A 144179-nucleotide genomic window follows, 5' to 3' on the forward strand; every position below is an offset into this window, starting at 1 on the left:
TTGATGATGATGATGATAATGATTTTGTGAATCTAAGTGAAGTTTGTACATAAATATACATCACTGTGAGTGGTGCAGCATAATAAGAATGAAATTATGTATGTTGTAGATTCTAACGTGAGTGCATCCCTATTCATTGTATGTAAATGTCGATTTTATTGTAGTTCTTTTGTCTTAAAAGATATGTTTGCTGTTTCTATATACTGTATCTATGTTATGTACATATATTTAAGCCAGCTTTTTTCTCCCCAGGCCTCCTCTGAAAATGAGTTTTATTGTCCAGTCAGACTTTCTTGCTAATCAAATGCATAAATAAATAAATAAATAAATACATAAATACAAACATAAATTTACATGAGAGGGAGAAATATACTCTCTCTTGTCCTTATGAATGCTTCTTTTGCCTGCATACCTCTTAATGGAATTCCCTGCTTGAGCAAATCAAATCTGATCACCACACTCACCTTACCCCTCAGAATTAGTAGCAAATCATCTACAATTACATTCAACACCTTCTCCAAAGTCAATGTTATATTGCCCTGTGTGAAGGCCTTAAGAATTTCAAAAGTGCTTCTTCCCTTGCTGACCTGATCTCGAAAGCCATCGCAGCTGACTTTCAGTTCTATAGCCATCTCAACCCATGTATAGATTTTATATTTTGTTGACTAGGATAGTCTCACTAGGCTAGGGGCCTCTTTTCAGGAAAGACCAGAGGTGTTATTTGGCCAGGGCATCAGGAACTTCCCCTAATATAACAAATCATCAGGGGCGCAACGGTGCATCAGTTAACGTTGTTGCCTCACATCAAGAGGTTCTCCGGTTTGATTCTCAGCTGGAGTGCCTTCTGTGCAGAGTTTGCATGTTCTCCCTGCATTCGCTTGGGTTTCCTCTGGGTACTCCGGTTTCCTCCCACAATCCAAAGACATGTGTCTTGAGCATTTCTCCCCAGGCCTCCAATGAAAATAGGCTCTGTCCTAGTCAGACTTTTCCGGTCAACAAATGATAAATAAATAAATAAATTCATCCTGAGCTACCACCAACTCATGCAGATGGGACATCATTTTAACATTCCATTTGAAGGAAACCTCACTCATTCGGGCAGCATCCCCCATATGCTGCATTGCAGTGTCAGCAATCCATCTACCTGATGGGGGCATAGAACCCACAGATTTCGTCAGTAGAAGCAAGTGTGCAATCCACTGTGCCACTGACACTATCACTGCACCTCCTAGGCATATGTAGGGTGAGAAATTCAAGTGTAAATCCCTATGGTGGAATTCTCGAGTGAAAAAATGCTATAATAGGAGGAGAAAACTACATTGTTTGTACAGAAACCTTCAATCATCAGTCAGAGAGAAGAGTATAAGCAGTTGTGCATTGATCTTACATGCATCATCATTATTATTGTTTAAGCAGATTTGAACTGAAGATAGCTAACTCTTTGAATATTAATCACATGGCCTTTTTCAGCTGTGTTTGGAATACAAGAGGTAATATCCAATAATGCACCAAATTCAGAATGAACAGCATTGCTTATTCCAGTATTGAGATCATGGCAAATGTAGTAGCTAACAACTTAGCTCAAAATTTTCCCTTCTTAACACTCATTGCTCCCGAGAATCTTTTAACAGTACTCCTCCCATCATCACTGTAGACATTATCCTGGAAGCTATTACTAAAACTAAAAATAACATTCTGCAGGCATGGACAATATAGCACACTGCCTTGTTGTTTGCTCAAAATATGTTACTGCTGAATCCCTGCTAAGATAGCAAGTTAGCTACTACAAGGATAGCAAGCTTGACTACTTATGTTCCCAGCTACCTACTACATAGTACTAAATTCTTGTAGCAACAGCTGCTAATCACTGTTATGTACCTCAAAAACAGATTGTATCAATTGTTCACTGATGAATCTCAACTACATTTATAACCATGTTTAGTATATGTCACCATATTTTAAAATTGTACTATGTTCTACAGCTGTTTTATATCTATGTTTTATTCTTGTCTTACGTCCTCAGCTGGACTAATGTCTATATTTTAAATGCTATGTTTTTAACTGTATAATGCAAGTAATACTTATTGTGGAGCTTTTCTCCCCGTGCCGCTGCTGAAAATGGACCTGTGTCCAGTCGGACTCTCCCGGTCAACAAATGTAAATAAATAAATATTAATTTCAGCCTTTCCACAGGGTATGTGCCTGATCTCTGGTGAACAGCACTTGTTCAGCCTGCACATAGGGGTGATACTGCAAATGAACCTGGAAATTGTCATAGGTTCATAGATTCAAAGTTATGTACTGGGCTAATAGCCACTAGGACTTTTTTAAGCATAGTCACTCATCTCAAATCTCTGACAAGTTCTGATACCCTTGACAAGTATAAGCAGGGTCTTGGGAGATGAAACATTTACAAGCAGGGACCTGGGAGATGAGACATTTTCTGACTGCCTGTCTCCATTAGAGACATAGGTGCAAAAGCAGGGATGAATTTCCTGTTCCCTATCCAACTGTCCAAGTTATACTTGAATTGGGTTAGGGAGGAAATCTACTTCATATGAATGTGGAGCCTGTTTCTGTGAAGAGGTAGTCTCTGGGATACAAACCTGTCTCTTCAGCAGGTGCTATTTAAATTGCAAGCAAGATTTAAGTCTTCATTATAGGTAATTCTGGTGCTATCTGTTTTGTGGATATGCAGAAGATCCATCAGGGTGGGTCTGACAATGCATTGTATGCCAGGCATAGATCTTTCATCAACAGCCTGCATGAGACAGAATACAGGGTAGGACTTTGAGGCAGTTTGCATGGGACATGTTACTTCTGCCCTGTATTCTTTGAATCTTTGTGGAAATTCCAATTTGTGGATGTGCCTGGTTAGGTATATAACAAAGGGGCATTGTACTCAATTACAGGTCTGATAAATGTTGAATACAGTGGAACAATAACCTCCTTAGACCTTGGTGACATACCTTTGTTTATAAGTTGCATAGTATAGAAGGACTTCCTCACTACTGTATACATGTGATGGCCAAAGGCTAAATTACTGTCTAGGTACATCTCTAAGTTTCTTACTATGGAATTGTCTCTTATAGGTGTGCTGTCAATATGATAGTTACCAGGGATGGATGACTTTCTGAAGGCTACTATTTTGCACTTCTTGGCACTTACCTTTAGTCCATGGCTCTGACACAAGTTATTTGTCTGTGTCAGCCCTTCCTGAAGAACATTTGTGTCAGTGGGGAATTCTACAACTGCTCTTAATTTGCAATCATTTGCAAATGTGGTTAGCCAGAGGCCCTTGACATTGGTCTTGAATTTAGAGAAGTAAATGCCAAACAGGAGCGTTTTCAAGTCCAATCCCTGAGGTACACCACTTGTGACTGGCCTCACTGTAGAGGTGGACTCCCCAGTTCTAACTTCCTGGCTCCTTTCTGTGAGCCAGCTGGCTGTCCATCAGGTGATGTTAGGGTTTATACCTAACCACTTGAGTTTGTCAATAATACCTGAGTGGGGCATTGTGAGAAATGCATTGGTCAGGATCAAGGTAAGCAAATGGAACCATTTTGTCCTCATGCATTGCTTTGGTGACCTTCTCAAAGAAGTCCACCAGGTTGAGTAGGCATGATCTGCCCTTCATGAAACCAAACTGGGTTGGGTCACGTGTCTGGAGGTTTCCTATGTCATTATTGAGCAATTCCATGATAATTCTTTCCATTGCTTTGCATATGAGATTAGTCAGACTTAAGGGGTCATCTCATTAACCTCTTCAGTATTATTGTAAAATCATGAAATTGGGGGGGCATTTGATATATATGGGTCTATTTCAAAATTTCGAACATTCACAAGTTCAAATTTCTTATGATCAAGACCATATGAATCACTGTACAGCATGGAACAGTATATTTACCATTTTCTTCACTGTAGTGTGTTCTTGGAGTTGGTATTTTTAATTAGCAGGGGATGTGGGGGTGCAGGGGGTACTTGCTGCCCTGCAAAAACGTAAAAAAAAAACAAATTTTGTTTTTATTTTTTATATAAATTTTGAACTTTCACAAGTTTGATCTTATGGTGTCAACCATAAGAAATTTTAACTTGTGAAAGTTTTAAATTTAGAAACACACACACACACGCACATACACACACACACACACACACACACACACACACACACACACACACACACACACACACACACACACACACACATATATATATTTTTAATTAAGAAGTATTTTTATCTTATTATTGTATGTTTTATTTAATGCAAAAACATGTCTGTCACTATCATGTTTTTATATTTGACTATTACAATTGCTATTTGATATTTTAATACTTTAAATAAATAAATGCAAATTGTTAATAATGGAAAGCATGGGTGGGGAGAAGACATATCCTAGCTTTATTAACCTATCTAAAATACTGGCACCCCAAATGGAATTCAGACTATTTAGTTTTGCTATTATATTGACTAACATAGGGTTAAGACTGTATATCTTTCTGATTTTAAATAGTTCACAGTACTTTGCATTATCAATAATTGGGTACTGAAATAGTCTATATTGACTGAATCTTCACTGATTTCAATATGCTAGTGCTTACATGATAAATTCTCATGTTGCTTCATGAATTCAGTACCATTAATGTTCATTACAGCATAAGCAGATTTTATGTTGATTTTTTTCTTGGCCTCTAAAATGCATTTCATGCATTGTTATTGTTCACTGGGACATTTAGCATTTAGTAAATCCTGCTTCATTTCTGAGTCTTAATATTTTATATTTTATCATTTATGATCTCTCTTTGCAAATGTATATATCTGTTGTCTAAAAACAATACAACAGCAGTAATGCTAATAGCTGAACATGTAGCACACATATCACCTATATTACAATACCAACCATGAAAAAATTAACTTAGTCATAAAACAACCTGTAAGACTGCTGGGGGACAAACTTTCTAAACAAGCCATGTAGAGGGTTTTGCCACATGCATAACTATAAAATTGCTTACTTATATTGGTACATCTTGGAGGCCAACTGAAACAACAACCTCCATCCAAATATTTGGCCAGTACTCACAGTCCTCCACTAACCTCCCAAAGCCCAGCATGTTGTTACCCCCACTATCGGAACTTAATTATCAGTGCAACCTATCCCTCATTTGCTACTTAATTCCTCATTATGCCATTGTCTCTCATCCCATCTTATGTGACTCTGCAACTTCATACATTCTCAACAGATCATTTTGTCTATTTAGATGTGAGTGATTCGGATAGCAGCCTTCCAAAGTCATTGAATGTAAGCTGACTGCAGAATCTGCAGTCATTATACCCACTTTAGGAAACACAGAAAGTTGCAGCAGAAGCTTCAACTTGAAAATTGACTTTTGTCTTCACCAGCTGATTCTGGAATTTTTGCCAGAAGGGATTGTGTTTACGGGTTTACTATTGTTTGTTCAAACGGCAAAACATTTGCCGTTCGAAACAACAAATAGTAAACTTGAACACACACATTCCGACCAGCCACAATGTCGACCCAAATGATCGACACATTTGAGTCGACATTGTGGCCAAAACCATCGTATGATAGCCATATGGGAGCTGATGTATATCAGACTCCTATATGACATATCACGTTTTGGCAAGGGGCCAAGCCCCCCTGCACCCCCCTGTGGGGGCTGTGCCCCTCCACACCCCCCTACTAATATATTTTAACTCTGAGATTGCACTACCGTGGGGATATGGATGAATTTACAATCCCCACTGTACCGCGATCTCCATGCAGATAGTCAAATACACTTATGCGAATGTACTACTGCATTCACATAAGTGTGTTAGACTATCCCATCCATTTATGTTTTATGCACGGCATTCTGATTTTCAGCAGCAGTGCTGCCGACAGAATGTCGTTTGCACAAACCATAGTAAACCATGTCTACTACATGATGGAATTGTTTGGACAAATGAAAGTTTAATTAATCTGTAAAGCAAGCCAACATTTGTAAAGAGGATGTAATCCCAGTCAGAGACACCTAATACTGAGAATGGCTATTATTTGTCAGTCATAGTGGCACAATGCAGTAATCATATATTATCTCACTTATTTAAATCAGGTTATACTAGTTGGGTCACATTTCTCTGCAAGCAAAGACACCAATTATGCATACCTGGTAGGAAAACTGCAAGAAAAAAATTCAGGCTTCTAAAAATTCAGGCTAATTGTCAAATTCAGTATATGTGCAAAACAATATAATACAGTTTGTCTTGCCCCTTGGATTCACACTTTAATGACACCAGATTGTCATTCTTCAGACTGTAAATCTTGAGAAATCTAAGTTACATTTTTAGAGTATTATATCAGAAACTGACAGCAGCCAGAGCAGAAATATCAATTTTCTTCTGCTGTGGACAGCACTGTATTATGGATCAGGATAAGTTAGGTTCCTTTGGAATCATTCTCACCTAACCTTGTTTGTTCTGCTTTTCTGCTTCTGGGGCTGTCAATTTTGTTTTTTGATAAACCTATCTCTTAAAGGGCAAAAAAGCACTTTGAATTGTACTGTGAAATATCATGGTAACAAAATTAGCTGGAAACATTATGATCACTTTTATTATACTGGAAGATCCTGTATCAAACATTTACAGAGGGAAGACTGTGTATAATAATGCAGACCATTGCCTTATCAGCATAAAATATAAAACAAATAAATACATGACTATTGTAATACTTTAGCTAATGGTGAAAGTCAATGACAGAAGGACATGTTTTCTGTGAAGAAGTTGAAGATCCTCGCACTTAGAACTGTTTACTGGTATAAATATGTTAAAGACCATGGCAAAGAAGATCTTTTGGTGTATCATTAATGAATATAACAGAGCTGTTGTTGCTGCTGCTGCCGATGATGATGTGGGACATTTTAACGTCAATTGTACCTTTCAATAAACAGTTAATTCTAAGGAAGAGTATCATCTAACCAGCTCATGTCTGAAAAAAAATGCAACTGCTTTGTTTGTTATTTATACTCTTTGCTCATTTCACTAGCTGGATGTATTATTAATTGGAGTAATTCTTATACCAAAATACACCTATGTAGATTTTATTTATATAGAAACACTGCACTGGCTGACTTTTTCTTGTTTGTTTCGCATTCCACTAATTCTAGACAGTCATATATTAAGTTAACAACGCAATTAGCAATGCTGCATCATTTAATGCTTAGTTGATATAAAACAAATTCATGCACACATTACAATTCAATAAAACACTTTTGTGGCCCAATTTCTTAGAACTATAGTCTGCAGAAAAAAAAAATCAATATTTTTTTCCTTTGGAATGGGGAGTTGCTGACTACGTCATCTTAGATGTATCCTGATAGTGTTGGTTACATTTTGAGTTGTTATTCAAAGTACCTTGCTGAATTGTGCATTTCAGGATATCCAGCCTGCACATCATTTACTATTACAAACACATCTTTTTTTCTGCCTCATGATTGTTACAGTAGCTGCAAGAGAAGATACCATTTAATAAAGTATGCACTCACATCAAAATACGCCAGTTCAAGTGAGTGAAAAAAAGAAAAGGTTTCTGCATCAACAATTCTTTCAATAGGGAGCATAATATCAACACATGCATCACTGCATACCAGTTTTCACTCAGGAAAACAAACAGGGTATGTATTAATATTTTTAGGTAAACTATCTGAGAATAGGTAACTGAATTGTCTTGGGCTGACATTTCCTATTCACTTCTTAGACCACAAGTGATCTCTGTAAGCTTATATTATATAAATCATAATCAATATATTTAGTAAGTGTTTCTGAAATGAGATTCCTTATGTTTGCTAACCTATAAAGAGAAGAAGACAAAACATCTGGTAAGGTCAGACATCATCACATTTTCATACACCAGACTTTCAGTATTTTGACATATCATGGAACAGATGTCTTAGAAGATGGGGTGCCAATAACAGAATTTATTTGCAGAATTCAGAAACATAAGGCTTTGGAGGGACAAGGATTACAAAACCCAACATTAATTAGGCTGTACTTCCTGTACTCTACTTAAAGCACACACCTTAGAGCTTGCTGCTTCTTGGGTAAATTATATTTTCTTCAGATGATACCTGTTTGATGAAAGCAGACTGTGTTGAGTTATACATTATCACACAACTGGTCTCTGCACAGGTGACCTACACCATCACGTACTAAGTATTACCAAGACAGATTGACCACATCAAATGACAAAAACATGTAGCACATTGATTAGAACTACTATGAAATTGTTCTCGGTTTATCTGTTAATGGTTGCTATCCTTGCAAGTATTGTGGAACCAAGAAAGTCTGACGCAGTTCATTTAAAAAATATGTCAGGCTACATCCTTGCTTGTAGAAGTCTAATTTCAACAACTTGAAGAATACACAGCAAATAATAAGAAGCCTAACAGCAAAACAAACAATGCTTTTCTGTGAAGGGGCGAGGGGGTGGGAGATGAAAACTTTTCTCTGCACATACTCAGTTAATATGATCAGTACTAAGGTCACTCCACCTTGAAGAGTAAAGTAAAATAACTTTTTATGGGTTTTCCTCTGAGCAGCATTTTTGAGCAGAATAGTGGCTTTTGTTTAGGTTATCGTCAAATACTATGTGTGTAGGCATGTGTATGTATGTCAGGACTACAACTGTCAGCTACCAAGAACCCATACAAAACAAGGATACAAATTTTCTGAACTGGTTTGAAATTTGGAAGGGGGATGACCCTAGCTGTTTCTAAACCTTCAGGTATTTACTGCTCATAATGTTTTGCATCTGATATTTCCAGTTGCAGCTGCTTACCTCTTTCTAAAATATAATGTAGTTTAAAATTTGAAGAGGCAGTCAGTCCATGGTACATATGTGGAACTATTAATTTATACAAAGCAGAGTGGCTGAGTAAGTATTGCCCTGTTAATGAAGTGGACAGATAAGAAAGAAAGAAAGAGAGAGAGAAAGAAAGAAAGAAAGAAAGAAAGAAAGAAAGAAAGAAAGAAAGAAAGGAAGGAAGGAAAATTATTGAAATACACGAGGCAGGTATGTAATCACTAAACTGAAACACCCTAAGATTGTACTACGGTAAGGGAAACCTAATGTTTGCAGAAAGGGAGGCAGATATTGTAAATGATCAAAGGTCTATTTTCAAATCTTAAGAAGAATATATTTTTATTGATTATTGTGATTATAATACTCGGAAGTACACACACAGCCTTTGCTGCCCATGACTGACTGTAAAGTCTCAGCTTGTCAGGTTAACAAACATTTTGTTTACAGCTTTGCTAAATGTAATCCATTTGAAATTACTAAGTGGCAGTGATTTAAAGGTTAAATTCAGGATGCACTTCTTTATAACCCTTTCTGAAGAGCTAGCTAGAAGGAAGGTTGCAAAATATATTAGATAAACACATGCAGAGTACATGTTGAAATCTGAACCACACTTTGGCAATATGGAGTAGCAGAGCAAATTGTATAACAAAATTAAATGCAGTTACAGCTTCTTAAACTTAGATTGAAGCATATTACTTTGATCTCAAGTTGATCATACAAGGAACATGACATTTTTTTATCGCTGATGATCTGAAACATTGTCAAGACTAAAAGTGAAATAAAAAAGTGAAAATGAGCTCTATTCAGCGTTTGTAGTGCTAAGTATAAAATACAGAGTTGCAGCAAAGTCTTAGCAGCTACTTTGCGTGATAGTACTGTTGAATGCTACCTGTCATAGGCGGCATTAATGGTTCAAGATTGTGTTGAAAACATTTCTTTTTTACAGGAATTTTGCAATCCCCTCTTGTTTGATATAATGATCACTGTTATTTATGTATTTATTTTTCTGTGACAACATTTATTTAAGTGATGCATAAATGTTAATGTGTGGGACAAAGGGTTAGCTTAGCATCAGGCTTTGGGTAGCGTAAGGGTCATTGTACATGTAAGACAAAGGGACCTTCTGCACAACATTCCTCATGGTACTCATCATGGTGCTGACCTAATGCACATCTTCAACCTTTTATTTCAATTTCACGCTTGTCAATGTTTCAGAGGAAGCCAAAAAGGACATGAAATGCTCCAGTTTCATTCACATAATACCTACAGATTGTTAGTTACTGAAGTAAGATTATGCAAGCATTAACTATCCATTATCCATCGCAGCACTTTTATTCTGTTATCAAGCATTTAAATAAAAGCACAGCATTCAAACCAAATAACTCAATCATTAATTATCACTCCTATTTAATGTTGTAGTCAAAGCATGTATTGCATTAGGCGGTTACTATTTTTAGAAATATAAGCATGGAAAATTATGCCAAAAACAAATATAAAACATAATAACTAGAAAAACATAACTAGAAAACATACAGTAATCAAAGAAGGCATGTTATATTGACAAAAATCTAGAAAAAATAAATACAAAAGATAATAAATTGAAAACATGCCGTTATCAAAGAAGATGTTATATTTAATGCACTAGTGGGATCGTCTCTTCTGTACACTGCATAATAAATATAAAGCAGAAGGCCTTCTGCACCTGGTAAAGACTGCTTGTAGTGGCTCCAGTTTCTTCCAAAGGAAGACAGAAATCTTCATTGCACTTTTATTGCACCCTGGCAGAGGGCCATTTGACTGCTATAAGAAAATCAGTCAGTGGAGCAGTAAAGAAGACTGTCCTGTGGAGCTGATTCTAGCTTCTGCCATGCTGACTTCCTGTTTTTGTTTACTGCTCCTCTCTTCATGACTTTAATGCATATATCAGTTTCTCAAATGAACAAAAATCATCTGTTTCGCTGAGTTCTAATAGAATAATTGAGTAGAAGAGCCATGTTATGTTTGCAATAAGCAGCAAATATTGCATGCCATTGTTTTATGACATGAATTCAAAGAAACTTATTTAGTGTTTTATTTTTGCTTGTTCACCCCCCAGGTATGACAACTTACCTCAAGATGAGTGGGAGTGGAGTTGTGGGGGGAGGTCAGCCGAGCATGCATAGATGAACTGTGGCGTCTACCACGAATGGTTACCAAGTCTTAGTAGGGAAGTGCAGCTGCAATCCTGTATAATTCCCATCTGCCTTCCTAGATCATACATGAAAAACACACTCGGCTTAGTTTACTTGCAGAAGACAGAATAACATAAGCAAAGATAAACTTATTCACTTACAAACATAAGATATTTATGTGTTTCTGTTTCAAGCACCCCACTAGTTGCCTAGGACCACCGAGTTCTAACCAGTTAAGCTTGTTGCTATCTGAAAATAAAAATTAATTATCTCTGTGTAAAACTACAACCTTTAAATTCTGTTTAACAAGATTTTCTCAGTATTTATTTTGTCCTCTCTATATTTCTCAAATGTTTCTTTTGTGCCGTGTGCAACACTGATACTTTTATTACAATTTAGATGCATTATCTCTGTCTGAAACAGATTAACTTTTCCCAATTGTCAATATATTATTATCATATATATTAGAAATATCAAACATTTTGATCAGAACCTCAGCACAAACAGCTTTGGGGTACATCAAAGCCCAGTAGGTGTTTACTTCTCAGGTTGTGATTTACTTTCAGTGAGGTTCAGAATATAGTGTGACCAGTGAGTTCATTAATGTACTGCTTCGTATATTTTATTTAGTTATTTTATGAGTAGATACAGCCCACTAGGCAGAGATTTCTGACTTCAAAAGCAGCTGTGGTGTACATGAATAAAGTGTTGTTCCTGTAATTCAAGTCTGCCTGCGGGATATACTATACTTATGATAAACCTTTAACTTAAGCCTCACATCTGTATTCAGACCATTTAATTGTATTCCAAAGGCCTCACTTCACGGGTCTATATTATTCCAGTGAAAGTTGCTTTGTGTGAATGTGAAAAGAGTGACACAAATACTTCGAAAATCATTGGAGCATTTCGATGTATTTGTCATAGGGCAAGGAGGTAGTTGTTCAACTACCTGGAGTTGCCCTTTCTGTTTCTATGGTGCGATCTCGTAGTTGGTATACTTAGTTAGGAGGGTGTGGGGGGCACAGCCCCCCATATTGGGGGTTGTGGGAGGCAAAGCCCCCCCACCTATTTATGCTTTTAATTTATTTATTTATTTTTTGTGAACGGCCACGTGAATTTTTTCCCTAGAATTTCACGGCCATTCACAATTTCCATCTTTCATGCATTATGTGTTGACTTTTATGTAGTTGCACATATGCACTTTCGATAGGATAATATAGACCCTCACTTCACACATAGCAGTTTTATTTTTTAAGTATTTTTAGGTATTTCACAATTCCTTTTTTATATCCTTACTTATTTTAATATAAAAAAATGATAATAATAAAACGAGCTCTCTCTCTTTTATCTGTTATAAATCTAATTCATTGCTTTGATATTTTTCACAGTCTCATATTTCTGCTATGTAGTATACAGTACATAATATTCAAAACAGTGCCATTCTATTTACTTTGCTCTCATATGGTCCTAGATTCTTTATACATTGAGTGATCCCTGAACAAAATAGGTCAGTTCTGAAAATATTTAAGTAGCTAATATTACTGGGACCACTATAATAATGTCTTATTTCATATAGATAACCCAGATGTATTTTCCTGTTGTTATTTTCCCAATCTGATTTTTCTTTACCAGTAGTATATCTTGTACTATGAAACAGAGATATGCAAATTATTATCGGCAATGGCTGTAGATCTGAGATTTTAGAAAACTAATTTTAATTTATTTCTACCAGTTCCTGGTTGAGCTTTGTGCTCTCTTTCTTTTTACTGTCATGGTTCTCCCATGCCTGGTCCATACACATTTGAAGTTCCCACCCATACTTGATTTAGCTGCATAGATAAGACTCTTTTTTCAGTATTTGATATCATTTTTATAAAGAAATCTTTAGTTGTGTGTAATCTTTATAATACCATGTGAAATATATATTCATTTTATACCACTCGAATTTGAGTGACATTGTTTGCATATGAAAGCTGATGAAAGAACCTTGCAGTGTATCATATTTGTAGAAAAGTGGTATAAAGCTAAAGAAAATATAACTGTTTTAACTATGAAACATGGTAGGCTTAATGATACTTGCAGATAGCTTTCAATAAAAGATACAACTAAGTTAAATGTGATTTTTCATAAAATCATCTGCAAAAAATCAAATAAATGTCACATCACATACAATGTAATATATATAGAATATGCGAATGCATTCAGATAAAATTCAATAGAGCTATTAAAAAGTTAATTTGGATTTTAGGATGTGCAAACATTTGTAGTTTCATAGTTTCATAGTTTCATAGTATAGTACTAGGCTATCTGCCCTGGGACATTTGTAAGCCTAGCCATAGTGATGTGGCTTTTGCCACCCCATGAAATGGTACAAAAATGTACAGAATAAATCTAGAATACTGTGCCTCTGTCTAGTAGTGACACAATGAAGGTCCCCTTATATAATAGAATTAGTTTACTGTGCCCTTGTCTAGCAGTGACACAGATGTGACCCCTGGGGTAAACTTACGATCTCCCATCCACTCATCAAGATTTCTCTTGAAGAGAGTCAGTGAGGGGCTCTGCCTAATACGAACTGGGATCCTGTTCCAAAGCATGGGAAGCCTCTGGGTTATGAATCTATCCCTCCAGCATGTCCTATTCATACTTGTGCCGAGGTTTAAGTCTTTAGCTCTCGTGGTCCTGATGGATTTGGATTTTTTGAGGTGGAGCATGTCCATCAGATCCTGATTGGACATGGCCTTGTACGTCAGGTAGAGATCACCTCTGAGCAGGCGGTATGCTACTGAATAGAGCTGAAGTTTCTTTAGTCTGGCAGAATACGACATATGTTGGAGACCCTTGATCCTTTTGGTGAGGTACTTTTGTGGTCTCTCCAGCTGTTGTAAATGCCGGGTGAGGTACATACCAAATGGGGCATTGTACTCAATCATGGGTCTGATGAGGGAGGAATATAGGGGTACAATGACATCCTTGGATCTGGATGTGAATCCCTTCATGATGAGGTGTGCAAGGTAGAATGTTTTTCTAACCACTTTGGCAACGTGGGTGTCAAATGAGAGGTCACTGTCTACTTGGGTCCCTAGGTCTCTGATTACTTTTTCCGTACTCAGTGGGTTGCTGTCTATGTGATAATTTGTGGGTACTTTGTTTTTCCAAAAGGGATGACTATACATTTTTGGCATTTAGTTTAAGGCCGTGACTACGGCACCAGTTGTCCGTTTCAGTGAGACCTTTTGTAGGATGTGTGTGTCTGCTGGTGTATCGACTATGGTGCCTAGTTTGCAGTCATCTGCGAACTTTGTCAGCCACAGCCCTCCCATGTTTGCTTTAACATCTGAGAAATAAATGCCGAACAAGAGGGGTCCCAGGACAGATCCCTGTGGGACACCACTTGTGACTGGCTTTGAGTCTGACATTGCTCCAGCGATTTTAACTTTATGGGTTCTGTCCTTTAGCCAGTTTGCAACCCATCTAGTGACATAAGGGTTTACTTTTAAGCTGTTTAGCTTATCTATGATGCCTGAGTGGGGTATTGTGTCGAAGGCCTTAGCCAAGTCCAGGTATGCTGTATGGACTGCTTTGCCCTCATCAATGGCTCTAGTGACTGTTTCAAAAAAGTCAACCAGGTTTAAAAGGCAGGATCTGCCCTTTACAAAGCCGAACTGGGTGGGGTCAAGTGTCTGTAGGTCCCCTATGTCTCTGTTTATGAGTTCCATAATGATTCTTTCCATAGCTTTGCAGACCAGGCTAGTTAAGCTTATGGGGCGGTAGTTTTCAGGGTCTGTAGCGGCACCCCCCTTGTGGTGTGGGACCACTGTTGCTGTACGCCAGTGTTCAGGTACATATCCCGAAGTAAAGATAAGGTTAAATAGCATTTTTATGTGTGGGTTTAACTCCTCTTGGAGTTCACGTAACACGCACCCCGGGATACCATCAGGTCCCATTGATGCTGTGTTTTTTGCTTTGTTTAGGGCGGTTCCCACTTGGACATCTGAGATGACAGGGAGATTACATTCAGCTGGGATAAGTATTTCTTCTTTTGGGGGTGAAGGAGGGGAGAAATTTGCACTGAACCTGTCAGCCAGAATGTTAGCAATATCTGTATGTTCAGTGTATTTTTTGTTGTTGTGAACCAACTCTGAACATATCTGAGGGTTTCCGCCCAGGTTTCTAACATAGCTGAAGAAGGCTTTGTGGTTATCTTTAGTGTCCTTAGCGATTTTTCTCTCAAAGTTTGCCTTGGATGTTTTTATGAGAGAACGTAGTTTTCTGCTAATGTTGATCAGAGATGTCTTCCCTTCATGGGATTTTGCTCTGACGTGCAGTAGCTTCCTTCTTTTGTTATACAATTTGTTTATGGCTGAGGTCCACCAGACAGGACGCTTACATTTGGTGGAGAGGGACTTGGATTTGTTTGGGATTGCATGATCCATGCATTCTTGGAGATGTCCATAGAAAGCATTTGTGAAGGATTCGGCATTGTGGTATGTGGTATCCACTGGCACAATGGGCTTAAAGGATACCATCTCAGTCTTAAGAAGAGTGAAGTCTGCTTTTGAGAAGTTTTTCACTGTGGTCGTTTGTGCTGGGGGTGGAGGTGGGATATGTATATCCAGGGTGATTAGTTTGTGGTCAGATCTCACTAGTGAGGGGTATACTTCCGGTGTAGAGCATTTTGTCCCCATGTTTGTGATGATCAGGTCTAGTATATTATCTCCCCTAGTGGGAGAGGTGACTAGTTGTTCCAGTGCATTTGAATTTATGAATTCCAGGAACCTTTGGGCTAGGGTATTAGGGCTAGAATAATGTACCCAATCTATGTTTGGGTAGTTGAAGTCTCCCAGTATGATGGTATTTTGTGATACATTCATATCCTCCAATGTCTTCAGGGAGGCTGAGTGGGGTTCTTGAGATTGGGAGGGTGGTCTGTAACATGCTACCAGTTGTATAGCAGTTTTGCCTATGGTTAGTTGCACCTGTATGGTCTCTGATGCTTCATGTATTGCTACTAACCTGGAGGTGTGGGTGTCCTTTATGAATATGGACACTCCCCCTCCCTTTGTGGTTCGGCCCGGGTTTTGGGGCCGAAAAGCATGATACGAGGTACAGCCTGGTAGCGCTGGGGTGCTCTCAGGAGCCTTGAACCAGGTTTCAGTTACTGCATAGACGTCGATGTTCTCCATGCTGAGGAGTGCATCAAGTGCCTGCATCTTGAGATTTAGACTTCTGGCATTGAGCAGCATTACCCTTAGTTTTTTCCAGTTTTGTTTTCTAAGGAGGTGGGTTTGTCTTTTGAGCCTTGCCTAAAAAAGGCACTATGGGGGTGGCAAGAGCCTTAGCCAATATCCGGAAGCCCAGTGGTGACAGGTGTAAGCCATCCCTTGCGAAGCAGCGTGGCTTGTCCAACATATCATCCCAGGCAGACAGACATTGGATCCCCTTAGAATGACACCAGTACTTGAGCCAATTGTTAAAGCTGATCATCATCGTATTGTGGTATCATTCTTGGTGAGGGCAAGATGCTGCTCAGGGTCAGGGTCATACCAGCCTGGGCTACATAATCGGAGAGCTCCTCTATGTCTCTTTTCATGTAGTCCAGGGAGGTACGTCTCAGGTCATTCACACCAGCATGGACAATGATGGAGTCGTATTTGTACTTGCTTTGGAGTGACCTGAGTGCGTGTGTTATGTGGTGGATCCTAGCTCCCGATAGACAGCTCACAGTCACCTTCTCCTTGTTCAGCCTGGTCAGTGGGACATCAGTGTGTCTGACTATGGAGTCACCTATTACTAGTGTATCAGGCAAGGTGTTTGGCCTTAAGGGCTGCGATTGGTCGACACGCTGATTTATTGAAGTATGTGTTGCATGTGTTTTGTTTTGAGGTGGTGGATTTTTGGATGTCTGCTTTGGGAGCCACTGTTGTTTTGGTAAGTTTTTTATTAGAGCCTCTGACTATGTCTTTGTGTTTTTATGTGTTTGGTTTGCAGTTGTGGTAGGTCTATGTGGGACTGAGATTGTTGTGGTCTATGTGGGACTGGGATTGTTGTGTGTGTGGTTGCCATCTCCTCCTGTCTGGTCATGCCAGCCCTGAGTTGAGAGAGTTCAGCCTCCAGTTTGGCTCTATAGTTGCATCTCTCACATGTATTTGTGTTTGTTGGGAGGAGGAGAGGGTTGTCTGTGTGCATGAGACATTTGTAGCATTGTCTCAAGATACCCAGGTTGACCAGCTGAACTGGAGACGACGCCAGTAATCTACCACTCGACATGCTAGAACAGTATAAGGGAGTGGGATACCTTTAAGGGAAGTGGATATTCACAGGGGTGGTAAGTAGATGTAGTGCTTTACTTAGTACGAGAGTGCTTACTTAGTAGAGAAGTATTGAGAACAAGTGCTAGGCTTATAATACAGTGAGTAGTCTGGTTATACTAAGAGTAAAGCTTCCTTAAGGGAAAATTTGAAGAGCAGACTTGGCGGAGCCAGAAAAAGTTTAACCTTGTTTAACCGGCGCTGAGCTATGCGCACAACCGCGCAAAGACGTGCAAACATGGATTTTAAACAGTGAACTACAAAAGAGCTAGAAATGGTCCCAAACAACCAATTACTACAGCTTCTTGTGCTTGAAGGTTACTGTTTTTGAAGTGCTACTTCAGGTTAAGAGAATGCATTACCATATTTGGACTCCCTCATGAAGTGTATAGCTGTGTAAATGGAAAATCTTACATTCAAACTGAAGGAAAAAACATGATATACTGCCCATGACTATTTTAAGCAGAGAGTAAGAAGGAGGTAGAGAATGTGTGAGAGGGAGAGAGGCATGGCTAGTCAGTTTAGCTACCACCTTACTTCTCAAGTGTGGACAATTGGTCTGCATTCCCGGATAGAGCTCAAGGTGGAAGATCCATTCCCTGTGAAATTATACAGCTGATGTTTGGACTCACAAACTATAAGGAGATATTAAGTAAATCTTTAAGCAACAGCAGTGATAGATCAAGAAAATTTGGTAGACTTTTTTTATACAATCAGTCTGTTTAAACAATCTTGTTTTATATTTTCTCTTTTCAAGTTTATAGCCACTTCTATATTTAATTTCACAAAATGTTTAGGTTGGTTTTATTTATTTCAATTAGGAAAAACATTTTTATTGCATTTAAAATTATGCGGCTGCTATTTATTTACTAGTTTAAGGTTATGAGTAGTGAACTAGTGTAAACTCACCTGTTTGCTTCTGCCTTTTGAAGAATTGCTACACAAGTTGTTGCTATCCTACCAATATTCAATTGTTGTCCTACTTGAAGGGTACACAGTAACTGCATAACTGGATTCTTGGTGTACCAGAGATGTCTGGCCAGTGACATCATAAATGTAAAGTTAAAAAAGTTACGTAAAGGGAAAAGGGTGGGAAGTACTGCAGAGATATTAATCCATCCTGGAAAACAACATGTGTGTGTGTGTGTGTGTGTGTGTGTGCGTGTGTGCATGTGTGTGTGTGTGAGTGTGTGTGTGTATGTTATGTGTTTTTATAAACAATCTGAAGGCACTGGGATCAAAGTGGTGAATAATTTGAGTAGTCACTGATTATAAATCTAGTCTGCATCTGGGCTGTGTAAAACCTATTTGGGTTTGATAGTTATTTTTTTTACATAAGGCAGCTGTGCACATGTACTTTATACTCTTAAAGCCAGTTTCCTGTTCAGAGTATTTTGTGCTCGTGGTGTGGCTTTACACCCCATACTGCTATGCATTAACTAGCAGAAGGAATGAGAAACATAAGACCATAACCCTTGTCCATCACAGAGTTTAAACAAGGGTGGAAGCTAGTTGTGTGCAGTGTCTCCCCTGTTCTCCATTTCACCAGTTTTAGGCACATAACACTTTGTTGTAGGTTCTTAATATGCACAAACACTTTAATAATGCATTCCAGGAACTAAGCTCTCTGCCCATTTAATGATATTTTTGAATGTCTTCCTAAAATCACCCACACCAATTTGCCACTTATGCCTTCACCTTCTTATTGTCCTTTCTCTTTAGCTCAGCACCATCAAGCTGAATCTAAAGAAAAAACACGTATCTGTGTCTTATCTCTTCATAACTTATTTCCTCCATCATGCAAATCATCTGTGCTTTAAGCATTTCTTCTCACTCACTTCCTCAATTCCCCTAAGCAGATTTGCAATATTCTAACTTTGGTGTCCCTGTCTTATTGTCCGACCTGAACATAGTATTTGTCATGATGCCTCAGCATTGTACTGTATAATGGTCATCTGACACCTGAAATATTGGAGTTCTTACCTTTGCTAAAGCTCTGTTGAATTATACTGTCCTGTTTCAGTGGTCTGTCACATAACAACCTTGGCTGGACATATTATACAATTTTTCTGTTATCTAATTTATTATTATTTTATATATATATATATATATATATATATATATATATATATATATATATATATATATATATATGCAGCTCTTTCACTGGTGTAACATTTTAGAGGAAGTTTTTAAGCCTCAATACCACAGTATAATCTCCTTACTGATTAGGGAAAAGCATTGGTAATGGACATTATCCTCATAGTAGTGAACAAATGTCTAAAGTAAACAGATACCGACTTAATGGACTGAGACTTATTGGCCCATGCCCTTAACTCAGGATGCAACATCTGCCCCATGATGCAGTATTGTGTGTTTTCATAAATGAAAACAGTGTAGTAAAGTGAAGAAATGTAATCATGACTGGTGACAAAAAAACAAAGAGTTTAGTAAAGTGAAGAAATGTAACGATAACTGGTGACCAAAAAACAAACTATAGCTACACTAATAAAGAATTATATAGCTAGCTTTATATCCCTAGATACACAGAAGTTTAGCTTTGTAAATGGCAGACTATGCCTTCTCAAGCTGAGGGAAATCTTTGAAAGGGTTACCAAGGCCATGCATGAGGGGCATGCAGCCCATACTGCTTATCTTGACCTTGCCAAGCCTTTTACACCATCCTGCATCCTGGCATTATTGACAAATCTCCTAACTCAACATTAACCCATACACAGTTCACCAGATAGGTAACTTAGAGTTGACTGTATTTGATCTAGACAGAAAAATGTCACCAGTCATGTCCATGGGGCTCTGTCTTTGGACTTTCTCCTTGGCATATAGTTCCCTGATATATGATCTGATGTCAAGGGGACTGTGGTTAACCAAGTTTGTTAGTAATTGCAAATGTATGGTGGTTATCAAATCCATTCTGATACTGAAATTCTCCAGCAAGGGCTGGGCTAAACAAAAGCTTGGTGTATTAATCATGGACTTATCTACAATATGCTGATAACAAGATCTCCTTTGACCAAGTGTCTGCTGTGGTTAGAAAATCCTTCTGCCTTGCACAACGTATCCCTCATTGCATCTCATCAAGGGCCAATGAAGTTATATTCCCACTTTATTCATCCCTTATTTGGCCCATTATTGAATATAGTGTACCTTTTGGCATGAACATTGCTAACCACCTAAACCAGCTTGAGACACCTCAACATTTTTTCACTAAAAAAGGTCTCAGGTTTCAATACCCTTAGTTATTCGTATAGACTAAAATTCCCATCCTTTTACTCAGTGCCATACAGACTCTTGAAGCGGGTTATGTACATCACCCTCTGAGCTACGAATGACCCAGTACTCCTTGTATTCCTTCACTGAAATAGTACCAGTAGTAAGGCAAGCAATCATTCTAGAGACCTAACCCCTACAACCAGATCAACAATGCAAAATGACCTGACAGATACCTAACCCATTTTATACTCATTTTCTGGAATAGGCTGCACTTGCCTACCAATCAGAGTATTTCCATAGTAACCTTTGCAATCAGCCTAGATGACTGGATAGGAGATCACAAATTTCCATTGTAGATATGTGGAGAAAGTCTGATTAATGGAGGATGTTGTGAATTTCCACAGTATTAGGTGATGTGATTGTGCTTCATATTGGTCTACCTTGGCTATAAGATTAGTAAAAACTTATGAATCTATGAACCTAATTCAATGAAAAGCAACTACATTGCATCTTGGAGGACAGAGGGTTACTTCTGATTATTAAGACAGAAGGTATGAAATTTATTTATCTTTTGTCATCTTCTTCATGGATGTTAATCCTGCACATACCTTTCAACTGCCCCTGATTTGTGTCATACCTTTGTTCTGTTGTTCATAACCTTTTTGATTTTCTGGCAAATTATTGAGTATTGAGGCCAGTCAAGCATGCCAGACATTGCAGTTCCATACTTACTATTATTAAAAAAAGCATTGTATTGCTTAATATGCTGTTGCATTCTCTTTTTAAGTGATTTAAGATTAATATTTAAAAAACTGTTCCTGATGCTGGGCCTTTGTGCCCCAAATTTTTGTTTTGTCCAGTAATCTTGAGCAAAGCAGTTTAGCAGTAGGATCTTGCATGATATAAGGAATATACTGATATAATCTTAACAGCATTAGGTGACATGAAAAATGCTTCCTAAATGTCTCTCACATTGTGTTGGAAGGCCACACTTAAAATAATGGCAGTGTTCTCCTTAAGAAAATGTCACCAGAATGGAGGCAATGCCTCTGAGACATCCATTTTGCTGGACTGGAGATGTATATCACTATTTCACTGTTATCTCCAAAACAGAAACTATCTTCCAAACTCAGTCTTGGTCACAGATGCCTTAGTAATGAAGGGGAACTATATATGGATGTACTGAATACATAGTTTATCAAAAAAGATATGAGCATATGATCGTAGAGATGGTTTTCATTTCTGTAACTAAAATAATGGATGTGTTTTATAAGACAAGGTAAGAGTCTCACACTCATATTTCTTGACACCATAACAATTTACGTTAGACTCACTGTAAAGAAGCATCATGCGATGCAGTTACAGAATGCTGCCACTAGTTTATTTAATACCTTGCTGGCATCCATAGTTTTATCATAAACGCCATTAAAAGTAATGTACTTTAAAGAAATATGACTTGTCTTTGACCTGGCAAATGAAACTGCAACAAGGAACCTCAGCCATCAAAAACACTTTCTAAATGGAATGATATGCAGTTTTTCTGAAATTATATCTAATCCTGTAATAGGCTACTATGCCACCTCAGGCCCTATCTGAGAACTATATAGAGAATATTCTTAAATTAAAACGCCACTTAAGCTGACAAATAGCTTAACTTTCCTGTCACTTTTATCTGTCTCAGAAAGAGGTCCCAGTGTTGATAAACATTGCATACAGATGCATTCAGGGTCATGTGCACTATGTTTAGCACACCACAGGGGATTCCTGTGATTTGCAGACACAACTCACATTAGTCTCCAGCAGTCTGCAACAGCTTTCCCATTTTAATGAATTTCCCAAAGAGGTACTAGTAACCTAATGTGTAGTAGGATATCCTCTGCCCTAGCTGGCAGGCAGTGCTGTGTAGAATGACAACACCACAAAGAGCAGCAATGAAAGGCAGTTACAACCAGTGCAGTCTGTCCTACCAAGAACACATCCATGTCTATATCAATGGGCCAGATTCAATAAAGCCTACACTAAGTCTACATGATATGTATTCAAGAACATGTTATCATATCTTTTTTTCTGCTTTCTAGACACTCAGAAAGATTACACAAATGTACATGTAGTCCACATTTTGGGGTAACCTAAATGAATTGCTGTCAATATTTAAAGCTAAAGGAATATCAGTAGGAAAATGAAAATTAGGAGGAAGAAGGTGCGAGTTATGTCTGTGCTGTCTGTACACTCAGAATGGTGTAAACTCAGTGTAGACATTATTCCTTATTTTTATCTATATCTATATCTATACAAATATATGTATATCTATCTATCTATCTATCTATCTATATATATATATATATATATATATTTATATATATATATATATATATATATATATATATATATATATGTATATATATATATATATATATATATATATATATATATATATATACACACACACATGTGTATATATATATATATATATATATATATATATATATATATATATATATATATATATATATATATATATATATATATATATATATATATATATATATATATATATATATATATATATATATATATATATATATAGATATATATGTATATATATATGTATATATATGTGTGTGTGTGTATGTGTGTGTATATATATATATATATATATATATATATATATATATATATATATATATATACATACAGATATGCTGTAGTCTGCTTTCATGATGCCTGCTATGACCCATAAGTAATTCATAGTTATTGGGCATGACAGTGGCCCAGGGGTCATTACTGTATTATGACACTGAGGAGAAATAGTTCTGTACATGCTCCCATTCATAGGCACCCACATACATTACTGATTGGCAGAGAAGATGAGGAAGTGTGTGGTAGCTGGTTTACCCATAACCTGAGGAACTCCATCACCAGCAGGAATTTTCTTGTCATACAACAGAGTTATTTTTTGTTTCTAATGTGCTATAATGGCACTCCGCATACTATGGTGGACAACATACTAGCAGGGCAGAGATATTGCTGCACTCTGTATATCATTGGTAGGTATGCTGTTACTGTTCCATAGTTTACCCAAAACAACCAGCCATTGCTTCAGTGGTTCTGCCTGTTGGAAGGGGAGAAAGGCATAAATACTTTTGGAATGGAGTACTGTGCTTACAAAATGGATCAGAATTGGGCATGTGGTCTTTCTTCATTGTGAATCAATATTTCTGAATGATACTGGCCTGGTATGCAGATTTCCTCCATAACAGCCCTTGTCCACCTTAGACCAATGTTTATGAATGCCACAAAGGGACTTTGCTTGGTTTTTATCTTTCTGCAGTGCACTGTGGCTAGGCACATAGTTATTTGGTATTGTCTGAATTAGTTGACTGACAGAACCTTCCAAGGCACACTTTAAACTCCAAATTCTATTTTACTGGCTTATTATACTGAATAGGGCTCATGACAAGTAGTATGTCATAAGTCATGAAATATATTCCCACACCCCAGAGTACCAGCTATTTCATTTGTTATTCCCAAATCACCATTTATTCTAATTACCATTTTTTTTCTGTTGGGCATTTGCATTTACAATACTGTTTTCCGCTGATTTCAATGGGCTGATACTGCATTTTCTTTATTTATTTAGTGCTGGGATACTCTAAAGACAAGAATAGTCCATCTAGAAGGAGAAGAAGACTAACAAGCAATTTCCCATCTGGATTCCTGCTAATTCAACACATTATAAGGACTTCCTATGACTGGATCTGCAGTGTTCCAGCCTTTGGTCAGAGCAGATTTTTCTATGTAGCAGCTACTGAATCTTATGTTCTAGACAGGGGTTATAGTGCTTGATTTTGATTGGTCTGCTTCTGCGGGAGAGTTGGCTGCATTTTAATTGTGTGGCTTCTGTAAGGATGGTACCTCAGCTCATTCTTCTACTGCTAGACATTTCTTTTTTTTTTTTAAACATTTTTTTATTGATTTTTAAGAAATAAAATAATACAAGAAGTATAATATATAAATATGCACAATATGTGTCTTAAAAACATCGTAACATGGAACAATAACTATTTACAATGTCCATAACAGATATAATGTCATCGTTGTGATTACATTTTATCTAGTAGTTTTTTAAGCTTCAACCAAATTATTTTCTTACGTGTTATCTTAGTAGTTTTTTCTGAAATATACAAGCTTAGATTTTCTTGTGTCTTTCGGCTTTTCCTGGTTTGGGGTCACCACAGCGGAACTCCGGTCCACTAATGATTGGCAGTAGATTTTTACGTGCCGAGTTGCCGGCCCTGACGCATAACCTTCAACGAAGGTACATCCATTCACGCATGTCTCCACACAGAAGACGCTCTAGCTGAGAATCGAACAGGACAACATCGTAGTGAGGCGACAATGCTACAGCAGCACCACCACTGCAGCGTACATACAAGTTTAGCTAATAGTAAAAAATCTGTAAATGATAGGATTCTTTTACACTTCCAATTTGACGTAATGATTTTTCTTGCAATTGCAAGTAAGGACCAAAGAAGGTGCACCTGTATTTTGGGGATATGTGTTGGTATCGGTGCATTAAACAGTAATAATGAGTCAGATACTTCACACTTGTCCATCCACAATGCTTTTATGAACTTTCTGAACTCTAGCCAGAAAGGAGTTACTATTTTACATGTAAAAAACATGTGTACCCAATCTGCACAAAGTATTTCCTCACATCTCCAACATTTATTAAGAATATCTTTTGATATTAAATCCATCTTATGTGGGGTAATAAAGCTCCTATGGATGTATTGCCAAGTGAAGATTTTCCAAGAAGGGGATGACGTTGTGCTACTAATTGATTTAAGTACTAATTCTTTATCACTATCTGAAAAAATGGATTTGTTTATTCTCTCTGTGAAATTCCATAAGGAGTCCTCTGGGATTTGTGTATTGGTTCTTAAAGATTTATATATACTTGAAAATGATAGAATATTATTAACGTGCAAAATGTTTATTTCACAAAGAACAGAAAGTATTTTAGGTAAAGGTGTTGTGCTGGTGATATGACATATTTTGAATTCATTAACTATGTATTTTCTAAATATTTGTATGTTTATTTATTTTATTTTATTTATTTTATTTTACATTTGTTGACCGGGCTAAGCAGCAGATAATTTTTTTTTTTTTCAGGAGGCCGGGGAAAAAGCTCCACAGATTAAGTATGTTCAACCAGTTGTTGTGCTTTATGTTATACCTGGCCATAACAGAACATGGTTTGTGGATATTATTATTGCAGAGAAATTGGTGCCAGAAAACTAAGCCAGTTTCTTCCATTACTTTTATTATATATATATTGAAAGAGTCCAGACATGTCTTTGTGTATGCTATGGGAAATATTAAAAATATTAAGCTTTTTGTCATATGATTTTTGTTTATTATCTTTTTTAAAATTATCTAATATATCATTCGTGAAAAGATAACTTTTTTATTCTTATTGGAATTGTAGAAATGCTCTTTGACAACAAGGCAGATTTTTTTATTTTTCTGAGAACATATTATTGTCAATATTTGTGTCTGACTTTTCTGAACACTAGAGAAGATTAGCAGACCAGAGAACCATTTTCTGTCTGGGTCCCTGATGGTTCAATGTACTGTAAAGACTTTGCTGGCTTCCCACAACTAAGTCTACAGTGTTCCAGCCTTTGGTGAAATCAGAAATCTCTATGTGACAGCTACCTGTGCTTGGGTTCCTATCTGGAACTGTAGAGCTTGATTTTGATTGACCAGTTTCTACAGGGTAGTTGGTTGCATTTTGATGGGCTAGCGTCTACAGGAGCAGATACTTAAAAACTTTAAATACTAGGTGGCACAGCAGCAAGAACCAGTTTTTATAGTGTTAGAGATCCAACAAAAGAGCATAGCCTACAACAGGTAAGGCAACCTCTTCATCCTTTTAAGTTCATAGGTTCATAGGTTCATACTAGGCTATCTGCCCTAGGGCATTTATAAGCCTAGCCAGAGTGTGTGTGGCTTTCACCACCCCTTAGGATGAGAATACTATACCCATTAGTTTGCTGTGCCTCTGTCCAGCAGTGATACAGAGATGATTCCCGGGGTAAACCTACGATCTCCCATCCACTCGTCAAGATTTCTCTTGAACTGAGTCAGTGAGGGGCTCTGCCTCACATGGACTGGGATTCTGTTCCATAGTGTAGGGAGTCTCTGGGTGATGAATCTGTCCCTCCGGCATGTCCTATTTATATCCGTGTTGAGGTTTAAGTCTCTTGCTCTCGTGGCTCTGGTGGATTTGGATTTTTTGAGGTGGAGCATGTCCATTAATTCCGGGTTGGACATGGCCTTGTATGTCAGGCACAGATCACCTCTGAGCAGGCGGTATGCAACTGAATAGAGCTGGAGTTTCTTCAGTTGGGCATCGTATGACATATGTTTGAGCCCCTTTATCCTTTTGGTGAGGAACTTTTGGGGTCTTTCCAACTGCTGCAGGTGTCGGGTAAGGTACATTCCGAATGGGGCGTTGTACTCAATCATTGGTCTGATAAGTGAAGAGTACAGGGGTACAATGACCTCTCCTGATCTGGATGTGAATCCCTTCATGATCAGGTGGGCAATGTAGAAGGTCTTCCTAACCACTTTGGCAATGTGAGTGTCAAAAGAGAGGTTACTGTCAACTTGGGTCCCCAGGTCCCTGATAACTTCTTCCGTGTTTAATGGATTACCACCTATGTGGTAATTAGGGGTTACCTTGTTTTTCCCAAAGGGTATGACTATACATTTTTGGCATTTAGCTTAAGGCCATGGCTCTGGCACCAGTTATCCATTTCTATGAGACCTTTCTGGAGGATGTCTGTGTCTGATGGAGTGTCAATTATGGTGCCCAGTTTGCAGTCATCTGCAAATTTTGTCAGCCACAATCCTCCTATGTTTGCCTGCACTTCAGAAAAATAAATGCCGAACAAGAGGGGGCCCAGGACTGAGCCCTGTGGGACACCGCTCGTGACCGGCTTAGAGTCTGACATGGCACCAGCAACTCTAACCCTGTGTGTTCTGTCCTTGAGCCAGTTTGCAACCCATCTTGTGACATATGGGTTTACATCTAAGCTGGTGAGCTTTTCTATGATGCCCGAGTGGGGTATTGTGTCGAATGCTTTTGCTAGGTCAAGGTAGGCTGTGTGAACTGCCTTACCCTCATCAATGGCCTTAGTGACTGTTTCCAAAAAGTCGACCAAGTTCAAGAGGCAGGATCTGCCCTTGACAAAGCCAAATTGGGTAGGATCCAGTGTCTGTAGGTCCCCAATGTCTTTATTTATGAGTTCCATTATGATCCTCTCCATAGCTTTGCAGACAAGGCTCGTCAAGCTTATGGGGTGGTAATTTCCAGGGTCCGTAGAAGCACCGTCTTTGTGGAGTGGGACCACAGTTGCCGTACGCCATTCTTTGGGTACGTATCCTGTAGTAAGGCTAAGATTAAACAGCAGCCTTATGTGTGGGTTTAGTTCCTCATTGAGTTCGTAGCACACAGCCGGGGACACCGTCCGGTCCCATTGATGCTGTGTTTTTGCTTTAGAGAGAGCAGCTCTCACCTGGGCATCTGAGATGTTTGGGAGGCTAGACTCTGGTGGGATAGATATTTCTCCTTTGGGGGAGGGAGGGAGAAATTTGCACTGAACCTGTCTGCCAGTATGTTGGCAATGTCTGTGGGTTCAGTGATTTTTTTATCATTTTGGACTAATTCTGAGCATATCTGGGAGTTTCCACCCAGGTTTCTAACATAGCTAAAGAAGGCTTTATGATTGTCTTTTGTGTCATTAGCGATTTTTCTCTCAAAGTTGGCCTTGGATGATTTTATGAGTGATCGTAGTTTTTTGCTAGTATTGATCAGAGATGCCTTCCCATTTAGGGATTTTGCTCTGTCATGTAGTAGCTTTCTCCTCTTGTTGTAGAGTTTGTTCATGGCTGGAGTCCACCAGACTGGGCGCCTGCCTTTGGTGGAAAAGGTCTTGATTTTATTAGGGATTGCTTGATCCATACATTCCTGGAGGTGCTCGTAGAAGGCATTTGTAAGGGTTTCAGCAGCGTGGGTTGTGGTTTCCACTGGCTCGGGGGCCTTGAAGGATACCCCTCCAGTCTTAAGAAGTGTGAAGTTTGCTTTTGAGAAGTTCTTCACTGTGGTCTTTTTTGCTGGGGGTGGGGCGGGATGTGGATCTCCAGTGAGATTAATTTATGGTCTGATCTCACCAATGAGGGATATACTTCGGTGTGGAGCATTTTGTCCCCATGTTTGTGATGATCAGGTCTAGTATATTTTCTCCTCTTGTGGGAATGGTGACTAGTTGTTCCATAGCATTTGAGTTTATGAACTCAAGGAACCTTTGGGCTAGGGTGTTGGGGCTTGAGTAATGTTCCCAGTCTATGTTTGGGTAGTTGAAGTCACCCAATATGATGGTGTTTGGAGAGACATTTATACTCTCCAGTGTCTTCAGGAAGGCTGTGTGGGTTTCCTGAGTTTGAGAAGGTGGTCTGTAGCATGTTACAAACTGTAGGGCAGTTTTACCTATGGTTAATTGCACCTGGATGGTCTCCGATGCTTCGTGCGTTGCCACTAACCTGGAGGTGTGGGTATCCTTTATGAATATGGATACTCCCCCTCCTTTTGTAGTTCGGTCCGGATTTTGGGGCCGGAACGCATGATATGAGGTATAACCTGATAGTGCTGGGGTGCTCTCAGGAGCCTTGAACCAGGTTTCAGTCACAGCACAAACATCGATGTTCTCCATACTGAGGAGGGCTTCGAGGGCGTGCATCTTGAGGTTTAGACTTCTGGCATTGAGAAGTATTACCCTTAGTTTTTCTCCATTTTTGTTTTCTAGAGCGGTAGGTTTATCATTTGAGCCTTGCCTAAAAAAGGCACTATGGGGGTGGCAAGAGCCTTTGCCAATATCCGGAAGCCCAGGGGTGACAGGTGCAAGCCATCCCTTGCGAAGCAGTGTGGCTTGTCAAGCATGTCATCCCAGGCAGACAGACATTGGATCCCCTTAGAATGACACCAGTAATTAAGCCAATTATTAAAGCTGATCATTTTGTCTCTGTATTGTGGCATCATTCTTGGTGAGGGTAGGATACTGCTCAGGGTCAGGGTCATACCGGCCTGGGCTACATAATCTGAGAGCTCCTCTATGTCTCTTTTCATGTAGTCCAGGGAGGTACGTCTCAGGTCATTCACACCGGCATGGACAATGACTGAGTCATACTTGTACTTGCTGTGGAGTGACCTGAGTGCTTGTGTTATGTGGCGGATTCTAGCGCCTGACAGGCAGCTAACTGTGATCTTTTCCTTGTTCAGTCTGGTGAGTGGGACGTCAGTGTGTCTGACTATGGAGTCACCTATAACAAGTGTGTCTGGCATTGTGTTTGGCCTTAAGGGCTGTGACTGTTTAGCACACTGACTTTGAGAACTATGTGTTGCATGTCTTATGTCTTAAGGTGGCAGTTGCTTGGATGTCTGCTTTGGAGGCCTCTGTAGTTTTTGTAGATTTTTGATCAGTGCCTCCGAGTATGTCTTTGTGTGTTTATGTGTTTGTTTTGCAGTTGTAGAAGAACAAACAAAGTGAAAACGATAAACCAAAAGAAATAAACAAAATGCAGGCAACCTTGAGACCGGCAAGCAGGCTAAAGGCAGGAAAGCACAAACCAAATCTCCTTTAACGCAATATTTATTTTACAAAAGTAAAACGTTTTCGCCGTAACCAATGTCACAGCTTCATCAGAAGGAAACAGTTAACTTATACAAGCAAAAAGTATTTATAGTAAATAAACAGGAAATAACAAACATCAATTTCCTGTACTCCATAATTAATTAACCTTAATGACTAAAAAATATACCAAATAAAAAAAGCATAAATACAATAAAAATAAATAAAATGAATAAAAATGTCCTACAAAAACATTCATAATAAATGTAAAATCAGCAACTAATATGTTGAATAAGCAAAACATAATCAAAAATGGATGAATGAATGCAAAAACAGTCACCTCAAATAACTCTTCAGTTTTAAAATGCAGGATATATTACAGTTTTCATTCAGACCAGGTGGTCTGAATGCATCCAGATTCAACTGCCAAGCTAATTCTACATTTTCTAGCAGGATTGAAAAAGGGCCCCCTCTAATTGATGGCACTACCTGGTCAATGCCCATAAAACTAAAATTATGGCCAGGATTAGTATTAACATGCTTGGCTAAGGCATTTTCCAACAAAGGTTTTTTTATGGCGTAAATGTGTTGGTACACCCTTTCCTTTAATTTACGACTGGTCATTCCGATGTAAAAGCATGGACAGCAATTACACTGGGCAAGATATACGACCGATTTGGAATCACAAGAAATCTTATAATGGATAGGGTGCTTGACATTCCTGATCTTAAAATAACTGCCTGGTGTTATAAACTTACACATGTTACAAAAGCCACATTTAAAGGACCCCTTAGATCTCGAAAAATCTGACATGTTAGAATTCATCTGTAATAATTCCTTAAGATTACTTCCTCTTTTGTAAATGACAACAGGTCGTATTCCCAGTTTCTCAATCAGGTTGGGAGAATTGATTACCAAAGGCCAGTTCTTTAAAACAGAAGCCCATATATCAGGGGAATATAAAGTATATTGCGTAATGAAACTCAAAGAGAAATTTCTCCTTGGTTCCAATGTGCTCCCCATTTCATCCTGGATGGCACATTCATCAATTCCAGATGCCAACACAGAGCTTTCTTGATCCAACAATGGTCTATAGAAGCCTCTTAGTCGTTTTATATCGACTTCTAATATGAGATCATTAACCAATGTAACTGGGTACCCTTGATTCAAAAATAAATCTTTCAGGAACTGGCATTCATTTCTGAAATCATCCAATGTAGTGCACATCCTTCCTGCACGTACTAGCTGTCCCTTAACAATGGACTTTTTTTGTTTAGGCGGATGGAAACTACTGTAGTGCAGGAAGGAATTGCAATAAGTTGGCTTTCTATAAATCCTAGAGCGATAAACGCCTTTATCAACATCCTTCACTAATTTAACATCCAAATAATTAGCTTCAAGACTAGAAAAATTAAATGTAAACTTTAAACATTCAGTAGTGGTATTTAAAAATTCAACGAACAAGCCTGCCTCTTCTTCGTCACCATTAAACAAAATAAAAATGTCATCCAAGAATCTGGTGTAGTATCTAACATTCTTCACCAAATTCTGGTTAGACATTAAAAAGTGCTTTTCCCAGAAAGCTACAAATAAATTGGCTAGGCTCGCCCCACATGGGGAGCCCATAGCAACCCCACACTTTTGTAAATAAAACTGCTGATCAAAAATAAAGAAGTTACAAGAAAGAACTATACCCAAAAGTTCAGTAGCAACTTCAATATCAGTATGGGGTGCTCCCAGCTCTTTAAGAAGTAGTTCTATCCACTCAACAGCCTCATTGTGAGGGATGGATGTGTATAAATCGATAACATCGATTGTCAAAAAATTCAAATTGACATCAAATTTTATACTATTTATGTCATTCAAAAAGGACCACGAATCCTTACAAATAGTGGGGATCTTCTTAACATATTTTGACAAAATGTTATCGATGAGTTTTGAGCATGGATACGTCATAGATGACCTGCCATCAATTAAAGCTCGCATAGGGGGATTATTTTGATCTTTATGGATTTTTGGCAACCCGAACATGACAGGTAATTTTGGAGATACAATATCAATATAATTGTATGTATCTAAATCTATCTTACCTGCTAGGAACAGGTCACGAAAATAACCCCGAATACGCCCTTGAGATGTATTAACCTCGTTAATAGAGGAAATCTCATAAGCTGGTGAATCAAGGACATGCAACATTCTTTGTTTGTATTGGTAGTCATCAAACACAACCAATCCACCCCCTTTATCTGGTTTTAAGAATCTGACTGGAAGAGATCTTAAAGTATTTAACCATTGACGTTGTTGTAAAGAGATATTCAAAACGTCATTATTTTTATTTCTATTCTGACTAGCAAAAATGTGTCTGATGTCAATCTCACACATTTGTTCAGTATAGATACTTTTCTTGTTAAGTTAAAGATTAACAAAAACAAGAAATTAGTGAGGGACAGAGCAGCATATCAGATGAATAAGGCTTATCCTAATTTACAATTTAATGTGCCTGCAGGTTCTCTCCCAAACACTAATGAATTTTCCACATTGTTGGCAGAGGAACTTGTCCCTGTGTCTGAAAACATAGAACAACAGGGTTCTCAATCGTTCCAGGTGGTGAGAAGAAGTAATAGGATAAAAAATTCTTACAAAGGGTCCAATAATAATAATAAGAGAACTAACGCGAATGGCAGTCAACCAGTGCAAGGCTCTGATACTGTTCCTAAAGATAATATTTTTTTAGGACAGCAACGGCAGAAGAAGGGCTTCAACTCGAATCGGAGGAATTAATACCAGACCCAGCTTTTTGTTCCATATCTAGTGCCCCTATTCTTTTGCCTAGATTACACTCTAATAATAAAAAGGACTTTACAATTTATAATTTTTCTTCATTGGAATTCGATTCTGATTTAATCGAACTTTTAGCGCTTGGTTTTACTTTTGTTCCGAGTTCATATGGTAGTATAGCTAAAGTTCTTATGGATTTAAAGTGTTTTACTAGGAAGCTTAATTTAAGGTTACTATTTAATAATGAACCTTCCAATATTGGAAATAAACTTAGGCTTCCCAGTGTGTTCAATCCACCCATCCAACCTAATTTACTTCTTTTTGAACAAATGTGTGAGATTGACATCAGACACATTTTTGCTAGTCAGAATAGAAATAAAAATAATGACGTTTTGAATATCTCTTTACAACAACGTCAATGGTTAAATACTTTAAGATCTCTTCCAGTCAGATTCTTAAAACCAGATAAAGGGGGTGGATTGGTTGTGTTTGATGACTACCAATACAAACAAAGAATGTTGCATGTCCTTGATTCACCAGCTTATGAGATTTCCTCTATTAACGAGGTTAATACATCTCAAGGGCGTATTCGGGGTTATTTTCGTGACCTGTTCCTAGCAGGTAAGATAGATTTAGATACATACAATTATATTGATATTGTATCTCCAAAATTACCTGTCATGTTCGGGTTGCCAAAAATCCATAAAGATCAAAATAATCCCCCTATGCGAGCTTTAATTGATGGCAGGTCATCTATGACGTATCCATGCTCAAAACTCATCGATAACATTTTGTCAAAATATGTTAAGAAGATCCCCACTATTTGTAAGGATTCGTGGTCCTTTTTGAATGACATAAATAGTATAAAATTTGATGTCAATTTGAATTTTTTGACAATCGATGTTATCGATTTATACACATCCATCCCTCACAATGAGGCTGTTGAGTGGATAGAACTACTTCTTAAAGAGCTGGGAGCACCCCATACTGATATTGAAGTTGCTACTGAACTTTTGGGTATAGTTCTTCTTGTAACTTCTTTATTTTTGATCAGCAGTTTTATTTACAAAAGTGTGGTTGCTATGGGCTCCCCATGTGGGGCTGAGCCTAGCCAATTTATTTGTAGCTTTCTGGGAAAAGCACTTTTAATGTCTAACCAGAATTTGGTGAAGAATGTTAGATACTACACCAGATTCTTGGATGACATTTTTATTTTGTTTAATGGTGACGAAGAAGAGGCAGGCTTGTTCGTTGAATTTTTAAATACCACTACTGAATGTTTAAAGTTTACATTTAATTTTTCTAGTCTTGAAGCTAATTATTTGGATGTTAAATTAGTGAAGGATGTTGATAAAGGCGTTTATCGCTCTAGGATTTATAGAAAGCCAACTTATTGCAATTCCTTCCTGCACTACAGTAGTTTCCATCCGCCTAAACAAAAAAAGTCCATTGTTAAGGGACAGCTAGTACGTGCAGGAAGGATGTGCACTACATTGGATGATTTCAGAAATGAATGCCAGTTCCTGAAAGATTTATTTTTGAATCGAGGGTACCCAGTTACATTGGTTAATGATCTCATATTAGAAGTCGATATAAAACGACTAAGAGGCTTCTATAGACCATTGTTGGATCAAGAAAGCTCTGTGTTGGCATCTGGAATTGATGAATGTGCCATCCAGGATGAAATGGGGAGCACATTGGAACCAAGGAGAAATTTCTCTTTGAGTTTCATTACGCAATATACTTTATATTCCCCTGATATATGGGCTTCTGTTTTAAAGAACTGGCCTTTGGTAATCAATTCTCCCAACCTGATTGAGAAACTGGGAATACGCCCTGTTGTCATTTACAAAAGAGGAAGTAATCTTAAGGAATTATTACAGATGAATTCTAACATGTCAGATTTTTCGAGATCTAAGGGGTCCTTTAAATGTGGCTTTTGTAACATGTGTAAGTTTATAACACCAGGCAGTTATTTTAAGATCAGGAATGTCAAGCACCCTATCCATTATAAGATTTCTTGTGATTCCAAATCGGTCGTATATCTTGCCCAGTGTAATTGCTGTCCATGCTTTTACATCGGAATGACCAGTCGTAAATTAAAGGAAAGGGTGTACCAACACATTTACGCCATAAAAAAACCTTTGTTGGAAAATGCCTTAGCCAAGCATGTTAATACTAATCCTGGCCATAATTTTAGTTTTATGGGCATTGACCAGGTAGTGCCATCAATTAGAGGGGGCCCTTTTTCAATCCTGCTAGAAAATGTAGAATTAGCTTGGCAGTTGAATCTGGATGCATTCAGACCACCTGGTCTGAATGAAAACTGTAATATATCCTGCATTTTAAAACGGAAGAGTTATTTGAGGTGACTGTTTTTGCATTCATTCATCCATTTTTGATTATGTTTTGCTTATTCAACATATTAGTTGCTGATTTTACATTTATTATGAATGTTTTTGTAGGACATTTTTATTCATTTTATTTATTTTTATTGTATTTATGCCTTTTTTATTTGGTATATTTTTTAGTCATTAAGGTTAATTAATTATGGAGTACAGGAAATTGATGTTTGTTATTTCCTGTTTATTTACTATAAATACTTTTTGCTTGTATAAGTTAACTGTTTCCTTCTGATGAATCTGTGACATTGGTTACGGCGAAAACGTTTTACTTTTGTAAAATAAATATTGCGTTAAAGGAGATTTGGTTTGTGCTTTCCTGCCTTTAGCCTGCTTGCCGGTCTCAAGGTTGCCTGCATTTTGTTTATTTGTTTTGCAGTTGTGATAGTTCTATGTGAAACTGGGTTTGTGGTGTGCGTGGTTTCCTTCTCCTCCTGTCTGGTCTTGCCAGTCCTGAGTTGAGAGAGCTCAGCCTCCAGTTTGGCTATATAGTTGCATCTCTCACATGTATTTGTGTTTTGTGGGAGAAGGAGTGGGTTGTTTGTGTACATGAGGCAATTGTAACATTGCCTCAAGATGCCCAGATTCACCAGCTGAACAGGAGAGGACGCTAGCAACTGACCCTTCGACATGCTAGAAAAAGTGAAAAAGAGACACCGGTTTAAGTGAATGAAGGATGGCAGTCTGATACTAGGTTCCAGTGCTTTCTTTGTTGCAACCTTTTTGTACTGCTGAGATTGCTTTTACTGCTGCCATCCTTCATTCACTTAAACCGGTGTCTCTTTTTTAGCTTAGTCCTTTACTGACTGCAGTTCTCGTGAACACATTCCATAAAAGCAGAATTTTATTCTGCTGACTGTTGTGTTTTGTGTTTTTATAACGTTGCACTTTTTCACCTCATTGATATTGTACTGTTGTTCATTTTTGCTGTGCTGACTAGTAGTATTGAGTTTAAATCTATTGCACTATAGTGTTTTGTCACTTTGGTACTGTTGCTCACTACTGGCAATATCTAAGATAACATTGCAGTGTTGCCTGTTACCAGTACTAGGTATATTAAAACAAATTAACTTATTAACTCGATAACTGATTGATCTTTGTGATTATTAGTGTTGTTGCATTTCTGTTTGTTCCTGATGACTGTATTGGTATAGCATGTAAAGCCACTGCTCCACAGAACTGTAACAGAGCATACATGGTTACTTATATGGTATACTTTTGTTAATTGATTGACTGCTGTATGAATACTACACTGAAACTATTTGCTTTACATTTGCTGTTTTGAAAGTACTCATTTAGACTGTCTGTAGCTATTATACTTACTACTCCTGAATGATTGGGTTAGAGTATCCATTGCTCATTGTATTTATTAACTAAGTAGAGATCACATTGGCCTGCTGAGTAAAGCTATTTGATGTCAGTTTATTGATCCTACATATATCTGTCATTTTTGCATGTTTTTAGTGCTTGTGACTGCTACAGTAGTCAGACTTGATTCTTTGATCCTTTAGCCATATATCATATTATCACTTATCTGAGTCCAATCAGTTATCCCCCTCTATCTTATACCAAGAGTTATTAACCTGCCCTGTTTTTTTCTGTTCCTTCAGCTGCACTGGCCAGTATGGAATCTAAGCAAATTTTTGTTCCTTCTCTAGCCAGCCTGATAGCACTAGGTATTTTGAAGCAGTGTAGTAACTGCCTCATGCCTACAGAAAACTCTTTATTGCTACCTCATAATGATTGAACATCTAAGAGGTGTAAGCATTTACTCAAACTGGGGGATACCTTCTCTCCTCAGAAAACATTTGGTAAGCACAACATACATACATACAAAAGAGAGAATACTTCTACTAAACCAACTTAATACCGAGGTTATTAAGAGTTAAGAGAACGCTGCCTAAGCCTCAAAGGCTAAAGACTAAAAAACCTCGGCAATTAGTTCACAGAGCAACATACCCACCTTCATCTTTCACACCCACAGCCAGTACACATACATCTAACAGTTACAAATGGACAAGACTCTACTGTAAGTAAGTGTGGGAGAAGTAACTTAAGTAGGCAGTGGTATGGGAACTGCTACTACCCCACCCCAAAAGTTATATTCTTCTAGATGATTTGAATTGGATCTTAGAGCTTTTTTATAACCTTCTGATTTAATGATAGCTTAAACAAAAAATCATGAGTGAGAAAAGATGATCAGTCTTATTTTTTTCTTTCAAGGAAGAAAAAAGTAGTGCCTAAAGCTTCATGTTTAAAGATGAGAAAACAGTAGTCCTCCAATAAAATCAGAAGACAAATGCAAAGGTATATAAATCATGTCTGGCAATAGTGCCCCTGCCCCCAAATATATAGTTTTCTTCTATCAGTGTATTACTCTGATGTCAGTTTGGGATGAAAGTAAAATTAAAACATTTAGTCCTTTTTTAATTAGGCATATTTGTATCAACCAGAGGAGAAGTTGTGGATTGAAATGAATAAATAGTACAATGATTTTATCTGGGAGGTGAAGAAGGCAAAAGTCAAATGGGATAAGCTGATTCTTTCCATAGAACAAGGTGGGGTGGGATTACCTGATTTAAAGGGGCATTTCAGGGCTACACAGTTAAGGCTCCTATGCAGAGCACAAACAGAAAGCTATACTTCAAAATGGAAAGGGATAATGAAACAAAGGGAAAGCTTAAGAAACAATGAGAGACTGGAATTTTAAATGCATATCTTTAAGGAGAATAACAATAACCATACAGAATATTGTATTCATAAAGTAGTAGAAAGTATTCTAAGAATGAAGCCAATACAGGAGTGGAGAAAGGAGATTCTACCAATAGGGATGACTGCAATTAGGGGTACAGAAAATAGACAAGATGGGGCTGGAATTTACTGGAGAAAACTGGCAAAGTATTCAAGGTATTGGCAGCAAATAATTTGAGAGGGAAAGGTAAAAGAACAGAGAGAGGCTAAGAATTAATTTGGAATGCAGGCTAGAGATTGCCCTCCCTATCAAGGATTGATATCAGAGGTTAGGCAAAGAGAAAGAAATAGGGTGATCCTAAGTGAAAGACAAACACTGGTAGAGTTTTTAATAGACTCTAGAGCAGATGCTGCTGCTGTTGAAAAAAAGATAATTAGTATGACATATAAAATATCGCATGATGTCTGTAGGAAGGATTGTGAACTGAAATTTGATAAGCAATTCACAAACAAACAATGGTAGGTTATATGCATGGCTCCCCAGTATGCATAAACGTCTAGAAGATTTAGAATCTTTTCTTGAAAGTGTTTGCATAAGTATTTCTATACCTCAAGCACATACCAAATAATTTTCCTCAAGTAGAGTGCAAACTTTGGAAGTGTGATGGCGAAGAAAGAGATAATTGAGAACATATTTTCTGGAAATGTAATGAGATGGCAGACTTTAAAAATTCCCTGCAGACTACTCTGCCAGAAGTAATGGGTGAGCAAACTGATGTAACTAAGGAAATTATTTTTTGAGCTGTGAAACACAATTGGAATTGCTTAGACATAATAAGGCCTTGTTGATTTTAATATTGGTATCTTCCAGAAAGGCATTTACTGGATATCAAAGTCTAATTAACCTGTACTAGAAGTAGTGAATATAGTAACAGAGATAAAAGATTTGGAAGTGGGATCTTTAGAAAGGGGTAGGAACAAATTACATAGAAAAATTGGAAATCATGGGAATAATACATGCAGAATAATGTTTTGGAGGAGAAATAAGGTTTAAGGGAAGGCAGGCATTAAATGAACTATATAATGTTTGACAATGACTGTAGGGAGTATAAGTGATACATAATGTTTGTAACTGAAAATATGTCAATATGGTTTGTTTTTATTTATATACATTTATGATTACCTATGTCATAAGTAATGATTTAATAAAGATTTTTCTTGTTTAAAAAATAAGAGCACACCTGACCAGCTAAGGTTCTGGGAAAATAAATCAAAGTACTTGGATAAAATCCACACATAGACAATTAGTACATATAGACTCCATATGGAAGGAATCAAACTGACAAAAACTCATCTGGAGAATCAAGCAGTGTTTGACATCAGTACTCCTTGATACAGCACTCTGCAGTAATCAGTTGTTATCAAACACATCCTAGCTAGACCAGCATAGACAGTTGAATACATTGCAGATGTTTGACTTTGATGAGAATTGAAAAAAAAAATTATGCACCATACTTTTGTAAAGCCAGAATAACTATCTATCTTGAACAAATAGCTTCAATAACTTTCATCCACAGACAACCTATGTACCCAGCAATTAAAGTCAACTTTAGCGGCTGTGTACATTTCAGATATCAGAATGCAATGAAATAAATATATTGAGAATTGACCACAGCAATTAATTATTTATTAGTTATTTATTGGCATTTGTTTTCTGGGAATATCTGACTGAGGAATTTCCTTTTTCAGCAGACACTCAGGGAGAAAAATCCATTATATAGACATCATTTGCATTGTTTCATCATTTACAGTCAGTTTTATTCATGTGCATCAGTTTCATTACTCAGACATCCTTGACATCAGTTATATAATTTACAAACAGCTTAGATTAAAAAAGGTTGTATGAATGCAATTTTTTAAATATAGGGAGGTATATGCAGTGCAGTATCATCACTATGCAAATTTTTAAATATAGGGAGGTATATGCAGTGTGGTACCATCACTATGCAAGTTTTTAAATATAGGGAGGTATATGCAGTGCAGTACCATCACTATGCAATTTTTTAAATATAGGGAGGTATATGCAGTGCAGTATCATCACTATGCAAGTTTTTAAATATAGGGCGGTATATGCAGTGCAGTACCATCACTATGCAAGTTTTTAAATATAGGGAGGTATATGCAGTGCAGTATCATCACTATGCAAGTTTTTAAATATAGGGAGGTATATGCAGTGCAGTACCATCACTATGCAAGTTTTTAAATATAGGGAGGTATATGCAGTGCAGTATCATCACTATGCAAGTTTTTAAATAAAGGGAGGTATATGCAGTGCAATACCATCACTATGCAAGCTTTTAAATATAGGGAGGTATATGCAGTGCAGTACCATCGCTATGCATAGATTGTTAGGTTGTACATAAGAATATGCACTACTATAAAGGATTTATCAAAATCTAGGCTATAGGAAGATAAGATAAAGAGTTAGAGCAGCTGAAAGGAGGGGAGGGGCACAAGGAAGATAAAGGAGATGAGATGATTGAGGAGGCTATAGTTGTGATAATAGTACATTAAGTTTTGTACAGCAGAGAGTTACGGTACAAGTTCATATACTATTATATGAATACCAGGTTAAGCAGGGGTGGAGCAGGTGAAGAAACATTTATCTATCAGGTTTTGCTTCAGTTGGTATTTAAAATATTTCAGGTTGTAGAGTGCTCTTAAGTGAAGTGGGGTGGTATTCCAGCTATTAGCAAAGCAATGGGAAAATGGGGAGTATCCTGCATTTTTGTTATGTTTAATTATGGAGAATAATGATTTGTTATTAGTGTGTAGAGGTTCCTTAATGGTGTAAGGTTGAATAATGGAGTGAAGAGATCAGATTTTTTCAGGGTTATGCAGTAGTTTGAAGGTTGCAATTAATTGTGAATAGAATATAGAATTATTTAGTTTGATCCAATTTAGTTGTTTTAGAGAGAGAGAGACAGTGAAGTGATCTATATTATTGGTTGGTTGTAAATTTGGCTACTTTACTGAGGCTTTGTTCTAATTTGGTTGATAGAGAGGAGTTGAGATTTGTTAGGATAGGAAAGACATATAATAGGGGGGGAAGTAGAAAAAATGTCGCTATGTTTTGTCTAGCAGAGTCAGTAAGATAGTGCTTTACTCTACAGAGGCAGCTGAGCTTTTGGTGTATCTACTTATTGGCAGCCTAGCTTTTGGTGTATCTCCTTTATGGCTTGCTGAAGGTGGAGATCAAATGGCAGGTGGACATCTATAATCACAACTAATAGTTTGGCGTGGGATATCTCTTCTATATTGACCATGCTGGATGATAATATCTTAAAGGTAATTTTTTGGGGGGAGAGGGAACTGGGAGTAAACAGTAGTAATTTTTCGGGGATTCAGGAGGCGTTTTGAGTTGTCAAGGCAAACTTCTATGAGAAGAAGTATTCTGGTTAAGTGTTTTGAGTTTGGCTAGTGTCCTAGCAACACATATCAGAACAGAGTTATTACCATATTATATTATGGTGGCTTTTTTGACTGCTATGTTTAGGTCATTGATAAATACGTTAAACAATAAAGGTCATAGGATGAAGCCTTGTGGGACTTCAACAGACTTAGGAAGGAAAGAGGAAAAAGCATCTTTCCATTAGAGTGTTTGGGTCTTCTTAGTGAGGTAACTAATAAACCAGTTAAGTGAGGAGGGTGATAGTCAATAGGAAGAGAGTTTAATTAGGAGAATTTGATAACGGTCTGTGTTGAATGCCTTTATATATCAAGAAATAGGGTTGAGGTTAAAAGGCCTGAATGTCAGTCATGATTTATTATATCTGTGAACCTTAGAAGGACAGTGTTTGTACTGTGATTTGGTCTGAAGCTATGCTGTGAGGGAGAGAAGAGTTTATGAGAAGTAATGTATGTATTAAGTTGAGAGTGAATACATCGTTCCAAGATTCTGGATAAGGGTGAGAAAATCGTAATTGATGTACAGATTGTCAGCTTGGTTGATGGGCTGCCTTTATGGAGTGGTATTATATAGGACTTTTTCCATATGGTGGTGACATATTTTTCTTAGAGCAGTTTATTAGAACTGAGACAGAATTTGCAAGGCTATCTGCAGTGAGTTTAAGGTATTCAAGTGGAAGCTGGCCAAGTGCTGTAGTTGTTGTCTTTAGGGGTGTAGGTATTTTTTAATTGTAGATATTGGTACTGGAGTGAGTGTGAATGACTATTGTGACTTTAATGATTGGAGATGGAAAGCCAGATTTGTAGTAGTTTTGTTTTGTAGGAGGATGGTTACTGTATTTATAATGTGAGTTAAAGAGTGAAACAATGTTTTTGGAGTTATTGATTGGGGATAGGCTAGGCTGGGTTGATTTTTCCAGGATTGGGCAATATATTTCTTGATTTCCAGAAGGGTTTTTTTTGGATTGGTTGATGATTAATTTTTTGTGTTGCTTTTATATGCTTTTTGTCCTGTTTTATGCATCATTTGCCACTGTTTCTTAACTGTCAGGTTTTCTCTCTAAGTTACATGAGTTGCTTTGTTTTTCAGTTAACCAAATAGCTGGTTTGTTTTTTAACTCTTTGTTTGGAACTGATGGTTCTAATCACCCAAATTCTGCAACTAACTCACTTCCTATATTCCACTGGCAACGAGTCCCAACTCACCTTATCTGTAATCTTCTACAAAAACTTAAGCCAACAACCCCATCAGCTGACGAACTACCAGCAGAATATCTGCAAAAAGCTGCCAAAGCTATAGCCTATCCGATTTCAATCCTGATAAATAGAACCATAAAAGAAGGAAACATTCCTGCCATCTGGAAAATCTCCCACATCATCCCCCTACACAAGGGTGGCAATTCTAATGAATATTCTAACTACAGCCCAATAGCATTACTTTCTCCTTTGGCTAAAATAATGGAAAGATGCATCCATGGACAACTACTAGACCACTTACTGCAAAACAATCTACTTGCAAATTGTCAGCATGGCTTTAGGCCATTTCATAGTACTACCACTGCTCTCTTATCCTTCTCTGATAGCATCAATCATAACAAAAATAACAACATTCTCTCCTCAGCACTCTTTATCGACCTTTCAAAAGCTTTTGATATAGTCAACCACCATTACTTATAAATGTACTAAGATCTCTTTCTCTTGATACACTGGCTATACAATGGTTCCAATCTTACCTAAACAGCAGACAACAAGCTGTGCTTTGGGACAATAACATATCTTCCCATCTCCCTGTTACACTGGGAGTCCATCAGGGCTTTATTCTTGGCCCCCTCCTATTCTCAATTTATATAAATGACCTTCACCTAGCAATTACTCACGCTACCTGTATTCAATATGCAGATGATTCTACAATAATCTGCTCAGCTAAATCCTCATCTGAACTACAGTCCTTAACCCAGAAAATGTTTACCATAGTAGAAAACTGTTTTTTACAATGCTGCCTCCTCTTGAACCCCAAAAAGACAAAATGTTTGCTCTTCACACCCACCCGCAAGTCCACCCCAATAGACTTCTCAGTCCTATCCAGTAATGGTACCATTATATCTCCAGATTTAACCACTAAACTTCTAGGAATAACAATAGATAACAACCTTACCTATGAAACTTACATTAACAATACTATAAAAACTGTTAATAGGAAACTGGGCTCCCTTTATAGAATAAAACCATTCCTTACTCCACAAGCCAGAACTTCTATTGCCCATACCCATTTAATCTCCACACTCCTCTATGCTTCATCCATATACACAAACCTGACAAAAAACAACCTCAACAAGCTGTCAAACTCTTATAATAGCACTGCCAGATTTGCCACATCATCCTCTTTCAGGACCCACCACTGTCATAATCTGAAACAGCTAGGCTGGTTAGAGCTACAAAATCAACTCCATTATAACCAACTCACCATTGCCCATAAAACCCTCTTCCAACCAACTAAAACTCCAATACTGTCAAACATTTTCACCCCATATAAAAACCTTAAGACCTTACGCTCATCTAATAAATTACTAGTATCCACAAGTAAAGCCAACAATATCTCTGGTGACTCTCTGTTCTCTAATGCTGTTGGAAAATACTGGAACCAACTTCCAAATGAACTGACATCACTCCCCTCTTTATCACTATTCAAACAAAAATTGAAACTTTACCTGAAAATACACTGGTTATGCCCCTGCACAAACCCAGACTAATCCAAAATGTCATTGCTATCATCATCACTGATGACCCATTACTTCTTATCCATTACTTTTACTATCATGGACTGGTCCATATTTGTTCCTTATTCTATTCTAAATAAGCATGTTTAAAATAAATAAATAAATAAATAAATAAATAAACAAACAAATAAATAAATAAATAAGCATATCCTTGGGAATACAGCTTCTAGCAAACTTATCTAATGTTCTGTAATATTTTGTGTATTCAACTGTTGAAATGTTATGTAATTATCTGCAAAATAACTTCTGTAGATGCATTTAATATGTTAATCATTTTTATGTTAATCATTTTTTATTTGGAGCTTATCTCCCCGAGCCTCTACTGAAAATGGACATACATCCAGATAGACTAGCCCGGTCAACAAATGTAAAATAAAATAAATTAAAATAAAAATAAATTAATGAAGCTGCCCTGTAAGGATATTTAGAAATGTTGTGTTAAATATGTCTAGTACTTCATCAAGGGGAAGAGTTTTATTTAAGTGGTACCCAGTTGATCTGGAACAGACTGGAAGTAAAAGTTTCTTTATTGAAATTATTGAGATTTCTGACTGTTTTATAGTGATAAACCTTGTGAAGCTGTTTGAGGTGTCTGATTTAATAGCTTAGCTGGTGGTCAATTAGGCTATTGGATAGGTGTCTATCTATGTTCAGCCACTGAATGGAACTTCCATCAAATGTCTAAATGTCAAACCCTATCCATCAAATGTTCATTCAGCAAACGTTCATTTCTTCGATGGGGAAAGTAACTATTTGCCCACCACTTCACTGAGTGCCCCATCACAGTAGTTCAAACCCACCCAGGTGAGGGGCTTGCCCCCAACCTCCCCCATATATACCAACTAAGAGACTGCACTGCAGTGGGGGAAAGGGCAGACAGGGAAGTTATGGCCAACTAGTTACATTCCCTGTAGATGAAATGAACATTCACTAAATGAATGTTCGATGGATAGGGTTTGATGTTCAGCTGTTTGATGGAATTTCCATTCAATGACTGAACACAGACCCACTGGATAGCCTGTCACTTCTGGCAACATTGCTTGGGATGTATGTGTGTTAGAATTCAATTTAGTCTTTATCTGTGGCCTTATTAATTCTAGTTTATTTTAAACACCCTCCCACACACAGATGTGACCATTTATTGCATCCATTTGTATGACTGTGACTGTACACCTCCAATGCATTGGTGAATGAGTGAATACATAAATAACTGTCACACAGAAATTTATCATTTCCTCATTTTACTGCTATTAGAATATAGTACAACTTACTACAGAGTCCCCACCACATATGTCTCAACTTCTTATCACTCAAAAAAAAAGCTAAAAAAATAGTCGTGGGCAAAGGACCAGAATCAATAACAGCTATTGTCTTTGTATACTTAGAAACTTTCCAGACTGCATTTGCATGCTTTTTTTGAAGGTTAAGTATGATACTGAAATTGGTACACCTTGTTTGCTGTAGCATAGACTAGATCCAGGCCTGTTATATCCAGCTTTGTTTGTATGCTTGTTTGCTTGTTATTTCCCTGAAACGCTAATTCCACCTAAAACGCGGCTTTTCAGTGTTTCTGTGGATCCCTAGTGATATCTGCATTGCTTACTGTACTTATTTCCTTGTTTCATTTGAAAGAAAGTTACTGTTTGTCATTTTGCATTTAAGTTACCTGTAACACATTGCATTTAAGTTACCTGGCACTTGCTCACTAAAGCAATTATATAAGTCAGCACTAAAAAATTAAAAGCACTACACCCTCACAAACTCCCCTTGAGTACCTTGTTCCCCATTGGCCCTTTTTTCAATTATAAAGGAATTCCCAATACTATTCTAGCATGTCCAAAGGTTAGTTGTCAATCTCCTCTCTGGTCCAGCTGGTGAATCCGGGAATATTGAGGCAATGTTACAACTGTCTCATGTACACAGACAACCCTCTCCTCCTCCCCCCAACAAATTCCAACACATGTGAGAGATGCAACCATATAGCCAAACTGGAGGCTAAGCTCTCTCAACTCAGTACTGGCGTAACCAGTCAGGAGGAGAAGGAAACCACACTCACTACAATTCCAGTCTCACATAGACCTACCACGACAACAAACCAAACACATAAACACACAAAAACATACTCGGAGGCTCTAAATAAAAATCTGCCTAAGCAGCAGAGACCTCCAAAGCAGACACCCAAGCAACCGCTACCCCTAAACAAAACATGTGCAACACATAGCTCACAAAGCCAGTATGCCAAACAGTCACAGCCCTTAAGGCTAAACAACACACCTGATACACTTGTAATAGGTCACTCTATCGTCAGGCACACTGACGTCCCGCTCACCAGGCTGAACAAGGAGAAGGTCACGGTGAGCTGCCTGTCAAGCGCTAGGATCCGCCATATAACACAAGCACTCAGGTCACTCCAAGGCAAGTACAAATATGACTCAATCATTGTCCATGCTGGTGTGAATGACCTGAGACGTACCTCCCTGGACTACATGAAAAGAGACATAGAGGAGCTCTCTGAGCATGTAGCCCAGGCCGGTATGACCTTCACCTTGAGTAGCATCTTACCCTCACCAAGAATGATGCCACAATATGAAGACAAAATGATTAATTTCAACAATTGACTTAAGTATTGATGTCATTCAAAGGGGATCCAATGCCTGTCAGCCTGGGATGACATGCTCGACAAGCCACGATGCTTCACTAGGGACGGCTTGCACCTGTCACTCCTGGGCTTTCGGATATTGGCAAAGGCTCTTGCTACCCCCATAGTGCCTTTTTTAGGCAAGGCTCAAAAGACAAACCCACCTCCATAGGTATCACAAGGGATAAGAAACTAAGAGTAATGCTACTCAACGCCAGAAGTCTAAACCTCAAGATGCATGCACTCGAAACTCTCCTTAGCATGGAGAACATCGATATCTGTGCAGTAACAGAAACCTGGTTCAAGGCTCCCAAGAGCACCCCAGCACTACCAGGTTATACCTCATACCATGCTTTTCAGCCCCAAAACTTGGACCGAACCAGAAAAGGAGGGGGAGTATCAATATTCGTCAAAGATACCCACACATCCAGGTTGGTGGCACAGCACAAAGCATCAGAGCCTATCCATGTGCAAATAACAGTGGGTAAAACTGCCTTCCAGTTTATAGCCTGCTACAGACCACCCTCCCAATCCCAGGAACCCCACTCGGCCTTCCCAAGAACACTGGAAAATATGAAGGTCTCTCCAATCACCATTATGTTGGGTGACTTCAACTACCCAAACATAGACTGGGAGCATTACTCTAGCTCCAACACCCTAGCTCAAAGGTTCCTAGAATTTCTAAACTCAAATGCTATGGAACAACTTGTTACCACTCCGACAAGAGGGGAAAACATACTGGACCTGATCATCACCAATATGGGGACTCTATGCTCCAGACCAGAAGTGTATCCCTCACTGGTAAGATCAGACCATAAACTAATCTCACTGGATATTCACATCCCAACCCCACCCCTGCCCAGAAAACCACAGTGAAAAACTTCTCTAAAGCAAATTACACACTCCTCAAAACCGAGGTGGAATCCTTCAAAGCCCCAGGCCTGTGGAAAATACGGCCCAGACCGCAGAATCCTTTATAAATGCATTCTATGAACACCTTCAGGAATGCATGGATCATGCAATCCCAAATAAAACCAAGACCCAATGCTCCAAAGGCAGATGTCCTGTCTGGTGGACCCCAGCCATAAACAAACTATACAATAGAAGGAGGAAGCTACTACATGATAGAGCAAAATTCCAAAAAGGGAAGGCATCTCTGATCAGTGTTAGCAAAAAACTACAGGCACTCATAAAATTGTCTAAGGCCAGCTTCGAGAGAAAAATTGCACAATGGTTAGAACTGCTGGAGCCATGTCAGACTCCAAACCAGTTACAAGTGGTGTCCCACAAGGCTCAGTCCTGGGACCTCTCTTGTTCGGTATATATTTCTCGGAGGTACAGGCCAACACGGAAGGACTGTGGCTGACCAAGTTCGCAGATGACTGCAAACTGGGTGCCATAATCGACTCTCCAGCCGACACAAGCATCCTCCAAAAGGGCCTCATAGAAACAGACAACTGGTGCCAGAGCCATGGCCTCAAGCTAAACGCCAAAAAGTGTATAGTCATCCCCTTTGGCAAAAACAAAGTGCCCACAAATTCCCACATAGGTGGTAGTCCATTAAGTACAGAAGAAGTAATTAGGGACCTGGGGACCCAAGTTGATAGCAATCTCTCATTTGACAACCACGTGGCCAAAGTGGTTAGAAAAATATTTTATATAGCCCACCTAATCATGAAGGGATTCACATCTAGATCAGGGGAGGTCATTGTGCCTATTTACTCATCCCTCATCAGGCCCATAATTGAGTACAATGCCACTTTTGGGATGTACCTTACCAGACACCTGCAGCAACTGGAAAGACCCCAAAAGTATCTCACCAAGAGGATCAAATGGCTCAAACAGATGCCATATGCTGCCCTGTTAAAGAAACTCCAGCTCTACTCAGTGGCATACCGCCTGCTCAGAGGCGATCTGTGCCTGACATATAAAGCCATGCCCAACCCGGAATTAATGGACATGCTGCACCTCAGAAACTCCAAATCCCATCGAGCTACGTGCTCAAGAGACTTGAATCTCAGCACAGAAATAAATAGGACATGCTGGAGGGACAGATTCATAACCCAGAGGCTCCCTTCACTCTGGAATAAAATCCCAGTCCAGGTAAGGCAGAGTCCCTCATTGACTCTCTTCAAGAGGAATCCTGATGAGTGGATGGGGGATCGTAGGTTTACCCCGGGTATCACTTCTGTGTCACTGTTAGACAGAGGCACAGTATACTAACCTCGAAAAAGGGCATAGCAAAATTAATTTAAAATGGGTGGCGAAAGCCAAACACACTCTGGCTAGGCTTATAAATGCCCTAGGGCAGATAGCTTAGTATGAACCTATGAACCTATAATCATTATTACATGACTGTAGTCATCATTAATTTGCCAGAAAAAGCAACAAACTATACAAGGAACAGACTAAAATATGGGGCAAAAAAAATCAGAAATTCTGTGAGATCAGGGACAAGTGAAATCATCTATCACCCCACACACACACACACCCAGTTATAACCAGTGATTAAAGCTGCATACATTATTGTACATTTCAGATCTTTCACTGGAGTATGAAGACGGTGGTCTGAATGGAGAGATGATAAGTCAGCAAGTAAAGGAGAGTATTATTGATGAAATTTAATTCATCCTCAAGTTTTGGTGAGTACCTTTGTGAGGTGGACCCTATTTTTCACAAAATCACACCAAGATGACACTGATATATAGACTGTATTTATATAGCATATATCATGAACAGAAGTAGGTTAAAAATTAAAAAAGAGAGCTGGGTGCATAAGACCCAGGATAAAAAAGTACCTAATCCTGGTAGTCACACTGGTGCCAGGAGTGGAAAAGATGACAGTGTAGAATCCTCAAAATATGGAAACATTCCTACAATGGGGCCAGGCCAGGCACAAAAATCACAAATGCTGATAGGCCAAAGAAGAGCCATAAAGACGATAAAGTGGACTATTGAGGATAATAAAGAAATTATGTATTGTTACTATTATGCAAAAAGCCCAGAATTTTCAGACACAAGATATACAAAATGATTAAGAGAGAAATAAGAGGAAAGAAAAATACTTCCAGAAGAAAAACTGTCCACAACTTCAAATAAAAATTTGTATTAATTAATACAACATATTTGTTGAAAACAATATTGTGACACCCATGCACTGGCCCAGCAATCAAGGAGCCTCAGTCCTCACCACTAACACCAGTGAGGGGTGTCCATATAGGGAAAGGATGATAAACACACACACAGTAAAGTTCAATTTCCCTTAAGAGCACACAGAGATCACAGTCAGTCTGGGGCTGGTTTCTCCCTTTCTCTTCAGGTCCCCACTAAGACTCCCCACTGGCATAAGCTATAGAGTTCAGATCTCAGTCTAGTGGGCAAGCTAAAACCTCCAGCACCCTCTCTGTCCAACCAGTTCTTCATGTCCCTGCCCAAGTAGCTTACACACACACACACACACACACACACACACACACACACACACACACACACACACACACACACGCACGCACACACACACGCATGCATGCACACACTCACACACATACACACACTTTGAGACAAGAGTTATATACAACTACACAGATACTCCTGGGGAAATCTGGCACAGGTTCTCCAGCTGTGCCCCTTTTACCCAGACTATACAATAATATCAATTGCTACCACCCACTAATATTTATCAGCTACCAAAAGGCCCTTATGAAAGGGTGTTCAATCATACTGTGCAATATTTTTATCTAAATGGTAAGTGCAACTGAATAGTCAAGACTTATTGGAGTGGCTTGGCCAGTATCATATGTTCATAGGTTCATATTAGGTACTAGGCTATCAGCCCTGGGGCCTATACAAGCCCAGCCAAAAAGGTACCCTGGCTTTTGCCACCCAAGAAAATTATTTTCCTGTGCCACTGTCGAGCAGACCAACAGAGGTGATCCCTGGGGTGAATTTCCTATTTCCCATCCAATCATCAAGATTTTTCTTGAAGAGTGCTAATGAGGAGCTTTGTTTGATATAGATAGGTAGTTTATTCCAGAGTATGGGAAGTCTCTGGGACAGGAATCTATCCCTCCGGCATGTTCTGTTTATTGTGGTGACAAGGTTTAGGTCCCTAGAGCATGTAGCTCAGAGAGATTGGGATTTCTTTAAGTGGAGCATGTCCAGCAGTTCTGGGTTTGACATAGCTTTGTATGTTAGGCAGAGATCACCTCTGAGTAGACGATATGCGACGGAGTAAAGCTGGAGTTTTTTGAGATGGTCTGCATAGGGCATCTGTTTGAGGCCGGTAATCCTCTTTGTGAGGTATTTCTGCGGCCTTTCCAGTTGTTGTAGATGTCTTGTTAGGTATATACCAAAAGGGGCATTGTACTCTATAATGGGTCTAATGAGTGATGAGTAGAGGGGAACAATGACCTCTTTTTTTCTGGATGAGAAACCTTTTGTGATGAGGTGTGCCATGTAGAAGGATTTTCTGACTACTGTGGCAATGTGATTATCAAAGGAGAGACTACTGTCCACCTGTGTCCCAAGGTCTCTTATCACACTTTTGGTGTTAAGTATACTACCGCCTATGTTGTAGTTCATGGGTACAGAGTTTTTAAGAAAGGAGATGACAATGCACTTTTTAGCATTGAGCTTGAGGCCATGGCTTTGACACCAGGCATCTGTCTTAGTGAGGCCCTTTTGTAGGATGTCCACATCATTAGAAGTTTCGATTATGGCTCCTAGATTGCAGTCATCTGCGAACTTCATTAGCCAAAAACCTTCTGTTTTAGCCTGTACTTCAGAGAAGTAGATACCAAACAGGAGAGGACCCAGGAATGAACCCTGTGGTACTCCACTAGTCACTGGTCTGAACTTGGATTTGGAGTCTGCTACTTTCACAGTGTGGGTTCTGTCAGTAAACCAGTTGGCAACCCATCTTGTGACATAGGGATTTATACCTAGTTTAGTGTGTTCATCTATAATTCCAGAGTGGGGGATGGTGTCGAAAGCCTTGGCAAGATCTAGATAGGCTGTGTGAACCACCTTACCCTTGTCTATGGCTTTGGTGACTGCTTCAAAGAAGTCTATCAGGTTTAGGAGACATGATCTGCCTTTTACAAACCTGAACTGGGTGGGATCCAGAGTTTGGAGATTACCAATGTCTTTGTTTAAGTTCCATGATGATATGTTCCATGGCCTTGCAGATCAGGCTCATCAGGCTAATGGGGCTGTAGTTCCCAGGGTCCTTGGTGGCTCCCCTCTTGTTGAGTGGGATAACCATTTCTGTGCGCCATTCAGCAGGCACAAAGCCTGAGGTGAGGCTATGATTGAACATGGTACTTAGGTGGGGTGCCAGTTCGTGCTGTAGTTTGTGTAGAACGCATCCTGGGATGTTGTCTGGTCCCATGGATGCTGTGTTCTTGGCTTTGGAGAGTGTGGTTTTTACCTATGTAGCTGTGATTACAGGAACTTTGCATTCTTCCGGTATAGAGATGGGCTCTTTAGGGGGTGAGAGGGGAGTAAAGTTAGAACTGAACCTATCTGCCAGGATATTGGCAATATCAGTTGGGTCTGTATATTTAGTGCCATTGTGCTGTAACTCAGAGCAGATCTGAGTGTTGCCACTGAGATTCTTGACATGGCTATAGAATGCTTTGTGGTTGTCTTTAAAATCAGTGGTGATATTGTTTTCAGAGCTAGCTTTGGAGGATTTTATCAGGGATCGCAGCTTCTTACTGAGGCTGACCAGGGAGCTCCTCCACTCGTGGGATTTTACTATCTTTTGCAAGAGTTTCTTCCTTCTGTTGTACAGTTTGTTTATGGTACGGGACCACCAGATTGGCTTCCTTTTTTTGGAGGATAGCGTCTTGGTTCTGTTTGGGATAGCATGATCCATGCACTCATGTAAGTGCTTATAAAGTGCAATTGTGTAGGATTCAGTAGTCGTAACTGTATTGTCCATCTGCATGGGTGTCATGAAGTTCACCACTTCTGTCTTAAGAAGCATGAAGTTGGCCTTGGAGAAATTTTTTACCATGGTTTCCTTAATGGGGGGTGGAGGCAGGATGTGGATATCTAGGGTAATTAGCTTATGGTCGGATCGGACCAATGAGGCGTTGACTTCAGGTGTGGAACACTGGTCACTCATATTGGTAATGACTAGATCTAGGATATTGTTGCCCCTGGTAGGGGTGTGGGTAAGTTGATCCAGGGCATTGAAGTTTATGAATTCCAGAAAGCGTTGAGCGAAGGAGTTGGTACGAGTAGTTTTCCCAGTTAATGGTGGGGTAGTTGAAATTGCCCATTATTAGGGTGTTTGGTTGAACCCTAATATTTTCCAGTACATCAAGAAAAGAGGAGTGGGAATCCTGGGGCATGGTGGGTGATATGTAGCAAGCTACAATTTGGATTGCAGTTTTGCCCAGAGTTAGTTGCACTTGGATAACCTCGGCTGCATTATGCTGAGCAACTAGCCTGGAGGTGTGGATATCCTTAATGAATATGGCCACACCTCCGCCTTTGGTGTTCTGGTCCAGGTTACATGGCCGAAAAGTGTGGTATGAGATATAGCCTGGTAGTGCAAGGGTGCTGTCTGGAGCCTTGAACCAGGTCTCAGTCACTGCACGGATATCAATGTTCTCCATTTTAAGGAGTGCCTCGAGTGAGTGCATTTTGAGATTTAGACTTCTAGCATTGAGTAGCATCACCCTCAGTTTTTGCTTGCCTGTTCCTGTTATGGTGGTGAATTTGTCATTTGAACCTTGCCTAAAAAAGGCACTATAGGAGCAGCAAGAACCTTAGCCAGTATCCGGAATCCCAGGGGTGACAGGTGCAGGCCATCTCTGGCAAAGCATCGTGGTCTGTCAACCATGTCATCCCAGGCAGACAGATAATGGATCCCTTTAGAATGGTACCAGAAACTTAGCCAATTGTTGAAGTCAATCATTTTGTCTTTGTACTGCGGCATCATTCTGGGTGATGGCAGAATGCTACTCAGGGCTAGGGTCATACCTGCCTGGGCTACAAGATCGGAGAGCTCTTCCATGTCTCTTTTCATGTAGTCCAGGTAGGTACGTCTCTGGTCGTTCACACCAACATGGACAATGACAGAGTCATATTTGTACTTGTTTTGAAGTGACCTGAGTGAGTGGGTTAATATATATATATATATATATATATATATATATATATATATATATATATATATATATATATATATATATATATATATATATATATATATATATATATATATATACTATATACATACAATGTACTCTAGAGCTTAAATTATCTCTACACAAAACAGCCACAGTTGAAAGGTTTAACAATATTTAATAATAAATAATAAAAATACTTCTTACTACACAGTGCTAGTCAAGAGTTCAGAGATCACAGGGAAATGCTTAAAATAATACATTTGAATAGTTATGACATCAACACAGAAAAACACTTAGGCTAATCTTCCTATTTCCTAGCTATTTCTAAGAGAAACACTAAAGTTTAGGATCCTACTTACATACAGAGACAGGCAGAGTAGTGAGTTGGATGTTCTGAAGACAAATGCTCAATGCCCTTATTCTTTCTGTCCTTAAATTGATAAAACAGTATCGCTGATTCATTTCAGATTACATAATTTTTTTTCTGGTTCCCAGGCTAACAGAACTCAGAGGTTAATAGCCATTTTGGTCTTGCAGCTGATCAGGAAGCCAGACCAATAAAAGAAATGATATGTGCAAATTAACTCTGGTTTCAAAACAATAGCCAGGATTCCTTCATTTAGACATCTTGGTTCCAAGCCCTGAGATCAAATACAGTCATAAAATGCTTGACTTAGCTTTCTTACAGCAGAGTGCACTGTTGTTACATTTTTGCAATTCCAAATTTAGCACCATTTTTTCCCATTTAAGAGTCCAAGCCTGTGGCTTATATTAATATTTACAAATGACAGAATTACCTACAAAATTCTATCTGGCTAGGCTGGCAGCCTTCACACATCTCCCCCCTAGAGAACTCAAGTTAGTTTTTCAAGTGATCCTTGAGAAACATTGCTTGAGAGGGTTAGGTTTTAAGACCCCATTTGCATTGGCATTGCTAACCCCACTGCGATGCTGTACTGATATATCGTATGCTTAACACCCTAGACTTTGTTTTAGCAAACTGGCATTTTTCTGGCTGGCTCTATGTGAACATGTTAGGGGATTGTGATCTGTCCCTACAGTGAATTTTCTTCCATATAGATAAGATTGAAGTTTCTGCAGTGCCCACACTATGGCTAGACATTTCTTTTCTACAGCTGCATAGCATTCCTCCCTGGGTTGGAGCCTATGACTGAGATAAACCACCGGGTGCTCTTCTCCCTCTGAAGAAATCTGGTTAAGTACAGCTGCCACTCCATAGTTCAAAGCATCTACCTGCACAACAAATTCTGTGCACTAATCTGGACTCACTAACACAGGGGGTCCTCTCAAAGCTTCCTTAAGCTCCTGGAATGCCTACTCACATGCTGGGGTCCACACTACCTTATCTGGCCTATTCTTCCTCATCAGGTCTGTCAGGGGAGCAGCTACAGCACTATAACTGGGGAAGAACTTTCCGTAGTACCCTGCTGTCCCAAAGAATGCCCTCACCTGCTTTTTGGTAACAGGTGCAGGCCATGCCTGAATGGTTCTACTTTGGCAGGTTCTGGCCTGATCTTACCACTCCCCACACTATGTCCCAGGTAGGAGACCTCTGCCATACCCACTTGACATTTGCTTGGCTTAATGGTCAACCCTGTCCTCTGTAGTCTGTTCAGCACCTCCCTAACATGATGCAGGTGATCTTGCCAGGAATGGCTTTACATTGCAGTATCATCTAGATAAGCAAAAGCAAACTCTCCTGCTCCTACTAGGATATGATTTACCAGCCTCTGGAAAGCTGCTGGGGCATTTTTCATCCCAAAGGGCATCTTTGTGAACTCATACAAGCCAAAAGGAGTCACAAAGGCTGAACTCTCTCTCTAGCACTGGGAGTGAAGGGCATCTGCCAGTAATCCTTGGTAAGATCAATAGCTGTAAGATACTTAGCCCCACCCAGTTGCTCTAGGGCCTCATCTATCCTAGGCATGGGGAAAACCACTATTTAATTTCCTGTAGTCCACACAGAACCTGGTGCTGCCATCCTTCTTTGGCAACAGCACCACTGGGCAGGCCCAGGGACTGTTGGATGCTTGAATTACCCCAGTTCCAAAGGTTTCTGTATCTTCTCCCTCAGAGTCTGTTTGACTCTCTCAGGCACCCTATAAGAGGCCTACCTAATAGGCCTTTGGGATTCTGTATCCACCTGGTGAGGCATCAGGTGGGTGCACTCTGGTTTCCCAGTGAACATGTCCCCAAACTGCTGTAACACTACTCAGATTTCTCGAACCTGGGTAGGAAATAGCTGCTGGGACATTGCTACCCCTTCCACTTAGGTGTCAGCCCGCACCTCACTGAGGATATCAGTCACCAGATCTCCCTCAGACTCCTCCTGCAACCCACTGCAAATAGTCAGAACAAGAGCTTTTCTATCATAGTAAGGTTTCATCTTGTTAAAATTGTACAATTTATGCTCCTGCCTCCTGCCTAGCAGTTCTACCATGTGGTTAACATCACTTACCTTCCTTACCACCTTGAATGGTCCCTCCCAAGCTGCTTGCAGCTTGTTGTGTCAGACAGGAATGAGAACCATTAGTGAGAGAAAGTGAACAGAACTGGTTTCATCTGGGCAGGGCATCCCTGTAACTGTATTGTCTGTATAATAGGCCTGGTTTCTGCTTTCTGTGCCTTAAATCAGATATACCTGTTACTCAAGCTGTTCATGAGAGACTGACTTACTGCCTGCTGTGATATTCAGAAAAGATAAGAGTGTATTCTCATTTTTCATCTGCACTTTTGATTTGATAGCTCTGTAATCTGTACAACTGTTTTTTCTCATCCACCCAACCTGTTCTTGTGGTGGTCTTATGTCTTGGTGGCTTTGAGTTCCCCGCCTCTGGTGTAAAGTTGATACTGGGCACTCCCCTCCAGTCACATTACATCAGTTCATTCTGCTGTTAATAGTGAGAACTTAGCAAAGACCCACCCCTTTAGATTCTGCATATTGAATTATCTCTTTATCTTCTGCCTCTTCACCTTCTACTAACCAAAAAAAAAACAGTTTCCTGCCTTTCCTTGAACTAGTGCAGATACAGATTTGCTGTATCCAGGATTTTTGTAAGCTTCTTAGTGGTGCTCTATATTTTTTCCCTTAGATCTGCTAGTTCTCTGCTCTCCTGCACTTTTATTAGCTTATTAGTCTAGCACTTTAAATTATTCTCAGTACCAGAAAGTCTGCTCTTCAAATTTTCCCTTAGAATTAGCGGTTTCTCAGTAGTAGCACTAAAATCTGAATCCCTGTGACTAGCACTTGCTCTAAAACCTTCGGGAAAGCACTAGGAAGCTTTAAACTGATACAAACATTCAATTTTCCTTGTTAATAAGGAGAAATTAATCATAGGCACTAAACAGCTTATAATTGCAAAGTACCTTGCCAAGGTAAGGGAAAACAGCTCTTGTACTTTACAAAAGAAACACTGAACCAGGCATGTCCAAGGGTCAGCTTCTGGTGCTTTCTCTTGTCCACCTGGTGAATCTGGGCATACTGGGGCAATGCAGCAACTGCCTCATGTACACAGACAACCCTCTCCTCCTACCACCCAACACTACAACTTGCGAGAGATGCACTTACATAGCCAAACTGGAAGCAAAGCTCTCTCCAGCCAAGATTGTGCTAGACAGACAAGAAGGTTAACACCTGCACTACATCTCAAGCAACACATAGCCCTTCAAAACTCACACCACCAACATCTAAACATAGTAAAACTAAACCCACTTATGTGGTGGCCCTTAGCATTAACCTGCCCGAGCAACAAGGACCTCCGAAGCTGAAACACAAACAAACACCAATCACCAACAAAGTACACATAGCTAACACCAGTGTGCCAACACACAACAGCCCCTAAGGCAAGACAACATACCCAGGACTTTAGTAATAGGTGACTCTACAGTCAGGCACACTGATGTCCTACTCACCAGGCTGAACAAGGAGAAAATTTCTGTCAGCTGCCAGGATCTGCCACATAATGCATGCACTCAAGTCACCCACAACAAGTACAAATACGACTCTGTCATTGTCCATGTTGGAGTGAATGACTTGAGACATACCTACCTGGACTACATAAAAAGAGACATGGAAGAGCTCTTGGATCATTTGGTCCAGGCAGGTATAACCCTAGCCCTGAGCAGCATCCTGCTTTTGCCCAGAATAATACCACAGTATAAGGGCAAAATGATTGACTTCAACAATTGGCTAAGTTTCTGGTGTCATTCAGAGAGGATCTTGTATCTGTCTGCCTGGGATGACATGATCAACAAACCACAATGCTTTGCCAGAGATGGTCTGCACCTGTTGCTAAGGCTCTTGACACCCCTATAGTGCCTTTTTTAGGCAAGGCTCAAAGGACAAAACCACCACGGTAACAGATATAAGCATGCAAAATTTGAATGTAATGCTACTCAATGCTAGAAGTCTAAACCTCAAAATGCACTCTCTTGAGGCACTCCTTAAAATAGAGAACATCGTTATCTGTGCAGTAACTGAGACCTAGTTCAAGGCTCCAGACAGCACCCCTGCAATAGCAGGCTATGACTCTTACCACATTTTTCAGCCACCAAACCAGGACCGAAGCACTAAAGCTGGAGGAGTGTCCATATTCACCAAGGATATTCACACCTCCAGGCTAGTTGCCCAACACAATGCATCTGAAATTCTATAGGTGCAACTAACACTAAGTAAGGCTGAAATCCAAACTGTAGCTTGCTACAGATCCCCCACCATACCCTAAGATTCTCACTACACCTTTCTAAACATACAAGAAAATATTAAAATACAACCAAACATCCTAATATTAGGTGATTTCAACTACCCTGCTATTAATTGGGAAAACTACTTGTGTACCAACAACTTTACCCTGTGGTTCTTGGAATTCATAAATTCCAATGCCCTGGGCCAACTAATCCATAGTCCCACCAGGGGCTCAAATATCCTAGACCTGGTCATTACCAACATGGGAGATCGATGCTCTACACCAGTGGTCACCCCCTTGTTGGTTAGGTCTGACCATAAGCTAATCCCCCTTGACTTCCACATCCCACCCCCACCCTCCAGTAGGGAAACCTACATAAAAAACTTCTCCAAAACTAACTTCATGCTACTCAAGTCAGAAACGACAAGCTTCATGATATAGATGCAGATGGGAACTGAAAGTTCAACTGCTGAATCCTACACAAAGGCACTGTACGAGCACATCCACTCATGCATGAATCATGCCATTTCAAACAGAACCAAGACAGTCTCCTCCAAAAAAGGAACCAAATTTGGCGGTACCCTGCCATAAACAAACTATACAACAGAAGGAAGAAACTGTTGCAGAAAAGAGGAAAATCCCAAGATGCAAAAAACTCCCTTACCAGCCTCAGTAAGAAACTGAGATCCCTCATAAAATTCTCCAAAGCTAGTTATGAAACTAAAATTGCCAAATATTCCAAGGACAACCAAAAGGTATTCTATAGCTATGTCAAGAATCTAAATGGCAATGCTCAGATATGCTCTGAGCTACAACAGAATGGCATTAAATATACTTATCCCAAGGATATTGCCAATATCCTGGCAGATCGATTCAGTGCCAACTTCACACCCCCCCTGTCTCACCCCCTAAAGGGCCCATCTCAATCACAAAAAATTGCCAAATTCCAGCAATCATGGCCACACAGGTAAAAAATGCACTCTCCAAAGCTAAGAATACAGCATCCATGGGAACAGAAGACATCCTGGGCTGTGTACTACATGAACTACAAAATGAGCTGGCACCTCACGTAAGTGTCATGTTTAATCATAGCCTCACCTCAGGCTTTGTGCCCAATGAGTGGTGCACAGCTACAGTTATTCCACTCAACAAGAGAGATCCACCTTGGATCCCGGGAACTATCATCCCATCAATCTGATGAGCCTGATCTGCAAAGCCATGGAACGCATCATGGAACTTATAAACAAAGACACTGGCAACCCTCAAACACTGGACCCCACCCAGTTTGGTTTCGTAAAGGGCCGGTCTTGTCTCCTCAACCTGACTGACTTCTTCAAACCAGTCTCTAGAGCTGTGGACGAGGGTAAGGTGGTCCACACAGCCTATCTGGACCTCGCCAAGGCCTTCAACACCATCCGCCACTCTGGAATCATAGATAAACTTACTAAGCTGGGCATTAATCCCTACATCACTCAATGGGTTGCCAACTGGCTTACTGACAGAACACACATCGTAAAAGTAGCCGACTCAAAATCCAGCTCTAGACAAGTGGCAAGCAGAGTACCTCAGGGTTCAGTCCCGGGACTGCTCTTGTTTGACATCTACTTCTCTGAAGTACAGGCCAGCACTAAGGGACTCTGGCTAACAACGTTCGCAGATGACAGCAATCTGGGAGCCATTACTGAATCCCCAAATGATGTGAATATTCTACAAAAGGGCATTACAGAAACAGATGCTTGGTGACAGAGCCATGGGCTCAAGCTCAATGCCAAGAAATGTAGTTATCCCCTTTGGGAAAAACATGTACCCATAAATTACCACATAAGTGGCAGTACAATAAATGCCAAAAGTGTGATAAGGGACTTAGGGACACAGGTGGATAGTGGTCTCACCTTCGATAACCACATAGCCATAACAGTTAGGAAATCCTTCTATGTGGCACACCTCATCACTTAGGGCTTTTCAACCATGAAAAAAGGAGGTCATTGTCCCACTGTACTCATCCCTCATTAGACCCATTATAGAGTACAACACTCCATTTGGTATGTACCTCACAAGACATCTGCAACAACTGGAAAGGCCACAGAAATACCTCACTAAAAGAATCACAGGCCTAAAGCAGATGCCCTATGCTGACCATTTAAAAAAACTCCAGCTATACTCTGTTGCATATCGCCCACTCACAGGCAATCTCTGTTTAACATACAAGGCCATGTTAAACCCAGTGTAGTTGGACATTCTACACCTAAAGAAATCCCAATCCCTCAGAGACACATGCTCCAGGAAGCTAAACCTTGTCATCACAATGAACAAAAGATGCTGGAGGGATAGGCCTCTTCGGCCCTCTTCAAAAGGAACCTTAACGATTGGATGGGAGATAGGAAATTCACCCCAGGGATCACTTCAGTCACCCTGGTAGACAGGGGACCAGGGAAGTAAATATTCTGGGATGAAATAACCAGGAATTGTTATGGCTATGCTTCTATAGGCCCTAGGGCCAATAGCCTAGTACCAACCTATGAACCTATGAACCTATGCTGTCCTACAGCATACTCTCTAGCTTGAGCAATCCTGTCATACCATACCTTTTTCTGTTGTTGGGCTTCTGCCAGGTTCTCCCGGGCCAAGCCCATGAGTTCCCCGAGCCTTGTCCTGAGGTTTAGGACATATGCCACAACAGACTCCTTGTGAGGTTTACATTCACCTTCCCACTCATCACAAATTAAATCCAGAGGTCCCCTCATCCTATGTCCATACAAGAACTCAAAGGGTAAAAAACCTGTGGATTCCTGGGGAACCTCTCTGTAAGCAAACAGCAGATGGATAAATATTTATCCCACTCCCTCTTAAACTGGTCTGCAAATGCCCGTAGAATGGACTTGAGTGAAGAGTTTGACCTCTCAACAAGACCATTAGTCTGGGGATGGACACAACAAGCTGCAAGCAGCTTGGGAGGGACCATTCAAGGTGGTAAGGAAGGTAAGTGATGTTAATCACATGGTAGAACTGCTAGGCAGGAGGCAGGAGCATAAGTTGTACCATTTTAACAAGATGAAACCTTACCATGATAGGAAAGCTCTTGTTCTGACTATTTGCAGTGGGTTGCAGGAGGAGTCTGAGGGAGATCTGGTGACTGGTCTTCATGTGCTTCACCCCACACTTCCACAGACAAGCCAGCAGGTCTGACATGAAATTGGCACCTCTGTCAGTCAGTATTTCTTTTGGGAAACCTACCCTGTTAAAAATCTCTAACAAAGCATTGGCCACCTTTTCTGCCTCAATGGAGGACAAAGTCACTGCTTCATGGTATCTTGTAGCATAATCTACTATTACTAGGATATACTTTCCCTGTGGAACTTGGGGTACTCAGAGGCCCCACAATATCCATAGCTAACATCTGAAATGGCTCCTGAATCACAGGACAACGGCATCAAATGAGCTCTCATCTTGTCTCCTGCCTTGCCTACCTCTTGGCACTGCTCACAGGTCTGCAGTACCCTGTTACATCTCTGGAAATTCCAGGGCAATAGAAGTTCTGCATAATACGTCTCTTTGTACTTGCCCATATGACCTGCAAAGGGAATATCATGGGCTATGGCTAGAAGTGCCATATGGTAGGCTCTAGGCACTACCAACTGCTGTACCCTCTCACCTTCTAGCCCTCCCTCAGCGGTACACTCTCTATACAGTAATCATTTGTCCCAGTATACAGATTCCTCCTTCCCTTGAGAATCAGGTCCCTACCTAGCTATCTGCCTCAGACCTTGCAATGTAGGGTCTGAGAGCTGAGCCTGTCTCAACTCTGTCTTTGTAACCTTTCACAACTCCCCTTCCACAGGAAGTCTGGCATCCTTTGACAGTGGTGCCTCACTGTTAGCCTGGGTACTACTACTCATCTTTATCTTTGCAGCCACTCTGTCCAAGGGAACATCAGTACCCACAAGCAGCTATGGCTCACCTTCAGTCTCACTGCTACAGCGTAGCTTCCTCCCTGAAGTAACCCCCTCACCAGTCCTGGCTTCAAGTATGCGGTCTGTCTGGGTCTCCTCCAGGCTACCAGACCCACATGCTTGTCTCCAAGCCTGACTGTGTGCAACTGCATAAACACATGGTACTGCCTCATTAAAATCCTTCCCTATCAGGACATCTACAGGATGGTAGTTTGGTACCCTTGTTGTCTCGAGATAACCTACTATTAGCATTTTGTCTTCCTGACTTACTGGCTCCCTCACTATTTGTTCTCCACCTTGCCTCCTTGGACATCTGTATGCCACATGACCCCACTGGTTGCATTCAAAACATTTAACCCTAGGTCCTGGACATGTACCTGGACTAGTGGTTTCCCCTGCTACTGGCAGATTCTGTTGGGGCAGTCTGTGCTGCCCACCATGGGTTCCTTTAGATCCATGAGCTATACTGTGTGGTCCCTTTCCTGTGCAGGGATGCCCTGCTTGCTAGGAATAGGTCTCCTTTCTTCCCCAAGTCATCTGAAGTAGCACATTGTTTATCAGCTAACCAGATCCTCATGTGCTCAGGCAAAGTGCTAAGGGCTTGTTCCTTCACCAAAAGGTCTGCCAGCCCTTCAAAGGTAGTGACCTGACATCCACTCATTCATCCATGAAAGTAAGTGCTCAGTTCAGCAACATATTCACACACACTTTCATCTGCCTTGCGTCTATGCTCACAAAACTTTTTCCTATACCTTTCAGGTGTTAGCTTAAACAATTCTAACAAACGGTTCTTAACAGTAGTATAATTAAAACAGTCAATGTCAGACATTTTAGACAACACAGTTACAACTTTACCATGGAGTAAGGAGGTCAGAAACTGTACCCAGAGCCATTGGTCAACACCATACTGTTTACATACCCTCTCAAACATATGAATGAAACTATTAAAATTATCCCTTTAAACTGCGGAAGAAATTTACTGACCTTTTGTGCTTCTGGGGTCCAGTTACTCCCTTCCCCGTTACCTCCATGACTCTGGCAAAGAGTCAGCATCCTCTTCTCATGCTGCCTCTGCTTCTCCTTTTCCTCAGCTTCCAGGCATAGACGTTTCTCATTCTCCTCACTCTCTAGATACCTCAGTCTCTCAGCTGCTTCTATTTCCAAATGCCTGGCCTCCAATTCAAGTCTCTTTAGCTCCAGATGGATTTTTAAGTCCTCTGCAGAAAGGTTGAGCTGTCCAGTCTGTGAGGGTGGTACATTTCCACTGCCAGTCTGATCGTCCTCCTGGTTGCTGTTTTCTGATACAGCTGTGACCAAGGCTGCAGTCAGGTGTGCCTTAGTCAGGTTTCCGTGCACCAGTCCTCTAGCCTGGCACATCTCAGCCAGCTGGCTCTTTGTCAGCTTTCTGTAGTCCTCTGCTGACATGGCCTACCTTCCCTGACTAACTAAGCTAACAAAAGAAATAAAACAACTGTGTGGCTGATTTAGAGTACAAAAACACCTTCAGGGATCACTGTACACAAGGTATAGGAATTCAGTCTGCCCACACCACTACAAGCCAATTAGTATTTGCCAACCAATTAATATGTGGTGTGGATATTCTACCACTGCCAAACAATTAATATATGATGCCCGTGCACTGGACCAGCAATCAAGGACTCTCAATCCTCACCACTAACACCAGTGAAGGGCATCCATATAGGGAAAGGATAATAAATACACACACAGTAAAGTACAGTTTCCCTTAAGACCACACAGTCAATCTGGGGCTGGTTTATCCCTTACAGCAGAGTGCAATGCTATTACATTTTTGCAGATCCACATTTAACATTTTTTCCCATTTAAGAGAACAAGCCTGTGGCTTATATTAATATTTATAAATGACAGAATTATCTACAAAATTCTATCTGGCTAGGCTGGCAGCCTTCACCTATCTTCACAAATATATAGATCAAGAAACTTGATTTGTTTGCAAAAAGAAGCATCTGAGAAAGTGTGAAAATATAGACAACAAAACCTAGAGAGTTTTGAAAATTATACAAGAGAAATATGGACATGGGAAAGAAAGAGATTTTTGATATGGTGCAATATTTATGGAAAGGAGAAATCCAAATTAATCAATATAGAGAAGGCAGCTCCAAAGATATTCAAAGAGAAATACAGGCAAAGGCATCTGGATATGGAAAATTTCACAATAAAAAAAATAATATCACAAAAAGGGAATGTAGAAAAGAAGATCAGTAAAGTAGAAGTAAAAAAAAAATAGAAGTTGAAGTTATGGAGTGCCTGTGAAGTGAAGGATTTGGTGTAGAAGGTCTAACACGTTACATCACAGCATTACGGAATGAGTCCACAAAGTAAGGAGAAGCAGGAAGATCAGGAGACATCTGAAGAAGAAATTTGGACATGGGAAAGAAAAACAGATTTAATATGGTGTAATATTTATGCAAAGGAGAAAGCAAAACTAGCCAATACAAAAAGTGCATCACCAAAGATATTTGAAGAGAAATACAGGCAAAGGAATCTGGACATGGGAAACTTTACAATACAAAAATAAGAAGACAAAGATGAAAAGTAGAAAAACAGGAAGCAATTGGTCAGGTGCCATATGAAGATATTTTGGAGCCTTCTACAGGAAACTAACATAAATATTCACTTGAATCTAGCCAGCAAGGGAAGGAACAGGAAACTGTGGAAACTCTGATGCAGTCATAGTTGAAGAGTGATAGGCCAGTGAGTTCCCATATGACAGAGCAATGGATGGCACAGGATGAAATTGAAGAGAATGTGCTACAGGAAGATGCTATAGAAATTTCTATAGAATGCTCGCAGGAAATGGAAAACAAAAAATGTGCCCTCAGTTTATAAGAAAATGAGCTAAGAGAAGAGTTGCTTGATTTAATAGACATATTAAGATCAATGAAAGAAATAGACTGCAGAAGGTCAATAAAATCCCTAAAGTCAGAAGTTTGATAAAACAAATGACCACACTGTTAGAAGAATATAGAAGGGGGAACAGATCAACAAAAATACTAAGAAAGATAGATGTGATAAAAGCAATGCGCAGCATTAGAACAGACCAGGATCTATCATGCACTATTGTAAATACAAACTAAAAATCTAAGCACAGGTGGAAAAACGTCGAAGATACACAGGTAAATATAAAGGAAAAGTACAAAATAAGCAATTTACTGATGACCCAAAAACTTTTATAAAGAATTGGGAAACAAGGTAAAAGGAATTGAAAGACAACCAAAATAGAAGAAATAGATGCAAACAAAGATGATAAATGGATAGAAGAAGTAAAAGAAAGAATAAGAAGTTTAAAGGTACAGGATATGAAATGGGATGAAGTAACAGCCAGAGAGATTGAAAGAAAGTTAAGAAAAGCCTCTAATTGGAAAACCCCAGGTCCAGATGCAATACCTAACTTTTGGTTAAAAGTATTAACATCTTTGGACAAAGATTTAGCCATGAGTAAGAACTATTTATATGTGCACCCTGAACAGATGCCAACCTGGCTAACAACAGGAAAAACAATGGTCCTACTTAAGAGTGAACCTGCAAGCTACCCTAAAAATTATAGACCAATACCTTGCCTTGCGACGACATATAAACTATACACTGGAATTGATGCTGACAGAGTTTATAGTCATTTAGAAGAAAACTCAATTATGGCAGTAGAACAGAAGGGCAATAAAAGAAAGTCATATGGAACAAAGGATCATTTGTTGTTAAATAAAGTCATAGTGAAGAACTGTAAAAAGGGCAAGAATCTAAATATGACTTGGATTGACTACAAAAAAGCATTTGATAGTATACCACATTCATGGATAAAAGAGTGCTTAAAAATGTATAAGATACACCCTACACTGATCGACTACATTACAATGACCATGAAACAGTGGCAGACCACTTTGCAACTAAGCCATGATAAAGGACAAATTGTTATGCCAGGGATAGAAATTTAAAGTGGGATGTTCCACGGTGACTGTCACCTTAACAGCTTAGGCCTTGGCTATAATTTGGCTCCTAGAAAACAACAAAGTGTAAAGACTTTTGTCCCAGTCCCCATCAATAAACACAACACACTGAATGACATTTGACGACCTTTATTAAAACTTCCATAACATAACTTTGATTACCAAAATTTGTTAAATACAACTGGACATAGTGTAGTAGATTCTAAACACAACATAAATATCTTTGCAATGTTAATCAGGACAGCGTACCTGCTCATCCTGCCCCAGTAAGCAGCACCCATACCTTTGCTCACTTACTTTACTTATAAACATCCTTATAATGTTAACCAGGACAGCATACCTGCTCATCCTGTCTAGTAAGCAGCGTCCATACCAAATATTAATCAGGACAGTGTACCAGCTCATCCGACCAAGTAAGCAGCATCCATACCTTTGCTCACTTACTATTCACCTCCCCAACCCATTAAACGTCCATTAATATCAACCTAACACCCCCTTGAAGATGTCCCAGGACAACTTGGCTTGAGCCAAGCCTCATTTCATCTTTTCTTTGTTGATGATTTAACACTGTATAGCTCATCAGATGAGGAACTGAAAGCACAACTGCAAGAGTCAAAACTTTTTCAGATGATATAAGAATGTCATTTGGTCTTGATAAATGTGCAAAAGCAAACTTTAAAGCAGGAAAACATCAGTTTGGGACAAGAATTTGATATAAAAGAAATTAAGCAAGAGGGATTGTATAAATATTTGGGAATTGATGAAGGATCGACAATAAAGCATGAACAAATGTGAATACAACTTAGTAAGGACTATTTTAGAAGACTTAAGTTAATCCTGAAAACAGTGTTGACATCTAGGAACAAAATCCAAGCTATATGCCAATTTAGTCTTCCTGTTCAAACTTACAGTTTTGGAGTGATTGACTGGCCCCGAAACATGTTGGATAGATTAGATAGGAAAACAAGAAGGATGCTTCATGCTCACCAAATGATTTATAAAAATCAGTGCATACCAAGATTATATACTTCCTGTTCCGAAGGAGGGATCGGCCTCCTTGAAATTCATTACATGTCTAGATCTGCAATCGTGGGACTCCACACATATCTGCTGACCTCACAGGACCCAAATGTAGTGAAAGTTTTGAAACATGAGGAGAATAAATCTAAAATGACTTCTTTGCTTAATCTAGTGGAAGCATATCGGCATCAAGCAGGAATGGAAATCAAACCACAAGTAAATAAAAATCAGTTAGTAACTGAATGTGCCAAAAAACAACAGAAAGAATATAAGGTGAAGGACCAGATGAGAAGGCAAGAAATGTGGAACATGCATAAATATAGTTGCAAGTATAGAAGACTTCTGGAAGACTCTCATGTAGATGAGTGACAAACGTGGGAATGGTTAAGGAGAGGCGAATTCAAACCAAGAGATGAAAGGTTAATATTGGTGGCACAAGATAGTGTGCTACATACACATTGGTTTACAAAGTCTATTGAACATGTCAGAGAAAAATGGAGGTTTTGTAAAACAGAATTGGAAACAGTCGCACACCTCGTTGCTGGTTGTAGCATACTAATAGCAGAAGGACTGTATACTGAAAGGCATATTAATGCGGCAAAACTGTTGCACTGGGGACTGAGCAGACATTATGGTATTGAAATGGCTGAAACACACTGGAAACATGAGCCACGAAACATCATAGAAAATGATGAAGTCTACATCACATGGGTTCATCCATTACCAACAGTTCAAAAGATAGATGCTAGAAAACCAGATATAGTGGTCCAAGAAAAGAAGACAAATGTAGCTTTGATCATTGAAATTGCCACACCCAGTGATTACAGTGTCTTGTGTACAGAGATGCCCAAAGTCATAAAATAACAGGATTTGCAGGCAGAAACTAGAACAATGTGGAAGAAAGATGCCCAAACAGTTCCAATACTAGTAGGAGCAATGGGTCTTATAAAAAAAGAATCTGCAATTATATTTCAATATGTTAACAATACATGCAACTCCATATGAATTGCAGAAAGAGTCATTACTGAACACACTGTGGGTGCTGTGAAGAGCACTTTTGGCTGACACCAAAGACTGAAACAGTACTGATTTCATGAACTTTAATTGTACTTTGACTTAGGAATGTGGTCCATTCCTGTCATGGTATGAGAAATCCAAAATATTTGGAGAAATTAAAAAAAAGTCAAATGAATAAATACATATATGAATTTCTTAGCTCATGAATCAAAGAGAAATCTATTAATTTACTCCAAAATGAATAGCTGTACAAAAACTTTTTTTCACATATCCTCATCAACAGTACAGGAACTGAACTTGTTAGTAACACCAAACTTCTAGGCTGAAATCAAACCTTCACATAAAACAGGCAGTCAAAACAATTCAACAAAAACTCATCTTCCTGTATAGCATCAAAGCATATCTAACTGATAATGCCAGGGTGTACATTAACTCAAATCCATCTTCTTTCAGCACTTCTTTATGCCTGTCCTGTTTTCACAAAACTACAATCTATACAGATAGGACAACTACAACAGCAGCATTGCCTGGTCCTGAAACAGTTAAACTGGACAGAACTGACACACCACCAACCCTTCCCATAGCTTATGACTACTCATAATCTTATAACAAACCAGAACATTGTCTATCTTTAAATGGTATAATCAAATATCACAACACTAATAGAATTCTGTGCTTCAACAACAAATACCAACAACTAGTAACCAGATCAAACAGCTGAGCAGGAGACTCCCTATACTCCAACTATATTTACAAAATGTAGAACTCCATCCCCTCTCAGACAAATGGGCAAACTAAAATCCTTTAAGTCACAAAAAACATCTTGCAGGCATTTGCCTGTGCTCATGTCTTCCTCCAGGCTAAACACCACCTTATACCTCGTTATTACAGTAACATCTCCCATACTTCCTTTTAATATTTTCTTGTGGGCCAATATGTCTCCCACCCTTTTCCGGGCAAATCCATTGCAAATTAGTTCTTAATGACACAAATACATTATTCCATTTATCAGCATCTCTTGCTACATTATTCATTGTTAACAACATATGCTTCACATAGATGCTTTCATGAATGTAAATGTGAAGTATGCACACAGATAGCCAACACTGTTAATTGTTGTAAAGAGAATGTAAATCTGTATATTGCAAGACAAATGCAACCTTGTGTAATTGTATGTAAATGTTGATTATAGTGTTCTCCATTTGTAAATGTTGCTTATGTAGTTCTCCTTTCATGAACAGATTCAAGTATCTGGAAGGGATGGTATCGAAGAATGGAAGGCTGAATGAGAAGGTCAAAGCTCGAATCAGAGGGACTGCAGCCACATGGCACAGAGTATGAGGGGTAGTTTGGGATGGAAGAAGTTAAAAGAAGGTGAAAGGTTGTACGAAACAATGGTGCAACTGGTACTACTGTATGCTTCAGAAACCTGGGCAGTGAAGGAAGAGAAGTGAGGAAGCTGAAGGTGATGGAGATGAAGTGCCTGAGACAAGTGGTTGAATGCACACAGCTAGGCAGATGAAGACATGAGGACATCAGACCAGAAGCCAAGGTAGCTGCAGTTGCAGAGATGGTCAAAGACAACAGATTATGGTGGTTTTGGCATGTGCAGGAAAGCAGATGACAATCCGGTGAAGAAGATTTGGACAGGAAAACAGGACAGGAAAAGGGCAAGAGGAAATAAAAGTTCCATCAAAGAGATGGATGGATTGTGTAAGAGAAGACCTGTGACAGTCAGGCATGATTATAGAAATTAATAGGAGAGTACAGTGAATCAAGAAATATAGTGACAGTTGATGGAAAACTCCACTTCATGTAGAAAATGGGAAAAAGGCGTGGATGACGGCAATCATTTTGCGAATCTAAATGAAATTTCAACACAAATATCCATCACTATTAGTGGTGTAACATGAGAATTAAACTCTGTATTGTGCAGATTGCAATGTGAATGCAACCCTCCTCATCTTATGTAAATGCTGATTTTATTGCAGTCCTTTTGTCTTAACAGAGATGTTTGCTGTCTGTATATTGTATGTATCTTACATACACACACACACACACACACACACACACATATATATATATATATATATATATATATATATATATATATATATATATATATATATATATAGGTCTACTTGAAAACACTGACATGCCAAACACCAACGACGAGAACACAGAGACCGGAAGGTCGACAACTGAAATGACCCACAGTTCAAAAGCACAAAACTTCACATGCCCGACAAACCACAATCCCGACAATCAACAAAACAAAAAAAATACCTTTTCCGAAAAACACACACACAAGCATACCAAAAACCTTACAAACCTACCCTAAACCTTACATACACAACTATCTATGCACTAACCTTAACCCAAACCCTAACCCTAAGGTCCATCTCTATCGCACACTCACCTAACCCGCGCCCTAACCCTAACTCACTTAACCCACCCTTAACCCTAAAGTTTGTCACTATCGCAGACTTACCTTACCCGCACCCTAACCCTAACTCACTTAACCTGCCCCTAACCCTAAAGTCTGTCACTATCGCATACTTACCTTAACATGTCAGTGTTCTCAGCATCGGGCTTTTAAACTGTCGGTCATCTCAGTTGTCAATCTTACGGTCTCGCTGTTCTCGTCGTAGACCCAGTAGACCCATATATATATACATATATATCTAGCTGTACCCGCCACGCGTTGCTGTGGCTCAGTCTGGTTAAATGGAAAAGAAAGAAAAGAGAAAGCGCACATTTCTAATATGTTTAATTTCACAATGCTTGTGGGTGTACAACATTTTTTGTTGTTCCATTGTCTGTGCAGATATAGAGATTGTCTGGTTTGCCGACTCTAGAACACACAACATATAATAGTCCATGTGAGAAGCAATCTGTGTGTAAATCTAAACCACACAATTCTAAAGATTGGCTCTGAGTTTTGTTGATGGTGATTGCAAATGCCAATCGAATTGGGAATTGCAATCTCTTAAATTGAAATGGCATATCCATTGGAATCATAGGAATGTGAGGAATGAGGACATCTTCACCTTTGAAAGGTCCTGTCAAGATTGTTGTTTCTATGATGTTGCTTATTAATTTTTTTACTGCAAGCCGCATGCCGTTGCAAAGCTTTGGCTGGTTGATATTTCGCAACATGATAATTGGCAGACCGATTTTCAATTGCAGTATGTGCGGTGGCATCCCTGGCAGATTGAGTGAATTCAAAAATTCTGTTGGATAATTAACCGCTTCATCTGCTTCCACAATAGTGTCGACGGACTTGTATGTGACTGGCTCACTTTGAATGTTAGACTGAATAATATTGTTAAGTTCGTAGACGTCTTTGTTCTTGGCCGCAAGAATAGCTCGTTCAGTCAGCCAATCGTGATTCTTATAATTGGTTTGAATATTGGGAAATACTTTTTCAACCAATTCTTCTTTTGACGTCACTAAATTGCACAAGTTATGAGGCAATGAAATTCGTCCTGAGGTCAAATCAACCGGCACCTTTCCGTTTCCAATTTCCAGTAATTGATGTGAGAATATCTCAGCTGATCGATCGTTTTGCAGCTGGACACGCATATTTGTAGTTAATTTTAATGTCTTTACGTGTCGCCACAAAGTAGAGCATTTCAGGCAAGCATTTATTTCATCCGCTGGTGTCGATGAGGAGAATGAAGCAGATCTGAAGCTGCAGAAAGTGATCGCCGTGCTCGCAACCATGCATCCTCAAGTCTGGCTGCACATCACTCTGCTACTTCTTCGACACGTATTTGAGATATTCTTTGTCTGTTTCGCTCGTTTGCTGATGCCTGTTCTTCCTCAGTTTGATTTGCAATTACTCGTTGCACTGCTTCTGCTCCGCGAGTTCAACGACCTAAGTTTGATCTTCTGTGAGACATTATTTGGATGAACTAAAGCAGATCAATTGCACTGAAAAAGAAGTAAGAAAGTTATAACAAAAACATGTAAAATTGCATATTTGTATACAAATATGCAATTACTCGTCACACTGCTTCCGATCAGCGAGTACGACTACCTAAGTTTGATCTTCTGCAAGGCATTATTTGGATGAACTAAAGCAAATCGATTGCACTGAAAAAGAAGTAAGAAAGTTATAAACATATAAAATTGCATATTTGTATACAAATATATAGAATCCATAGTAGGTATATAAAAACAAAAGCGTATTCGAATGCAACGTGTGACATCTATATAATAGTAGGTATATAAAAACACGTGCGTATTCGAATGCAACATTGTGTGAAAATTTCAAAGCAATCGGTGAAGAACTTTCGGAGATTTAAGATTTTGAACAAACGAACATTTACATTTTTATTTATATAGATAGGTCAACTGTCGATTTTCTCCCCAGGGCTTTCACTGGAAAGGGGTTTTACTGTCTATTCAGATTTTCTTGTTAATGAACTACACTAAATAAATAAATAAGTAAATAAATAAATAAATAAAAGTTCCCATGAGAGGGAGAAATATACTCAATCTTGTTGTTATAAATGCTTCTTTTGTCTGCACACCCCTTAATGGAATTCTGTACTTAATGAGACTAAAATCACCACTCTATTACCTTGTCTTTCAGAATTAACAACAAAGCACCAAAGAAATACAATTATATTCAGGGCCTATTCCAAAGTCTTTGTTATTGTTATAACCTTATCATCATCTACCAAATCACCTAAAAATGCAATTACATTCAAGACCTACTCTAAAGCCAAGGCTATACCCCTATCTGAGATCCTTAAGCATTTCAAAAGTGCTTCCTCCCTTGCATACTTGATCTCTAAAGCTACCACATTTGCCTGTGATTTTTACAACCATTTAAACTCATGTATAGATTTATTAAATGTATATTTTGTTGACTAGGTTAGTCTCTCTAAGCTATTGGCCTCTTTTCAGGGAAGACCAGATATGTTATTTGGTCAGGGGAACTTCCCCTAGCCATTATGTGAGAGTATTTTGTTCCTTGTATACTTCCTGCTACTGCTCCTGGCACGGTGGTGTCTGTGAATAGTAGGATCAGGATAGTGAATGAGCAGTGCAGGCATTTGTTTGATATGGTGCAAACGCTAAAACGGAATGATTCTGGAAATTGGAAAGAAGTCGGTAATGAAAATATGGATTATACAAATAGTCAGTGATTAGCTGTCAAGAGGAGTCATGTGCAGAGTTAAGGTTCTGTGAGTTTAAGAAAGGCACCTGCCTAATTCAGTGTTGGTTGAGATGAAGAATAGATAGAAGACAGAAGAAGACTCTGAGATTTACTGCTCAGAGAAGGTGGAAAATGTTTTCAGAGAAAATGATGGTGGAAGGCTGACAAAGGTTCATAAAAAGGACTTAGAACAAAACAAGTAATTTTCAGATGTTCCCACAGATGGTGGTGCAAATACTGTAAATTTTATTAAAAAAGGAGGTGGTATATTGCTCAAATCGAAACTAAGAAGGAGGAAGTAAATGATAATTTATATCAGACAACATTTTTTTTTCCTTTGGGCTTTGTGACTAAAGCATTAGATCATTGATACATTTGGGGAGAAAAATTAGTAATATTTCTTTCGAGACTTAAAATTTAACGGACATGTTTTTGTATTTATTTGAATCTAAAAAGGACTGCTTCCCACAGAATAATTATATATTTTTACAAGACAAGGGAATAAATTAAACAAGAAAATCTTTGTACAGTTTAGAACAGATGAAATTGAATATAATGATTTAAAAAATTTATTTTTTTAATGAATATTCCTTAACAGGTGTACAAAATGATGAAAGAGGGGTATGGAATGCAAAGTGGGAATTGGAAGGTTATTTGAAAGTTGAAAATAATGTTGAAAAACATGTTCCAAGTGTGTTTACATTGCATGTAATGGGGTTACAGTGAGGTACACTGGAAAACTTATGGCACTTTATTTTTGTGGGGAGTTTTCATATTTGATAAATGAGTTCAGTGAAATAAGACATAATGTGGTAAGCAAGGGAATATGATGAGTAAGAAAGAATGTAGATTGTGTAATAAGGAACATGATTTCTGGTTTGATTGTGTGATTGTGAAATTGGAAGGTTGAAAGATAGTCAAAAAGATTATCTGAATGTTTATATTGATGAAGAAATCACAGCTGGAGAAAAGTGTAACAGAGAGGGGTGTAAAAGCTAGAGGTGAAGTTAATAATGATAAAGAAAAAAATATGACAGAGGGAAAACAAGGTGAGGTAGATATGGTAAATGAAAGTGAAAGCATGATAAAGATGGTGAAAGTGCTGTGGGTGAATTTTAAAGTGACACGTTAGAATCTGAGGAAAGGAGGGTGCAGGATGTAAGAAAGAAAAGCTGTATAGGGGCTAGATTGAGAACAAAACAAGAGGAAATTTAAAAAAGTCTTTCACCAAAACTTAAAAAGAAAGGTTAGCAGTAATGTGAGGATTATTTCTATAAACATTAATAGTTGTATTAAAAGGATAAGAGAGTTGCTGTTTTGTAATGACACAAAAAGTGTGATGCTGATATGTTAGATTTATATCTGAGAATGATAGGTTGCAGGTAGTTTTTTCTTTCGGATGAAAAGGTTTTGTTAAAGCTGTGAAAGACAGGTGTTCTGTTTTGTGTGTGTGTGTGTGTGTGTGTGTGTGTGTGTGTGTGTGTGTGTGTGTGTGTGTGTTTAAAGAAGAGGTGAGGATTTTGGATTATGTAGTAATTTTGCCAGGCAGGTCCATGGTTGTAGATATTGGTGGGTATAGGCTGATAGAAATTTATTCTTTTACTAAAATAAAAGAAAGAGAAGTGTTGTTTGAAAGTCTGATGCCATATGTTGCGATTACTATGAAAATAGTGGTAATTGGGGATTTAACTGCTGTTTAAGAAATGGAAAGAAGAAAAGGGCAATAGATATGAGGACGTTAAAGGACATTTTGAAATGTGGTAGATTAAGTTTATGGGGCAATAGTTTGTGGACTTTAAAAGACAGGATAAAAGGACTGAGACTGATTATTTTGTAATGTCTGAGGCAATGTATAAAGCAAATGGGGAATTTTGAGATTTTTTTTTTTCTGATCATAGAGCAATATGGATGGGTATGAATGTAACAAAGAAGTAATCAGGGAGGCTGACGGTATTAAGAATTTAGTTTCAAGTTTTATTTATAAGATGGATTTAGAAAGGGAGATAGATATATAATGGGTAGAGAATGGATCTATGGGGAATTTTATTCATCTTAGAGAAAATGGTGGGTGGCTTTTAATAACAAGTATAAAAAGTATATTTAGAGATCGAATTGGAAAGAAGAATTAGAGCTAAGGAAGTTTGTTGTATAATATATAAAGAAATGTATAATTTGAAGTACAATTGTTAGAATTGTTTTATAAACAAAAACGATTAAAAAAAATAAAACTGGAAAGCTATTATAGAGTTACATGCATTATTTGAAAGGTAGAAAATAAGTTTCTCAATTTTTTACAAAATATTTAAAAATTAGGTTGGTATTATAACAGAAGTCAAAAAATAAGGATGGTGTTGGTGCATTTAAGTAGGAAGACATCTTGTATAATGTAGGGAAATATTTTAGAAGAATTTATAAGAAAGGCGAGGGGTGTAAATGAGTGGAATAGGGGGCGGGGGTTAAAGGTCTTCTGAATAAATAATTTGTAAATTAGAAAAAGACATTAAGTTGCATGTGATAGCTTGTATATTAGGCAAAATAAATACAGAGTCTGTAACTGGTATGGATAGTATAGATTATGAAGTGTTTAAATGTTTGGAGGTGTAGAAGAAAAAGGTAATATTAAAGGTATTTAATGAATGGTTGAACAAGAGTAAGCTTAATAAGGAGATATGCAAAGGGATTCACATTTATCTGGAAAAAGAATTGGGAGAAAAAGGATTTAAAGAACTACAGGCCTGTTATGTTTAATAATGTAGATTATATAATATACATATGAAAAGTATACAGTTTGGTTTAAATGGCTGTGTTGCATCAGGTGTTAGGGTAAGTCGTGTTTAGTGTTAAGGGTAAGTGTAGTCAGGATTTATTGATTTTGGTTGGGGAAATGGTGGGTAATGTTTTGCATGTTTAGTGGTGTGGGATGTTAATAAGGCTTTTGATTAGAGAAGGATTGTGTGCGGAATATTTTAAGTGAATATGGGATGAAAGGTTTATTATTGAATGAAATGATGTAATTTTATAGGAAGAGTACTGTGAAAGTTTTGGTCAATGGATACTTAAGTTCTTCTATTGCGATGGAGAAAGGGCTAAGGCAGGGATGCCCTATGAGTGGTTTATTATCGGCATTAGTAATGAATGGAGTAGGGAATAATATGCAATTTTTGTGAGCTGAAGGACAGTATATTGTTAATGATGGTGTAAGTATTCTGAATTATATTTCTCATGCAGATGATATTGTTATTATAGCAAAGAATAAGTGGTGGATGGAAAAAATGTTAAGATGTGTCAGTGAAATATTAGGGATTTGGGGTTTGAGTTGAGGAAGAATAAGATTTGTGACTTTAGAAATGAGTGTGTGATAGGAGTAGTGTTTAATAAAAAAGAAGTTAATTTGTTAGGTATAAGTTTTGGAAAAAAATTGAAATTGTTGAGGAACAGTGGAACTGAGTGTTAGAAAAAAACAAAGTAATTGGAAAGATAAGGGAAGCCTTTAGGCTGTCATATAAAAGAAACATTTTGTGGATTAATTCAATTATTTTAGGGAAAATTGGATATTTGGATAGAAAATATATGATTCCAAGTAAAAAATATATATTTTTTTCAAGCTGTATATTTTTTTTGTTTGTTTGTTTTAGGGATTCTGGCCTGAGTCCTGTGAAAAAGGGTGTTATACATAAATGAGGATGAAGGTGGATTTGGGGGTAATTAATCTTGTTTTGTATGTTGTATAAAACTTTGATTGGTTTTAAGAACAAACTAAAGGTTTTGGCAAAAGAATTATGGAATTAAAATATGGGAAGTGGTAGAATAATATAAGAAAAATGAAAAGTTTACAGGTAGTGGTTGAGATAGATGAGTATCATTTGAAAATAAGATTATAGGGGTTAGATTTTAAGGATGTAATAGAATCCAGAAGATGATGGTATAATGATATTGTGTGGAAGTGCTATGCTGTAAATCCATTGGGCTCATTAAGTGAGGATGTTATTATGGCCATTCAGGCCAGAAGAAGGAGATTTGCAAAAGGTTTAGATTGCCAATACTTTTTGTGGAGGTTAGGTATAAATAAGCTAATGATGAAGGGGAATTTGGTATATAAAATTATGTCTCAAAGAGTGTGTTTATTTTACAGTGAGTTAGGGACAACAGAACATGTTTTGAACAAATAATGTGGTTTACAACACTGACAACCATGGACATTACTCAATTTACTTTTTTTTGTACAATAAACTAATTAGCATAATTTTCCTTAAACAGGCTATAATCTCCTATAACAGACCATCTCTTAGCAGTTTATCTGCTCCACCAAAGAGGCGCAAAAAAAGAAGTTTAAAATGGAAAACATATAAACCAGAAAGCTGCACATTCAAATCTAGATTTGTTTTTATCATTTTAGGCTCACCCCTGCATATTCTAAGGAAAGAGAGAGTTCTGCAACTGATAACCAGATTCTGGCTGAGGCAAGGCCATTGAACTCTTTCTCCCAAAGAAGGTCAGAAAGGCTGCTGAGCCAACACACAAAAAGGGGAATGGGAGATTTATGGGCCTCAAGATTATGTGAAAGAACAGCAATAGTTGCATCATTACACCAAGATGCATCAGGGTAGCTACAACAGGGAGAGAAAGGGGGGTGCACTAGATTCTTTAGCCATTATTAGCCAGCTTGACTATATTCGGTTAAGCCACAATAGTTATATAGCTACCTGGAAATTACTTTTTCCCATTTTCAGTTATTTGAAAAGAGTTTTACCTTTATAGGAATATGTTTATAGGAGATTTTTTGATGGAACTGTGGTTGCTTACCAGAAAGTTAAACTTGGCATATCAATTACATGATGACAAAGGTACTTACTATATGCAGTAGTAGTGGATATTTAAAAAAAGAACATACTTTTGTACTAGATTCCCATCCCTTAATTCAAACATTCAAAAGGTAGGTAAAAGGGATATTTACCATTGTTTCAGCAATAACAACAGAGAATATGGACATGCCAACCTCTCATATGAAGAAAGGGATTTGTTGTGGACTTTATCCAATGATGGTACAGTGAGAATTATGAAACCCAAGAAACGGGGGATAAAGAATAATATTTGACACCATTGTTTATATCTCTAGTATGTTTGAAGTACTGCAGAACACTGAGAAATATATTGCAGTGTCCATCAATAAGCTCACCACAGTTTATAGGAGAAGAGATTTTTTTAGTGGATGATTGGTTATCACAAGGTGCTATCGATTCTAGTATTTACAATTTTCTCACCAATAGTAATTCTCAGGTTCCAAGTATTTTGGGATCCCAATGGTACATAAGAATATTATTACATTACCCCTTACACCCACTGTGGCTGCACAGGGCTCAAGAAACATACCATTTGACTGTATTTATGGATAGAACCTTGAAACAGTTTTTGTAATAGGAGAACCCACCTACTTAAGGACACATGGGATTTTTTGGAAGGAATTCAGGATGTGTTTTTTGGAGAACATATTACTTTTTTATGATAGACGTAGTTGATTTTTTTTTCGTGTATTCCCTAAAATATCAGTTAAAACACTTTTAGAGTGTGATATTTTGTATCATCTATTGAAATTAGTTTGGTTTTGATTTTGATGGAAATCACGTTGAGTAATAATTTCCTATACTTTGAGAGAGAATTTTGCAAGCAAGTAAAGTGTGTAGTGGGGAGCACAGTGTCCCCCTCATTTATGTGACTATGGTATTGTGGAGCTGGGAGATGAAATATGCTCTCTCCTCCAAATATGCCTAGAGCTGGAGTTTATAGAGCAGGTACTTGGATGACATATTTAATTTGTGGCATGGCCACTTCACCTTAATACTTGAATTTTTAGAATATTTAAACAGTTCCACTATTATTTTGAACTTTACATATAATTTGACTATCTGGATGTCACTATAACAAAGAAGAATGGGGAATTTGTATCTAATATACATAGAAAACTCACATTCTACAACATTTGCTTATATTATACTAGTTGCTCATATTTTTGCAAACTCAATCTGTTAAAGAGGCAGTCTATGAGACTAGCAAGAATGATCTCTGAGAGAGAGAGAGAGAGAGAGAGAGAGGAGAGAATCTTCTTGAAATTAAAAATAAAATTAGAACACAAGTTCTTGGAAAAATGTTATCCTCAGGACTTTACTGCTAACATTAGTTCTGAAGTCGCAAAAGGGTGGGGAGCTAAATATAAACCATTACTGGGTGTGGGGTTAAAGCAGATCCCAGTACCAACTTTAAATGAGGGGGTTGACATAACCAACAGGTGTAATACAACAGATACCCAGGTTACTAAAAAGGGAATTTTTGAAAGGGCAATGGTTTTACACTTTTTTACAGAAAGTGTTAGAGCTAATATGTGTATTAAAACTGTCAGATTTAAAGTTATTCGTTTAGCTCTCAACTATATACAAAGGGGTACACCACATAGTATTCTCAGCAGAGAAACTACATACAAAGCTATAAAAGAAATTAATATAGCAAAACATATAATATGCAAGAGAATTTACACAATATTTTTAAATGAAGTTGTGCTTCAGCTGAGTAGAGGTGTTAGGTAGTTCTGGTGGTAACAGTTATTGCAGAAGTGTTAATGAGCTGCTTACTGTACCAAGGGTACAATGTTTGCTTCCTCCCACCTTCATTTTCCTAATGTGCAACACCTAGCAAGTCACTTAATCAGACTGTATTTCCAGTTGCTCCTAATGTATCCTGTGGTCTTACTCAATGATCAAACATGAAAAAACAACACAGGCTCCGATCTGGCTAGAATAACTCCAAAAAAGTTTAATGTGAAGCGCTTTTCATCTTCCACCTTTGGAAGACTATAAAGACAAAAGAAAAAACTTCATACACAGTTTTAAAAGGAAAAAGGCGCCAAGGCAAAGCACAGTAATTGGATTCAGCCACCATTCAATTAACTAATTAAATACTAAGTTAAATAATTAAAAGTGTTCTGCATCAAAAACCTTTTTCTTGTGTTAAAAAAGCTCATGTCAGCAAAATAAAATCATTCATTTAAAACTTCTGTTTAAAACTTTCATTTTAGAAAAAACAAAATGCAAAACTGTACTCTAACATAAAGAACAGAAATACTGAATGAAAAGCATAAATGTAGGAAAACATAATTTTAAATATATGCTTGGAGTGTAAAAGAAGAAAAGAACTTGATAATAATAAGTATAAAATGAGTACAAATATAACAACAGACTACTGCTCACAACACCAAGAAGTGACAGTGTCTGAAGCAAAAATGTCAACAACTATGGGCAGGGTGTCAAATACCTAAAAGTACAAATACATACAGTAAACTGTGTTCAAAGACCTTAGAGGATCTGTGTTCTAAAAATGTTGAAATATTTAAAAACAAATTTTTAGTACTAGACTATAATAATGTGCAAAAGAACTCAAGATGAAAAACAGGAATAAACTACAACAGTTGCTACCTTTTGCTAACATGAAATGAAATACTGTGTCACCTCAATAGACTTCTCAGCTTCAAAATACAAGGCAAAGACGAGACCTCATTTAAACCAGGGGGAGTGTAGGAAATCAGCCTATGCTGCCAAACAAGTTCACGTTTCTCTAACAGTAACTGATGTGGTCCACCTTTTTCATTAACCACTACCTGATCTATCACTTACTTCTCAGCCATCATTGCTACCTGGTTCTGGTGTGAGTGAAACAACTAATCTCACACAACTGTTACAGTTAATGAATGAAAGGCTTGAGAATTTGTCCATGAGAGTGGACAGTTTATCGCAACCTGGTGCTGCAGTAAGACCGAAGGTCACAGCAGGTTCTATTACAGGAAAGCAAACATCTGAGTGTTTGGCTTTAGCTAACAGTGCTGTTAACAAAGTTGGAACTGATGGAATGAATTTTGCTGTCAAACACAGCTCGCCCGTAAACAGAAGCAGTGGCAAAGGCCCTATCCATTTAAACTCAACAACCGAGTCCTCCTCGGGGCTTATAGGGCACTCTAATGTTGCAGAATGGTTAAACACACAACCAGCTTTTGGATTTAACCGCAAAGATGTCATTAGTGAATGCTCAGCTGGAGGAGTTGAGTCTTTATCTCTTAAGTTAAAAGAGATTGATCGGAAAATGTTAAAACTAAAAAAGTTACAACTGGAAGTAAATTATTTTGGAGAGTGTAAGAAACAGGGTGTAGTACTGAAAGGTTTGCGATCCTGGCAATACCCTTCAAGGTTAGAGGTGGGGACAGTGTTTTACAATGAACTTTTAATGTTGTTTGACAAGCACGGTACTGAATTAATGGACATGATGTGCAAACATTATTCTGTTTCTATTGAGGCTTTAACTAACAAAATCACAGTTTTAAATAATGACATTAAAATACACCCTGAGTTCATAAAGTACCATTATAATTATAAAAGGGTGTTTTCTTCTATTGATCAACAATTAATCAAGAACACAGAAGTGAAACTCAAGAAACTGAGAAGGGACATCAGTGACTATAAGAATGGGGTTGCATACCCAAAACCACCACCCTCTCAAGGTAAGGGTATATTTGGTTATGCCCTTGCACAACGTACAAATGTTGTGAACACGGTCAATGGGAACGATCCTGAGGTACCCATGAGGGTAGGACCAGGAGTCAGCGATCTAGATCTGTTTGAGGGCAGCTGGATGGACAACATTGCTGACCAGCATCCTGTCACCAATGTGGTTGGCAACAACCATTACAGCAGTAATGAAATTAATGATTATTTTTCCAACAGGGGCCAGAGTGACACGTTAGAATCTGAGGAAAGGAGGTTGCAGGATGTAAGAAAGAAAAGCTGTATAGGGGCTAGATTGAGAACAAAACAAGAGGAAATTTAAAAAAGTCTTTCACCAAAACTTAAAAAGAAAGGTTAACAGTAATGTGAGGATTATTTCTATAAACATTAATAATTGTATTAAAAGGATAAGAGAGTTGCTGTTTTGTAATGGCACAAAAAGTGTGATGCTGATATGTTAGATTTATATCTGAGAATGATAGGTTGCAGGTAGTTTTTTCTTTGGGATGAAAAGGTTTTGCTAAAGCTGTGAAAGACAGGTGTTCTGTTTTGTGTGTGTGTGTGTGTGTGTGTGTGTGTGCGTGTGTGTGTGTGTGTGTGTGTGTGTGTGTGTGTGTGTGTGTGTTTAATGAAGAGGTGAGGATTTTGGATTATGTAGTAATTTTGCCAGGCAGGTCCATGGTTGTAGATATTGATGGGTATAGGCTGATAGAAATTTATTCTTTTACTAAAATAAAAGAAAGAGAAGTGTTGTTTGAAAGTCTGATGCCATATGTTGCGATTACTATGAAAATAGTGGTAATTGGAGATTTAACTGCTGTTTAAGAAATGGAAAGAAGAAAAAGGCAATAGATATGAGGAAGTTAAAGGACATTTTGAAATGTGGTAGATTAAGTTTATGGGGCAATAGTTTGTGGACTTTAAAAAACAGGATAAAAGGACTGAGTCTGATTATTTTGTAATGTCTGAGGCAATGCATAAAGCAAATGGGGAATTTTGAGAATTTTTTTTTTCTGATCATAGAGCAATACGGATGGGTATGAATGTAACAAAGAAGTAATCAGGGAGGCTGATGGTATTAAGAGTTTAGTTTCAAGTTTTATTTATAAGATGGATTTAGAAAGGGAGATAGATATATAATGGGTAGAGACTGGATCTATGGGGAATTTTATTCATCTTGGAGAAAATGGTGGGTGGCTTTTAATAACAAGTATAAAAAGTATATTTAGAGATCGAATTGGAAAGAAGAATTAGAGCTAAGGAAGTTTGTTGTATAATATATAAAGAAATGTATAATTTGAAGTACAATTGTTAGAATTGTTTTATAAACAAAAACGATTAAAAAAAATAAAACTGGAAAGCTATTATAGAGTTACATGCATTATTTGAAAGGTAGAAAATAAGTTTCTCAATTTTTTACAAAATATTTAAAAATTAGGTTGGTATTATAACAGAAGTCAAAAAGTAAGGATGGTGTTGGTGCATTTAAGTAGGAAGACATCTTGTATAATGTAGGGAAATATTTTAGAAGAATTTATAAGAAAGGCGAGGGGTGTAAATGAGTGGAATAGGGGGCGGGGGTTAAAGGTCTTCTGAATAAATAATTTGTAAATTAGAAAAAGACATTAAGTTGCATGTGATAGCTTGTATATTAGGCAAAATAAATACAGAGTCTGTAACTGGTATGGATAGTATAGATTATGAAGTGTTTAAATATTTGGAGGTGTAGAAGAAAAAGGTAATATTAAAGGTATTTAATGAATGGTTGAACAAAAGTAAGCTTAATAAGGAGATATGCAAAGGGATTCACATTTATCTGGAAAAAGAATTGGGAGAAAAAGGATTTAAAGAACTACAGGCCTGTTATGTTTAATAATGTAGATTATATAATATACATATGAAAAGTATACAGTTTGGGTTAAATGGCTGTGTTGCATCAGGTGTTAGGGTAAGGCATGTTTAGTGTTAAGGGTAAGTGTAGTCAGGATTTATTGATTTTGGTTGGGGAAATGGTGGATAATGTTTTGCCTGTTTAGTGGTGGGGGATGTTAATAAGGCTTTTGATTAGAGAAGGATTGTGTGCGGAATATTTTAAGTGAATATGGGATGAAAGGTATATTATTGAATGAAATGATGTCATTTTATAGGGAGAGTACTGTGAAAGTTTTGGTCAATGGATACTTAAGTTCTTCTATTGCGATGGAGAAAGGGCTAAGCCAGGGATGCCCTATGAGTGGTTTATTATTGGAATTAGTAATGAATGCAGTAGGGAATAATATGCAATTTTTGTGGGCTGAAGGACAGTATATTGTTAATGATGGTGTAAGTATTCCGAATTATATTTCTCATGCAGATGATATTGTTATTATAGCAAAGAATAAGTGGTGGATGGAAAAAATGTTAAGATGTGTCAGTGAAATATTAGGGATTTGGGGTTTGAGTTGAGGAAGAATAAGATTTGTGACTTTAGAAATGAGTGTGTGATAGGAGTAGTGTTTAATAAGAAAGAAGTTAATTTGTTAGGTATAAGTTTTGGAAAAAAAATGAAATTGTTGAGGAACAGTGGAACTGAGTGTTAGAAAAAAACAAAGTAATTGAAAAGATAAGGGAAGCCTTTAGGCTGTCATGTAAAAGAAACATTTTGTGGATTAATTCAATTATTTTAGGGAAAATTGGATATTTGGATAGAACATATATGATTCCAAGTAAAAAATATATATTTTTTTCAAGCTGTATATTTTTTTTGTTTGTTTGTTTTAGGGATTCTGGCCTGAGTCCTGTGAAAAAGGGTGTCATACATAAATGAGGATGAAGGTGGATTTGGGGGTAATTAATCTTGTTTTGTATGCTATATAAAACTTTGATTGGTTTTAAGAACAAACTAAAGGTTTTGGCAAAGGAATTATGGAATTAAAATATGGGAAGTGGTAGAATAATATAAGAAAAATGAAAAGTTTACAGGTAGTGGTTGAGATAGATGAGTATCATTTGAAAATAAGATTATAGGGGTTAGATTTTAAGGATGTAATAGAATCCAGAAGATGATGGTATAATGATATTGTGTGGAAGTGCTATGCTGTAAATCCATTGGGCTCATTAAGTGAGGATGTTATTATGGCCATTCAGGCCAGAAGAAGGAGATTTGCAAAAGGTTTAGAGTGCCAATACTTTTTGTGGAGGTTAGGTATAAATAAGCTACTGATGAAGGGGAATTTGGTATATAAAATTATGTCTCAAAGAGTGTGTTTATTTTACAGTGAGTTAGGGACAACAGAACATGTTTTGAACAGATAATGTTATTTACAACACTGACAACCATGGACATTCCTCAATTTACTTTTTTTGTGCAATAAACTAATTAGCATAATTTTCCTTAAACAGGCTATAATCTCCTATAACAGACCATCTCTTAGCAGTTTATCTGCTCCACCAAAGAGGCACAAAAAAGAAGTTTAAAATGGAAAACATATAAACCAGAAAGCTGCACATTCAAATCTAGATTTGTTTTTATCATTTTAGGCTCACCCCTGCATATTCTAAGGAAAGAGAGAGTTCTGCAACTGATAACCAGATTCTGGCTGAGGCAAGGCCATTGAACTGTTACCCCCAAAGAAGGTCAGAAAGGCTGCTGAGCCAACACACAAAAAGGGGAATGGGAGATTTATGAGCCTCAAGATTATGTGAAAGAACAGCAATAGTTGCATCATTACACCAAGATGCATCAGGGTAGCTACAACAGGGAGAGAAAGGGGGGTGCACTAGATTCTTTAGCCATTATTAGCCAGTTTAACTATATTTGGTTAAGCCACAATAGTTATATAGCTACCTGGAAATTACTTTTTCCCATTTTCAGTTATTTGAAAAGAGTTTTACCTTTATAGGAAGATGTTTATAGGAGATTTTTTGATGGAACTGGGGTTGCTTACCAGAAAGTTAAACTTGGCATATCAATTACATGATGACAAAGGTACTTACTATATGCAGTAGTAGTGGATATTTAATAAAAAAAGAACATACTTTTGCACTAGATTCCCATCCCTTAATTCAAACATTCAAAAGGTAGGTAAAAGGGATATTTACCATTGTTTCAGCAATAACAACAGAGAATATGGACATGCCAACCTCTCATATGAAGAAAGGGATTTGTTGTGGACTTTATCCAATGATGGTACAGTGAGAATTATGAAACCCAAGAAACAGGGGATAAAGAGTAATATTTGACACCATTGTTTATATCTCTAGTATGTTTGAAGTACGGCAGAACACTGAGAAATATATTGTAGTGTCCATCAATAAGCTCACCACAGTTTATAGGAGAAGAGATTTTTTAATGGATGATTGGTTATCACAAGGTGCTATTGATTCTAGTATTTACAATTTTCTCACCAATAGTAATTCTTAGGTTCCAAGTATTTTGGGATCCCAATGGTACATAAGAAGATTATTACATTACCCCTTACACCCACTGTGGCTGCACAGGGCTCAAGAAACATACCATTTGACTGTATTTATGGATAGAACCTTGAAACAGTTTTTGTAATAGGAGAACCCACCTACTTAAGGACACATGGGATTTTTTGGAAGGAATTCAGGATGTGTTTTTTGGAGAACATATTATTTTTTTATGATAGACGTAGTTGATTTTTTTTCATGTATTCCCTAAGATATCAGTTTAAACACTTTTAGAGTGTGATATTTTGTATCATCTATTGAAATTAGTTTGGTTTTGGTTTTGATGGAGATCACGTTGAGTAATAATTTCCTATACTTTGAGAGAGAATTTTGCAAGCAAGTAAAGTGTGTAGCGGGGAGCAGAGTATCCCCCTCATTTATGTGACTATGGTATTGTGGAGCTGGGAGATGAAATATGCTCTCTCCTCCAAATATGCCTAGAGCTGGAGTTTATAGAGCAGGTACTTGGATGACATATTTAATTTGTGGCATGGCCACTTCGCCTTAATACTTGAATTTTTAGAATATTTAAACAGTTCCACTATTATTTTGAACTTTACATATAATTTGACTATCTGGATGTCACTATAACAAAGAAGAATGGGGAATTTGTATCTAATATACATAGAAAACTCACATTCTACAACATTTGCTTATATTATACTAGTTGTTCATATTTTTGCAAACTCAATCTGTTAAAGAGGCAGTCTATGAGACTAGCAAGAATGATCTCTGAGAGAGAGTGAGAGAGAGAGAGAGAGAGAGAGAGAGAGAGAGAATCTTCTTGAAATTAAAAATAAAATTAGAACACATGTTCTTGGAAAAAATGTTATCCTCAGGACTTTACTGCTAACATTAGTTCTGAAGTCGCAAAAGGGTGGGGAGCTAAATATAAACCATTACTGGGTGTGGGGTTAAAGCAGATCCCAGTACCAACTTTAAATGAGGGGGTTGACATAACCAACAGGTGTAATACAACAGATACCCAGGTTACTAAAAAGGGAATTTTTGAAAGGGCAATGGTTTTACACTTTTTTACAGAAAGTGTTAGCGCTAATATGTGTATTAAAACTGTCAGATTTAAAGTTATTCTTTTAGCTCTCAACTATATACAAAGGGGTACACCACATAGTATTCTCAGCAGAGAAACTACATACAAAGCTATAAAAGAAATTAATAAAGCAAAACAGATAATATGCAAGAGAATTTACACAATATTTTTAAATGAAGTTGTGCTTCAGCTGAGTAGAGGTGTTAGGTAGTTCTGGTGGTAACAGTTATTGCAGAAGTGTTAATGAGCTGCTTACTGTACCAAGGGTACAAGGTTTGCTTCCTCCCACCTTCATTTTCCTAATGTGCAACACCTAGCAAGTCACTTAATCAGACTGTATTTCCAGTTGCTCCTAATGTATCCTGTGGTCTTACTCAATGATCACACATGAAAAAACAACACAGGCTCCGATCTGGCTAGAATAACTCCAAAAAAGTTTAATGTGAAGCGCTTTTCATCTTCCACCTTTGGAAGACTATAAAGACAAAAGAAAAAACTTCATACACAGTTTTAAAAGGAAAAAGGTGCCAAGGCAAAGCACAGTAATTGGATTCAGCCACCATTCAATTAACTAATTAAATACTAAGTTAAATAATTAAAAGTGTTCTGCATCAAAACCTTTTTCTTGTGTTAAAAAAGCTCATGTCAGCAAAATAAAATCATTCATTTAAAACTTCTGTTTAAAACTTTCATTTTAGAAAAAACAAAATGCAAAACTGTACTCTAACATAAAGAACAGAAATACTGAATGAAAAGCATAAATGTAGGAAAACATAATTTTAAATATATGCTTGGAGTGTAAAAGAAGAAAAGAACTTGATAATAATAAGTATAAAATGAGTACAAATATAACAACAGACTACTGCTCACAACACCAAGAAGTGACAGTGTCTGAAGCAAAAATGTCAACAACTATGGACAGGGTGTCAAATACCTAAAAGTACAAATACATACAGTAAACTGTGTTCAAAGACCTTAGAGGATCTGTGTTCTGAAAATGTTGAAAAATTTAAAAACAAATTTTTAGTATTAGACTATAAAAATGTGCAAAAGAACTCAAGATGAAAAACAGGAATAAACTACAACAGTTGCTACCTTTTGCTAACATGAAATGAAATACTGTGTCACCTCAATAGACTTCTCAGCTTCAAAATACAAGTCAAAGACGAGACCTCATTTAAACCAGGGGGAGTGTAGGAAATCAGCCTATGCTGCCAAACAAGTTCACGTTTCTCTAACAGTAACTGATGTGGTCCACCTTTTTCATTAACCACTACCTGATCTATCACTTACTTCTCAGCCGTCATTGCTACCTGGTTCTGGTGTGAGTGAAACAACTAATCTCACACAACTGTTACAGTTAATGAATGAAAGGCTTGAGAATTTGTCCATGAGAGTGGACAGTTTATCGCAACCTGGTGCTGCAGTAAGACCGAAGGTCACAGCAGGTTCTATTACAGGAAAGCAAACATCTGAGTCTTTGGCTTTAGCTAACAGTGCTGTTAACAAAGTTGGAACTGATGGAATGAATTTTGCTGTCAAACACAGCTCGCCTGTAAACAGAAGCAGTGGCAAAGGCCCTATCCATTTAAACTCAACAACCGAGTCCTCCTCGAGGCTTATAGGGCACTCTAATGTTGCAGAATGGTTAAACACACAACCAGCTTTTGGATTTAACCGCAAAGATGTCATTAGTGAATGCTCAGCTGGAGGAGTTGAGTCTTTATCTCTTAAGTTAAAAGAGATTGATCAGAAAATGTTAAAACTAAAAAAGTTACAACTGGAAGTAAATTATTTTGGAGAGTGTAAGAAACAGGGTGTAGTACCGAAAGGTTTGCGATCCTGGCAATACCCTTCAAGGTTAGAGGTTGGGACAGTGTTTTACAATGAACTTTTAATGTTGTTTGACAAGCACGGTACTGAATTAATGGACATGATGTGCAAACATTATTCTGTTTCTATTGAGGCTTTAACTAACGAAATCACAGTTTTAAATAATGACATTAAAATACACCCTGAGTTCATAAGGTACCATTATGATTATAAAAGGGTGTTTTCTTCTATTGATCAACAATTAATCAAGAACACAGAAGTGAAACTCAAGAAACTGAGAAGGGACATCAGTGACTATAAGAATGGGGTTGCATACCCAAAACCACCACCCTCTCAAGGTAAGGGTATATTTGGTTATGCCCTTGCACAACGTACAAATGTTGTGAACACGGTCAATGGGAAAGATCCTGAGGTACCCATGAGGGTAGGACCAGGAGTCAGCGATCTAGATCTGTTTGAGGGCAGCTGGAGGGACAACATTGCTGACCAGCATCCTGTCACCAATGTGGTTGGCAACAACCATTACAGCAGTAACGAAATTAATGATTCTTTTTCCAACAGGGGCCAGAGCGACCCAAGGAATTACAACATGAGGGGCACGAAGGAGAATCACAAGTACAACAGATAACTAATGCACCTGTCATTTTATTGAATGGTAGTGGTGACTTCAAGGTGTACAGTTTCTCAAGTTACACCATTTGCCAGGAGTTGTGTGAACTTTTCAGTAAGGGTTTGATTTCCGTACCCGAGGAGCATTTTGACTTACCAGGGGTTTTGATTGATTTAAAATTATATATTTGAAAATTGAACTTGTCTGTAATTTTTGGAGGTATGGGTTACATCAATGACCCTTTAAGAGTGGCTAGTACGTACACCCCACCCGTGTGCCCCACTCTATCTTTGTTCGAGCACATGTGCGAGGCCGATTTGAGGTCTCTACATATGAGTGCTAGAAAAAATGTTATTAAGAACATAACTGAGGATGAAGCTGAAGCTTTGAGATTGGTCAGAGCCTTACCTGTCCAGTTTTTGAAACCGGACAAAGGTGGAGGTTTGGTGATCATGGACAATGATGACTATGACAACAGAATGTTTGATGTGCTAGATAGTACGATCTACATGAGGTCCAGCCTTAATGAAATGAATATTGCTTATAAAAGAATATTTTCCTTCCTTAGAGATTTGTTGATAGAAGGGTTGATCAGTGTTGACGTTTATAATTACCTTGTGATTTTGAAGCCAAGAACACCCAATTTGTTTGGTTTACCTAAACTACATAAAAACATTGAAAACCCTCCTATGAGGGCTTTGGTGAATGCAAGGTCTTCTATTACATATGCATGCTCTAAGTTGTGGATGACTTATTAAAGAAATATGTAGTGAGGGAGGAACAGATATGCAAAGACTCTTGGGCTTTTTTGTAAAATTTAGAAAACTTTATATTCCATGACAACATTTTTTTCTTAACAATAGATGTGGTGGACCTTTATTTCTCCATCCCACATGACATAGAGTTAAAATATATCACTAAGAAACGTATTTCTTATGGAGCAGAGAGCGATGAAATATGTTTGATTCAAAAATTACTGGGATGTGATTTTGAACAACAACTACGTCAGTTTCAATGGCAACATCTACAAGCAAGTGGTAGGGGTAGCAATGGGTTCCCCATGTGGAGCAAGTTATGCTAATTTAGTTCTAGCACAGTGGGAACACGAACACATATTTAGTAAAGTCATCCACAAGAAAGTAAAGCTTTGCAATAGGTTTTTGGATGATATTTTCATCATGTTTCAAGGGAGTGCAGATGACGCATTTGTGGTGGCATCAAACAACAGTACTTCTTTCTTAAGATTCACACACACATACAAAGAGGACACTATCAGTTATTTAGATGTGAAATTGGTAAGGGACACTGTACGTAAAGGCTATTTAGCTAAAATTTTCAGGAAACCTACGTATTCCACCATGTTGTTGCACTTTTCCAGTTGTCACCCGCTTCATCAGAAGAAATCTGTCCTAAAGGGACAGTTGGTAAGAGCAGCTGGAATGACATCTGAAGACATGTCATTTGATGATGAATGTATCTTGTTGAAGCACATGTTTATGAGTCATGGTTACCCAGAGTCATTAGTTGATGAGGTGGTAAGAGAGGTTTGTAGTAAGAGATTGTCAGGTATTTTTAATCCCATCCTTACCGTAAAAGAAGGAGATTTAGTTTTGGATGTGGAAGAAGAATTGAGTGTGTGGTGCCCAGTACAAGTTCACCACCAGTAGTCGTGGGCTCAACAGGTATAGACTTGGTTTGTTACAAGAAGAGTTTTATTACCCCTTTTACTTTAGAAGCGAAGTTCATTAGCAACATCCTTAGAAGAAATTGGCACTTATTGACCTTTGAGAAGGATTTAGTAGAGAAATTAGGTGACGAACCAGTTATTATTTTTAGAAAATGTAGAAATCTAAAAAGTATCATGGAAAGTACTATTATGAAACAAACTAGAACAGAGGGCACATACAAATGTGAGGCATGTAATTATTGTAAATTCATTTCTACAAGGTCTAGTTTCACAGTGAATCAACACACGTTTAAAGCCAGAGGCCGGTACAGTTGTAGTTCTAAATAAGTGGTTTTCCTGGCTTCCTGTCAGTCATGTCCAGCTTTTTATATCGGTAAGACTGTCAGGAAATGAAAAGAAAGGATTTACAAACACACATATCATATAAGGAAGAAGAGTAGTACCAATGCCCTAGCGAGACACTAACGTGAATCCTACCCATGCTTTTTGTTTAAAGTGATAGATCGGGTAGTGGTTGATGAAAAAGGTGGACAACATCAGTTACTGCTTGAGAAACGTGAGCTTGTTTGGCAGCTTAGGCTGAATTCCTACACTCCCCCTGGTTTAAATGAGGTCACATCTTTGACTTGTATTTTGAAGCTGAGAAGTCTATTGAGGTGACACATACAGTATTTCATTTCATGTTAGCAAAAGGTAGCAACTGTTGTAGTTTATTCCTGTTTTTCATCTTGAGTTCCTTTGCACATTTTTATAGTCTAGTACTAAAAATTTGTTTTTAAATTTTTCAACATTTTTAGAACACAGATCCTCTAAGGTCTTTGAACACAGTTTACTGTATGTATTTGTACTTTTAGGTATTTGACACCCTGTCCATAGTTGTTGACATTTTTGCTTCAGACACTGTCACTTCTTGGTGTTGTGAGCAGTAGTCTGTTGTCATATTTGTACTCATTTTATACTTATTATTATTATTATTATTATTATTATGTCCTTTTCTTCATTTACACTCCAAGCATATATTTAAAATTATGTTTTCCTACATTTATGCTTTTCATTCAGTATTTCTGTTCTTTATGTTAGAGTACAGTTTTGCATTTTGTTTTTTCTAAAATGAAAGTTTTTTTAAATGAATGATTTTATTTTGCTTACATGAGCTTTTTTAACAGAAGATAAAGGTTTTTGATGCAGAACACTTTTAATTATTTAACCTAGTATTTAATTAGTTAATTGAATGGTGGCTGAATCCAATTACTGTGCTTTGCTTTGGCGCCTTTTTCCTTTTAAAGCTGTGTATGAAGTTTTTTTTCTTTTGTCTGATGAAGTCTTCCAAAGGTGGAAGACGAAAAGTGCTTCACATTAAACTTTTTTGGAGTTATTCTTGCCAGATCGGAGCCTGTGTTGTTTTTTCATTTTGGAGAGTTTGTTGTTCCAGTTATTTTCAATCATCAAATATGTACATTAAAAAAAGGACTGCAGCAATGCAGTATTTAGCCCTGGCTAGTGAATTATATGATGTTAACACAGGCTGTCTTTCACAATATCCTTTATTTTATAGTGTTTACTACTTACTGCATGGTGCAGTAAAATGTTACATGCATGCTTCACTGTAATAAATGCTACATAGATGCTGCACTCTAGTGTGGTTAGAAGTACTGCAGTGCTTTATCAAAATGTGATGTTTGCTTTGAAGACTGCATTATGTCTCTAAGTAGAATATTACTGCAACACAGACTTCCTGGTGCAATTATCCTATAATAAGATGACAAATGTGTCAAATATAAATCAATATGTTGAGATAATAGAAGGAAACATACTTAATCTGTGACTGTACTTCCATACCTTTGTATTTAATTCCTGACAAACTCATTCTCAGCTATCAGTTATTGTTCCCAATTTCTATGATTTTCTTAGAAATTAAACCATTCAGCATTAAAACTACCCACTCCACTGTTTATTTATTCACCTTGAAACTAGTATTTCATTTATGAAACATTCACCACTTTGACAAAAGAGTTGCATCTTATAAGGTAACAGTATGTAAACCAGTTAAAAAGCTTGGAGTGAACATAAAGCGATTAATTTTAAAGCAATTTTACACCCAGTGGAACATGTCCTTCATATGTGTTAAAGATTATTTCAGTACCCATGCTTTCTTCTGTTTGTTGCACAATCTATTGATCTGTTAACCATTATATTCCAAGGTGATGAACAATGGATATTGTTTTAGAATGTAATTAGTAAGCTACTTTGTGCTGCTAAACTGAATAGCCTGAACTGAATACACACAAAACAAAATACAGAACTACACAATATGACACTCTACTGAAGTAAAAGTAGGCCACATGGAAACTATATTTATAAAACCTTGATGATTCATGCAGCCATTCATTATTCTATTGATTCAACAAGGTTTACTCCAAAACATTACAAGAAACATATGCTGCAGAATGAATCAATGTACCTTTTTTAATTTGTAACACTACCCAATACAATTCTGAAAAATCAGAAAGGAAGCAACATTATTTTGAAGTCAGCTGAAATCCTACATAAAAATATGACATTTCTTTCTACTGTTAATTCAGTAAGGTTTTGAACAATCTCCAAGCTGCTTTAAATGCATATTCTATTGTTCCCCACATTGGCCTTACAGCATTTAAAGCATCCCATTAACTGAGGCTAGCATCTGAGGCTTGGTAATTCAGTCAATTATTTTTTGTGAGGTTTATGCAGTGTGAGGATAAATGAAGTAAGAGTTCAGCTTCACTCTAAACATGCCACAGGCAGCGTATACATTGCACAGTTCACAGCACACTACTTTGTTATTATTCTCATATGGGCTAAAAATACAAGGTGAGCAGCCCTTTGACTTGTGTGGTTTTGTGCTATGTTTCAACCAGACATCTTGCAATTGGTACTCACTTTAAAAGCAGTCATGTACATATGGTAAATAGAGAATAAAGAAAGTTTGCTCAGCCTTTAAAAATAACTCAGCCATAGTGAACGACCATATATTTTTTCACTGAATTCTTCAATGACATATTTGAGAAAGTTGTGCCTGCAACATTACATCAAAAACCCAGACAGGGTCTTGACTGACTCTACAACTCAGATCCTATTAACAAAAAATGAAAGCTTAATCGTGTACAGATATTAGAAAAAGGTGCATTCAGCTGCTAAATTGGGATTAGAGCTATAAACTGCCAAGCCTGCATATCACAGTACCATTATTTGAAACATAATGTGTCCTTGCAGTACAAAATTCCAAGACTGACCAGACAGCACATGGTGAAATAGGGACAAGGTATAGTAACTGCACTTGTACGGCAGTGGGTTCTGACCTCTGGCTCTCTACTTTGGTATTCTGCGTGGCTTGGAACAAATTGATTTCCAGAAGATATGCAGGTAAAACTGCTGTATGCTGTTTACATAAATACTTACTAGTGATCAATCTCATTAAAACAAAGTGTTGCAACTGTTAAAGGAGAAAGAACAAACACTGCCCCTACCACTAACAGCAACAATTTAAAAAACAGCAGTTATAAAAGAGGCAGCAGTCTTAGATGAGTAGAAGACAACAATCACACAAACAGAAACAACAGCGGTCTTCACAATAAGATAGATCCTTCACTTCTGCCCATTAAGAATCAAATCCATCACTCCATAGTAAGTGGACCTATGCTCGTAGACATCTCACACATCCAGTTAAATGGCATATTTATAAAACAATGCATAACCTTTCCATGTTTAACCCAGAAATGTTCATTACTATACTATTATCTGTCAACTGGAACTTCCTAAAAGTCCTCCCCTTAGATGATGCTGCAATTGAATTCAATACATATTTTCTAAATATCCTAAATAGCCTTGTACCTCCTACAAGGAAGAAAATGAAAACAATGCAAATCAGCTATCCAAAAATAATAGAATGTTAATTCAGGATAGAGAAAAAGCATGGAAAGAATGGCAAAAATATAAAACACCGCAATATCTTGAAAACTTTAGAATGTTTTGCAATCGTACTAAAAAGCAAATAAATGAAGACAAAAAGCTATACTATAATGACTTTCAGAATAATACTAAACATGACAATTTTGGACATCCATTAAAGAAATCTTACATCCCAGACAAAAATTCAACCCACACCCCTCTTCTGATAACCCACAACTCGAAACTGCAATACCGTTTACCGTTTAACTCTTATTTTATAGATAGTATAGCATCTCTAACTAAGTATTCCTCAACATCTAATCCCAACCCTGCCCAACAAACACATATCCCCACATCCATTTTCACTTTCAAACCTGTGCCCACATCCTATATAAAACTACTCTTAAACAAATTTAAACTATGCTCTCATATCTCTTAATCTTTAAGCACAAGAAATCTGGACAAACCTAAAATAATGAGGGGACAATGATCCAAAAATAGGCACATATTTTAAATATTGTGCTTTTAAACTTTGCTAGAATAACAGCTTTTGTGTTAGCATGCATTTTTTAAGGTTATGAAGTAAAAAACTCAAATGTGTGTCATTTAGAGACTTCAATCCTCGGTAATTTGACAGAAAACCACAAATATTATGAGGAACAGAACAAAACTATGGAGCAAAAATCTGGACATCCTGTAGAAATCTGGACAGTTGAGAGGTATGCGTGCTTTTCTTAGCTGATGACCTTCCAAGCAACTACCTAAAATTATCAGCCAATAGCATTTCATGTTTTGTCTCAGTCCTCATAAATAGGCGTATCCAGGAATTCCACATTCCCTCTTTCTGGAAAAATCACACATTATCCCTCTGCACAAATGAGGACATTCAACAGACTTTACTAACTTTAGAACTACAGCAATCTTATCTCTCTCTTTATGAAAATACTTGAAAAAATGCAATCAAAAACAATTGCTAGACTATCTTCTGCTGAAAGAACTCCTATCCCCTACACAACATGGCTTCCCATCCTTTCCATAGCACTAGCACTGCCCTTCTAACCTATATAGATACTGCCAATAAAGCTAGAGATAATGGCAAACTAGTCTCTCCCTTATTTCTAAACTTGTATAAACCCATCAACACAGTTTGTCATAGCAAACTTCTACTTCATATGTCCTGAGTAGGTCTCTCTCAACTCACATTTCTGTGGTTTAAATGTTACCTGTCCAATAGGTATCAGTCAGTAGAATGGCATTCTCCTTACCTCCCTTTCACCATCGATGTATCACAAGTATCTATCCTTGGTCCCCTCTTCTTTAACATTTTCACCAACACCCTCTATACTTCCACACAACAGTCTACCCTAATACATTATGCAGATGATGCAACACTAGTTTGCATATCTGGTAAAATGGTACACCTCCAAAAATTACTCAGGAAAATTTAACGGCCACTGAAACATGGCTCCATAACTCACAACTCAAACTCAACCTAAAAAAAAAAAAAAAAAAAAAAAAAAAAAAAACCTACTATTTTTTCCCAAATCCCTCTCTCATGAAAAAACAAAATTTAAAGTCCTCTCTCTTGATAATACAACCGTTGAAGTCACTTCTCATAGCAAACTATTACGTGTCATAGTGGATGATAATCTTACATTTGACCTGCATATACAAAATTGCTAAGAAAAACTCAGCAAAATCTAGGGATACTTTACAGAGCCAAAAACTTTCTCACTGACCCAACTAAGGCTGCACCTGCCACTAATTATCTCCTCCCCACTCTTCTTTATGGTGCTCCCATCCTTAATAACCTCCTGCCTTCGCAAAAAATAAAACTTGAACAATGCTATAACAAAGTTGCTAAATTTGCAGCACATACCCCTTTCAGAACCCACCACTGTATAGCACTGAAAAGCCTAAATTGCTTAGAACTGGCACATCAACTAATATATACACAACTTCCTACCTCCTATAAAATTATCCAGTGTCCCAAAAATGGATGGAACAAAATCTCATAGCCCCTGGAATATATACTCTCACATATTGTCATTTGTACTGAAAGAGTTACTTTGGTCTTACCAACACATATCTCTAATCCATTGTTACCACTTCATTTACCGATCCAAGTCAAATGATGACAACGGATGTGTAAGATTATAAATGATGGCTAATAATGATGAACAAAAATACAAGGACAGTAGTCTCCACTCCACAGGGGATAAAAATGCAAAAAGATATAAACATAAAAGAGATAATGGTAATCTTATTCACTCTGACATATGTTGTATCAATTCTTCAAGCAGGAGTTGTTCAGTTAATTATAGAAAGCACCGCAGTAGGTCAGTAAATAAATAAATGGAGAAAGGGATACTGAGACCTACCACCTTCACAGACATGTAGTATTGTCTGGAATCAAACAATCAAAAGGAATTTAATTCTCTGAGCAATTTCATCATTTGTGTTTGTTTTGTTATGCAGAATTGTTCAACTGTGCAGAACCCCTTTTTTTGGAGTCTGGGAAGAAAATTTCCATGTAAACACATTGAAATATAGAGAAAAAATAATACAAAAATTCAGTGAATTATTGTCAGTTACTGAACACAGTACAAATAAAATAATGCTATTACATTCTTGGAATACTGCAGTTGAGGCATATGACAGTTACAGTATAACCTAAATGACATCTATTCCAAGTATGTTAGCATCGAGATCGGTAGCAGATTGTTTTTTTTTTTGTTATGTTTTCTGAGGAGATAGCATATTGAGTCTGTAATGTTAGTTGTTATTGTAAGAGAAACACTATATATGTATTTACAGTAAAGGCTCTGGCAATGCACAGTGATGTGTATACTGTACTGAGATTTATCTGAGATTAGTATGTGCATGCTAAATGAGTGTATGGACAATGAATCATCAGTAGCTACATGTACAGACCTACAGTGCTGATTGAGCTGTGTTCTGCTCCATTACCTGCAGCACTACTACTTGTGTGCCCACCTTATCGCAGTAAAGGCAGGCCACAAACACTGCACCTGAATCATAGTACTGATTTCATGGTATTCTGTCCCATCATTAAGCAGCTTAAATGCCATGTCAGTATTTAAACCAAGCAAATAAGGCAAAAGGTGCTTTACTTGTTTAATTGAAAATATTGTCATCACATTTAAATTCAACTTGGGATGAACCTTTAAATGGATCAGTGTTCTACCCTGATCAGTAAATAAATAAGTAAGTAAATAAATAAATACACACATAGATTTGTTTCTAGTTTGCTGGCACACAGGAATTTGATATATTATTACCTTAGTGTTGGCGGATGTGAATGAGTTAAAGTGCAAACAGAGTAATTTAGTAGATTCTATATGGCGGCAGATGACAGTCTCTCATGAATGGAAAGTAAGAAAGGAACATATTTTTGGGTATAATAAAGACTTGTGAGAATTTACAAATGGATCTACATAATCTACTTGCAAACCTCCTGAAGTTAACTGCTAGTTTTGTTATCTAGTTTTCTTTATAACTTAGCAGGAGTGGCAAAGTACTTATATGTCTCTTGCATTCAGAGCCTCCTTTATGTATTCCAAAATTCTCTGTAAGCAAAAGTACTAGAAAAGGTAAAATGAGAAAAAAAAAACTAATTTCATTCTTATATTTTCTTGTTTTCCAAAATATCCATGCTCCAAACTGTTAACACAAATGTCAGGTTCACAGCCTTTGACAGTATTTCTTCATAGTAAGCTGTTAATATATTAATAGATCAAGATGGCAAAGTGCATGTGTGAGTGCATGTGTGCATGCATATGTGTATAAGTGTGTGTGTATGTGGTATCTTGTGTCTCTATTTAATCCACAGCAAAGCTATCCTGTTGTTTTATAAAAAATATACCTTTTGCCAGTGTCTGCATATTTACTCGATGAGCCTTCAAAATGCACAGAATTGAGGTTAAATCATTTGTAAAGGATATTGTATACATGCCAATGCATTGTAGACCATCAGTGACTTAGCTTTTTAAACATTGTTACAGAAAAAAAAATAACCTTAACTGTCTTCTTTGAGTCTATGTGTTCAATGAGCTCAAAACATCCTGGAAATCTTGTTTCTTACTTATACTCACCACAGCAAAAATGATTTGTAAATTGAAGGTGTTAGCATGCCAAAATATACATGTAGTTTTCCAAATAGTTATGGTATAATTAAACTAATCCACTTGTATGCTTAGAGTGGTTTCTGTGTTTGCTCTTAACCAATCCATCCAACTTAATTTCATTACTAGGCAAGAAAACAAACTGGAAATAATTTGCATTCCATTGATAGCAACTAGGGTTTCAGATATTATGAAGAAAAAATAAACCAATTACACTGTCTGAAAAGTTGTTTGTATGCTTTTTAAAAGGTAAACTGAACAGTGACTAAACAGACACAGTCTAAATGGCTATCTAAGGAAATCACTTTTTGATGTGATAAGCATATTATTACCTTAACTGGAGAAATTAGGGCTCAGTCCCACCTGATCATACATTAAGGCCACAATTACTCTGAGAAATGTACATGCTTGAAACATAGTAATCTGTTTTCCTATTCATATCAACACCCATTAAAGCTAACAGGTTCAATTTCCTAGTGAAAAGTCTCAAGTCTCTTAGCCTTTAGCCAGTAATTCAACCATTTCTGGGCTTAGGGAGACATCAGAATAATTATAAACTTTAAAGTCCTTATTGAATTACTGGCTAAAGGGTATACCTTTGTCCCTACCGCTAACCTTGACCTAGCCAATACTCTTATTGACTTGAGACTTTTCACTAGGAAATTGAACCTGTTAGCTTTAATGGGTGTTGATATGAATAGGAAAACAGATTACTATGTTTCAAGCATGTACAACCCGCCATTACACCCATTGATTTCATTTTTCGAGCAGGTTAGTGAATTAGATCTACGTAACTTAAAGAACAGCACTTCACTATCATGTCATCCCATGGGTGACCATTATAACATTAGTAGCGAGGACAGGGATAATTTAAAATTCCTATGCCAAGCCTCAGTACATATCATGAAACTGGATAAGGGTGGCGGTTTGGCTATTATGGATATTAATGACTATAATAGAAGAATGTCTGCTATCTTAGACAGTGACACTTATGTGTTAGCATCTAGAAATTAATTGTAAGGAGCTTATAGAAAAGTAACAGCATTTATAGAAGAATTGTACATAGAGTCAAGGATCGATAAAACGTTGTATAACTACTTGACCCAACCAGCCCCTAAGATACCAATACTATTTGGTATCCCAAAAGTACATAAAAGTATCACTGATCCACCTATGAGGCCATTGGTCGATGGTAGGGATAGTATTACATATACATGTGCTAAAGTGGTTGACAACATCTTGAAGAAATATATAACACGTGAAACTCAAATCTCAAAGGATTCATGGTCATTCCTTGAAAATATTAACAAACTTGAGTTCAGTGATAAAAATTTATTAGTCACTATTGATGTGAAAGATCTTTATTCATCAATTCCACATAAGGAAGGGTTAGAATGGGTGGCCCATATGCTGAATATTTTTGAAGCCCTCCAAAGTGAGATTCAATTAGTCACTGAATTAATTGATACAGTTTTATCTTATAATTACATCTTGTTTAACAACGTAATTTACCATCAAAAAGTGGGTGTAGCAATGGGTTCACCATGTGGTGCTAGTGTGGCAAATCTAGTAATGGCACACTGGGAAAGGGAATTTGTATTATTAAAAAAACTGGTATACAAGGAGCAAATATTGTTTTATACTCGTTTTCTGGACAACATTTTTATTCTTTTTCAGGGTAATGGAAAGGAAGTAGATAACATGCTTGAAATGTTTAATTCTTCTACTACATTCCTGAGATTTACATCAAATTACCATATTGATAGAATAGCATACTTGGATGTCGACTTAAGGAAAGATTACCAAGAAAAGGTGTATATTTCAAAAATCTTTCGTAAAGAGACTTATTCGAATATGTTCCTCCATTACACTAGTTGCCACCCAACCTTTCAGAAAAAATCAGTAGTGAAAGGTCAAATCATTAGAGCCGCAAGGATGACCACTAGGGACACTGAGTTTGAAGCTGAATGTACACTCTTGCATACTTACTTCTCGCAGAGAGGGTACCCATCTCAGTTCACCTCTGAGATTATAAAAGAGGTGAAATATAAGAGAATGTCAGGGATATACACTCCAGTTTTGAATAACAAAGGTATTAATAGAATGGAAAGTATTGAGAAACACCCTTGTAACCCATATAGTTTTGTTTGCACTTTTAACATGGATTCCTATAAAATTGTTAACATTTTATTGAAAAATTGGGATATCTTAATGAGACATAGTAAATTCAGGGGTATCTTTCCTCCAATCCTTAAAGTTGTGTTTAGGCGAGGGAACAATTTGAAATCCATTTTAGAATCTAATAGGAAAGTGCAAACTAGTAGAGAAGGCATGTGTAAGTGTTCTATGTGTCAGTATTGTAAATACATCTACACGGGTAGTAAATTCACAATAGGTGATACCAAATTTGCTACTAATGGGAGATACAATTGTGGTAGTAGGCAAGTAGTCTATCTGGCCAAATGTACACTATGCCCAGCCTACTATATAGGTAAGACCAATAGGAAGCTGAGCAAACGGATCTATGAACACCTATTTAGTATTAGGAAAAATAAACTAGATAATTCATTGGCTAAACACATTAGTGAAAATGCGGGTCACCAATTCAAATTCAGGGTTATAGACCAGTTAAGGTGTGATGGAAGAGGTGGACCTGAGTCACTGAAGTTAGAAAGAAATGAACTTCTCTGGCAACTAAGAGTAAATGCATGTCAATATCCAGGGATCAATGAAATTTGCTCTATAATGTGCATTTTAAGACTAAAAAATTTAATTAGGTAGATATGACCATCATTTCATTAACAGAATGTTTTAATGTGTTAAAGGCTTAATGAACTTAATAGTTGCTTTACCTATATTTATATATTATATTTTTATACATTCTTCTATATTCTTATTTATATTTATTTATTTTATCTCCAATATCTTGCATACATATAACTTAGTTGTATAAGAATTTTATTAATTTTAGTCATGTTATATATATGGTTATATTATCCAATTTTATTATACAATATTATGCATTTATATGTAGAAAGAAAGTTTTTTTCATATTTATATTTATTTTTACATTTTTATACCACCACGACCGACAGAGGGGTGGTCATTAATTATAACTATTCATCATTAACTACTATTATAACACATATTCTTAATGCATTGTTGATTGGTAAATATTCACCCTTGCATCCTGCAAGTGTATAACTGTGTTTGAAATTACTTTCCACAGTTTATTTATTCAATCTTTTCACCTACTTTCATTGTTACAGATATATTTTACATGTTTGAAAATTAACATATATATTTATCATTTGTAAACATTTTCTAGGTACGTTTATTTACCTACCTTTTTATTTATATATATATATTCTTCATATATTTTTTACATATAGCCTTTTGAAGTAAACCATTTATTTGGAGTTTTGCTTAGAGTGTTGGAAAGACAGTAGTGTCTTTCTTTAAATCTTGATTTGATGATCATGTGATAGGTATAATGGTATATATTAGTCATCTGTTTTTAACATTTTATTGAATGGTCTCTGAAGAAGTTAAGCTATCTGCCTTGACGAAAAGTGGATTATATTTCTGTACACTTAAGTTGATTAAAGCATTTAAAATTTGAGCACTTTATGGTCTTAGTGTTCTGTTCTAGTGTGGAACATCAAGGATTCGTGCTTTTTGGCGTTCTTACTATTTAGTGTACTTTGAGGTTTGAATACCACCAATTCCAACTAATAGCACTAATTTATTCTGATGCTGGAACCTAAACGAAACATTACATCTGATGATGTGAAACCATTAAATGATACCTTTGTGAAAAAAGTCAGCACTAATGACCCAAGGTCACTAGCTAAGACATATAATAAAGATGTTGTGGGTGCTTTGGATGCTCTTGGCCTTATGAACTTATACCCAAGAACAATTGTTTGTCATGAGGCATGGTTTGAATGTGAGCTCATTGCATTGGTAAGATTATGGTTTGCAGTCAGACTAGCTGCATATTGTTCCACATATCATTCTAAAGACAATTATCTTTTATTATTTGAAGAGCTGTCAAATGCCTAAAACAAACCAACTGCACTATTAGGAAGTTTATAATCCTAAATGGCTCAAAAACATATTCAGCTTTTAAAAACCCACTCAAAAGAAGTCTGCCTGTTTTTTTTTTTTTTTTTTTTTTTTTGCTAAAAAGAGAGAGAGAGATTCACAACTCTTTCTAAATTTGTTCAGGCATAGATTACTTAGTCACTTTTGAAGATGTCATGAAAGTGATTTGTCATTATGGCCCACCACCCATGAGCTTGATCTTGGTCCAACTAAATGTATTAAATCTTGCCTTGACTCATACCTCTCAAATGTCTATGTTTTGGAGGAATGCACTTATGTTTCAAGTCTGATTTACCCCTGCATAAAACAACTGCAACAAAAATAAAAAGTGTATGCAAAAAAACAATGGCAAGAACCAACAAAAACAAACTTTAATCTCTCTCCAGTGCTTCGGCAAAGCTATCAAGGAGTATAAACTTTGTCTTCCTTGGATCTCAATTTGGAATGTAATTGGAAGCTGCTAATTTAATTAATTTTTTATGTTTGTGATAGGGTAATTGTTGATTACTTTGTGTATTTAAGCAGAAGTGTTGTTTGTCAGTTTATACTCCTTGAAGGCTTTGCTGAAGCACTGGAGAGAGAGATTAAAGCTTGTTTTTGTTGGTTCCTGCCTGTTGTTTTTTTCTGATTTACCCCTGCAGCTGATATTAGTTTTAGAGGTATGTCCTTATTTACAGGCTTAATTTACTCCTCCACACAATTTTATGAAGACCCCCTCGACACATGTGATGTTTGAAGCTATGTAGTGTACAGAGAAACACACTATATGATCAATGTACTAGTGGCACCAATTATTTAAAGAATGGGGTGCACATATCTCTCCTTTTCTGAAGCAAAAATAAATGACCTTGTGTTGTAGAATTTTACAATGCAGTTCATTAAAACCTACAGATTTGTCCATCTTTTTGATAATGTCCTTATATTTTTCCATCGTTTTTGTTAATCTCCATTGTTTTAAACACGTGCTTTTGAGTAGTATCCCACTTTCCTATTGGAAGCATGAACAGTTATATACTATTTGATATTCCAGTTTTATGCTAATTAGATGCCCAGATTTTTGGCTGGATATATTAACTTTTCAATGGGCCTTTGTACCTCTTTTCAATGTTTGCAGGGTGGGAGAAATGCCTTGATTCTACGTGACCTGTTAGCTTTCAGTTTGAGTTCGACTTGAAGGAAAGTGTGTTCCATACATCTTAAAAAATAAAATAAACATCAGTAATATCTACTCTTGTAAAAGCATCTCATTATGCTAATATTATGGAAAATATTGCCCCATTTCTGACCTAATTTTTGGTAAGATCACTGAAAAGTAGCTTATCTTTGGAACTGTCACACAACTAAAAAAAATGCTGCAAGATGTCTCCAACAAGGATGGCTTTATTAACAATTAGTTAAGTGCTTTCATTCATGTAAATTAACTTCATCAGAACTAATATATTCACCAGCCTCACATTTATATAGCAAAACTACCTTAACCACATGATTTAAAAAGACCAGTCAAACATCCTTTAAGAACTATTAAAATCACAAGCCTTGTGTTGTACTTGATAAATACCTATCTATATTTAGAAAAATATAAATATTTATATAAACAAACACCAAACATGCACACGCACACACACACACACACACACAAATATATATATATATATATATATATATATATATATATATATATATATATATATATATATATATATATAAAATATTTACATATAAAAAACTCATAGCTTAGCTGCCTCCATTTGTAAAATGTAATTAATGGATATGTATTCAGTTATACTAGGAGTCTGAGCTGCATTCAACAACAAATGAAATTATATATACAACAAATAATCTTCCTAATCTTCCTTCAAACATGGACACCTTTTCCAAAATGAAGAATGCAAACTTTTGAAACTTACTACATATTTTAGAATGTTTACATACTACATTTATTCTTCCCCACTTCCTAATGGCATAAGTATGCTCAAAAATCCAAACCCTTCATGCGCTCTCATTTTTGCCATCTTAACAGCTAGCCAAGTATATAACACCTGTTGGGACACAGTTAAATTTCTTTCATTGGCTATAGCTCTGGGATAGGTAGGCACTGTGATATCCAGAGTGTCATGTATAAACCTGCATTGTGGACAAGCCCGATGTTTAAACATCTCCCGCTTGTTAGAATCAAGTACTTGTCTTAGTGATCTTTCCAACATCCCTTTAATATTTTGTCTCCTATTATATATAAAAGTTGGGACTCCTCCCAGTTTTGCTGTTAAACTCATATAACCCAATACTCCATTCAATTTTTTTGTTATAATATTTTTAATCTCATTTACTTTTTGGCCAAAAGCCAAAACCGTGGCTTTCGAAAAATCCTTATGTATTACCACTTTATCAGTAACGACCCCTATTCATGGGTTGAAATCTTGTATGCCTAGTCTCATTTACCTCATCATGCATTAGATTTAACAAGTCCAGTAGATAGCCTCTTTCTAAAAAAGATGTTTTTCGTCTTTTCCCATTTCAGTATGAGAGGCCTTGTCATTAGTCAGCAATCTAGACAGATTTCTTGTACCTCATAATTCATACCCTACAAAAGGAATAATTTATAATTCACCAGACAGGTGCATTATCTAGATGTGATCATTGATAAATAAGTTTCAATGAATGTGTTTCAATCGTGGTGAAAAATTCAAACTGTCATCTAAAAAATTTTTCTTATTTGAATTTGTCTGCAAACTTCAGACTTGCCCATTGCAATTTAGGCCTTGTTTATGCCATCACCTGATTATTATAGTGCTGTCTAGGTTGGATTTTTGGAGGATGAACTAGCCAAATTACAAAGGGTACAGAATTCTACAGATGAATTGTTAAATGTCATATCATCCTTTTCCTTCAGGAGCTTCAATGGCTACCTGTAACTTCTTGGTTAATTTTTAGTGGTCTTAATTGTAGAGCTTTACACAATGTTGGTCCAACCATATGTCCCTGCAAGGCACTTGGATGATTTCATTGTAATACTGACTTTTTCACATACCTGCCTGAAGACCACATGCATGGTTCCATTTCCTCTCTATTTCTAGTGCTTTGAAACAGGCTACCTTCTGAGATCCAAGCATGCGACTGTGATGTATCTTTTCAGGACATTAATGAAGACTTTGCTTTATAAAATTAGTCTAGTTCAACTGTTCCTGTAAGTCTCCCTCTTCTTTAACCCTGTGTGCTGATTTCCCCCAGCTATAATTGTATTTTTAATTCTCTTTATGCACTACTTTTGTGTATTACTTATTTGTAACCCCCTTACTTTTTAAGCATTTAATTATTGTTAATAATATATATTTATAAGACCCAGCTTGAGAGTAAAAGAGTAAAAACAAGAAAAAGGTTACAGACATTAAACAGTGGAAGCTAAAACAGTTCATTATTTAATTAAAATACAGTTGAGCAATTACATGCCTACTGCTTGCTGTTACACATTTGAGTCCAAAGCATTTAAGGAAAAATGATGCAGTGATATTTATCTTTTCTACACTGAGTAAGGGCTAGATGGAAATATATATATATGAGGAGAGTCGAACTATAAAGAAGAATAAGAGGTAGACAGAGATTGTGAGGAGAATACAAGGTTTAATAGGTTAATGAAGGATCAGCTGGCAGTGCAGAAGTGTGACACTGTGTAAGTTCATGAGGCTAAGATAGAAAGTATCTAGGTGAGTGTGATTCTTTAAAGAACATTTACAAGTATCAGTTCTAGTAAGGTGATATTTAAGGCAGGCTCTGAATTCAGGCTGAGTGCTAATATTTTTGATAAATGATGGAAGAGGGTCACAGAAGCTTAGAGCCGAGTCCTGACAAACTATGGGCAGTCTGGTGGAATTTGGTATGTGATATACAAAGGGAAGAAACATTGCAGGATATGGCTCTTAAGTTGTTGACTATCTTATTGAATGTTTACTAGCAAAGAAGAGGAAGGATTCCAATTGTATTGATTTGTGCATTAGGGAAGCAAGGAATAAGTCACATTGTTGTTGCATTGGTGGCCATATGAAATTAGTACTTCAAGAATAGTGATGTTATCTACTGTGAGTAAAGGAGATAAAGCAGCAGATTCTATTTGCAATTATTTACATTGATATTTGTTGTTCTGGGGAGGAAACTGCTATTAGAGAAAGACCATAGTAGAGATGGCCGAGGACCATTAATTTACCTATGGTACTTCTTCCATTTTTGGATCAAGAAAGTGAATAATTTTTTCAACCAAATACAGGATTTATTTTTCTTAGCCTTCATTTATTCCATATGAAATTGGAAACCAAGTTTTTGATCTAGCCATATCTGCAGTTAGTAAGATAATAAGGGACTCGTTGGTTTCCAAACAATTGTTTTCCGTTGTTATTTACCATTCAGAGGTAACAATTTTGCATCTATACCATGTCTTAAATATTATTGCCTATGTTTTGGTTTGTTTAAGATAAGGCTATTGATAGGCTGATACATTGTTTAAGTTGTTTAATATTTGAGGAATCTTGGCTGAATCTATAAAATCCAATATCATCAGCATGAAAACAATTTAATGTTTTGGAGTATTATTGCAGGGGTTTGTTTACTGACTAATGAAAAGTGAATTGGGACAAAGACTGCGCTCTCCGTGATCTCATTGAGTGCTGTATATTTTGATTTTGAGTAATAATTTACCAATTTTGACACAGAAGTATTTGTTTTTGATATAGACTCATCAGATTGGTAGACGTTTTCCTGAAACTAGCATTTAGGAAAGGTTTAAGAAGTAGGGAATGGTTAACTAGATCAAAAGATTTAGTTAGGTTAATAAAGACAGCTCCAGAGAGGAAGCCCTTGCCCATATTTAGAAGTACACAATTAGAGTTGGGGAAAGAAGATTAACATTAAAGACTTTACTTCTAGCTACAATATTTAAAACTGAATGTAACACAAACCATCTCAGCCCAAGTAACACCTATAATCACAGGGGTCAGATTTCTCACACTTGAACACTGAACTACAGTTGTTACTTTGAAAGGGACAATTAACTCAGCTACATTTTCATGCCTGTTATTCAAACATCCCTTAAAATACTGCAACAGAGAGGGCCATCAATGAAAATCAAAGGAACCAAAGTAATTAAAATGTGGATTGATGCTGACAGTGAAAAGTAAGAAAGTAAGCAGTCACAGCAATGTTGTCAACTGATGAGAGAGAAAACTGCAAATGTTATGATATTATTATGTGTTTTATGTGTGTGTGTGTGTGTGTGTGCGTGTGTGTGTGTGTGTGTGTGTGTGTGTGTGTGTGTGTGTGTGTGTGTGTGTGTGTGTGTGTGTTGTGTGTGTTTACATTTGAGATTAGGTGGGAAACTGGGGATATTCAGCTGGCCTGGGAAGCTGGATTTTTGGTGGAGTCATGGGGATACATTTCAAAGATATAGTCTGTGTTTACTTTAGTTTTTGTTCAGGCTCTTTTACCCTGCCATGGCACTTGTTGCTGCAGTGATGCCAATTATCTGTTCTTGTATTTCACAAAAGAAAGAGAGGTATATATGTTTGTTTATTTTTTATAGCTGGGCTTCCATTTAGTTGCTACAGGAAAATGAATTCTCGTATCTCCAGTGAAGTTTGACTGCTGAAAATCTCTGATGGCAAGACTGATGTTTGCCTCTGACATGTATTTCAGATTATAGACCTCTCTCTCTCTCTCTTTCTCTCTCTCTCTCTCTCTCTCTCTCAAAAAGTATTACTAACTCTCTTCAGTAATGGCATATATGAACTAAAATATTTATACTGAAGCAATTTTCTCTCTGTAAACAAGCTTGTATTATTTTTAGGAAATTTGAATACTTAAGGAAACATGTTTCTTGTTCTTCATAAAGAATCAACATGTCTAAATGTGAAGGCTGTAAAGTATTTTCCAGCTAACTGACCATCCTTAAAAGATATCCAGAGCTATATTTGGCAGCATGATTGAAATGCTGAGCTCAGAATACATGTGCAAAGCCTGTTAACGTCACAGAAATACTGCTGCTTAAAATGTTGCCTCTATACTGTCTCAGATAGTGTGTTTCTACTTCCCAAGTGCTGAAAGACACATCATACACAATGTGTAACTATTGAATAAAATATTTGAACCATGGACACAAGCACCAGGGATGTTGCAGATATTCAAATTTTGCTATTTCGCCGTTTTAGCCAAAATGTCCCTGCTGTAAGTTTGAAGTTACTTGAGCTGTTCACCTCTGAATAACCCCAGGCTATAATAGTTATATGCTTTGTCAAAGCAAGATTCACTAAATCTGACAGTGAGTAATGAAAACTGGAGAAAGAAGTCATTTCACGTTGAATATTGCTTCCACTTAAAAGTGTACTTACAGGTGTTCTCCTTGGAACAGATGGCTAGAAAACATATTTTGCCCTTTTACAGAGTTGTGCAACAAGCTACATTGCTGTGCTATACTGCCTCTTGAATAACTCAAAAGGCACCATAGCCCTTTCTGCTGGGGCTATGGCGCCTCCAATGTCTTTAATTCTGGGGTGGAGTCCCTTCAATAATGTTAATCATAATGTTGTGCCACAATGAACATTACAACATAATAATAAACATTCTCAGGGATTCAATAAACTCTGTGCAGGCATAAAGCAAAGCCTATATGGTGTTCAAGTGTTTTCATGAAAAGCAGCAGTGCTGATTGCATATGCATGCCACACATCACACTTACATGGATACAAGTGACGTTTCATTGCCAGCAACAGTGTTGCTGGCCAGCAAACCATGCAAAACAGCATGAATGCAGAAACAACATGCATACAGATTTGCCTATGGAAAAACTTGCTCTGCAAGATTGCACTGACAGCCACAATGACTACTAGGGGTGAAAATATTGCAACAACTGTATATTAACACATCATAGAAAAGTGTACTCAGTGCAATGTACACTGTAACAAGTGTTTACAGAATTAAATAATGGATGTTGGGGTGATCAGCAAGGGCAAATATAATTCAACATAAATACACTTAGCAGGAAAAGTGTGCTGATTAAAATGGCTACAGACATGAATGATATGAATGAGGAAAGAGAAAGAGGGCATGTAACACATGGCAGTGCACGTAAGTTAGGATATGTCAATGCTTCCAAGACAAGTCAGTAGCATTACAGTAAGCACATATGTAGATAGTACAGTATACTGCTGTCTACACCTCCCGTGCAAGTATATTATATCATCACACATGGTAGTACATATGTGACGGTCATACAAGGTCACGTATCAATGAAGAGGAATGGTTGCGATATAAACATCACTGATATGCTCACTAGAAAGGGCATCTACATCCAACAGGGGTATATGCATAGTATGAAGATCTGTAAAATGACTTGCTTGAATATGACTGACATATCAGCATACATATCAACCAATCATGGACACATAACAACAGACTCATGGACAACTGTAGACAGAAACAGACACATTCAGGGACACTTGTAAAATATTACAACCATTAATCTGTGGCATTGACAGAATATGTGAGTGCAACTTATTATACATGTTCTGCAGGAACAGACGTGTACAACTGTAATGATTATCAGTATGCTACGAGGGGAATTCACCACCTTTTCTCCAAATATGACCACATTTTGGAGGGGTTAAGGGGGACACTGCTAAACCTAGATTTGAAATCAGGACAATCCTGGTCACCTGAGAGGTTTGCATGGCACATAAGCCACATTCCATACCTGCAAGATTCAAATCCATGCCATTGATGTTGTGACTGAGGTGTGTATTTACTGGGTGCAACATAGAAAGCCTTATCACACAAGCATCTAGTAGATCACCTAGAAGGGAAGTCTGCACTGTAAAATCCTAATGGCTATACATCCCAAAGAATAGTTCTGTGTGACCAGCAAGATGTGTGGGAGCTCACTGTGCCAAATGTGATTCACTTGACTAAAGCATCCCTGGCTGACACAGTTATCAGCCATATGGTTAACAACACTTACAAACAACACACTACTACGAGTGGATTCCCTCCCCACACCTTTGTAGTCCATGCATCTGTCACATGAATAGCAATGGGTACTGTCTGATGCATCTGCAATTGATGTGTGAATTAAGCACTGATCTGTTATAACAAGAAGTTATGTACTTACCATAACGTTCGATGCATGAAGTCCATCTCGCCTCACATTCTTACCTTTGGGTTCGGAGCCAAACCTCGGCTCTGACTCAGCCATACCGTAGCTTGAAGTCTTCAATTGGCTCGTGGCTAAGAGGTATCTCATGCTGCAATCCGCTTATCCCCAGATCTTGTTTGCTGCAAGTGCACATACACACACTCCAACACGCTGAGAGGAAGAACCAACCCAACTAATCACAAAGGAGTGCTGAAAACAGAGACTAAACCTCTAGGTCCTCCAGGAGGGGGTAGGTGGGTGGGTTAGTAAGAATGTGAGGCAAGATGGACTACATACATCGAACGTTATGGTGAGTACATAACTTCTTGATGTTATGTAGTCCAATCTCACCTCCATTCTTACCCTTGGGACAGCGTCCCTAGCACCTAAACCTTGGGTGGCTCACTGGAAAATATTCCTGAGCACTGTGGAACCAAAGGAAGATATTCCTCTAGATATCAGATCCAATTTGTAGTGACTAATGCAGGTGTGAGGCAATGGCCATGTGACTGCAGCACAAATATCATCCATAGACATTCTAGCCTGAAAAGCAGTACAGGTAGACACCGATAGTGTAGAATGAGCTTTCACTTTAAAGGGTAATTCCTTGCCATTTGAAGTATAAATGAAGGAAATGCAACTAGAAATCCATCTAGACAGAGTTACTTTAGAAACTGGAGCCCCAAGTCTATTGTCTGAGAATGAGACAAAGAGTTGATCTGATTTCCTAATATCTTTAGTTCTTTGTAAATAGAAATGCAATTGTCTGTGAACATCTAGCTGATGAAACTTAAATTCTGCCCTGTTAGAGAATTCGGGGAAAAATACAGGCAGCTCAATGGACTGGTTGAGGTTGACAACCGAAGCAACCTTAGGCATAAAGGAAAGATTAGGTCTTAGAGAAATCCTATCCCTGTTAAATACCAAGTAAGGGAGGTGAACCAATAAAGCTTAGAGTTCAGAGACCCACCTAGCCGAAGTGATGCCTATCAAAAAGATTGTCTTCCAAGAAAAAAATTTAATGTCACAAGTTGCTGCAGTCTCAAAAGAAGGTGAGGTAAGCCACTGTAACACAAAATTGAGGTCCCATGGCATTACAGGATCAAAGACTGGAGGTCGAAGTAGCATAGTCCCTTTCAGAAAAGCCCTACAAAGTCTGTGCGCCATTACATTGGGTTTATTAGCAACCTAAAAAGTAGAAATGGCTGCTAACTGCACTTTGATAGTTGCCACAGCTGATCCCTGGCTGAACAGTTGAGAAAGATATTCTAAAACTAATGAAATGGGAGCCGTATAGGGCTCAATTTGCCTTTCATGAGCCCAAATGGAGAATCTCTTCCACTTACTGGAATAAATCTTCCTAGTAGAAGGCTTGTGGAAAGAAGACAGAATATGAACCAGCTCTGGGGAAAAATCATGAAGCCTGACTAGGGACTGAATTGGAGCAGCTATGCTGTCAACTTGAGGGTCTGAATGGAGAGATGGAACTGCCCTGAGATATGAGTCAACAGATCTGGCTTTGGGTCCAGAATCCACGGATCATCTATTAGATAAGGGTGGAGAAAAGGAAACCAAATCTGACAAGGCCAGTGTGGTGCAATCAGTATCATCTTGCTTCCCAAGGAGTGTGCTTTCTGAATAAACTTCATTATCAGGGGGACTGGCGGTAAAGCATAGAGAAGACCAGCAGGCCAGTCATGAACTAGAGTGTCCCTGGGTGCCTCCCCTTTGGGGGATAAGGGTGAAGTAGCTGCTGCTATTGGCATTGAGGGGGCTAGCAAATAGATCGCAGCAAGGCTGACCCCATCTGTGGAAAATCCGCTCCACCACTTGTTCATTCAGGGAGCACTCATGAGGCATCAGAATAGCTCTGCTCAGCCTGTCAGCAATCACGTTGGACTTTCCTGGTATGCGCTTTGCCACTAGAAAGCACCGGGAAGATAGTGCTCACTGCCACACTCAAAGTGCCTCTCTGCAAAGGGGATACGACCTGGTTCTTCCCTGTTTGTTCAGATACCATACCACTGACATGTCTGAGTGGATTGCAATTATCCCATGAGGAAGAAAGCCCTGAAGTGCTTGCAACACTAATAAAACCGCTCTCATCTCCAAGACATTGATATGCAAATGGGTATCATGCTCTTCCAACCCGATCTGGGAGGCATCAGTGCTCACCGTGGCAACTGGAGAAGGAAGAACGAAAGGCATGCCTGCATTGAGATTGCTGGTCTGAAGCCACCAGCGCAGATCCTGCTTGCACTTGTCTGTAATCAGAATAAGATGGGAGAGTGGGAGATGCTGTACAGACCATTGGGCAAAAAGTAGCCACTGAAGAAGCTTCATGTGTAGTCTTGCAAGAAGAACTAGCATAATCATGGCAGCCATGGTCCCTAATAACTTGAGGACCACTTTTGCCTTGACCTTCTTCAATGGTAGCAAACCGCAGATCTGCTGCTGTAAAACCTGAATTCTCTCTTCTGGTAGGAAGGCTCTCATGAGCACCATGTCTAATTCAGTGCCGATAAAGGTAACATGCTGCGAGGGCAACAAGGCAGACTTTTCCCAATTCAGAGTAATTCCCAGACTTTTGCACAGTGAGATAGCAGCATCCCTGGTCTGTAGCAGTAGATGCCTGGTGGTGGCAGACAGGAGCCAGTCATCCAGGTACAGAAACACTTGGAATCCCTGACGTCTCAAGTAAGCCGTTACCACTGCCATGCATTTGCTGAACACCCTGGGGGCTGTGATGAGACCAAAGGGTAGGGCACAAAACTTAAAATGACTGGCTCCCAGCCAGAAGAGTAAGTGACTTCTGGATGCCTTGTCCATCTTGATATGGTAGTAAGCATCCTTGACGTCGATGGAGCACATCCACACATCTTTCCCTAATAACAGGAGAATTGACTGTAACGTGACCATGCGGAACTTGGACTTCACTACATGAATGTTCAAACGGCTGAGATCCAAGATGGGTCTCAGGTCCCCTGTTCTTTTCGGCACCAAAAAGAATCTGGAGTAAGTCCCTAATCCTACTTGGTCTGAGGGGACAAGCTGGATGGCTCCCTTTGACAGCAACTTTTGTACTTCTAAAGTTGCGGAATCCCTTTGACTGGGTGGAACGTCTGGGATTTTTTTGTTTGGTGGGGGATAAGAAAGAAGAGGAATATGATAATCTCTGGAAATTATCTCTAATACCCACTCGTCTTGGGTGATGTCCCCGCCAGGCTTCTGGGTATAGAGAAATGCGACCCCCAACTGGCTCCAGAGACACACAGTCAGGCCTCCCCTCAGGAGCACTGGTAGGGAGAACCACAAAAGGAATCATGGTCCCCCTGGTTACTTGGGCCTCCTCTGCCTCTAGGGTGGCATCTACCTGAATTTCCAACCCCTCTTTTGCCTCTGGAGGGGGAATCATTCTGTGCATTGTGAAAATACCTCAGCGACTTTCTGAACCACATTTTTCCACCCTTCTGGCCCTTGGGGTAAGATCTAGAAGACATTTGAAAAACGGACTCCCACAGCAGACAAGGTTTTTCCTTCCTGCTCACACCTAGTAAGAGTGTCCTTCTCCTTGGTTCCAAATAAGGATGAATCGTCAAAGGAGGCATTGGTGAAATTAGACTTGAAAGCCTCCACAAAGTTGCACAGGCACATCCAGGAGTGTCTCCTAAGAGAGACTCCAGAACCCACAACCCTTCTCACTCCATCGGCTGCATAAGAGATCAGCCTCATGGAGGAGTTGGTAATAGAATTTAGGGTAGACATCTGAGCATTGACCTTATGAGCCACAGCATCAGAAACATTATTCTGTATAGAATCTTCCAGCTCTTTTAGGAGATCTCTCTGGAGCCATGTAAAATGCAACAAATAGTTCAGCAACTGCAGTGTAAAGGCCGCTGAAGAGAACACATGCTTCCCATACCTGTCCATAGCCCTAGACTCCTTGTTAGGGGGATGGACTGTAGATGAAGTTTCTGAAAGTTCCTTCTTGGTGGCTGCTGCCACCACCATGGCATCTACTGGAACGTCTTTTGTAAGAAATTGTCTGTCAGGGGGAGTGGACAAAAACTTGTTGAGTCTCCTAGGGACCGGTTCCACAGTGTCTGGTGTTTCCCACACCTTTCGACAAACAAGGTCCAGGAGCTCGTCGAATGGGGAAGAAACCCAAGAGGTGGAGGGCTGAGACCCAAAGGCCTTCAGAAACACTGACTCCTCCTCAGAAGGGGCTTTGGAGGGCCAGTCACCTCTCTGTCTCAATATTTCCAGGATATCTGAGAAAGAGATATTGTCAGAAGACGACTTGGGGGACCCCTCTGACACCTCGAGGTTGGTGTCAGACATGAGAGACTCATCTTGGGAGTCAATGTGCTTCCTCTTGCATACTCTCTTTCTGGGGGGGCTCCTCCGGTAAAAACTCTGGGGAGGCCTCAGAAAGTTGGGGACCACTCATAGAGGTATCCTGTGGCCTTGGGTCTCCGCTGTCCCTGGATAGAGGGTGATCTAAGACTGATATCGGTGCTGGAGGGGAAGAGTGTTGGTGCCATAAGATGCAGCTGATGACTTGGCCAGCATACTCCTCATGACTTTGAAAGCTGATCCCCTGGTAGAAGATACAGTAGTAGCCCTTGGAGCTGTGGAGATGAGGTCCAAAGCTGATGTTGGGGCCACGATCACCCAAGCTGAAGCATCGAGAGGAAGGCTAGGAGCCGAAGAAGATCGATCTGAGACCTCCCTCTCGGGTCCAAGCAGTGAACTGTGAATCCTGGACCCTGTGGATGTCACCAACGGGGTCAGAGTGGAGATTGGAGCCGAGATGCCAGAAGGGGTTACTGGAACCGACCTAATGGCATCTGATGGAACCGACAGCTCTGGCTCCGAAGAAAGGCTCGGAGGAGGAACAGCCAAAGATGAAGGGATGATGGGCTCTGGAGCCGACTGGGCTGGAGCCGAAAGCAATTTAGCCAGCACCGATGACTGGAGCAGTTTCTTCACCACTCTGTCGACATTGTCATCGGAAAGGGTCCTAGAGGACCTAGAGGATACGGTCGGGGATCTGGATCTCTCTGCAGATGGAGACCTATGAGTCAGAGAAACCGGTCGGAAAACTGGAGACCAGCTCTGAACTGGAAAATCTGTCACCAGCTCCAAGAGACTGGGAGCCGATGTCAACATAATATATGTGCTGCCTTCTGTTGGTCCCGAAGCCAGTGGAGCCGAAGAAGCAACTATAGTTCTGGTGATTTTCTCTGGCGGCTCCAAGGAAACTGACGGAGCTGGAGTGGGGTTTTTTTTGAGGATTTTTTGTCTGTTTTTTTGTCTGGTTTGGAAGGAGAGGATCTGGAACTAGAAGACCTCTCCAAGTCTTCTTCAAAGGAAGGTTTCAGCAATCCTTTTAAAATAAGCTAGTTCTTCCTCTTACAGCACACAGGGACTGAAAGCATGGCAGAACAAGCAGGATTCTTGGAGATGAATAGCCCCCAAGCATTACATGGACTCTGAGTGCCCATCAGTCAATGACATCTTATTATTACATTTTACACACTTTTTAAAGCCCGAAGGCCTGTGCTCTTTAGAATCCTTGGACATGCTGACAGAAAAAAACACACACACAGGGAAGAACAGTAGGCAAACCTTCACCAAAAATAACCAACGATAGAGCACGGGAAACTAGAGCCTCTAACTGAAAATGGCCTAGAGACCGTGGGATAACCACAGGGAGGACTAGGTCCTCTAAGTTAAATGGGCCTAGCCCAGGGAATAAGCAGAATAAAAACACCAGAACAGACACACAATAAAACCAGCTAACGGGTATACTACAAAAATACAGAGGAGGACTAGGTCCTCTAACTGAAACGGGCCTAGCCAGTAGACACCAAAAAAGGAATGGGATACCAAGAAAAAAAGGGCCAACAGAACTGGCCACACAACCAGCAGGAGCAATACACACAAACTAGCTATGAAAATAGTTTTTGGAGCTACAATATTGAGAAATAAATTGAAAAATTATACTTAGCCACGGCCAAGAGCAAGACCACGTCCAAGTTATATGAGTGGCAACCGAGATCTGGGGATAGACGCATTGCAGCATGGGATACCTCTTAGCCATGAGCCAATTGAAGACTTTGAGCATGAGTATGGCTGAGTCAGAACTGAGGTTAATCGCCAAACCCAAGGGTAAGAATGTAGGCGAGATTGGACTACATAACATTGAATGTTACAGCAGTCTGTGAGACTGATGGCAATGCATCAGCTATGCCCATGTGCACAGAAAGTACAGCAGTACAAAGTCTAGTGTCAATGAATGAGAAAGCTGTCACTGTGATATTGTACACATACCAAACAATGCATGGTGCACACTGTAGAAGCACATGTCAAAACTCAGCACATGTGCTGCACGATCACTGTCCCCCCAACAGTGTCAGTGAAAATGTTATACTGCCATGAAATCCTGACATTCATCCATATGTGTTCATGTAAACTATCAAGTGGTAATACTGATGTGATATACTGTTATGCCTGTGATGCTGCACATTCACACTATAGCTATACCTAGCATACACTTGGACTTCATAGGTTCATAGGAGTGTACTAGGCTAATGTTCTAAGATGACATAAAAACCTAGCCATATTTAACGAGTTTCACAATTTTGAATAGCTATGTGAACAATGTTCACAGATATATGAGTCTATGCTATGTTATGTAGCACCAGCTGCATCTATCCATGAGGGACATGGGCATAACACTATTAGTACAATTACCATTTACAATCCATTGATGTAGGTTATACTTGTATAGTGTCAGGAAAGGCCTTTGCTTTACTTGAATGGGAAGCTTGCTCCAGGCAAGTAGTAGAGTCTGAGAGATGTTTCTATTCCTCCAACATGATTTATTATGTCAGAGGCTATGGTAACATCTTTGAAATGAGTGACCCTCTTGAAGTTTGCTTTACCAATGTGTAACATTTCCATCAGGGCCAGATTATAGAATACCCTGTAGGCCAGATATAAATCAGACCTTAGTAGTCTACAGGAGGACAGAATACAGTACAATGGCTTTCAATATTTCCATGTAGGACTTGTCTTTTACACCCTGTATCTTCCTCATGCAAAATCTCTGGTGTTGCTCCAGCTGTTGCAGATGTGTGGTGAGTTACATGCAAAAGGCTGCATTGTTCTCAATTACTATTGTGATGAGGAACAATTACAATGGAATTATAGGTCCTTTGATCTGACTAACATGTCCATACTTATGAATTATGCCACAAAGAAGGGATTTGTCACCATTGTGAACACATGGTGGTTGAATCTCCAATTACTATCTACCTGAGTATCCAGATCACATACAGTACTACTGAGTCTACTCATTGGGGTGTGCTGTCTACATTGTAATTAATGTGGGTATTTGCTTTACAAAAGTGAATAATTATGCATTTTTTGGACATTTAGTGTGTCTCCATGGCTCTGACCCCAATCGTTTGTGTGAGTTAATACTTTCTGCATTATTTCAACACTGTTACTGGATTCATGGATGGTATAGAATCTGCAGTCATCTACAAAGCTGGTTGTACAAAGGCTATCTAAGTTTGCCTTGCCTTCTCTGAATTAATTATGAAATGGGAAAGGGCCTAGTACAGAACCTTGTAGTACTGCACTGCTCAATGGCCTCTTGCTAGAGGTGATTTCAAACACTTTGACAATATGTGTCCTGTTTGTGATCCATTGTGCTACTCACCTGATGACATAGTAGTTTATGGCCAGTTGAGACAGGTCCTCTGTAATACCTGAGTGTAGAATTGAGTCAAATGCCTTGGTTGATCAAGTTAGGTGAGATGTACATTCTTTCTCTCATCCATAGCCTTGGTGACCTTTCCCAAAGAAGTCAACCAGATTTAACATGCATGATCTACCCTTAACAAATAAAAAATGGGTTGGTTACACAGTCTGGAGAATACCTATGTTCCTGTTGATAATGTCCATAATGATTCTTTCCATTGAATTACAGATGATGCAAGTCAGGCCTATTGGTCTATAATTACCTGTGTCAGATGATTGTTCCCCCTTGTTCACACAGATGACTGTTGCTGTGCACTATTCTGCCAGAAAATAGAGTGTCTGGAGGCTGTGATTAAGTAAGGATCCAAGTGTGTCTGCTAGGTAGTGCTTTCATTTATTGATAAGGCAACATAGGATGTTGTCAGTGCTCATTGATGCCATGTTTTAGCCTTAGAGAGCACACAGCATATTTTTTAAAGACAGTAGCTAACCTAAGTAATGTTTGAATGTATACTTTGGGTGACAAACAGAGGGGATAGGAGGGTGAAGTTTGATCCAAAGCTGTCAGTTAGCATGTTGTGTATTCCCTCTGGTTGAGTACTGGTAGTGGCACCCACAACCATCTGTCTGCATAGCTATGTATTCTCCTTAAGATTTTGTACTTACTTAAAAAAAGATTTGTGACAACACCTCCAAATACATTCTTGGGTATGCATCACATGACACACAGTGGAACTGTTAATACATTCATACAGCTCAACTTATTTTACATCATTACATCACCTGCATATCATATGCCTATATGTTTATCATAATGCTGCTGGGCAACACCTGCATAATCCTTGTGAACAGAAACACAATTGGGCATACAATGAATTCCCCAATGTTGCAAGTGAATCTGAACCGGTTATATGATTTTGTACATAACAGCATTATAATATGTCGATGAAACAATTCATATGTACCCATGTAATTAGTATGATCTAATATTGCTGTATGCCACATAGCATTTCATGACAATAAGTATACACATGGACACATGTGCCATACTGGAAGTGTCACTATGATGGTTGAATGAGAAATGTGTCAAATGTTAATACACTCTACTACAAGAAGACATGCCTTATTAAGGCAACAATAAACATACAATTATCCCATGTCAACAGTCATCAAGAGGCATATTGCTACAGCTGTTATGGAAGGAACTTGTAATCAAAAGGCAACAGTGGCCATCAATACATTACTTCAAATCACAGATTGACATACACTGCTGAAGGGCTACTGTACATCCGCAGCTGAACATAGTACATGTGGATGACAGCAACATTGATATGTGCAATCTCCATAGGTCATATGACATTGCTAGGCTAATGGCCAACATCACATTAAATTCTAGCCATTATTATAGCATTTAAACAAAAATCATTATATCTATATGATGGAAGGTAGCAGGGGTACATGCATATGTGTGTATGTGTTTGATTGTATTACTGCCTTTGTCCATATGTGACATGCACCACCACATGACAGAATTAGCAATTACACATCCAATGGTCTGCAGCTGGCTTGCAGATAGTCATGGGAGGGCTGTGCTTCATGATGTATATATGCATATTTGAGATGATGACATCATCCAGGGTTCTGCAGAAAGCATTTTATGTTAGCAAAATGAATTAAGGGATCTTGGATTCACTGGACTATGTTAAAGCTTCTCATGAGTGGGATTCAAATGAAATGAGATTCAAAAGATCATATACTGGCATTAGTATACCACCAACTACACATGCAGCAGTTGAGTGAGGTCAGATTTGAAGATTTGACCTGTTTAGGTATACAAATTGGATTCCATACAATGCAACAGTAGCACCACCACAGATGTTTGACTTTGCATTGTCACAGTACATTTTATAGATAAGTACAGCATCATTGTATGCTGAGAAGAAGATGTTGGGAGTAGTGTGTCGCATAGATGTGGATTTACATTTTGGTGTAAAATTGTCTACCCACTCATATTTGAATGAACGTACCCATAGACATTGTCTACTGTGAGATTAAAACCGCAGACTATCTAGGTGAACAAGCTAGAAAACAGAGAAGTCAATGCTCATGTCAACATGGATTTTTTAGTGTAATACTGTCAGAGTGAATTTTAGAGGATTCACATCATAACTGTATGCTGATAATAAGAAGTGGACAGGAATGCAAGACATAGCTGTAATCACATGTGCAGTTTTAAAATTGTCTCCAGGCTGATAGTAGACTCAACATATACAGATTAGAGCTCCTATCTAGTTATGTACACTAACTATAGCACATGGAACTTAACATTAGCGCCACAGCACAACTCTGACTTTTATGCTGCTGCTGAACACTTTATAGCAGATGACATTATCAGTGTATGTTGGGAAGAAGATGTTAGGAGAGCTGTATGAAATTGCTGTGTAGTCATGTACGATGGTAAATCTTTGTTCTCAATGTTAGGAGAGCTGTATGAAATTGCTGTGTAGTCATGTACAACTGTAAAACTTTGTTCTCAGTGAAACTTCAGTGCTGACATTAGGACATAGACTCATGCTCTTCTGACTACATACATACATAGTTACACATACAGACACACAGAAATTGTCTGTTGTGCAATTTGAACTGTACCTATCTATTTATTCCAGCTGCAGAGCACAGTAGTTAACATTCACACCATCACTGTAGTCTTTTTTCCTTGTCATAGTGATCTTTATAGAGGATTACGTCATCATTATGTTGCAGGTAACATATGTTGTTATAAGACTTGTGTGTAAAGTTTGGACTTTGGATTTGCTTTTGTGCTTGTGATGTGCTCAGACACATTAAAAGACAGTGTCTTAACCTATATGCAATAAGCTGTCATGAATGCATGTTGCAGAACTGAGACATACATTTACCTGTTTCTCAATATGTTGTTTACATAACACATTCAATCAAATGGTCTTTCTCTCAAACATACATACACACACACACACACACACACACACACACACACACACACACACACACACACACACACACACACACACACACACACACACACACACACACACATTTTGTAAACAGCATGAATGAAAGTATTGATGTATGAGTGTTCATAATCAGAAGAATTGATGTCCAAAGTAATACAATTATCAGGCAATCTCAATGTCTAGTGTAAGTATAAAGCTTTAAGAAATGTAATAATGGTGTACCATCAAAATGTTGTGACTGAGGTGCGCAACAACAGATATCCAAAAATAAGTTTGCACAGGTTTGTATGTGCGAAAAACAACATGCTGAATACACAACAGTGAATGGTATTGTGCATTCGCCATTGTGAATTCAGCATATTAAGTGGAGATTGCACTATAGTGGGGATCGGGAAATCTACCCTTTTCCTCACTGAAGTGCGATCTCGAAGTTTGTGTGTGTGTGTATATATATATATATATATATATATATATATATATATATATATATGTGTGTGTGTGTGTGTGTAGAAGAGGGTGTGTGGGGTGTAGCCCTTACATGGTGGATGCAGGGGGGCTTACCCCCCTGTAAATGTGTGTTGTCTGACACTGGATGTGGTAGTATGTTCAAAAAATGTTGACAATTCAATTTCGAATTGTCAACATTTTTTTCGTTTTCTCTTTTTCTTGGTCGCTATCATAAGTTTCGACAATGTTTTTTGAGTGCATAAGTACTCGCAACAAACATGTTTGAAAGTTAAAATAATAAACCATAACAATGCAGTTGTGTTCTTTATTTCTGTATTGTAGTTGACATTAGACCTACTAATAAGATAACATTTTCAAGTGCATTGGTGCAAGGCACACATAAGTCTAAGTAAATACAGTATGTATTCAGTGAATAACAATTCCCATCCTTTTTATTGTATTTTTAAATGCCTTTTGATGGAATGGGGAATAACTGAGAAATAAGCATAGTAATACATGCCAAACATCTCTTTACATAGAGCATCACCGAGAAATTGATTTGTGTGAATGACAGCAAAGTGTTTGTACATGAGAGATTCACATTTAATGAATACAACTTGAACTTGAGAAATAGTTATGAATATATACTATGTGAAGAATAGTGAACAGAGACTATGCTGTTTATACTGTAGTTAATATTGGAAATGTTGTGTCATAACTTTTAGAGTATGAAGAACTGTTGCTACTGCCTTCCATGTTTGCACAGATTTAAGAGACAAGCAAACACAGTTCTTTGCTTAAATGGGAAACTAGTAATATTTCTTTTGGTTTATCTTCCTTTGCACAAACGCACTACGTGGTTATGCTCAGCCATCATCACTTTGGACAGTACTGAATGCAACAAATACACCTGCTGCAGTTGACCTTGTTTGTACTAAGCCATGTGCTGTGGAAATGTTATTAAATGTTAAGAAAAACATAATTAAACACATTAAAGATTTGCACGGCTCTGGATTTGAACTATCAGACTAATAAAATTACAAAACATAGTTGGAGTGTGTTATCTTTCTTTGTTTCAGACGCAGTTTGCAATAGTAATCAAATCATGTGCATACAAGCAATTCAGACTTTTTTCTACAGTATTAACAGGACATAACCTTTTGCATTCTTGGTTGTAATGTGTTGCTTACATATTTAGTGCAATGAGTGATCACACAACCATTTATGAATATGTTTGCACAAATGGAGTTCTGTCTTCCCTTTGCATTGTGTTCATTCTTCCCTTATCTCTGCTGTAATCTCAGCCATGCAGTCTATAGTGCATTTTGTATCACTGTCCTTTAAATGTATGACAAAAATACATGACAGTGAAAAACATTTTTCAGCAAAGGCAGGAGAGTTTGCTATTAGTGAACAAAATGATAAATGTGTGCTGTTTGTTTCATTTAAACCTTGCTGAGTTAGTTCCACACCTTGGACGTGTATTCTCGCTGACATACCCATTACTGGGAAGTTTGTCTGAATTGCTGTTGTGTTTTCCTTCTCTCTCACACTAATCATTCACAGTTGTAAGCCATTAGCAACTAACACTGGTGTAGATCCTATAATATTTTTACATCTGATACATGAAGTCAAACGTTTGGTATTTAGAAATTATAATGAGTTCACACCTCATTTGTATCTTCACCATGCTCTGAGGGCTGAATCTACACTATAAAAAGGTAATCTAGGGAACATGAAGGTGAGGAGACTTGTATATTTGGACCAAACAGACGTTCTGTATTTTTTGAAGGAAATTTGTCAGTAGAGAAGGCTTATAATTTAACTAAGGTATGCGTGTATTATTCAAGCACTTTCTAAATTTCATAAAATGTTACAAATGTATTTATATATCAAGGACAAAATGGAAATTGTATTTATTTATTTATTTCACATTTGTTAAATGGGTTAGTCCAACTGAGCACAAGCCCATTTTCTGTGGAGACTCGAGAAGAAAAGCTCCAAGAAAGAGAATTACTTTTTTGCAGTATGAGATACTTCAAAGTAAGAAAGACAATTTTACTCTGTATATATATATATATATATATATATATATATATATATATATATATATATATATATATATATATATATAAGAAGATGTTATGCATTTGTAAAATAAGAAAGGAAACTTAATAATGAGAAATTAATATAATGATGAAAAACATAGTAAATTCCATACAGTATATATAGTTCAAGAGCCAGCACACAAGCTGCCCAAAGAAAGAGATAAGGGAAATAATAGGTAAAAGAAGTAGGATTATGTTGGGTCATGGAAGGGGCATAGCCAAGTGTTCAGGAGAAAGTTCTTTAGTTCTTTGAAGAGGTTAATGTGAGTGTGAGTAATGGAACATAAGTTGGTAGGGAGGTTATTCAATTATTTTGTTATGGAGCATTTATATAGAAGATTATTGATGTTCATTTTGGGGCTATAGGTTTCATAGGTTCATAGGTAGGTACTAGGCTATTGGCCCTGGGGTCTATACAAGCCCAGCCAAAAAGGTACCCTGGCTTTTGCCACCCAAGAAAATTATTTTCCTGTGCCACTGTCGAGCAGAGCCACAGATGTGATCCCTGGGGTGAATTTCCTATTTCCCATCCAATCATCAAGATTTTTCTTGAAGAGTGCTAATGATGAGCTTTGTTTGATACAGATAGGTAATTTATTCCAGAGTATGGGAAGTCTCTGGGACAGGAATCTATCCCTTCGGCATGTTCTGTTTATTGTGGTAACAACATTTAGGTCCCTAGAGCATGTAGCTGGAGGGATTGGGATTTCTTTAAGTGGAGCATGTCTAACAGCTCTGGGTTTGACATAGCTTTGTATGTTAGGCAGAGATCACCTCTGAGTAGGCGATATGCGACGGAGTAAAGCTGGAGTTTTTTGAGACGGTCTGCATAGGGCATCTGTTTGAGGCTGGTAATCCTCTTTGTGAGGTATTTATGCGGCCTTTCCAGTTGTTGTAGATGTCTTGTGAGGTACATACCAAAAGTGGCATTGTACTCTATAATGGGTCTAATGAGTGATGTGTAGAGGGGAACAATGACCTCTTTTTTTCTGGATGAGAAACCTTTTGTGATGAGGTGTGCCACGTAGAAGGATTTCCTGACTACTGTGGCAATGTGATTATCAAAGGAGAGACTAGGTTTGTAGTAGGATTTTATCAGTGCTACATAAGGGATGGGATAGGGTATAGTAGGTGATCAGACTGGAGAGAGAAGGACAAGCACTAGAGTTATTGAGAAGGAAGTGGGTTATATGGAGTTGAGATAATTTAAGTTGATGGGGGAGTTCAGTCCAGTGTAGTTTATTAAGGGCAAGACAACGGTGAGTGGAATAAGGTAAGTTATCTGCAAATTTTGCAATTTTATTATGTTTGTTCCAGTTTGGAGAGCAGGTTGGATTTCAGGTTAATAAGACCTGGGGCTCCATAGAGGAGGCTAGGAAGTAGATAAGCTTGTGCCAGGGATAGTCTGGTATCGGAAGACATATTTTTTTTATTATTTATTTATTTACATTTGTTGACCGGGAGAGTCCGACTGGACACAGGTCCATTTTCAGCGGAGGCCCGGGGAGAAAACTCCACATTAAGTATTATTTGCATTATACAGTTAAAAAAACATAGCATTTAAATATAGACATTAGTCCAGTTAAGGATGCAAGACAAGAACAAAACAGATGTAAAACAACTGTAGAACATAGTACAATTTTAAAATATGGTGACATATACTAAACATGGTTACAAATGTAGTTGAGATTCATCAGTGAACAATTGATACAATCTTTTTTGAGGTACATAGCCATTAGCAGTTGTTGCTACAAGAAGTTATTATTATGTGGTAGGTATCTGGGAACATGAGTAGCCAAGCTTGCTAAGAGTAGGTTGTTGATAGGGGGCTGAGAGAGGTAGTGGGTGGCGGGAGTGGATGGTATTGGGGGGGGGTTGCAAGGGTATATCTGATAGGTTTTGATGTGTGATTTTAGTAAGGATTTAAAGTGGGTGCAAAAAGTTACAGAGGTAATTGAGGATGGGAGGGAGTTCCAGAGTTTGGCTATAGTGCAGGAGAATAATGCTTCTCCAGCAGAGTTAATGGCTCTTGTGTCCTGTAGGAGGCTTTTGTGGCTGGATCTTAGTGGTCTTGTGGCTATGTAAGGTCGGAGTAGATTCTGGAGGGATGGGACTTTTAGTGGTTGGTTTATTATGATATAAAAGACAAGAGTTTTGATTGGTTTTCTTAATTGATTGAAAGATATGTATGTCAAATTTTAGTTGGTCATCAATTGTAATCCCTAGTAATTTTGTTTGAGTTTCAACATTGATGATGGTTTTGTTTAGGGAAGTAATGGAGAAGGAGAGCTTAAGGTGATCACTAGCCTTGGGTAGAAAGAGAAGGAGTTTTGTTTTTTTAGGATTCAGAGAGTTGATTTTCATTAAGCCAGCTTTCAAATGAGAGGAAAGGCTGTTGAGTAAGTATCTGAAGTTGTGAGATTAAGTTTGAAGATGTGATCAAAGTAGAGTTGTTTGCATATTGTATGAGGGTTGAGTGGGTAGTAGAAGAATGGAGGTCATTGGTAAAGATGTTAAAAAGAAAAGGACCCAGGATAAAGCCCTGTGGTATGCCAGTGTGAATTGGTAGAAATGTAGAATAAGAAGACTGCCATTTGACAGACTGTAGTCTGCCTGAGAGATAGCGGGAGAACCAAGAGAGAGTTGAGGAGGAAAGGTTTAAGTCAGCTAGTTTAAGTAGTTTGGGGTGTGATACTGTATCAAATGCTTTTGAAATTCTAAGAACAGAGATGAGACCAATTTGTTGTTAACTCTAGCTTCTGTGATAGTGTGAGTAAAGGATAGAAGGGCAGTAGAAGCACTGTAGTTTGGTCGAAATCCATGTTGGGTAGATGAGCGGAGGTTGTTGCATGTGGAATTTCAGTATCTGGTTATGTATGCATTTTTCAAGAATTTTGGATAGTGGGGACAGTATAGCAGTGAGTCTATAATTGGATGGATCAGTGTAGCTGCCACCTTTGTGAAGGAGAATCACATTGAAGGAGTAACAGATGTTGGGCACGGTAGCTTCTGTAATGGATCTATTGATAAATATTGAAATTAGATATGCAATAGAGTTAGCTGCTAGTTTCAGAAAGTGGGTGGGTAGATTGTCAGCAGTGGGAGAGCAAGGTTTAAGTTTTAGAAAGAGAGACTTTATGTAGGAGGTTGCTAGGGGTTGAGAGAGAAATGTGCATCATTATTTGTGGTTTCAGGAGGTGTTTTTAGGGGGAGGTTGTGGCTGGTATTAGTTTGCTGATAATATCAATAATGTTTGCATGCACTTCTTATACTTTACTGTTAACAGAGGCATTTCTGGCAGGTATTTATGTTTCTGAGATAGATAGGTTATACTTTTAGCACAACTATTATTTTTAAAATTTAATTTTAAAATATTTTATGTTATTGGAGAGAAATGTAATGTATGTGTCACTGACATAGGTGTTATGATTCTGAATTTTTGGGGGTGGGGAAGCCACCAGCCATTCTGTGCTGGAAACATAATTCATTGGTTAAGTGGTATTCCTTGGTTTGTACAATCATTGGTTTGTGTGTGAGGGGGATGTGGGACAACCACATAGCCTTCGGTTTTGCTAAATGAAAAGTGTGCTTTCAGTGCTTAATGTTGACAAATGTGTACATAAACAAGACATTAGCTATGTGATATTTATGTGTTTTATCGTTCTCTGTTTTATGTCATATATGATTATGACACCTAAGCCTACAAATGCACATAAACCCCCTTTCAGTAACTAATAAAATGAAGTGATAATCCAGGCTTTGAGATGCCATAGAGCCTTTCTGCTTGAGAGGGGACATGGGGATATGGCTGCCAGAAAGGACATTTGGAACTAGTTAGTCAATGATGTCCACACAGTAGGGGGTCACAGCAGGAATTACGATCAGGTGCATGATCAGGCCACTTATATGATTTCATCAGCCTGGAGGACAGCAGCTGCAGCTGCCCAAGAATAGCTGACTACATGGGTGGTCCTGTTACCAAGCCCCACTGACACCAAATGAAGAGTTCCTGTCCACTGTCAGAGATCCAGATAGTTCAGTGGAAACTGTCCACTGTATGATTGATGTTAGCACTGACGTGGCTGGGAGAACAGGTCTGTCCCAGGAGCAACTTCCAGGTAAGCTTACATTTAGCAGGTTTTATATTTGCTTGTATACTAAAATTTACAATTTGAATGATACTTCTGGTAAAAATTTTTATTTCTATACCTATTGATGAGTTAATAGAGTTATACAACACAGTTGTTCAGTGCACATAGGTGTGGGTGGATATGACAGCAAAGTTTCAGATATTTCTTACAGGACATAGAAGTGATTGTGTATTCACTGCCCCTCTGTGTTATTCCTATTGCGATGGCTAATTTTTATCCTTTCCTTGCTACATTTCTTCCAGGACCATCCTCCCTACAAAGTGTGGAGACGTGCACATGGTAAGCAAATGTTTATTTGATTATTAATAGCCATTCTTTAGATATGAAAATGATCTGTTATGTGTGAGGAGGGTGTAACAAGTATCTGTACTGCTGTATCATCTGTTATTGTGTGACCAATATTATTTTCTTATCATATAAATTGGTTTAATATTTATTGTAGTAGTAATTTCATTCTTGTGTTTGTTGCTTATTATCACAGGTGATCCTGACAGTGGAAGTGTAGGACTCCTACCACCTGATGTCAGAATATTGGTAGGCTCTGATGATGATACCTGTGAAAAGAGGCACAGTCAGGGAGTGCAGAGGTTGAATTTGACACCGAGGTTATGACTCACCCATCCCCTGAATTTCCATCAGACACAGGCAGCATGCCAATGCATCCATTCCCCTGAGACCTCAGATATTGGATGGGTTGATGGTGACACACTTGATCAGGGTATTGTGGTTACTATGGCTTCAGTGCCGGTGAACTCTGGCCATAGCCAAAGTGTGAAGTGCCACTCAAGATGGTTGGTAGGGTTGCTCAGAGGAGGCCTGTCGTCCACTCTCCACCTGATCCTGGTGTGTCATGTATGTTTAGAGCTGTCTTGGAGACACAGGCATATTCCACTAGGGCCTCTGAAGACATGCTTAGGGTTTGACATGTGGCACATGCTGATGTGAAAGACTGCCTCCACTGTGTGGCTGATTCAATGGATCAGATGAATGACACATTAGAAATGGCAGTGTCTGTGATGGAATATCTGCTGGGAGGGGAACAGCATCCATATGGCCGTAGGTCAGTATCATCTGCTGTTAGCCAACGTGGCTGTGCATGATCCCACTCATGTAGTGGCACTACTTCCACTGCTCCATCATCGGTGGTTGAGTTGTCCACACCCAGAAGTAGTAGGCCATGGGTCATGGACCTGGGTGTAGCTGTGAGGTGAGCTCATCCAGCAGACATCTGTCATGTTCAGGTAGCACTAGCACATCTGACCATGGGCATTCAGTGTCAAATGTGTGTGCGTGTCTGCAAGAACACAGTCAAGTTCTGTGCTAGCTCTACATCCTGGCATGTCAGACAGGTGTGAGCTGTGTGTGGTTGAGGTAGCAGTTCATTGTCGTCATCCCCAACTGTGAGACTTGGCTCCGCCAAGAGTTGTAGTGGATTTAATTTACTTTTATTTCCAATTTTACATCAAAAACATAGGCAACCATTTGATAAATATAACAAAAAAAACCTCACATTGAAACATTTAATATGAACAACAGTAAACTTTTCTTCTCTTCCCACAACACTCACTTTTATTGAAAATGCATCTGGCAGTCCATTAAACTACAAGAGACATGCTTTGATTCATAGTCAAATAGCATAGAGTAGCACACTAATTAGCAGCTACACGAAAAATGTAAGAATTCAAAAGAAAATGTGTAATGCATCTGGTAACAATGGAGGTGAGCTCATTGGATGCGTATCCATTTTCAGGAGTACTGCCTGGTGAAGTGACTTGAATCACAAAGAAGACAAATAAAGACTGAGGGAATAAAACCCTTCTCTACAGGAAGCAGCTCCCTAACAGCTCATAGTCTTAATCATCTGCACTAAGTACCAGGCAATCTGTTATAGCCCAAGAGCAGTGTATTTCACGCCATGAGCCTGTAAAAAAAGCTAAACTGAACATATCTGTATCCATAGTTAAAATAATAGCATGCTGTCCATGTTGTTCATAGCCAGATAAACACATGGCTGATAGTCATAAAAACAAGGAAACCAAGGATCATGCCTAAAGATCATGTTCATATGATGATGCTCCTGTTTACTACTATCAATAACTTCCTTTAAACCATAACTACTCAGGGATGCAGGAACTACGTTTTATATACACACTCAAATATGAGCATCCATTGCATCCCAACAGGACTACATACACATCAGACTTTTGTTGGAAATCAAATGAATAAATACAGACATAAGTAATGACCTAGAAGTGTATTTCATGTTACTGCTTTGAGGACTATAAAGTGCATGCCATCCCAACCTCTTGGTTCAAGAATCAGAAGCAAAAATCTAAAAGTCAGAACAGATTTTAACTACTGGTTTTACATACTTTGAAAGTTGCTGTGTTTCATAGGACAGAAGCCCTCAATAATTTTATTTTTTTATTTTTGGCTTTAACATAATTTTGTGTACTGGCTTTTTTACTCTGCAAGAGTTCCACCAATCTGTTTATTGTAGCCCAAACAACTGTACCCTGCACACACACACACACACACACACACACACACACACACACACACACACACACACACACACACACACACACACACACACAAACACACACAAAACCCATTGCTTTTCCCCTTTGCCCTCTCAGCTTCTCAGCTCATATATCAGAATCAAAGACACAGAATCAGGAACAGAATTTAAATATATTTTCCTATACTTAGAAAGCTTCGGGTATAACAAACTTTGCATTAGCAAGAATTTAATGAAATCACAAAGGTAAAAAGAAATATTATCTTGTATCTGGGACTCAGACATAAGACCTCCAGCATACCATTTTAGTGTCACTGCCGCTGGGCCAACAATAATGTTTTGCTTCATGATACTGAGTTTTTCTTGAAATATGAAATATAATGAGGAGATAAAGGGCCAAAAAGTGGCACATTGCATTTATTTATTTATTTTACATTTGTTGACCAGGATAGTTCAACTAGATACTTGTCCATTTTCAGCAGAGGCTCGGAGAGAAAAGCTCCATACATACATACATACATACATAAAAACTGTTAGATTAAACAAGTTAAAGCACTGTTACAGATACAATACATAAGATAAAAGTAATTAATTCTGTCATATATAAATCTGATTTGTTATAGAGAAACAATTAGGAGGCACTGTAGGGGTGGCCAAAACACCTCTTTAGCACGTTTATATTTTTATATATATTTTAAATATCATTTTATCTATTTGTTAACCAACCAGGTAAATTCAGTGGACAAAGTTCATAGGTTCATAGGTTGTTACTAGGCTAATGACCACTAAGGCTTTTTCAAGCCTAGACACACCCCAATCCCATTTGGATCCTGGATATTATGAGCATCTATGCCAGAGGATATATCAGTAGGGAGGTAACTAACAGATTTGCAGGGAGAGGGTTGTATTACTTAGGATAATACTCTTCTTATTGAAGGCCTCTGTCCATAAGGGGCATGGGAGCCAGACTGGTGATAAATGTATGCTTTTCCATTGTCAAGGTTTGAGTTGAATAGGGTCAGGGATGAACAATGTTTAACATGGATATGGAGCCTATTCCATAGCACAAGGATCCTTTGGGACACTTATTTGTCTCTCCAGCATGTTCTGTTTATATCACAAGCAAAGTTCAGATTCTTATATGTAGTTTTTCTGGTGCTGTTTGTTTTTCACATGTGTAACAGATCCATGAAGGCTCGATCTGAGGAAACCCTATAGACCAGGAAAAAATTGCCTCTAATCAGCATTTAGGAGACTGAATACAGAGATAGATCTTTTAGGTGATTACTGTAGGACATGGTATTCATGCCCTGAATTCTCCTGGTGAGAAATCTTTGTGGGTTTTCCACCTGTTGCAAGTGTCTGGCTAGGTACCTGCCAAAGGAGCATTGTACTCAATGATAGGTCTGCTCTAGTAAAAGCACACGCTTGTTATTGTTTATCACTAACTTTTTGCCCTCTCCTATTTGAATCATTACACCACTAAAGACTTTCCCTCATGCACATGAATCACTACATCCCTTTTCACACACCCCCTCTTAACAACACTTCTCATCTTAAACTTTTTCTAACTGCCCCCATCCACCACTCTATCCCTCTCATGCATCTCCCATAAACCTAAGTTATAAAACCTTCTATATACACCAGTTTGGAACAGAAAGTCTAAATAGAACTAATCTTATACCATGCTCTTTCAGTTATATGTTATTAGGTTCATAGGTTCATACTAGGCTATCTGCCCTAGGGCATTTATAAGCCTAGCCAGAGTGTGTTTGGCTTTCGCCACCCATTTTAAATTAATTTTGCTATGCCCTTTTTCGAGCTTAGTATACTATGCCTCTGTCTAACAGTGACACAGAAGTGATGCCCGAGGTAAAGCTATGATCCCCCATCCACTCATCAAGATTCCTCTTGAATAGAGTCAATGAGGGACTCGGCCTAACCTGGACTGGGATTTTATTCCAGAGTGAAGGGAGCCTCTGGGTTATGAATCTGTCCCTCCAGCATGTCCTATTTATTTCAGTGCTGAGGTTCAAGTCTCTCGAGCGCATAGCTCGATGGGATTTGGATTTTCTGAGGTGCAGCATGTCCATTAATTCCGGGTTGGACATGGCTTTATACATCAGACACAGATCACCTCTGAGCAGGTGGTATGCCACTGAGTAGAGCTGGAATTTCTTTAACCAGGCAGCATATGGCATCTGTTTGAGCCCTTTGATCCTCTTGGTGAGGTACTTTTGGGGTCTTTCCAGTTGCTGCAGGTGTCTGGTAAGGTACACTCCAAAAGGGGCATTGTACTCAATTATGGGCCTGATGAGGGATGAGTAAAGAGGCACGATGACCTCCCCTGATCTAGATGTGAATCCCTTCATGATTAGGTGGGCTATATAAAATGTTGTTCTAACCACTTTGGCCACGTGGTTGTCAAATGAGAGATTGCTATCAACTTGGGTCCCCAGGTCCCTAATTACTTCTTCTGTACTTAATGGATTACCACCTATGTGGTAATTTGTGGGCACTTTGTTTTTGCCAAAGGGGATGACTATACACTTTTTGGCGTTTAGCTTGAGGCCATGGCTCTGGCACCAGTTGTCTGTTTCTATGAGGCCCTTTTGGAGGATGCTTGTGTCGGCTGGAGAGTCGATTATAGCGCCCAGTTTGCAGTCATCTGCGAACTTGGTCAGCTACATTCCTTCCATTTTGGCCTGTACCTCCGAGAAATATATACCGAACAGGAGAGGTCCCAGGACTGAGCCTTGTGGGATGCCACTTGTAACTGGTTTGGAGTCTGACATGGCTCCAGCAATTCTAACCATGTGGGTTCTGTCCTTGAGCCAATTTGCAACCCATCTAGTGACATACGGGTTTATATTTAAGCTGGTGAGCTTATCTATAATGCCCGAGTGGGGTATTGTATCGAAGGCTTTTGCGAGGTCCAGGTAGGCCGTGTGGACCACCTTCCCCTCGTCAATGGCCTTGGTGACTGTTTCAAAGAAATTGACCAGGTTTAAGAGGCAGGATCTGCCCTTAACAAAGCTGAACTGGGTAGGATCCAGTGTCTGTAGGTCCCCAATATTTTTTTTTATGAGGTCCATGATGATCCTTTCCATAGCTTTGCAGACAAAGCTAGTCAGGTTTATGGGGCGATAGTTTCCAGGATCCGTTGAGGCACCACCTTTGTGGAGAGGGACCACTGTTGCTGTACGCCACTCTTTGGATACATATCCTGTGGTAAGGCTGAGATTGAACAGTAGTTTTATGTTTGGGTTTAGCTCTTCTTGGAGTTCATGTAGGACGCAGCCCGGGACACCGTCTGGTCCCATTGATGCTGTGTTTTTTGCTTTGGAGAGGGTGGCTCTTACCTGTGCATCTGAGATGTCAGGGGGGTAGCACTCTGCTGGGATAGATATTTGCCCTTTTGGTGGGGGAGGGAGAAGTTTCAGCTGAACCTGTCAGCTAGGATGTTGGCAATGTCTGTGGGTTCGGTGTATTTTTTGTCATTTTGGACTAATTCTGAGCATATCTGGGAATTCCCACCCAGGTTCCTAACATAACTAAAGAAAGCCTTGTGATTATCCTTAGTGTTCTGTGCAATTTTTCTCTCGAAGCTGGCCTTAGATGATTTTATGAACGCCCATAGTTTTTTGCTAACACTGATCAGAGATGCCTTCCCTTTTTGGGATTTTGCTCTATCATGTAGTAGCTTCCTCCTTCTATTGTATAGTTTGTTTATGGCTGGGGTCCACCAGACAGGATGTCTGCCTTTGGAGGATTGGGTCTTGGTTTTATTTGGGATTGCATGATCCATGCATTCCTGAAGGTGTTCATAGAATGTGTTTATAAAAGATTCTGCGGTCTGGGCCGTATTTTCCACAGGCCCAGGGGCTTTGAAGGATTCCACCTTGGTTTTGAGGAGTGTGAAATTTGCTTTAGAGAAGTTTTTCACTGTGTTTTTTTGGACAGGGAGTGGGGTCGGGATGTGAATATCCAGTGAGATTAGTTTATGGTCTGATCTTACCAGTGAGGGATACACTTCTGGTCTGGAGCATAGAGTCCCCATGTTGGTGATGATCAGGTCCAGTATGTTTTCCCCTCTTGTGGGAGTGGTAACAAGTTGTTCCATAGCATTTGAGTTTATAAATTCTAGGAACCTTTGAGGTAGGGTGTTGGAGCTAGAGTAATGCTCCCAGTCTATGTTTGGGTAGTTGAAGTCGCCCAATATAATGGTGTTTGGAGAGACCTTCATATTTTCCAGTGTTCTCAGGAAGGCCGAGTGGGGTTCCTGGGTTTGGGAGGGTGGTCTGTAGCAGGCTATAAACTGGAAGGCAGTTTTACACACTGTTAGCTGCACATGGATAGTCTCCGATGCTTCGTGCTGTGCCACCAACCTGGAGGTGTGGGTATCTTTGACGAATATTGATACTCCCCCTCCTTTTCTGGTTCGGTCCAAGTTTTGGGGCCGAAAAGCATGGTATGAGGTATAACCTGATAGTGCTGGGGTGCTCTTGGGAGACTTGAACCAGGTTTCTGTTACTGCACATATATCGGTCTGCATGCTAAAGAGAGTTTCGAGTGCATGCATCTTGAGGTTTAGACTTCTGGCATTGAGTAGCATTACTATTAGTTTCTTATCCCTTGTGATACCTATGGAGGTGGTTTGTCTTTTGAGCCTTGCCTAAAAAAGGCACTATGGGGGTAGCAAGAGCCTTTGCCAATATCCAAAAGCCCAGGGGTGACAGGTGCAAGCCGTCCCTAGTGAAGCATCGTGGCCTGTCGAGCATGTCATCCCAGGCTGACAGGCATTGGATCCCCTTTGAATGACACCAATACTTAAGCCAATTGTTGAAATTGATCATCTTGTCTTCATATTGTGGCATCATTCTTGGTGAGTGTAAGATGCTACTCAAGGTCAGGGTCATACCAGCCTGGGCCACATGCTCAGAGAGCTCCTCTATGTCTCTTTTCATGTAGTCCAGGGAGGTACATCTCAGGTCATTCACACCAGCATGGACAATGACTGAGTCATATTTGTACTTGACTTGGAGTGACCTGAGTGCTTGTGTTATGTGGCGGATCCTAGCACCCGACAGGCAGCTCACGTGATCTTCTCCTTGTTCAGCCTGGTGAGCGGGACATCAGTGTGCCTGACGATAGAGTCACCTATTACAAGTGTATCAGGTGTGTTGTTTAGCCTTAAGGGCTGTGACTGTTCGGCACACTGGCTTTGTGAGCTATGTGTTGCACGTGTTTTGTTTTGGGGTAGCGGTTGCTTGGGTGTCTGCTTTGGAGGTCTCTGCTGCTTAGGCAGATTTTTATTTAGAGCCTCCGAGTATGTTTTTGTGTGTTTATGTGTTTGGTTTGCTGTCGTGGTAGGTCTATGTGAGAATGGAATTGTAGTGAGTGTGGTTTACTTCTCCTCCTGACAGGTTTCGCCAGTACTGAGTTGAGAGAGCTTAGCCTCCAGTTTGGCTATATGGTTGCATCTCTCACATGTGTTGGAATTTGTTGGATGGAGGAGAGGGTTGTCTGTGTACATGAGACAGTTGTAACATTGCCTCAAGATTCCCAGATTCACCAGCTGGACCGGAGAGGAGATTGACAACTGACCTTTGGACATGCTAGAATAGTATTGGGAATTCCTTTATAATTGAAAAAAAGGGCCAGTGGGAAACAAGGTACTCAAGTGGAATTTGTGAGGGTGTAGTGCTTTTAATTTTTTAGTGCTGACTTATATAATTGCTTTAGTGAGCAAGTGCCAGGTAACTTAAATGCAATGTGTTACAGGTAACTTAAATGCAAAAATGACAAACAGTAACTTTCTTTCAAGTGAAACAAGGAAATAAGTACAGTAAGCAATGCAGATGTCACTAGGGATCCACAGAAGCCACTATCCTCCTATTCACTACTATCTGCCTTCCCTTCCTTCCTGCATAGTTTTATAACTGAACTTCATTATATCTCAGTAAGTACCTGAATAGCTTGGTGGCCATATTTGGTGTCAGATACAGTAAGCAATGCAGATGTCACTAAGGATCCACAGAAGCCACTATCCTCCTATTCACTACTATCTGCCCTCCCTCCCTTCCTGCATAGTTTTATAACTGAACTTCATTATATCTCAGTAAGTACCTGAATAGCTTAGTGGCCATAGTTGGTGTCAGATACAGTAAGCAATGCAGATGTCACTAGGGATCCACAGAAGCCACTATCCTCCTATTCACTTCTATCTGCCCTCCCTCCCTTCCTGCATAGTTTTATAACTGAACTTCATTATATCTCTTGAACATTTTACAAACCTATGAAATACTAAAATCTCTCTTCCTATATGATTTTATAACTTACTTCATTACGTATCTTGAATTCTTTGTAAACATTTCTTACCTGTAAAGTAAGAACACTAAACATCTTTACATCAATTTTTTTCCCTGTTTGCAGTATCAAACCATTTACTTTTGCAAGATCTTACAGCTGGAATAACTGCATAGACTTCTAATCATTGATGTAAATACTTTATCGTATATACCTGTTTTGCAATTATGTTTGTTGTTTCATTAGAAATGCAACTGTTGTTTTTCTGAGAACTGTCTGAAACTCACTTGATAGAATAAATGTACTGTGGTCAAACTTTTTTTCTGGGCCTTTGATGAAAAGGGAAATGGGCCAGTTGGACTTTCCCAATCAACAAAGAAAAATAAATAAATAAATTATAAGGGTTGACTAAATGGTACTATAACTTCCTTGGTCCTGGATTCCATACCTTTATTTATAAGTTGGGTTTCATAGAATGATTTTCTTACTATCTTGGCAATATGCTGGTCAAAGGCTAGGTTGTTGTTCCCAGATTCCTTACTACTGGATTGACCCTTAGCGGTGTTATATCAATGGAGTAATTAACTTGGGTTGACAGTTTCTCAAATGGCATTTTAATGCATTTTTGGCACTGAATTTTAGGCCATGGCTAACTGTTAATGATTTAACTGTGTTTTCTAGGTTGATTTTTACTTCAAAGGAGACAGCTTTGTGATTTGATCTCACTAGTGAGGTGATATGGGGGGAGGGGAGTGCAATCTTCTCCCATGTTGGTGAGTACTAGATCCAGTATGCTTGATCCTCTGGTTGGAGTGTTCATTATCTATTCCAGGGTGTTTGTGTTAATAAAATCTAGGAAACAAACATGAGAGTCTGAGTCAATGTAACTTTCCCAGTATATGGAGAAGTAGTTAGTATGGTGGTTGGTTGGATGGTGAGCACTTCTAGTAGGTTTACATAAGAGTCATGAGACTCTAGGGGCATAGATGGTGACCTGAAGCAAGCCATGATATAGCAAGGGACCTTATCTAGGTTGAATTGCATGTGGATGAGCTCCACAGTATCATCCTGTTTAACCAAATTAGTGGTATGTTTGTTGCTAACACAGATCGAGACACCTTCACATTTTGACCTCAGTCTGTCCTGTTATTGGTTTAAATGTGTGGAAGGCACTGTATTCTTGCACTGCCATTGTGCTTTCTATGTCTTTAAACCAACCCCGGGATTCATGAAGCTTGCGCCAGGTGCAGGCGTAGCATCGGCGATCCAACACCAAATATGGCCACCGAGCGATTCAGGTACAAGCTGTTTCCACGTGCACTACCTGCGTATGCTACTCCCGCACAGCTCCCGGCACCTGTATGCTAATCACCCCATGTGCAGCAGTGTAGCATGCAAATGAAGGTATATAGCAATTCAGGAAGTGGTGCAGGCATAGTGTAAGCATGCAGAAATGTAAAAAGAAAAAAAACGGTTTACATTTTTGCAAACATAAAATCGAAGCCATGACAGTGGACCAAACATATGTATTATACTGTTAATATATGCCAATGGCTAAATATATAGCCATTGGCATAAAAAAATGCACAAAATATAAAAAAGAACATTTAATGTTATGCCCACACTAATGTGAAGTTAAAGCGCAGGGCATCGGTGCGCAAACAGGATCACAATTAAAATGGAAATATATGGAATAAAACTGCAATGTAACACTTTTCATGATTTTCCCATAATAGTCAATGGCATGCATGCTACACCACACCATGGTGCAAGGGTTGCTAAGGGGCTGTGACAGTGTTCTGCGTGGTAACTAGGAATTAGTAAGCAATGCTATGCAAATGAGAGGAGTAATAGTGAATCACAAATTTCCCACCAGTGTAAGGATGTACCTCACAGTGTAGCGTTACAACACCGAGGTGTGCCCTGGAGATAACGATGACATCAAGAGAGCGGTGTGCCACCTCTGCTCTAAGCACATTGGAGCATTGCTAATCTGGTTTGCCTGTTGCTAAGCAAAGCTGCAGGATAGGTGTGTGTTGAAGTAGCCATTCACCCCGGGGATCACGTCAGTCGCCCTGCTAGACAGGGGTCTAGGGAAGTAAATAGTGTGGGAAGAAATAGCCAGGGAATTGTTATGGCTAGGCTTGTATAGGCCCTAGGGCTGATAGCCTAGTACCAACCTATGAACCTATAGCTTTGCTTAGCTTAGAGCACACAAGGTAACCGAATGTGCATGTGAACGTGGATGAAAACGCACTGTAAACCCAGTAGACAGCTATGCGTGGCATGCACCAAAGTGGAAACAGGAAGGATACAGGAAAAAATAAGGAAATGCTGCAGCATGGAAATTGGAGTACAAATGAGTAATTAACACCTAGGAACCCACAGTGGGCCAATGACAACAGCTAACAAGGCTGCTAGCAGCTACCTGCAGAACAGGAAAGGGGAGGTGCCGTACTGCAAAGTAAACAGTACTGTCACAGCAGAACAAAGCAAAATTGCAGTAGATCAGCTACATAACACATTTCATAACACATTCCTGGGTAGGGAAAGTACAAAACAAGAATGCCGGCAGCTGGATGCATGCCTGACAATGGGTGGGGATTCAGGTTGAAAAGTGAATTAAAGGGCAACAGATCAATCATGGCAGGCAAGCATAATTCAACACCAAACACCCCACAATTGCAGCACTTGCTATAAAACCCATAATTAAGATACCCTGCAGCTGGAATTGCACATACACACCCAATGACATCAGCAGCATCCATAGCACAATAGTATGCAAGCTTGAGAATACTAGCCACAGGTACCTTTCAAAGGCCAACTGGGGATATCCTGGGGATCTCACAGGCATCAGCATCCAGGGTATTCCACCAATTCCTGGATGCCATGTTACCACATGCCAATGAGCAAATATACTTCCCCTGAACGTAGCAGGAGTTGGCCAGCAATATGCATCTCTTCCACCATGTGGCAGAATACCCGGAGGTACTGGGTGCAATAGACTGCATGCACATAAACATCAAGTCACCACCCAGTGAGCAGGGTAGGCGATACATAAACCACAAGGGATAGCCCTCCATCAACTGCCAGGTCATGTGCAATGCCCAGGTCTTTATCATGGATGTGTGTGCTGGCAGCCCTGGAAGCTATCACGACTCCCACATCTGGCATGCCTCACAGCTGTATCAGGTATTTGCCAGGGGGTACATCCCATATGGCCACCTGATGGGGGATGCTGGCTATGCATTGGAACCATGGATGATGACTCCCATCAGAAATGCACACGCACCCATGTAAGAATGCCATAATGAGGCACACGCACAAACCAGAATCATCTTAGAGCATGTGTTTGGGATGCTGAAATCACGGTTCCATTGCTTGGACATATCTGGTGGAGCCTTGCAGTACTTTCCAGGCACATTTGCCCACATCTTCATAGTACGTGCAATGCTACACAGTATGATCTTGTGGAAACAGCTGCAGCAGGGACAGAATGGTGAAGGCCCTCTCAGCCCACCACCATTGCCAAGGGCCCCACAGGCACAGAGGGACTCAGACCACAAACACACTGAGCCAGCCCCAGTAGGCAGATGGAGGCGTGCCCAGTATGCCCATGCCTTGGCAAAGAGGGAACGTATAGCACACACACACTGACAGTGTAGGCACCTACAGACTGACACCCTTCTCCACCTGCACACACAGTAAACATGGATGGCACACACAGTAGACCACCTGTAAATTGTCATGTATAGGCAGTCTACTGTGTGCATCCTACACAGGCAGCCCTCAACTATTGCACACACAGCTGCTATTGGCACAAGGTAAGTCAACACCTGAACAGTAAATTAAGCTATCAGCATGTGCTGATACTGTATGTATAGGTTCATAGGTACATAGGTAGGTACTTGGCTAACTGCCCAAGGCCATTCATAAGCCTAGCCAAAATGTGTCAGCTGTTGCCACCCCATTGATTAACTAACTGTCCCTCTGTGGAGCAGAGCCAATTGTGGGATCCCTGGGGTGTATCCACTGTTCCCCATCCACTCTGCAAGGTTCCCCTGGAATGTTAGTGAGGGGCTCTGTATAATGTAATTAGGGATGTAGTTCCAAAGCATGGGGAGTACCTGTGACAGGAATCTGTCACTCCAGCATCTTCCCATTATGGTTGTGGCAAGGTGTAGCTCATTACAGTGTGTGGTTCACTGTGACATGGATTCCCATAGGTGGAGCATATCCATTAAGCCTGACTTGGACATGGCTTTGTTGGCCAGCAAAGATCATCTCTGAGTAAACGAGATGCCACTGAGTAATGCAAGAGTTCATTCAGTCTGGCAGCATAGGACACATGTCTGAGGCCAGTAATCCTCTTGGCGAGGTACGTTCGTGGACCCTCCAGTTGCTGGATGTGTCTTCTGAGGTACACCCCAAATGGGTTATCATACTCGATAATGGGATTGATGAGTGATGACTAAAGGGGCACAATAACCTCAGTATGTCTAGATGCAAGCCCTTAAGTAATCAGATGGCCTACATAGAAGGATGTCCTAACTACTTTGGAGATATGATTGTCAAAGGAGAGATCACTATCTAATATAGTCCCCACATACCCATTACCTCATCTGTATTAAAGTGGCTGCCACTCATGTGTTAATATGTGGGTGTTTAGTTTTCCCAAAATGGAGTGACCATGCAGTTTGTGGCCTTTAGCTGGAGGCCATGGCTTTGACACCCTGTGTTGGTCTATGTGAGGCCCCTTGAAGGATGTCTGTGACAGCTGGACTGTCAATTATGGCTCCCAGTTTGCAGTAATTGCCAAACATGGTCTGCTGTAGTCCACCTGTCTTTGCCTGTACCTCTGAAAAGTATATGGCAAACAGTAGGGGTCCCATGACTGAATCCTGTGGGACACCAGTTGTGACAAGTTAAGAGTTGGACCTGGAGACTGCTAGGCTTACCATGTGGGTTCTGTGCGTAAACCTGTTGGCAACCCAACCTGTGATGTATGGGTGTATGTACTGGCTGGTGAGTTTATAAATAATATGTGAGTGGGGAATGGTGTCAAAATCCTTGGCGAGGTCCATGTAGTATGTGTGAACTATCACATCCCTCACCTAAAGTCTAGGTGACTGTAAGACATCAAACAGGTTCAGTAAGCATGATCTGCACTTAGTCAAGCTGACCTGGGTTGTGTCAAGTGTCTGGAGGTTCCCAGTGTTTCTGTTAATGAGTTCCATGATGATGCTCTCCATAATCTTGCAGACCAGGCTAGTCAGGCTTATAGGGCAATAGTTCCCAGGGTCCGTTGAGGCACCACCTTTGTGGAGTGGGATAACTGTTGCTGTGT

The sequence above is a fragment of the Protopterus annectens genome, chromosome 3.part1 (genome assembly GCF_019279795.1).
Source record: "Protopterus annectens isolate FY-2018-M chromosome 3.part1, PAN1.0, whole genome shotgun sequence".
NCBI classification, from domain to species: Eukaryota; Metazoa; Chordata; order Ceratodontiformes; family Protopteridae; genus Protopterus; species Protopterus annectens.